Source organism: Cynocephalus volans, chromosome 7 (genome assembly GCF_027409185.1).
Source record: "Cynocephalus volans isolate mCynVol1 chromosome 7, mCynVol1.pri, whole genome shotgun sequence".
Lineage (NCBI taxonomy): Eukaryota > Metazoa > Chordata > Mammalia > Dermoptera > Cynocephalidae > Cynocephalus > Cynocephalus volans.
Window position 1 is genome coordinate 117438567 of NC_084466.1, and position 121513 is coordinate 117560079.

At 40.3% G+C, this 121513-nt stretch overlaps 1 protein-coding gene across 1 annotated transcript; it reads left to right on the forward strand.

Annotated features, from left to right (window-relative positions):
- The first annotated feature begins 34657 nt into the window (after positions 1-34657).
- Positions 34658-120021, forward strand: PAPSS2 (3'-phosphoadenosine 5'-phosphosulfate synthase 2). Its single transcript, XM_063102296.1, has 12 exons — positions 34658-34724; positions 83725-83842; positions 87215-87450; positions 88150-88288; positions 88921-89039; positions 89173-89286; positions 90814-90925; positions 107906-108111; positions 115368-115503; positions 116079-116347; positions 117388-117617; positions 118213-120021. Exons 1-12 carry the CDS (start codon positions 34698-34700, stop codon positions 118352-118354), a joined length of 1848 nt encoding a protein of 615 aa, XP_062958366.1. The 5' UTR covers positions 34658-34697; the 3' UTR covers positions 118355-120021.
- Positions 120022-121513: the final 1492 nt, after the last annotated feature.

Sequence of the window (121513 nt, forward strand, 5' to 3'; positions counted from 1 at the left end):
TTTTTCCCTAGCTGTAAATTATTAAACAAACAAACAAACAATAAAACAGCAGTTGCAGAAATGAAGCAAGCACCAAGAATTTGGACCATCTGTTTTTTGCCTCTTCCAAAACATTTCTTTAAAATTGTATCACATATTCAAAGATAATTTCCCTGTGTTGTCTTAGAATTCATAATTCATATAGAAACCCCAGTGACTAGGTCTAAATGACATTTTTACCGACTGTGTCTTTTTCTCATTCCTGTCAGTCTTCTGTATGTCAAAGCTCTCATGCATCCACTATTGTAATTATTGTGTTGGATTAGGCTGACCTGGGGATTCAAAAATAAGTGAGCAGGAGCTCACAATCTAGTGAAGAGTAAATAGACAACCTTGAAGGAGAAAGACTTTAATAATTGTTCTAGCCCAGAACAAAGGTTTATGAGCGTAAGGGGAGGAGGGAAGTATTCACACTAAGGGTCAGGGAAAGGATCAGGGGGAAAGGGCATTTGAGTTCTGCCGGAAAGCTAAGAAGAATTTGACAGGGGCCGGCTCTCCTGACACAGATCTGGTTTCCTTATCGATCAGACCTACAAAAGAGAGTACTGCTTGTGAACTGAGAGGTAGTTAAGAATCCAAGAAACTTTTCATCCACTGGGGACAGTGGGAGCTGGGCCAAGAAAACTTGGGCTGGATTCAGTTGTCTAAACAGAAGTTTCCAGAACTGAGAAAATTCCAAGATTAACTCCTCAGCTCTACCTCTATTATTTCACAGTATCTGAAATTATATACCTGCCTGCATTTTGCACACTGATAACATTCCTTCCTGTGGTATAGTATCACTCAAGGCAATCTGTCTGAGAGGGCGGCTGCTGGAGTCTCCTGCCGAGGACGGATACAGGTAGACAAAGCAGAGGCTGAAGGGTGTCACTGCCTCCTGCCCCTTCCATCCCCTCTCCCTTCATGTCTTTGGCTGGTAACAACAGGGGAGAAGGTGGAAGCGGACACTGAGCATGGCATTTGGCATGAGATTCCTGTGCTTTTAAAGAGAATAAGTTAATTAAAAAAATCTACATTTGAATTTTAACATAAGAGATGACAATCTGAGAAGAAGGGCTTGTTTGGGAGGAGGATGGCTGGGCCTGGGACAGGCACATACCCAGAGGACAATCCTGCACCGCACAGGAGGAGGGAGGCCAGGCTGGCCAGGAAACTCAGGAGAAGCCGGAGTAGGCAGGTCCCTATGCAAGCAAAAAGACTGAAGGCAGAAAGAAAGAGTGACCTTGGTTCTGAAAGCGCTGACATACAGGTAGGGCCTGATGCAGGAACAGAGGAAAGGGTAGACACAGGCAAGAGAGGAGGAAGTGAGGAACTAGACAGGGTGCCTTGCCTGGAAGTGGGGACAAGGCAGTGATGAGATCACAGGAAATAAGCCAGGAGCCTGGTGACCAAGACAGGCACATGAGGCTGAGGACAGTGGGACCGGCTTTGGGCTCTTGAATCTCCTTGTTTTAGTCCGTTTGTGTAGCTATAACAGAAATAACTGAGACTGGGTAATTTATAAGGAAAAGAGGCTTATTTGGCTTATGATTCTGGGACAGCTGCGTCGGGCATGGGCCTCAGGCTGCTTCTACTCACGCGGAAAGTGGCAGGGAGCCAGTGGGTACAAGCAGATCACATGGAGAGAGGAAGCAAGAGAGAGGGAGAAGGTGCCAGGGTCTTTTCAAGCAACGAGCTCTCGCGGGAACTGATAGAGCGAGAACTCACTCATTAATCCCCCCTCCCTCAAGGAGAGCATGAATCCATTCATGAGGGATCCGCCCCCATGAGTCAATCAGTTTCCAACACTGCCTCATTGGGGATCAGATTTCCACATGAGTGTTGGCGGGGACAACACATCCAAACTCCATCATTGCTGGAGTCATGATCTTGCGTAACACTGAACCCACAGGTGATGGACTTACCTGGAGGGGCAGAGGGGGCCGAAGACAGGCAGATCCCAGGGCAGCCTCTGAAGCAAGGGCTTTGGCATGCAACCTGGCTTGGAATCCTGTGCCACTGCTAGATTTACAGTCTTGGGCATATTGCCTTCTTGCTGTCACTCAGTTTTATCATCTGTAAAATTGAGGATGGTTGTAACTACCTGAGAGAGTTCTTGTAAGAATTAAACAAAATAATGTTTCTAAAGCATTTAGTGAGTGCCTGAACATAGCAGGCACTCAGCTATGATTATCAGCATTCTGAATCTGTGGGAGCAATTTTAACAATTTAGTAACTTGTAGTTAACTAATTGTAAAGCAGCATAATTCCTGTCTATAGATACACAAATTCTGTCCTTTCTGGTAAAGGTTCTATTGACTTCCTTTTCCTACCCTTGGGGGAAAAGCAGTTTTGCCTCCCTTTGGACGTCCATTTCAATATTCCTCATCCATAAGCAAGGACACTCCTGGAATATGTAGGGCCAGGACAAATATTTTTGATATAAACTATTTAATGTATTCTTTAAGTGGGTAAATTGTATGGTATCTGAATTATACCTCAGTAAGGCTGCTAAGTTTTTTGTTTGTTTGTTTTTTCAGTCACCCAGTGCTATTCTGGTAGTCCTAGATTCAATATGACATGATTCCATGAAAGAACCCAGGCAAGAGCAATTCAGGCCACCCTTTTGGAACTGGGCCCAGGCCACAGGCCCCTGGGAGGACTCCATAGGTGCGAGTCTCAGAATTCCTGGGGCCATTTGGCTGACCCCACACGCATGGGGCAAAGGGCCAAAGAACACTCAAAAGAGGAGAAAATGGAGACATGGCTGTCCCAGTCAGGATCCCAGACCAAAAAGGACTTAGAACATTTCAAGGAAGATGCTTCAAAGTGTGGGGGTGGTGCAGGGCTGGGGCAGAGGCCTCCGTGCCCAGGGGTAAAGGTAAGTACCACTACGAAGAAAATGTTTCTCTCAAAAACGTTTGCCATTAGTGTTTATAGCGCTTGAACAGTATCATTTTTCCCCCTGGCAATTTCTGTAAATGCATGCTTACTAAAGTGGAAAGCTGAATACAGCAGAAATAGAAAGAGATTTTAAGTCTGAACTGTAATCCTTTGAGTTGTTAAGCTCTGGACAGTTTTCAGACTTTCAACTGTATGCTTTAGGGCCTTTCACCTCTGCAAATCCTCTTTCTATAATCTTTTACACAATAAACAGATCAAATGTCCTGTAAGATATCCTTGCTGGCTTGATTTCCTTTTCTGGGAAGTGTTTTACACCTGCCCTGCAAAATTGCAGCCACTCCTTCTTCTCATGGACCAGCCAGGACGAATACTATTTTCCTGACAAGCAGTTTGGATGCTTCCCAGCTTCCAAGGTTCTGTGCACCAGTCCCTATGGAAAGTATTTCCTTTTCTGGACAAGATTGTCGTTTCCAGTACAAAATGGATTTTGCACTCTTTTGCCCTGACCCAACTGCCTTCCCCCGCTACTCTCTAGGGGTCCAGTTCTTCCAGCGAGGAAGGTGGGTAAACCATTTCTGACCTGTCGCACTCACCTCCCCTGCACATGTGCTGGATTAATACTTCCCCTGTTTCCCTGCTTCCCGTGCCTTTGGTCGCGTTCTTGCCTGCACCTGGAATTCGCTCTGCATCACTCCGTTTCCTCTTGCGTCGCTTCAGTGAGTGACAGAGCCCCCGCCTGACTGCTAGGCTGAGCTAAAATATCACCTTTTTCAAAATGTGTTTTGAAATTCCTTGCAGGTAGAGCTTCCAGGGCCACATACTGACTTTCATAGGCACTATGCACTTTGCCTCCCCAGACCACTTCTCACCACAATGGATTTTCATGGACCCTAAAATTTTCTTTTTTTTTTCTAGTGTGAGAAAAAAACCACATTTCCTTTAACTCTATATTTATTTCTTTTTCCTTCTGATTTTAAAAGCAATTACAACATTTTGGTGGGCCCCTAAGAGTATTGTGGTATTTGGGGCATTGTGCCTAATGCATAGGCCACTTTGAGATCATATGTAGCATGAAAAAAGAAGTTTGATACAGTTGTTAAGAGAAGCAATCCTGGAGCAAGGCTGTCTGGGTTTGAATCCTGGCTCTGCCCCTCTGAAGTCTCTGTGTGGCCACAGGGGAGGGATTTAATGTTTTTGTGACTCAGTTTATTCATCTGTATAATAGGGATGATACCATCACATAGTTTATAGGGTTGTGGCTATGGTTAAATGACCAATAGGTGCCAAGACCAATGACTGACACATACCTGTATATATGTTAGCTATTATCATTCTTAAGTACTGTCAATATTAGGTACTCAATCAATATATATTGAATAAAATGGATAAGACAGTGAAAATTCTTTTTATGTCAAGATATTATTTTCAGCAATATCAAACCACCTTTAAAAGAGGATTTACAATCTGTGCATAATTATTTCTATTTTTGAGAAAGAAGAAAAGAAAACAAAACCCTCTGGGAGATGAGGCAGACTTTGATTATACATGAGTGCACCTTTTACTACACATTATTGGAATCACGAACCCTTTCCAGCTGGAAGTGTTTAAGAGGCCATCTGGCCCCGCCTTCCAAACAGCGAAAGTAATCCTTTCTGTAGTACAGCTCCTTGAACACTTGCAGGAACACAGAGTGAAATCTTTCATCAAGCGTCTTCATTCCACCATTAGTCAGATCATGTCTTACGACACTCTTCTGTCAATGCTGACTAAAATACTGTCTCCTACAACTTCCATCCATTTATCCTGCTTCTGCCTATTTATGACTTAGAACAAGGTCATTCTCTTTCAGAAAACAAACTCCCAAGTATTTTCAGATGGTGTTCAAGTATTCTTTTGTTTTCTATCTTCTAAGATCGTATAAATTTTTTCATCCGTGCTCTGTGGGTCGTGACTGAAAAACTCTTCAGCCAACCTGATCTTTCCCCACAGGGTGTAATCTTGTGCCACTCTAGCACATGACATCCCAACATGGTTCACCAGCTCAGCTCTCACCAAGCAGGGAACCCTGAGACTGTCACCTTCTGCATTCAGATGCCCTTCTATAGTAATAGAGATACAGATGAAAATTGCTTGAGATGTTTTGGTAGTTGCATTATACTGTTGGTTTATGTTAAATTAGTGATCAGCTAAACTCTCTAGATCTTTTTTGAATCAGCGATGATCAAGTCAGGTTTTCTCTATCCTTTACTTCCGCAATTCACTTTATAAACCTGAATGTAATGCTATACTCCTGCTATGCTAAATCCATGTTTTAGAAACCTAATCCCTACTGTGACAGTGTTAAGAGGGTAGGAAAGCCTAGAATGGTAATTGAAAAGTGAGGCCTTGAAGAGGTGATTAGATTGTGAGGACCATGCACAAGTAAATGGATTAATCCATTAATGGTTTAATGGTGGTGATGGTTGTGGTTCTGAGGGCTTTAAAAGGAGACGGAGTGCAGAGTTAGCTCTCTCTCTGCTTCCTCCTTTCTCCCTGTGATAGCCTGCTTTGCTGTGAAGAATCATTACCTACCAACAAGGTTCTCCCCAGGTGTGTTCCCTGGACTTTGGACTTCCCAGTCTCCAAAACTGTGAGCTATTGTTTCCTTATAAATTACCCAGTTTCAGGTATTTCTGTTACTGGTGACAGAAACTGACTAATAGAACTACCTTGTTAGGAATTCTTCTAATCTTGCTGCTTTTAGCACAGTGTCTTAATCTATTGAACCTCCTTGAAATCTTGATTTTCTTTTAGCAATCACATTAGTTTTCCCACCCAGCCTTTTACAAACTTAATAAGCATGTGTTTTCAAAGTCAAGCACATATATCCTGTCCAAGGCAGCATCAGACCATTCATCTAAGTGACTGTCTCTGGGTAGATGTATTTTTGGATATAGTTACCCAACCAGTTTTGAATGTCCTAATCACCATAATTTAACTCCAATGTCTTGATCTTAGCTACAGTGTGATCAGGAAAGACTTTGTAACAGGCCAAATCAAATCAACATTTAGTTTGTCTAGGTCAGTAGTCTGCAAACCTAGATGCCCTTCAGAATCACCTCCCTTAAAATACAGATTCCCAGGCCCTGCTTTTGAGATTCTGAGTCAACAGGTTTAAATCAGTTCTGAGATTTAGTAATTAAAAAGCACTCCAAATGATCCTGATGTGACTACTACTTGGAAACCAAGTGCTCTTGCTAATCAAAGTGTGGTCAGCAGACCAGCAGCAGCAGCATTCAGGAGTTGGGAATGTGGAGTCTCCTGCCCTGCCTCAGGTCTATTGTATCAGAATTTACATTTGAACAAGATCCTCAGGTAATTTGTAGGCACGTTAAAGTTTGAGGAACATTATCTACGAGTATTAGTCCATTTTCTGTTGCTTATAACAGAATACCTGAGACTGGTTACTATATAAAGAAAAGAGGTTTATTTCTTATGGTTTGTAGGCTGGGAAGTTCAAGGTCCAGGGGACAAATCTGGTGAGGGCCTTCTTCTTGGGGGAGGGGGCTCTGTACAGAGTCCTGTGGCAATGCCAGACACCATATGATAAGAATGGCAAGAGTGCTTTCATGTGCTCTCCTTATAAAGTCACCAGTCTCCACCCACGATTACCCATTAAATCATTAACCCATTACTCCATGAGTGTCCACAGAGCTCCATAGTAACCCATAGAGCTATATTAGTCCATTTCTGTTGCTTATAATAGAATACCTGAAACTGAGTAATTTATAAAGAAAGAAAATTTATTCCTTACAGTTTCAGAGGCTTGGGAAGTCCAAAGTCCAGAAAACACATCATGTACTGAAAATCAACGTTGTAACCCACATGTATGTATAATGAAAAATAAAAAGAAACAAACAAACAAAAAACACGTCATGAAAGAGCATTGGTGGTGGTGGCCTACAGCAATGTAGAGTGTCACATGGTGAATGGCTTGAGCAAGAGGGAGCTCAGCTTCTCACTTGCTCTCCTTTTAAAGCCATTAGAACCATGCCCATTACTCCATGAATGGATCAATGCATTCACAAGGGCACAGTCCTCACGATCTAATCTCTGGGGATTAAGTTTCAAAGGCATGAAACTTTGGGGGATACATTCAACTCATATCAAGAAAATCCTCATGATCCAACCAACTCTTAAAGGTCCCACCTTTCAAATACCATAATCAGATTTTCCACCCTCCTAACACTGTTACAATGGGAATCAAGCTTCCAACACATAAGTTTTGGGGGGACACATTCAACCCACAGCACAATGCAATTCCCACAATTTAGCCCCCTAATTACTCAAGAAGAAGAAGAAGTAGAAAGAAAGAAGAGGAAGAAGAGTGAGAGGAGAAGTCCTGCCTCCTCTACTTATCAATTTTCACAAATTTAAACCTGGGTAGATACTCCACCTCTCTTTATCTCAGTCCCTTTGTATATCAAATGGACGTGATCGTCATACCTACCTCCCAAGGGTGTTGTAAAGGTTACATGAGTTCATGCAGGTGAAATACTGAGATCAGTGCCTGACCACACTAAACTGTCAGTGTTATGGGTCAAATTGTGTCCCCCAAAAAGGTATGTTGAAGGCTTAACCCTCAGTACCTGTGAGTATGACCTTCTTTATAAATAGGGTCTTTGCAGATGTAATCAAGTTAAGATGAAGTCATTAGGGTGGACTCTAAGCCAATATGATGGGTGCCCTTGTTAGAAGAGGAAAATGCCATGTGAAGAACAGACACCCAGGGAGCAGGCCACGTACAGACACAGGCAGCGATTGGAGTGATGTGGCTGCAAACCGAGGAACAGTGAGGACTGATGGCCACCACCAGATGCTAGGAAGAGGCAGGGAAGGATTCTCCCTACAGGTTTCAGAGGGAGCATGGCCCTGCCAACTCCTTGATTTTGGACTTCTAGCCTCCAGGAGTGTAAGACAATAAATTTCTGTTTTAAGTACCAGTTTGTGGTACTTTGTCATGGCAGTCCTAGGACACTAATGAGCTATCTTAGAGCTATCTTAGCTATAAATATTATGATTGTTACTATTATTACCAGCAAGTGCTGGCACTGGGCTGAGCACTGGGTATACTGTACTACAGTATGCTGAGGAACTGGTAAGGCCAGGGAGGTAAGAAGGCTGCATATACTGCTCTAGGCAGAGGGACGGTATTCAAAAACCCCTTGGATGAGAGAGATGCCCAGTAACATTGCTGAAATCTTATCTGCCATTTCTTTGCTCTGTAAGTTGACTGAAGACTAGAGACTGAGTTCCTCTAAAATAGCCAAGTGTCCTCATTTTCTCCTCAACCCCTGGAGCAGTAATTTTCCTCCTTACAGTGAGTGCTCTTCACACTCTGTTTAAAGTGTTCCTCTGTCTACCTCTTGCTCTAAAATTTCACTGACATGATCCTTCTGTCCTCTTTAGTATTTCCACTTTATCTGGGTTATAGTCTCCTTGATGCTTTTCTGACAGGGGTACACCAGTTGCTGGGATTTGTCTTTAATTAAGCAATGCATCTTGCCTCTTCTAGGTTCCATTTGTACCTGTTCTTTTAAAAATGTCTTCTCATCAGAAAGCTACAAGTATAGCCAGATATTTTTTCTTTAGACCTGTAGTGGATTGAATTATGTCCCTGCAAAACTCCCTGAAGCTTGAATTGTGTCCGCCAAGTTTTATGTGTTAGAAACTTAGCCCCATTGTGACTGTTAAGAGAGTGGGAAATCTCATTATGGGAATTGAAAGGTGGAGCCTTGAAGAGGTGATTGAATTGTAGGACCCTGAAGTAGTGAATGGATTAAAAATGGTGGTCAGGGGCGTGGTTCTGAGGGCTTTAAAAGAAGAGGAGAGTCTCTTTCCCTCTCTCTCTTGCTCTCTCTGCCCTTTCTGCTTCCACCGTCTTGCAATGTGAGACCCCTGGGTCACTGTCACCACCACCAGATAGACTTTGGACTTGCCAGCCTCAGAAACTGTAAGAAATTTCTTTTTCTTTATAAATTACTGAGTTCCATGTATTTTGTTATAAGCAAAACAAAACGGACTAATACAAGAACTATCAAGAAAATCGCTTTTATATTTATTGAACTCATTTGAAGTTTTAGACTTCATATTTTCATTTTTAAAACTTTCCATCCTCATCGAACATATTCTGTTTGCAGACTTTCAGCCATGGATTAGTATTTGTTTTCTCTACGAATATTTAAAGTTTTTCCTAAAGTTGGAGAAATATTTGCTCATTCATTGAATTTATATTTGTTGAGCATCTACTATATGGCAGGCACATAGATCACTGAACAGCATGATGATCACATGCTCATAGAATTTACAGACTAATGAAGGTGACATCTGTGTCTAATTGGGCCACACGGTCTTTTTTTTTTTTTTTTCCAAGATTATAAACTGTAAGGTGACACAGACTCACTGACACGATCCTGACAGGAAAGAAATAAAATAGTGAAGTAGGATCATTGCGGGGAGCCCAATAATAAGACTATTTACAAGTTGTGGGCAGGGTTGAGGGAAACACAAGGGACAGGAAGCAGCTGACGGTAACAGCAGGACAGAGCTATCATGCCTGTGTGTGAAGGCCTAGAAGAGAGCTATAGCAGAAGGACAGGGTTACCCAGCAGGGATGGTGGCCTTCCATGGAGGTACGCTGCCAGGATCGGTTTGCAGCCTGGCAGGGATGGAGTGAAGGCAATAAGTACAGACGGTCCCTGACTTATGACAGCTCAACCTATGATGGCTCAACCTAAGATGGTCAGACTTATGACGGTCAGACTTAAGATGGTGCAAAAGCAATATGAATTCAGTAGAAAATGTATTTTGAGTATTCATATAACCATTCTGTTTTTCACTTTCAGTATAGTATTCCATAAATTACACGAGATATTCAACACCTTATTATAAAATTGGTTTTCTGTTAGATGATTTTTCCCAAATACAGGCTAATGTAAGTGTTCCAAGCACATTTAAGGTAGATTAGGCTAAGCCATGATGTTCAGGAGGTTAGGTGTATGAAATGCATTTTTGACTTATGATATTTTCAACTTATGTTGGGTTTATCAGGATACAACCCCATCATAAGACTAAGAGCATCTGTACATGTAATGGCTAATTTTATGTGTCAACTTGGCTAGGTCATAGAACCCAGATATATATATTTCCCGCCGCCCCACCCCCTGCCGGGGCTGGCCACCGGGATCTACACCTGGACCTTGGTGTTATCAGCATCATGCTCTAACCAACTTAGCTAACCGGCCAGCCTGAACCCAGATTTTGATCAAACACCAGTTTTGATGTTGCTGTGAAGTATTTTTTAGATGTGATTAACACTTAAATCAACGGACTTTGAATAAAGCAGCTAACCTTCCGTAATGTAGGTGGGCCCTGATCCGATCGGTTAAAGCCTGAATAGAAAAAGACTGATCGTCCCGGAAGAAGGCCTCATCCAATCAATCGAAATCCTCAGTAGGAAAAAAGATGGCAGTTCCTCCAAGTAGGAAGGAATTCTGCCTCCAGACTGCCTTTGGACGAAATTCTGCAACATCAACTATTCCCTGGGCCTTCAGCATGCCAAGCAACCTGCCCTGTAGGTTTCAGACTTTCCGAGCTCCACAGTTGTATAAGGCAATTCCTTAAAATAAATCTCTCCCCCGCCACACACATGCACACACATGTACAGTAGAGTGTGTATGAGGCACACACACATACGTATACATAGTAGAGCATATGAATATATATAGATATATAATACACAACAGTATATGAATGTGTATATAATACACACACAGTAGAGCCACAGTATAATACACACACTCACACACCCTATTGGTTCTGTCTCTGGGGCACCATAACTAATATAGCACCTACCCTCTCTCCTCCTATGCTTTGGTTTCCTGCCAGTGCCCCCAAATGCAACCATCCAAGCTGGGAGAAGGGAGCCTTTGGATGCCATCCGTAAGAGGTCAGCCTCTGGGGCACAGAGCAGGGTGGAGAGAATCAACAGCTGATCTGGAGGATCAGCTCAAGATTGTCAAGCACAAATCTGGCTGTGTTACTACTGGCTCAAGACCTTTCACAGCTCCCTGTCAGGGATGGAGAGGTCCCACACGGCCACATCTTTTGTGACCTCAGCCCTTTCTTTCTCTCTCCCCAGCCTCACCTTCCGCCTTTCCCTCACCTGGCACTCCTGTTTCCATGGTAATCCTCTCAGCACCTGTACTTGCCTAAACCAAGCAGATTTTGTTCATGCCGCTGTGCCTCTGTACACACCGTTCCATCTGCCTGGGTGCCCTTTGCCCCCTGTCCATTTGCAAAGTCTTGTTTATCCTTCCAATGAGCACGCTCACATGTCACATGCTTTGTGAAGCTTGCAGAGTCTCTTCTGTTTGCCTGGTCCCAGGGTCTTCTCAGCTTTCCTCTGTTACTTCTGTGTGATTCTATTATTGCACAGATTCCAAAGAATTGAATGATTTATATGGAGGCCTGCTTTCCCACTGAACTGTTAGTGCCCTGAGGACAGAGATGGGGCATGATACATGTCCACATTCTAGCACCCAGCTCAAAGGCTCACCCACAGCGCTGGGTGAGCACAAGTGACCTGTGAAAGAGGCTCTCAGTCTCCTCATTGAGATGCAGATGTGCTGTTCTTCATGGGACAGGTTCAAATGACAACTCCAGCTTCTTTAAATGCATACACTGTGAATATACCTGTGTTTCTGCACAGCATATGTTTTGAGACAGCCTAGGAAATGTACTGGAGATTTATTTATTTGCAAGTTTCTGATGTCAGCCTCACTCATACCAACTACCCACAGTGTGTATAGAAACACCCTGAGCCACATTCCTCAGCTGCTTTGGTCAGAGTGAAGTAAATTCAATTCAAGTAAATAAAAAGCAATTCAACAGTTGGACAAGGCTCTCTTGGTTCCTCTCATCCTGAGGTCTTAGCACCAAGTCAAGCTGTTTTAAAGCCCTTTTCAAAATTGTTTTCATCAGTTGTACACTAGAGATCCATTTCATGGAACTCTGTTAAGGGAAGGATTATACTGACACACAGATTTCTGTGTGTATTGGGGGAGTGTGAAGGGAAAACATAGACACATTTATTTAGCCCAATTTTTTTAGTACAAGCCTTATTCATGTTTCATCAAAATAAACTATAATGTCCAATTTCAAATCAGTTTCCAGAATCTCTCTAAGCATAACACAGAATTTCACACTGCCAGTAAGTGCTGAAAGGCCGTGTTTCATGCTGAAGTTCATTGCAAACAACACCCCATCCACTAAGAATGAGCCTCTATTCAACCATTTAGGAAGGCTGGGATCAAGAACAGAATGAACAATATAAAATACAATGAGGGAAAATAACTTAATTAAATGCAATCCTGCTACACTAGTTAATTTTGTGCCATTCACATAAGTTTAATGCCTCAAAAAATACTATTCCACAAGCATTTATTTGGTGATGTTCATGTGCAAGGCACAGACCTGGTCTATGAGAAGAAGCTCAGTGACATATGTCCCTGTCTTCAAGAAGCTTGCCATGTACAGGGGCATCTGGTACCTCATGGTCAACTATAACTGGGGAAAGGAGAGATTTTCTGGGACAAGGTTGGAAGCTTTGTGGAGGGGTAGCATTTGAGCCTTGAAGAATGGCAAGATTTCAACAGGTAGAGATGGGGGAGAATGTTGTTCTAGAAAATGGGAACAATGTGGGCCAAGGTATAGAGCAGGTCAGGTGTGGGATCCCCTCTGAATGGTGGCCATGTCTACAGCATTAGGTACACTGGGACAGGTGACTGGAGTTAGGGAAGGAGAGATGAGACTCGAAATGTGGCATGCGAGTTATATCCTAAGAGACTTGAAGCCTCCATATAGAATTTCAGTCAGGAGGCAGAAGGAAGCCATGTAAGAGTTTTGGGCAAGGACCACCTGCATTTTGCCTGGGATCAGTGACTCTGGGGGCAGGCAGCATAATGGATGGATTTATAAAAAGAGAGGTTGAAGGAAGAGCGCTCTCTTTGTGTTTATAACTTTTCTTCTTAATACAGTCATGTGTTGCTTAATGATGGGGATACATTCTGAGAAATGTGTCATTAGGTGATTTCATCATTGTGCAAACATCATAGATATACTCACACAATCCTAGATGGTGTAGCCTACTACATGCCTAGACTATGTGGTATAGCCTGTTGCTCCTCGGCTGCAAACCTCTACAGCGTGTTATTGTACTGAGTACTGTAGGCAATGGTATCTGTGTTTCTAAACATAGAAAGGGAATTTTTCAGCTCCATTATAATCTTATGGGACTACTGTCATATATGCAGTCTGTTGCTAACCGAAATATCGTTATGTGGCACATGACTGTACCTGACTATGTCGACATTATGGCATGTTACACATTACCAGGTGCGAGTTACATATCCATGCCCTTCTTCCTCTGTCAGAGACAGGCTTTCTGGCTCAGTGAAATTATTCCCTCTCCTGTCTGCATTAAGAATGTAACCCCTACAATTATAATACACGTTACTTCTTGTATGCAGCTGACTTGAGCATTTTGCCTCTTCTAGTAAAGGTAAGTGTGTGCTGTAAAATATTTACGTATGTGGCCTAAAAGTGCAATGTGAGCTTTTATCTTAAAATATGTAAACTCTTTGATCTAGCATTTCCAAGGACAGGAATTTGTCCAAAGGAAATAGTCGGGATGGTCACAAAGATTTATCTTCATGGATATTCATCTCTGTACGGAGTATGTTAAAAAAATGGAAGCAGCCAAACTGTTCAAGAAGAGATTGGGTAAATAATTTATACAGTCAATTAAATAATTTGAAAGAGAATGTCTAATAATATGAGTAGATGTTATTCTGGGTTTAAATTTAAGAAGCAGATTACAAAATGGTATGATTCCATTTCTGTAAAAACAGATAGATAGATAGATAGACAGACAGACAGATAAATAATAAATAAATAAGGAATTCATGGAGGAAGATTCCAAGAGTATTGACCAAAATTGTAACAGTAGACATCTTTGGTTGATGGACATTATGGGTGATTTTTATTTTATGTTTTGGCCTCTCTCATAAATTTGGCCATTGTTATACATTTTCTGCAGTGAATATATAGAAATAAATATTGAATAAACAAACATTGGAAAAATGATTGTTTCTGGTAATCAGGAAAAAATGCTATTAAAAAATTACTTTTATGGGGTTGAGTACAGTTCAGAGCCATTGTTAGCTACTTCACATCATTTGGGTGAGTCTGGGCTTCAGAATCTCTGTTTGACCGAGGAGATTAGTACATATGAACTCCAATATCCTTTATTACTTAAGACATTATCCACATGATCCATGCCTTTCCACATCCTCCTGGCACCAGACATAAACCTTATCACAGCACCCATAACAAGGTAAGTAATTCTCAGTTCTGTGTCTGCTTCTCCTCAATGGACTGGAGCAGGGGGCTGGAACAGTCTTGTATCTCTTCTATTCATCAGGAAAATTCTAGTTTGGAGTGACAAATACATTGCTAAACTGACTTAAGCAAAAAAGAAAATTAGTATTAGTTCTTGGAACTAAAAAGTCCACAGGTAGACTATTTCAGAGGTAGCTGGATCTAGTGTCCAAATAATGGTACCCAGACCCTGTCTCTCAGCTCTCCTTGTGTTTCTGTTGACTCCTTTGCCAGGTTACTGGCAGCCCCAAGCTCACATTCTCACGGCTTCTGTCTCCACTGGGGGGAGATCTTCATCTTTTCACTTGTTCCGTAGATGTCCCAGGATTGCTTTTCTTTGAGTCTCATCCTCAGCACTGTGGCCAGGGGCTTAGAATATTCAAGGTGTCCCTCCTGTACCTGTGGTTGGTGGTGATCATGGGGGAAAAGGGTGCAAGGCTAGCCTTTCCTGAAGAAAAAACATGGAATAAGAATAGGGAACTAGTGGTTTCCCAAGGGAAAACCAAGATGCTGTCACCAGGAAAGGGGGAAATGGATTCTGGGCAAGGAAAAATGACCCCTATTTGTATCCCCAGCACCTTGCACTCACCGTGCCTGGCATCAACTAGGTGAGGACTCAGTAAGGCTCGTAGAAGGAATGAAGGGCCAGTGCAAGCTGTCACTCCCCACCTTCACCCCATCCCCCCATGGAGAAACTTAAGTCTTACCCAATTCTGCTTACCCAGGTGTACTCCTGACTCATGTTTTCTATGATTGTAAATTCTGGTTCCCACAGTTTTTCAAATAATTGGCTTAATCTCAGCTACTAATAGGAATTTGAAGCTATTTTTATGAAGTCATTTTTCTCGTTAGCCTTTATTACACATTCATTTTCTCAGAGTCAAATAAGAATTTCTTTTTAAAAAATATACTTTATTTATTTACTAATATTATTATTATTTTACATTCTATGATGTTGGGTAGCAGTTGGGGAGGGGGAAAGGGGAAGGTGATAGGGTGGGAGAAGGAGGAAGGAGAAGGGCAGAGTTGAGACCTGTGGCACCCCCATCATTCTTGCATGGGAGATCAAGGTGCTTCTACTGGTGGCTTGGTCATTGCTGAGCTAGGTGCAGATGTTAGAGGGGTGTAGCTGAAGCCCTCATCCCCCCACCGCCCCAGTTCAGGAGCCCGGGGTGCTTCCTGCAATGGCTCAGTGGTCATCACTGGGCTAGTTGCAGGTGTCATGGAGGCATGGCCGAGGCCTGAGGCCCCCCACAGCCAAATGAGAATTTCTATTGGATTAATATAAATGAGCATGACCATTGTAACTCTCAGTTCCAATCCAGGCACTAACATTAACTGGTCTGTACTTTGTCTTTGAAAAACTGTTGGGACACTTCCTGCTATAGTATGTGGGAAATAGTCCAACTCAAATATGGACTCCTTTACTTAATGATTGCAAACACCTGCCAGAGAAGAATAGAAAAGAGCAGTAGGAAATCCATTACTCAACACTGCTTCAATACAGGTGAGATGTAGGTTTTTTTAGTTTCATGTCATTGAACTTTTATATTATGATGTTTAAAAGTTTAATACAAACACATGCAAAGAGAATTCAAGCAATACAAAAGAGTATGTGACGGGCAGTAAGCCATCTGTCTATTCCCCTTTATGGAGGCAATCACTGCTGATCATATTTTATGTATCTTTCCAGATATATGCAATGCAAATATAAGCTATGTATATATACTTATTTCCATAGCTTCCTTTTTCCTTTTTACACAAAAGGTCAGGTCAATGTACCTATTATGCATTTGTTTTTTTCACTCAATAATATGTCTCAGAGAGAGTTCCATGTTAGAACAGATAGCTCCACCTTGTTCTTTTTAATGACTTCATTGTATTCTAAGGACACGCCATAGTTTTCTTAGTTACTCCTCTACTGATGGACATCTAGTCTTTTGATATCTCACCAATAAGGACTTTCTGCTTCAGGTGACACAAAGTTTTTGCCTTTTATTAAAAGACATCACTGAGGAACTTCCCAAAGAGTAAACAAAAATAAAAATGACAAAAAGTCTAAAGCCATGGCATTGGCAAGGTGCCACTTTGTCATCCCAGGAAAAGTTCAGAATGCCTTAGTTTTTCTGGCAAATGGTGCCTCTGCTCTCACACTCCATTCCTGCTCCTGCTGGATGGTAAAGGAAGGATCTTGTCTTCGGCCATTACCGACCTCAAGTCCTAGAACCTTCCTGCTGCCCTAGAGTAGACCCTGAAGCTCTAGATCCAACTGGATTGAACTGAACTGCTCTCCCAGGCAGCCAGCTGACCTCTGGCATGACAATCATGATTTGTGTACCAATTCTGTACCAAATCTGTACCAAATCCCAAGGGCAGACTTGGGCAGACTTTCAAAAGAGAGATACTGAAATGGGAAGCAGAGTCGGGAAGCAGACTCTGACCTCCTGGCACACTGCTCTTCTCTTGGGAGGGGAAGCTTGTGAGCAGCCACGTCAGTCAAAAAAGCAGCTTAGATTTTGAGGACTTTGACATCTTCTTGGGCATGTCTTGAGGGTCTTTCTTCTGAGAGCTTGCTTTTCCCTCTGCTAAGTGGTTTATATTCAAGGGGTCTTCAAAAAGTTTGTGGAAAGATTTGTATTATTTTTTAATTCTGTTTTTCCATGAGCTTTTTGAAGGACTCTCGTCCTTCACAGTGGAATCACAGCATGCACACACTTGTAAGAAGTCTACCATGTGTCCTTAGCAAAAGGAGAAAGAACTCAAGTAATGCAGGGAACGCCCCACTACCTGATGAGCATGCACCTGGCAGTGGGCACAGGCTTGACTGAAACCAGGAACACTTGTTGGCTGAAACCTTTGGAAAGGCCACGTGAGGAAAGGCAGGTATGAGAGTGGTCATAGAGGAGAATAAGGAATTGATTGAGGATAGTTAATGAAGAGTTAGAGAATACGGGAAAATTATCTTCAGCGCTGACTACACCAAACTATGTATTTGGAAGTGTATTTGGTTCTGTATTTGAAGGATTTGCAAGGTTACTGTTAACATAACGAACATGCTTTCAAGGACTCATCAAAGCTACTTAAAAGAACAACTTGTTTTTAAAGTTGATCAGATGAACATGTGTGGACGGAGCTAGTAAACACAAATGCCCCTTCCTAGCAGGATCTCTACCTGGAAACATAGTTCAGGAGCTGAGAGTAAGTTCCTGTTGTTGTCGGAGGTATTTGAAAAAAATTATAAAATTATTTTAAATCATCAAAAAATTTGATATATTCTCTAAAACCATTTAAACTCCTCTTTTCATTTATGCAGAATGACTTTTCTACTACTAACTATAAGTTAACTAACATCTTATTCTGTTTAATAAATTTTAAAAAATATATTGCATGCACAGGCACGGGAGGGGTAGCGTGCATGGTGACAATGGTGGACTGTGGAGACAGACTCTGGGTTTGAATCCTGCCTGGCTCTGCTATTTACATAGTTGATTAACCTCTTTGTGCCTCATTTCCTTTTCTGTAAAATGGAATAGCAATGTAACCTGTTTCGTAGTTGTTATGAAGGTTAAATTAGTTAATATATATAAAGCACTTAGAATAGTATCAAGCGCCATAGACTTCAGCTTCATTGGCTTAGCCAACTAGCCACTGGGCCTAAAATAGCAATTAATTTTGTCTATTCAATCTCACCTTGTCGCACCACATTGGCAATTTGTATTTGTAAAAGACCCCAAGCATCAAGACCATGGATGGGTGAAGCTGGTGCTTTCTCAGCAGAATTCCAAAATGAAGGTGTCCATGGCCAAGTGGATTAAGGAATGAAATGAATGACTAAGGCTAAGTTTGAGAATATTTTTATAAGCAGGGAAAAGTTTACAGAATCTCACAAATTTTTTCCAAATTTATTTGAAAAGAGCACTTACGTATCAGTTTGTGAGACCTCACACCTCTGTCATTTCTCGGAACGTGTCTATCTTGTGTGAATCTACTACCCAAGTCAGCATCATTGGGCTTGTAGTGGGAAAAATGAGTTAAAATAATTGCTTCCTATTAGAATAGCTTTCTAAGGTTGACATGTAGTAATTTCACAGCTCCTATCACACACAAGCACTCTTTTTGTGGGACGCGTGTACATACATGTTCAATGTATTCGCATTTTATTTTCAGCTCTGCTCAAAAAACATTCCCAACTTGGCAGGCTCATTTTAATAGGGACAAAAATGTCGCATACCAATGTGAACAGAGAAGTGGGTAGAGTGGGTATGGATGGAAAACATTTAATAATGCACTTAGCAGTACCAGACTCTCATTTTGCTGAGAACATTTTTGCACTCATAATACAGTAACACTTGAGGATAAAATAAATATTGTTGGTCTCGCACCTCTTGAAAGTGCTTTCATTCTTCTGTTTATTCCATGAGGTTTACTTACACCAAATATGGGGTGAGCCAGCTGCCTGTTGCAAGTTTGAAATAATATCATTCCTTTCAACTAATTAAAAATATGAAAATATCTTTAGTTCATAACTCAGAATATGTGACTGTGGTGAATTTCTCCCAGGAAGAAAAATAATTTAATGTTCTAATGCCCACCTTTGAAAAAAATGGCTGTCCTTCTGAAAGGACAATGCAAATAAAATTGCAAGGAAATCGGGTGTATAAAGAACTGAGCTAACAGCTTTCTTAAGAGGCAGAGGAGAACTTTGTTGAACAATTTAATGGGTTCAGGTACACGATCTGATGCATCGCTAACTATTTCTACAATATCCTGAGTAGAGTAGAATGGGTCTAACCTACAAGAATGTCCTGAGGGGAGTAGAAGAGGCCTATCAGGACTCCTGATTAGAATTGTTTCAGGCCACTCAGGGGTGGCAGATGGAGTGAAGTTGGGAGCACTCACCTGGGCTGGAATCCCAGCAGAACCCCATTAGATGGGGGTTAGGCAAACCTGGGAAAGTTAGCTGAACATTCAGAGCTGTTCCCATCATCTGTGCAATAGACGGAATAACATTCTATTTTATTTGCATTAATGTATGTCATATTAGTTATCTATTGCAGCATTAGAAATTTAGTGGTTTACCAGGGGTGGGAAAGTGGGAGGGGGAGGGAGGTTAGTGAGAAATTGATCAAGGGCCACGAAAAAGTTTACATTGTGTAATGATTTTTTTAAAAAGAAGAAGAGAGGTAGTGGTTTTAAACAACAAACATTTTATAATCTCGGCCTGGCTTAGCTGGGTGCATCTGCCTCAAGGCTTCTCACAAGGCTGAAGTCAAGGTGCCAGTCAGGACTGTGGGGTCATCTGGAGGTAGGACTGAGGGAGGTTCTGCCTCCAAGCTCACCTGCATGGCTGCTGGCATGCCTCAAGTCATCAGTGGCTATTGGCTGGAGACATTGGTTTCATCCTAGCTGGACCTCTTGCTAGGGCAGTTTGCAGCATGGTAGCTGGCTGTCCTCAGAGGGGGCCAGACAGAGAGCTGGAGAGAGTGAGGAAGATAGAAGTCAGTCATTTTGTAACCTAATCTTGGAAGTGATGTCCCATCACTTTTTCTATATAGTCCTCAGAAACCACTCAGTCCAGCACACTCTCTAGGAGAGAGGATGACACAGTGGGAGATGGGAACAGTGTGGGCCATCACAGAGGATGTCTACCACATATACAAGTATGTGCCTTTCCTGACCTTTAACATCAATCCCAGGAAGGAGTACGAAGCCTCAGACAGGATTAGATAGTTCCTGACAGCTATCACTTCTGCCCAAGGACTAAGGACAGCTGAATTCAACACCTATAAAGTACCACGTTTGAATTCTTCCTGTGTTTGGCAAACTAAGTCAGCTAACTGACTCACTGCTAGAGTTTTTGATGTATCAGGATAGGCTGTGCAGAATAATGAAGATTAAACTTAAAAATGGGTCATGTTTGTAACTGTTACATTGTGAATAGCATACAAAATTGAGGAACTATTCTTCTATTCAAAAGCTATTATTCAGCAAAGAAGTTGCTCATGTTATTGATGAACAAGCAAAGTTTCAGCATAGCAGTGCTGAAACTGAAATAAGGTTTACTTTAATGAATACAATTTATATGAGAGTGAGAAATAGTTTAACAGTAGGTCACACATCAGATTTAATAATATATTTATTGGAAAAAAGAGTCAGTGGTTTAGGATGCATCCTATTTGTCAAATCATGCTTGAATTATATCCATAGACTGGCTATGAGTTAAAGAATTTGGCAAAAATCAAGGACAACATTCTGTTAGAATCAACTGACTATGTGGAATTTACATAGCAAGTACAAATATTTAATGATGTGTGTAAATTGTGATCTCCTATTTGAAGGCATAGGCATCAGTTTACCCCCATTCATTCCCATGTTTGCACTGGGCACGGCAGAAAGCCAAAGGCAACAATAACCAGTGAAAACTTCCTTAGCACTGGGGAAGAAAGTTCTGAAGTTTTGATGGTGCTGAGTGATGTGGGCAGGGTGGTACCAGGTATAGGGGAGATAAAAAAAAAAAAATACTTTTTCTCTATCCTGTTAGGTTTAGTGGCTGGGGCCTATGATTTAAACTGACAAAAGACAGAGTAACAAGAGAGAAGGTTTATTTTACATACACATGGAGAGGGGGTCTCACAGAAAAGAAGTGAAAACCCCTAAAAGCAGTTAGGCCTGAGAGCTTGTATATCATTTTAACAAAGAGCCATAAATTGTGGAGAAGTGACAAGACAAAGGAAAATGGGTTTGGGCTTCTAGGAGTAGTAAATTATGGGCAAATAAATTTATGGGGGAAACTACTGGAAGAAAAGGATTATTTTAGTAGGCTCGTTTGTGCAGACTCATCTCAATGCTGGCTCTTCATCTCCTGTGATAAGGATTCTCCTCCTCGTGGTACAAGAGAGGAGAGGGGGACATCTACACAACTGGAAATTGGTACCCTTACAAAGAGAAATTTATGCTCTACTTTTAGTCAGAAAGGGGGAGGGCAAAGAGTTCCTCCTGCATCTGCTGTTTCTCAGTTGCCTTAACCACAAAATAAATATGCCAAAGTGGAATATTTGGGAGTAGCATATTCTGATCCCTGTCATGGGTCTCTCAGTCCTTCAGCAAGAAACAGCCCTTAGAGAGGCAAACTGTTGCACAAACTCCTTCACATATCTTCAAGTGGAATTCGATGTGTTCCACAGTCAAAGACATATTTCAGAAGCTGCCCCAGCCTGGAGCCTGAGGAAGGCCTGAGCCAGGTGAAGTCTCCTGGTGGAGTGTTGCAGAAACAACAGCAATGATACTCTGAGCAGCCAGCTTCCCAAGGTGTGTGGAGCCCACATTTGGAAGGAGCAGATAGACGTCTGGTAGGGCTGATGTAAAAGGACATCCTGCTGACATGTGGGAGCTTCTGATCTGAGGAGCCTGCTGGGTGACGGAAAAGTCCACATAGGTCCTTTGGAGGCACACACTGGCTGGGCTTTGGATACCAGCAGTTCCATTAGTCCAGCATCAGGTGTCCTTTGCTCACCGCCCCAGGCGATCCAACGTTCTTGTGACACAATTTTTCTAGGTCTCCATGTCTGCAGTGTCTTTGCTTTTCCTCTTTACCTAGAGGCTCTCTTGCTCATGAATTCCATTGCATCATGGCATCTGCTTAGTGGCTTTTCTTGGTCTGCCTTGCAGCTTCTGCTGCCAGTGCTAACTTCCTCTCTATCTCATCTTTAAATTTCTGCCTCCTTCCAATTTGGGACAGTTGCCTGATCCTCTTCAGGGCAATCTGTACTGGCCTGGTGAAAGAAATCTCATTCTGGGTGTGCAGACCTAAAGCTCCCATGTCCTCCTTTCTTCTGTACTTAGGGTGAGTGTGAACAACGCTAAGGGCTGTTCTTGTGCATTTTCACCACTTATTGCACAGTTAATTTCAACTCACGATACCTCTCACTCATTAAAAAATGGGACACATGCTTTTTAATCATTCCTTATTCCTCTTCTTTTGTTTCTTTCTACGTCTTCCTTTTGGACTCCAAACAACAAAATAAAATATGAGCCTTACCAAGACTATGATAACAAAGAATACTGCTAATGATACACTCTTTAATTTTTGATTTTGAAATAAATTTAGACTTACAGAAAAGTTGCAAAAGTAGTACGGATAGTTCCTGTATACTTTTCACCCACCTTCCCATGATATTATTATATTTTGTAACCATAGTACAATGATCAAAACTAAGAAATTTTAATTGGTACAAAACTACTAGCTTTACTAGGATTTCATTCATTTTTCTACTAATGTCTTTTTTTGTGTTCCAGGATCCAGCTGAGGATCCCACATTTCATTTAGTTTTCATAGCTCTTGTATTAGTTTTCTATGCTGTGTAACAAATTCGCACAAATTAAGCAGGTTAAAACAACACATACAAGGATACTTCAAAAAGTTCATGGAAAGATTGTATTTTCTTTTAATGTGATTTTTTTCTATTTTTGAAGGATCTTTGTATCTCACAGGAACCTCATACAAGTCATGGCTTAGCTAGATCTGCTGGGACTGGGTTCTTTTCTGGAGGTTCGGTTGGGAAAGGATCCTCTTCCAAGTTCACTCAGGTTATCAGAGTTCAAAGCCAGAAAAGGGGAGAGAGACTCTATTGCAAGACAGATGCTATGCTCTTCTGTAATCACAAGTATGTGATCAAATCACACACCTCCCGTTGCCTTTATTGCATCCCTGTGGCTAGAAACAAGTCACAGGTCCCACCCACGCAAGGGGAGGAAATTACACAAAGGCATGAGCATCAGAAGGGGAAACCATGGGGACCCCCTTGATGTCTGTCTTGCCACATCTCCTCAGTCTCCTTCAATCTGTGACAGTTCCTTGGTTTGTCTTTGTCTATCATGACTTTGACTCTTTTGAAGAGTACTGATCAGTCATTTTGTAGAATGTTCTCAGCTGGGTTTGTCTGATGTTTTCTCCTCATTAGATTGAAGTTGTGCATTTTTGGCAAGAATTCCGCAGACATCATGTGCCCTTCTCACAATGTCAACAGGAGGTAACTGATGTTGATATTTTATTACTTGCTATGTTAGCCTAGATCATATGGGTAAGGTGGTGTATGCTGGTTTTGCCTGCTGTAAAGTTAATATTTTTTCTCCTTTGTAATTAATAAATATCTTGGGATAGAAACTTTAAAACTATAAAAATATCCTGTTTCTCCTTGAACTTTTGTCCACAAATTTAAGCATTCATTAGTGGATCGTGTCTGCAACAATCACGGTGATGTTCTAATGGTGACTTACTATTTCCCCATTCCTCCTACATTTATTAATTGGAATCTTTCTGAAAGAAAGATTTATTCCTCTCCCCCATTTATTTACTTATTCAATCATTTATTTATATTGCTACGGACTCAGATACTTATTTTATTCTGTAAATTATAATCTAACACTATCACTGCAGATTTTGTGATTCACATTGGTCCAGCTTTGGCCACTAGGAGTTCTTTCAGGCTGGCTCCTGTGCTTTTTTTTGACATGCACCCATTTTTTTTTTTTTTTTTTTGAATAATTCTTTAATTTCTAGCTCCACAAGATGCCCCAGCCCTATTTTGTGTTCTTCCCTCCCAAGCCCTGGAATCAACCACTTCTCCAAGCAACTCTGTTTCCTTTTATTGGAAAATGATATGTTGAAACCAAGATCTGGGCACTAGGTGTGCTCATTGCTACTGTAATGTCATGCCTTTTAGACCTCCTCCTCAGTGGACAGAGCTAGGAAATACAAACGTATGTCCTAACGCATTCATGTACACACATCTATATCTATTTCTACATCTACCTCTATGTATGTATATTTAAAAACCTATGAGGTCATACTGATGCCTCTGTTCCCAGTCCAACGCCACCAGGTTCGTTCTAGCTTTACCCCCTCCTGGTCTATAATTTCTTTCACTGACAAGTGAGAAAGCTGACTCTCATTACCAGCAGCATATTTACTTATTTGTTTAAACCAAATATACATATAAATAGTTTCAAAATTGCCAACCTATATCCCTGTAAGAAATGAATTTACTAACTGGGAGTACAGTATTCATGTACAGTTCTTTTTGTCTTTAGCCTTACAATAGCCAATCCAAAATACTCTTCTCTAAAGTAACACGTTAGCTCTTTTCTTTATCCATCTCTTCAGGACGGTCATGTTATTCATTTATAATATATTTATGTTCATTTTCTAAACATTTGGATCCCCACCCCCACAAACTATCTTTTTTAAAAGTTCACATTCAGTAAAATTGACTCTTTGGAACATACAGTTTTATAAGTCTGCCAAATGCATAGTTAGGAATCCCCCTCCACAGTCATGATACAGAACAGTCCAAATACTTCCTTTACCTCCCAATTCCCTCATGCCACCCCCTTGAAATCAGACTCTTCTGCCACTCTCAGCTCCTGGCAACCACTGACCTCCGTTCTATCTCTGTAGATTCACCTTTTCCAAAATGTCACGTAAGTGAGATCACACAAGATGTAGCTTTTGGGTCTGGCTTTTTTCAGTTCACAAAATGCTTCTGAGATTCTTCCATGTTGTTGTGTGAATCAATAGTTCATTCCTTTTTATTGCTGAGTCCTATCCCATTGTAAATATGTGCCTTAATTTATTTATCCATTCACCATTGAAGGGCGTATGGACTATTCCACTTTGGGGTGATTATGAATATAGCTGCTGTACACACTCCTGCACAAGCTTTGATGTGAGCATAAGTTTTAATTTCTCCTGTGAAAAACCCAAAGAATAGGATTGCTGGGTCATATAAGTACAAATGGTCATGTGTATGGTGGTACACATTTTTTTAAATAACAGCTTTGTTGAGATATAATTTACATACAATAAAATGTACAATTCAATGTCACTAATTTAGTCAGAATTGTGCAACCGTCACCAACATCTAATTTTAGGACATTATCATTGCTCCACAAAGAAATTAGTCCATACCCTTTAGCAGCCACTCCCGTTTTCCTCCTTTTCCCAGCCCTGTGCAGCCAGTAATCCACTTTCTGTCTCTATAGATTTGTCTATTCTGGACATTTTATATAAATGGAATTATACAATATGTCACCTTTTGTTACTGGCTTCTTTCATTTAGCATTATATTTTCGATATTCATCCACATTGTAGCAGGTATCAATACTTGATTCTTTTTATAGCCAAATAATAGTACATTATATGGATATACCACATTTTGTTTTTCCGTTTATTGGTCAATGGACATTTAGATTGTTTCCACTTTTTGGCTATTATGAGTAATGCCCCTATGAACATTCATGTACAAGTTTTTGTGTGGACATTTGTTTTCATTTCTCTTGGGTGTATATCTTGGAGAGAAACTGGATCATATGCCAACCGTTTGAGGAACTGCCAGAGTTTTTCAAAGTGGCTGCACCATTTTACAATCCCACCAGCAATGAAGGAGGGTTCCAATCTCCCCATATCCTTTCCAACACTTGTTATACTTTGTCCTTTTGGGTATAGCCATCTTCATAGGTATCAAGTGTTATCTTACTATGGTTTGGTGACACACTTTGGATTAAAAAGAAAGAAAGAAAGAAAGGAAAGCCACGGAATGGGAATAAAGAGCTACCAACTTAGAACACCCTTCAAAATGCACAAAAAGTCTTTCAGACTTGTTGCAGCTCCCCGGCTACTTCATCCTACTTAATAACCCTTTTTCCCTCAAACCTGAGCATTCAAATTAAGAAAAAAGGGTGATTTCTGAATTGAGGCATTTGTTATTACTTTTACACATTGTATAAAAATATTGACTTTTGCTTTAAAATTGCATATGTACCAAATTTCAGGTGTTTTCTTTTTTTTATTGAAAATACTCAGAGTAAAGTTTATCTAAGGTAAGTCCTTCATTAACTTTAGAGATTATGGCTATAGATTAAATGGATATGATTTTCCTGCTTACCAGACAAATTTTTTTCCTGGTCTTGATGGCTTGACATCAGAATTTCATTAGCAATTAACATGGACTCTGTTGTTCTAAAGAAACAAATTTTGAATATTTGCTGAACTGAGAGCTCTGTGACCAATGTCCCTGACAGATAAAGGAAATATGTTCCTTTTTAAAGTTACAAAGCAAATAATCTCTGACATATTCTTATTATTTTTGCCAAATAGAACACCTCTACAGAAGTCACCACCAGAAGTCTAGTTGAAAACCTAATTAAATAATTGGATATAAACTATGGTAATGTTAGATGGAGCATTAGCAGAAGAAGCAGATGTCATTTGTAATAAAATAATGCAATAAAATAGAATGAGTAGACTTGAAGCATAGTTGGAAGAAACAAATATTTGCATGCAGAATATCATTAAAACCACATCTCAAAGGAAGCATAGATTTAATACTATGTTCTATAATAAGCCATTATTTAATATAAACTATAATAAATAATATAGGCTACAATAATTGGCAACTCTGAAACTAACTAAAAGCTACTTGTGTGATAACCTGAAAATTTCACCAAATTTCCGTATTATGAATCATCTTCAAATTTGGGAGGATTCAATTCATTTCTATTTTATACCTTCAAAAATATGAAATAAGACTACAGATCATAATAACGTTACCTTGGAACCCTGAATTGTCATAAATGTAAAGGCAATTCTAGATTATCACTCTTGATTCAGTTCAGTAAATTTTTTCTTTGTGTTTTTATTATTGTTGTTGTTGTTGTTGTTTCTGTTTTTTGGCGGCTGGCCTGGACAGGGATCTGAACCTGTGACCTTGGTGTTAGCAGCACCATGCTCTCCCGAGTGAGCTAACCAGCCAGCCCGGTAGATTTATCGAGCATTGCTCAGCGCCATGCTGGGAACGTCACACATACCCCTTCATGCAGTTTTCACAGTGGTCCAAAAAGATAGTCAGTATAAATATCTGTCCCAAGGGAGGCTACCCAACTCAAATTATCTTAGTCAAAATAATGGGTTGTATTTATCGGATATCTATTCGGGTAACCCATGGGATCACAAGAAGAGCCTTAGGAAGCAGGAGATTTCTGGGAATCTTGAGGCAGAGATGAGGAATTTGATGCCACTAGGTCTCCATGCCAACTTTTCATCATTCTCTAAGACTTCTCCACGTGGGAGGACATGTGACCGCTAGCATCTGTGGTTTTATATACAGTATTGACACTTCCTGAGAAGTGTCAACTCATCTCTCTAAGGGAGCTGGCCCACGCTTGTATCATCACTCAGAGAGCTGGTGAAAGGCCATGTGCAGCAAGAGCCCTGTCCAGGCTGACCACTCTTGGAAGCAACTTAGACTCACCCCGTCCCCACTCCCTCAACCTGCCTCTGATTCCGTTCTCCAGGTAACTGGTCCTCAAAGTGTGGTCTCAATTATGTTCATGAGGGAAAAAAAAAGAAATATAGCTTTATTATTTTAAATAAATAACTAATAAAATTTAACAAAGTAACCAAATATATGGTAAATATCTCCAAACTCATAGCATTCTTCCAAAATAAGAATGATAGAAGGGGAGTAGGTTGGGAATGTCCATTTATACTTCCATAGAATTTGTTTAATGTATGTATGAGATCTAAACAGAGATACCGTGTGGCAGAGAGGAAACTTGATCTTTATATCAATTCTTCCCAAATTAATATATACTTTATTTATTAACAACTTCAAACAGAAGCCTTATACAATTTCAGGGGGCGGGTCAAGGGACTTAATAAAATAATTCAGTAATGAGTCTGGAAAGACAAATGAGCAGAATTATTCCAGATTATAAAATTGAACTGCTTCTCACATGGGCTCCAAGGTTGGTAGTAGCAAGGATTTATTTCTCAACAATTCTAGGGGCAGTCCCTGCCAGCTAACATTTGCATCATAGAGGAAGCCCCATAATCCAATAGAAGAATGGTTTAATTATTCAATAAATAATGTTAGAAAAAATGGTATGACATGACAATATTTTTAAAGTATGAACTTATTTTACGTCAAATATTCCTTCATCCTGGACCCTCCACCATTCAAGCAAGACCATTCTGGGCTTGGTGGAAAATAGAAAATATTAGTAGAATCTTCTTATGGTTTTGGTATCCTAACCTTAAAGCCCTTAGAGAAAAGAAAGAACTCAGACTAAATAAAGCATTTGGAATAAAAACACACGGGGCTAATGAAAAGCCCTCCACTAGAATTAGAGCTAAGTAATCTTGCAGAGGAGTTCCGAGGGTGGGATTCAGGAATGTGTTTTTACAAGCGCTCCAGAAGATTTCTGTGCACACGGAAGTTAGAGAATGGGTGGGCTAGATCAGTGGTTCCCAGCTGGGGGCGCAGTCGAATCACCTCCTGCTGAAGGCCCCCTCCCAGAGATCTGTAGATTGGGAGTGGGAGAGAGGCCCAGGCCACAGATTTTTTTTTTTTTTAAAGCTTCCCAGGTGATTTTAATGATTAGACAAAGCTGAAGAGCCCATTACGGGCTTTTTATATTTTTACCTGAAAGAGAGAAAAATCAAAAGAGATCATATTGGTTTTTGTTACTGCTTATCTTTTCATGATGTAACTGCCCAAATTTATAGAATACTTCCAGAAAGTTTGGAACCCATTGACAAACTAAATTATGCTCAATGTATTGTATTCTAATTCTTTGCAATTTAACCATCCACTTACAATATCTATGATGTTCCCTAATAATGATATTCGATTTATCATATTTTATCACAATTACTAGTTATGCTGGAAAATAAAGCACTTACTATATAACCCTATATAAGTTATTTTTAAATGAAATATTCATATACGTACATATATATATAGTGTGTGCGTGCGTGCGTGCGTGTGTGCGTGTGTGTGGCTGGCAGGTACAGGGATCCGAACCCTTTACCTTGGTGCTAAACACTGTGCTCTAACCAACTGAGCTAGCTAACTGGCCAGCCCCTTAAATGAAGTATTTCTATCCTCCCATAACTAAAGACAAATTTCTCTAATTATAACTCTAATTTCTCTGTCATGTTTTGTGATATATTTGTTCAATTTTAGGCCAAATATCACAATTTTCACTTTTTTCTTTTTTCTTTCTTCCTCCTCTCCTTCCTTCATTCCTTTCTTTAAGATATAATTCTTAAAATCTAGCTAAGTTTAGTTGGATATTTTTCTAAAAATTTAAGTTAGTAATTTAATTTAGCTAAATAATTTTCTAATAATTTAAATCTCTAAGTGACATTAAATTAAATTTTCTTCCACCTTGCTAAACATCTTTGAAAAGAACCTGTTGAAGTCTGAAAAATTCAGCTAATTAATTAACTAAAGTAACGAATTTGCCTGATAAAGATATGTAACTGCAGTTTTCACTGAGGTTTGTTGAATTTTGCAGTGAATTTCCATAAATACCCTGTTTCTACCTTCTGCCTTCTGTAATGTATGAGTATACTAATTAATATACTTCTTTTTATTTATTTTATTTTATTTATTTGGCAGCTGGCCGGTGCAGGGACCAAACCCTGGACCTTGGTGTTATCAGCACCACGCTCTAACAAACTGAGCTAACCAGCCGGCCCCTATTCTTCTTTTTAAACTAATACAAAGACAAAATAATAACTTTGGACTAGATTCCACCCAAGAAATGGCAGAAGAGTATTAGTTTTGCCTGGGAATGTGGACTTTTCCTCTGGCTGCCTGAGCTCTCTGAGTAGCCTTTTGGTAACAGGGTCAATGTTGCCAGTGCAATGTCTGGCTGTCAGTAGTTTTTCTCTGCATATACTGTACCCAGGTCTTTAGTGACAGGTTGGGGCACTTCAGGAAGCAGGCACAGGGAATGGCAGGGCAGGAAATGAATACTTCCTGCAGCCGGAGACATCAGCCCAGGCAGCCTTGGCCATCAGTAAGTAGGGTGACAGATCATCCTTCTGTCTAGCTTCCTCTGATTCCTGAAAATTCAGATTGAATATCACCACCCATAGGAATGTCTTCATTGTCCAGCAGTCATTCATTGCCCCTGTATTTTTGTGCTTTCCCTATTAGTTTGAATATCCCTTTATTCCAGCACTTATCACATTTCCTTGGAATTATTTGTGTATATAACCATCTTCCTCACCAGGCCACGGATACCTCAGGACAGTTGCTTCTCATCACTGGACCTGAGAAATGTTCCATAATTACTAATGAACAAATGGAAGAATTTGTTCTTCTTCCATGGCTAACACACTCTGATGGACATGAAGACGAGAACATGCAGAATCATGTTGCCACCTGATTGTGCATGGCATGTCCTCTATCACAATCTCGCCCACTCTTCTGTTATATTTCCTAAAATCAGCAGTACAGACACTTATAATTTTCTGCATATACCATGTTATTTCATGCATCTTTCTGCCTTTAAATTTTCAAATTTACACATCACCCACTTTGGGGATGGGAGGGCTGGCAAAACCCTACCAGTGTTTAAAGTCTCTGTTCATGTATTGTCTTCCTCCAAGAAAATGTGACATCAGTCTCCACTCTCCTTCCTCCCAAAGTTGAACTAAATATCCCTGAATTGTGCTCCCACAATATCCTTTCTTATAATTCACTGGCCAGTTTAATCCATACTCTCTATTTCTTCTAGAAAAAATAGTGACTGATGCCCACAGCAAACTGAATGTTCTTCAACAGCAGGAAGTGCTGGAATACCCACACACCTGCACCTAAACCGGATGCTTACTGAGATCCATTGTGTTTGTTCTCAAACCTATTTATGCCAGTTGTACTTGTTAGTGTAATTAGGTAATTTAATTAGATGTGACTTAAGGGAACAGCACATGAGTGAAGAAAGAGTTGTGTTTTCTGTGAAAACATGCTTCGGAAACAGATAAGCTGCTAAAAATTGTACTGTTGAATTAGCTGTACATGGGACAACAGACTACGAGGCGGGGGAAGGGTATGCAGCAATCTTGAAGAAATCTCTTCTCAGATTTTCTTCAATGCCCCTAATTTCTACCTCCTCTTTATAAAATCCCGGACTGGAAATTGTTGCAGATGCCTAATGAAAGTTGTTTATGGAACAGCCACCAGCAGACCCATACCACAAGAGAAGCCCTTAGCCCCATATCGAAAAATTAGTGGTGTATGTATTTTAAATTAAAATAAAATGTCTAAGGCAAGCATGTATCATTTTTACTTGTCCCAATCCTGTATTGTATTGAAATGATGAGGGAAGAGGGGAGTCTGTCTCCTTCAGTAGATGGTGAGTTTCTTGAAGACAGGGATTACGTTTTGCTTGTCTTGGTAGGATGTGTGCCTGGGAAGAGTGTTTGGATCCCAGAGGACTTTCACTGAGCGCTTCTTTACCCATTGGAAAGCTGCACTTGTTTTTGTACAGGAGGTTTCAACAGTTGGGTCTCTTTTGGCATTTGTGCATTACAGCCACTAGGGGGCAATGTAGTCGCATTCCTTTGTAATGACCATCCAGGGTCATTACAATGTGAGGAGCCTACAATGTGACGAGCGTCCACTAAAATGCACTGGAGAACCTGTGGCATAAACATTTCATCAACACCGGCATTCTTTGTGTATGTTTCCCCTGTTTATTTGGATGAGTTGACTGATGTCCATCTCTTGTAGACAATAAAAAGATGAACTAGTAACTACCATCTCATTATCTCATTCAAGCCCAGACAGTTTCTGGAAAGAAGAAATTGGCGGGGGTGGGGGGAGCAACCCTCACATAAAAGTTGTGAGTAGTATTAACGATTATCAATTGGTACAGTGCACCCCGCAGTGTTTTACAGACGAGTCTTGGAGGAAATACTACTGAGGAAGTTATGGAGAGCGAGTCCACATGAACCAACAACCCTCAGCCCTTTGCCTCTTCCCCTGAAGGAGTCTTCTCCCAGGTCCCACGTGCCAGAATCACAGGCTCCAAAAATTAAGCTTCTAGTTGCTCATATATTTTCAGAAGGAATGTCCTCTCATAAGAGCAAGAGGGTAGTGAGATGAAAAAGAACTGAATTCAAGACATTGCCTTTAAAATGAAAGACCCTGGGAAAATAAAGGATGTTTATTTCACTTTTCATTGAGTTACCATGAAAAATTATGACTAAACTGATGATTTGCGACATTAAAGGGTCAACCCATCTTGAGTCCGAAGGAGCTGAGGCCTCCAAATTCACATGTTTGGAACAGTAAAATCTGTTCCAAAATACTGTTTAAGAATCAATTAAACCTAAAAGATAAAACAGTCCAGTTTGCAGTTACCATAGGGTCTTGGAATAGCTGACCTAGAGGCTGAGTGATTCAGCTGAGTGATTCAGCATTTGGGGTTTGAGTCTCAGCTCTGCCCCTATCTAGTGACTAAGTTCAGATGACCGCCCTTTCCTGAGCACCAGTTTTACATTGCTCGTATGTAAAACACAGGGACAGGGAGATTGCACAAATGATCTCAAAACCTCTCCCAGGTCTAAACAATCATATATTTCTTTTCCAGGAAGAAGTCTTAGGAATTTACCCTTCACTTCCTTCTAAGAACAGTCTTTTTAAAGACAAAGTATGAAAAAAACCACAATAATCATGCAAATTGCTATTTCTCAATCTACATTTAATTTACTTTGTCCTAGGGCGGGATCGGGCAGGGTCCAAGATATAGTTGGAACTAATATGAAAGAATTTTTCCAATGAAATAAGAACAGGATGTTGCTATTTAAACTTCACATAAATGCAAAATGTGCTAGTCTGTTAATAGAACAGAAACTCAAACAGTATTTGCCCCTGAGCTGCTCACATTTGAAGGGAGTAGTGGCAGTTTACTCAAAATGAATAAGTAAATAGATCGACATCTCAATGCTGTACAGACAGGCAGGCTGCCTTTTCAGTTTTTGACTCCTGATTTATTTTTCTTTAAACCCTTTCCATGGAGAAGGGCAGTCGATGACTACTCAGCTCTTCAGGTGTCCATCTGGAAAGCTGGCAGTCTTCCTGAAACACAACGAGCTGTGAAAGAGAAGTTGTATCCCTCACCTTCTTAGAATATACAGCTTCTTTAGTCCTATCACAGAAGGGAAACGAGAGCTGGAATCAGAGTGTGACCCTTGTGTGTCATCTCAGTTAGTTCTCTTGAGGGTACTGTCCTATAGATCTTTGTGCAAGGAGTTGAGCGAGATACCCGCAACGTGAGACCCAGTGACTGCCCCCACGGTCTCGTCACTAAAGCTTCTCTCCTCCTGACCTCTTCTTGTCCCTGACATGTGGGCTCTGCACAGCTGCCTACTACTGACCTCTGGTAACACACTGGAGTCCCCTGAGTCTGAGCCACAAGTTTCCTCAGCTGGCGCTTCCTTCTTGTCCTCTCCACAGGGCCCACCCCAGTTACCCGACACACAGACGTATTACTACAGGAATTCTTTGGGGGATGGACTGAAACAAGTCGCTGGGCTACCATTGACTGTTGCCTGGGGCTGCCCTTGCTTTCTTCACTTTGTGAGGAGGAGTGAAGGCATGTACACCCTAGCTCGATGCCTGGTGCAGGGCGCACGGGCAAGCCACGAGCCTCGCGCTTTTGTCACCACGTGTGACGATGCTGGGGTAGGAAGCCTGCGCTGTGGCGGCTGGACGGCCTGAGTTTGAATCCCCCTCACTTGGAATATAACCTTGGGAAAGTCTGGAAGCCTCGATGGTCTCATTTGTAAAATGGGGAGAAAGCAGAACCTGCTGCCTGGGGAGGGGGCAGGGTGGGGGGCGGTGTGTGAGGCTGAAAGCAGAGCTCGGCGACTGCAGAGTAAGGGTCAATAAATGCTACTGTCGTTTTCATTGCTGCACATGAAGACGAGCTGCGCGTCGGTGCCCTCTGAGGACCACGACAACAGGCTTGGCGGTTCCAAGCATCCTTGCGCTTCACCCAACGAGCTCTGGGGGTGCCAGGGGCAGGAAGGCTTCCCTCAAGAGGCGCGGGGGTGGGGTGGGCGGTGGGGACGCTCGGGGACCTCTGGGGGCGGGGACGGCGAGGGCGAACTTGATCCCGGGCTGCGAGCCTGTCGCTCCGACTGCAAGGTCTCGCCTGGGACCTGGGCTGGCCGAGCTCGCGCCCGCGGGTGGGGGGCCGGGTCGGGGACCCCGCCCAGGGGGCGGCCGGGTCCCCGGGGTTGGGCGCTGCTGGCGGAGCCGACGGGGCGGAGAGGAGCGCGGCGGGAGGAGGAGTAGGGGGAGGGGGCTGGTCAAGGGAAGTGCGACGTGTCTGCGGGGCCTTTTATACCTCCTTCCCGGGAGCCCGGCCGCCGCCGCAAGCCGCGCGTCCTTCGGCCTCTGCTCCCTGGACCCGGGCTCTGCCGCCGCCAGCCAGCCAGCATGTCGGGGGTCAAGAAGCAGAGGACGGTAGGCTCCGAGTCGCCTGCCCTCCGCCGTCCCTCCGACCGTGCCGCGCCAGCCCCCTGGCACTCGCGTCCCACCCTCCCGGGCGCAGGCGAGCGGCGCGGGCGGAGGCGCAAGAGCGGGGCCGGGGGGCGAGGCTGGGTCCGGGATCCCCGGGCGGCCCCCGCCGGGCGGCCCCCTCGCCCGCCCCGCGCCTCGGGGAACCTGCGCGCGCTGGGGGTGTCACGCCCGGGAGAGACTTCCCGAGCTTGCAGAGTGGGTCGCGACGCAGAGCCGGGAGCAGGGACAGGAGGTTCCAGACGCCTCTGGTGTAGGATGTCCGCGTGAGCGGGCTGGGCGGCGGGCTCAGCTGACTCCGTCCTGCCGGGGCTGATCGCCGGGCACACGTCAGCGACAGTCGCTGGGGTTTTGCCCGTGGAACCTCCTTGGGGTGGACTTTAATGACAGACTTTGATTGAGGAAACTGCAATTATCTAGGCTAGCTGGAGGAAACTGCATTTCTACACTGGCAGGATTTAACCCTCTATCTTGATTCAGCTTCCTGCTGGCATCGATTGGCACCTCGAGTTCAGTAGAGGGGGTGCGGGGTCCTCGGTTTAGTGGAGTAAGGTGAGGGGACAGTCTCAAGGGGTCGCAGTTTTACCCAGAATTAATCTGGGTTGTCCTCTTTTAATGGGAAATAGGAGGGCGTGTCAAAGGGAAGTTTCTTTCCCATATGGCAACGTGGGCTTCTGTAAATTTTGCGTCCTTAGCAGTGGCAGCAGTAATCATAGACTCCTAGAACTGGAAGGAGCCCCGTAGACGGCGTTCGGGCCGCCCCAGAAGCGGTTCGCAAGGCTCAATAAAATCCCCCCAGCAGTCTGGCTGCTCAGCCGCGTCTGCAGCCACCGCACGGCAAGCCTCAGCTGATGGTGGTGGTTATGAATGGGCTGACCTCTCTCAAATAGTTGGGCTTGTGCTTGCCACGTAGTTGGTGCCGAATAAGTATTTGCTACTGTTCCTCTATAATGCATATGACTGAAATATCTTTGAGGTGTACTTGTGGTGGGCTGGGGAGAGGTGAAAAAACCAAGTGGGGAAGGAACGTGGAGGGGCCATGCAAAGGCTGGAAGTGTCTCTTCAGCATCAAGGGAAAGGGATGCCTCGAGGCTATGTGGCGTCAGGGGACCACACTGGATCAGCAGCAAGGTCCAGGAGGAAGGTGGCATCAATTCAGAAAGGGACAATAGTGGGGTCCAGCCACCTCTTATAAGGGTGATTTTAAACTGACGGGACTTTTAGTACTGTAATATATTTTTTAAATATTAAGTGAAAATCATTCTATCTTATTTCTCTTATTTGATTAATTTCTATGAAACCCTAAATGACGTCTTCTAGATGACAACTGCTTTAACGTAACTTTTTATACGAGTGGGATTTTAATTCTCACCTCCCTGCTCTCATCGAGAAGTCTTTCCCAGTTCTGATGGGGCCTTTGTAAAGCATTAGTAAGTCAGGGACAGGTAGTCTCTCCCCCTCACACCTCCAGTCAGCAAGAGCGGGTGAAGGGGAGGGTTTGAGAACCAGGGCATTACAGATCATTCGTGGGGACTCTGCACAGTCAGAAGGAGAGAGAAAGCTGAGGGCAAGAGGGTTTGGTCTTTGTATGTACACATTTTGAACTTTCTGGTTTTTTGTTAGGTGTGTGTGTTCTATACAGGATTAAGTTAATACCTGAAACAGCTAACTGAAACAAGACTTCTAATTTTGGGGGAGGGGAAGGGTGTTAGGGGAACTGAACCCTTTACCCTGGTGTTACAATGTGACATAGATTTTTATTTAGCCTAAAAGAGTTATAATCCAGGCACCAACACAAGTCCCCAAAAGGGACAGATAGGTACTATTGGTTCTATCTATAGCAAGTCAGCTATAAATGCATATGAAATCTCTCAGTTTTTAAATGTTGACTCAAAATGTGTTTTGAGAACTTGCAGGCTGAAAAAGAAAAACAACCTGTCAACATGTGTGACCTCTGAACTAATCAATTATTTGAGAAGTGAGTCTTGCTGACCTCAGAAGCTAGCCTAGGAGTGAGTCTTGGCTAACCTTTTTAGGAACTTTCAGGAATCATGATATTGTCTTCTGCAATATCAATAGTCAGTTCACACAGCGGACCCTGCAGTAACTTCAAATATTTATTGAGCCGCTGCTGTATGCCAGGCAGTGTACTGGGGGAAAATATCTTTCTGGGCTTTTTTACCGCACTCTCTGGATGAATACAGCTTTTCAGTTCAGACCACTCTAGGAAGAGTAAATAGCTTTGGTTTAAGAGAAAAAGTGTAGGATGATTTTCTCATAAGCTGGAGGAAAAAAAATGAAATGTTCTTTTATTTAAAAAAAAAAAAAAAAAAAAAAGGTAATACATTCCTTCTGTGTTAGCCATCCTTACCATGGAAATCAAAGAACAGCTACTAGTCACATCCCTCCCTTCCACCCTTGACTTACCTCCAAACCTGGCCACCCCCCCCACCCCTACCTTCTCCACACACATAGACGCCCAGGAGAAGGCAGGCTGCCTCAAGAGGACTGGAAAAAAGGGAAGGCAAAGGCCTGAGCCTTTCTTCGTGCATCATTTCCTGGATTAGCATTTTTCAAGGCCCACAGACAATGGTACTGTGTTCTTAGAGACACCCAATCTAAGAAAATGGACTGAGACATTAAATTATTTTTGAAGGATCGTATAAGCCAATGGTTGGGAAGGAATGAAAGGGTATTGCATACTATGAAGCTCTCCATAAGTGTTGGGAATTATCTGCCTCTTCATTATTTTTAAAATTCTGTACAATACTATATTATTTTCCTGGAGGTAGAGTAGCTACTTTTAAAACTGTTTAAAGACACTACTTAAAGCAAGTCCTGAATTTCTAGGTGAGTAACCATGGGAAAGAGGGAGAAACAAGCACTGCCTAGAGGCCAGACAGTCACACACACTGAATCTCATCTCAACCCCAGAGTGGCCTCATCTGGAAAAACTGAGCCTCATCTCTAGGGGGGGGAGGCATGGCAGGGACAGGGCACAATTAAATTCAGGGCTGTCCAATGTCAAAACTCATGTGCTTGCTGCCTCCACACCTCTCTTTCGGGAGGTAACCTCTCTGTGAAATGTGGGTGATAGTCACTCCTTACAATGATTGTGTGGAGTAAATAGCTTCTGAAGAGTGTCTTGCACAGTGCCAGACCCGGAGTTAGGACCAGGTGTGCAGTAGTTGTTGTTATTAATGGTTTTGGTTTGGTTTATTAATGTTTTTGTTAGTGTTTTTGTTAAGCTATACTGTTATGGTTTGGTATAGGTACGGAGAGAGCAGCACAGGTTATTCTGTTTTGACGTCTCAGTAAATGACAATTGCCAGACTATTTAATAAGGGAAAACAAATGCAGAAGTATAATGGTGACTATTGGAATCCTTACTGTGAAGAGCTGCATAGAAGACACAGATTGATAATTAGTGTAGACACACCAGAGTAACCAGAATCTCAGCACGTTTTGGCCAACAATTTTGGCCAAAAATGGCAATCTACGTGTACGTAAATATTGAACTAACTTCTCCCATCCTTCCTGTGACTTCAGCTGTTCCTAGTTCTACCTTAAAATTGTTTCCCAAATCACGTTATTATTCCCAGATGACCATTTATTAGATCATCTGTTTGGACTTTAGTACAGTTAAAGATGAATATAGTTAACTCTGAGTTTTCTGTCTCTCTGAGACAGTTGTTATTGTCTTTCATCACTTTTCTGTTAATGCACGTGGCTTTGCGGCTTTCTTAGGAGATAATTAGGCTTAGTGCGAACACGGAACCTTTAGGGAATGAGAAGCAGGGAAAGGAAACAGTGATGTCAATCTTAGTCCTAGGAGATCACTGTTTATTTCAAAATCTGTCACTAAATAGTAAGGGGCACTCATCAGTCTTCATGTTTGGAAGTCTTGGGAAAACTCAGAAACTACAGGAAAATAATCATAAATATAATGGTAGCTCAATCAACCTTTTAGCCCATGGGTGATTTGTCCATATGACAGCTGAAACAGCGTATATGCCCGGCACCTGGCATACAGCCTGGCATACAGCCTGGCATGGAGTAGGGGGCTCAATATTTGTTGAATAAATGAATGAGTAAATGGCTACAGAATTTATTAAGGGTGCATTTACTCTTAGGATCTATATTTTTCTTGGATTCCCCACTCTCCCCTCTTACCTGTCTGTGGTTATGTGCTTGGTTATTTTTGACTGGGTATTTGTCATTACTGCTGAAAAATTACTTGCAGGGATTATTTGAGGCTTAGAATGAATGGCCTTTTTTTCCAGAGAGTACTTGCCTTTGTTTCTGCCACATGCCTGGTGGCACTCCTAGCCTGGGACCACTTTAATTTAAATTCACCACTTTTTTAAGACCACCCCGGTGATATAAATTCAGGTTGCAGTTTTGCACAAAAGGGTCAGCTTGTGATTGCTTCTCAGGGACCCCCACCCCTTACCTGTACTTTCTATGCCAAGGCCACTGTCCTTGTGGTCTCTCAGAGTGGGTGGTGGCTTTATTCTGCTTCATTCTTATTTTGAGGGTGCATCTCCTAGGAGCCCACTTAATGTGAGAAAGGCCTTTTTATTCTCTCCGCTTGGGTGGGTTCTGGACTTTGATTCTATTCCACCTCCACGGTGAGGCTGTTGAAATCAGTTCAGATAATGCTCCTATCAGCAAACAGGCTCCCCATAAGGATAAAAGTGCCTTCCTGCTTGCTTACCTCTCTGGGTTCCTGCTTTCCCCCCAGATTTTGGCCTGGCAGTTTCTTACTCTTTTGTCAGCTATTTGCTTATTTTCAATTAGATTATTTTATGGCATAACCAACATTTTCTGTTATCTTCCGCAGAAAGATCAGTCTAAATAATGTAAACCATCACTGCTGAAAACTCAAACCTCTGCCTCTTCTTGTTTCCTATGTAATAATAACATTTTATAGCATACCTGTACCTTCCCAGACCCATGCCATCCCCATAAGGGGAGTACTTTAAGAATAAATGAACTTGAGTCAGATAATTAGTCAGAAATATTTAATTTAATCCCTTTTTTCCTACAAGTGCTACAGCCTGGAATAGGGGATGCTCACGTTGTCTTGGTGGCCTCTGAGGGCATCCTTAGAGATGTGCATTGACCTATCTGGTCCTTGGTGTCAGTCCAGTTCAAGTGCATTCTTGTCTCAAAGGCCTCTTCAGTTTTGACAACTCTCCTTGCTTCTTCCATGCTCTCCTGGGTACCCTGAGGTCACTGTCTTGCTCCAGCACAGGTTGGGGAGGAAACTTGGTGGGTCTGACTAAGGTCCTTGACACTTCCCCGCTACTCCCAGGAGTGTGGGAACTGTGCTCGTACTTCGGTGACCATGCCAGGATTTTGAGGAGCCCTGAGGACTGCTGAAATCCACCCATGCCTCCTCTCCTCTGAGATCAGAAGCACACCCAATGCCCTCTGTTTTTAGAGCCCCCAGAGCTATAAGGTCCCCCTTTCCCCCAGCCCTACACCAGGGGCAGGACACCACTCCCTTTTTCAGACTCACACTGGCCATAAGCTCCCTCTTCTAATAAAGATTAAATAAAGCTTTTCAGGAAGGTTAATCATAAGCATTAAATTTGTTACAGGTTTGGTCTTTTTGTTCTTCTCTCCTTTTTTTTGAACCCATTTTCTTTTTGGCAGTTGGCCTGTATAAGGATTGAACCCTGGACCTGGGTGTTAGCAGCACTATGCTCTAACCAACTGACTTCATCCTGTTTTTTTGATCACAATTTTTTTTTTTCTATTTAGAAGAAATTGGTACACAAATTGAAAAAGATTTTTTTCTCTCTCTGCAAAAGAGCCACTGTATTAAAACTTGAGATATAACTTGCCCCTGACGACATATGGCGTGTAAACTAGCTTCCATCTGTTGGCCGGTGTGACTTCCTTTAAAACATTATCAGCAACTCTTTCTGCGTTTCAGACTTACTCCTGAAGTTGATTTTGCTCCACTTGGTATTGTGGGAGCATGACTGCAACATAATTGTGACAAACACAATCTGTTTAGCATCAAATATCAACTTTTGGCAATAAAAGTAGCCTATGCCCTGATTAAAGCTGTTCTAAAACAGTTACGTGGATATATCAAATGCTGTATTATTAATGACAGTCATTTCTATGCTAGGTTAATATTCACCTTAAATATCTAGTCAACATCTGCTTTATATGTTTTGTTATGAAAAATATTGATTTTTATCCAGTAGGCATCTTTATCCAGTCCAATAGTAACTCTAATTACCTTTAAAAAAATATGCTAGGTGCGTACATTGAAGATCATTTGCAGACTTTGCTTATTGATTTAAACATCTACAGTAAAATCTGAGATTTTATCCCTGTGGGCCTCATTCATCTACATCCTTCCACAGTCATTATTAATTTATGGATAATTCATGCCTTCCCAATTCCAGCAAGATCAATGACTCAACATATTAGCGATGTTTTTATTTTCATATTTTTGCTAGTGTTAAAAACCTGAACTAACTTTTTGGTCATCGCTGGTGGTCCTGTTGTATATTACTTTGTTATCCTTATGGTCTCTAAAATCCTTTCCCTTTTTAGTTTCTGTTGGAATCCTCACTTATATATTTGTTTACTTCAGTCACTCGACAAATATTTATTGAATGACTAAACCAGGAACTCTGCTTGCCATAATTAACAATAGCTACTAAAGCCTTATATTCTTTAATTATAGTTTTTAGTCCATTCAAAGTGTCTCTACGTCTGTTCTCAACACAGCATTTACTTTTTCTGACTGAAGCACTCCACTCACGGCCTTTCTATTCGATCAGCTTCTGCCTAGTAGGTCTTGCAGTGGCCTTGAGCCCAAAGCAATAAAATTCCAACTGACTTTTCTTACATTTGTTCATTTTTCTACTAAGTTTTAAGATTATTTGCTTTTTATTCAGGCTATCCCTATTTTTAAAAAGGGCGTGTGTATGGTAAAAGAATTTTAGTGTTTTACTTCTGGAAGGAAAATTAAGAGCTCACCTTACTCAGTCCCTTTATATTATACTTGACATACAGCATTTACAAGTCTTCATAGGCTCCATGCCGTCTTCCTGGCTGACTGGTTGGTTATACGACCACTAACCTAGAACTCTGATCACCTAACCACACACCTAGCAGTTTTCTCTGTATCACATGCCCTTTAAAATATCAATGGCCCTACCCATTTTCTACAGCTTTGTTTCTTCTTCTACTAGGGTGCTTCAAAAAGTTCATGGAAGTGGGCTGGTTAGCCCAGTTGGTTAGAGCAGTGGTGCTAATAACACCAAAGTCCAGGTTTGACCCCTGGACCAGCCGGCAAGAAGAAAAAAGTTTGCGGAAAGGTTCATACTACCTTTTAATTCCATTTTTCCTTTCTGAAGTACCCTCGTATTTATCAAGAAATATTTTTCATAAATAAAACCAACACTTTCCTCCAGTTGCTTTATTAGCGAGTCACAATTATACCGACTTAGCTTTAGCACTTTATTTTGACATTCTGGAGATACAAAGTACAGATGAAAGAGCAGTATTAGAAAGATGTAACTTTACTATTTTGACATATTTTTGATTGGCCGGCCTGTTTCTCTTTAGAAAATCCAACCCACTTCCTCATTACTCACTTCTTCAAATCTCAAATGATTTAATCATTTGATCAAAAAAAGAGATGCGGGCCGAGCCCGTGGCTCACTTGGTAGAGTGCTGCGCTGGCAGCGCGGCAACGCTCCCGCCGCGGGTTCGGATCCTATATAGGACTGACTGGTGCACTCCGGTCACCGAAAAACGACAAAAAAAAAAAAAAAAAAAAAAAAAAAAAAGAGATGCTAATGATGACATAGCATGCAATGCGGATAAAACTGTATTAGGGGGAAGTTGAACCAAGTGTAGTTAAGCACTAAAGCCTCAGTGTGGTTTTATCTCTAAATCCATCCATTTCAGTTGTTTTATAAATGTATGAAATACCATGAAGTAGATTACAGGTATCATGTGGTCCTGCCTGGTAAACCTTCCTAAATTAGATGAGGAATTACAGCTCTTGGGCCATTGGGTCACTAATATGATAATTTTTTGAGTAGTTACTAAAAAAAAAGAAAAAAATTTTGTGTTCATCCCTTGTGTTTAAATTAGCCATACAAATAAGAAGAGATCAGATAAAGCCTAGACATTAAAATTCCAATAGTGGAAATTGCATACTTACCTGGAGTTTCACTTTTTAGAGCATGTTTTGTTGGGAAATTTCTTCTCTGTTGGGATCTGTTAATTGCCAGCATTCACTGAGCACTTATGTTGCAAGCACTGGTCCAGGAGTGTTCTGTGTGTTTACGTGTTTAGTCCTCAGCATCTCACGAAGTAAGTTTGTGAACAAATAGAAGTGAACTCATTTAAATGATATGAGGCTTTAGAGAGTGATCTAAAGGAGAAGCTTAGCTTCTCTGCAGTTAACCAGTTGTTTATTTCATAGAGGGAATGAGACTTCATGCCAAGCAGTGAACACAGCTGGATTAGGTAACTAGTACATGTTACTGCTTCATTTGTGCAATAGTTTGGCAGCTGTCTACTGCTAATATCTCAAGACAATAATAATGAATTCTATTTAGAGACATTCCCCTGCACTTTTTGGGGGAAAAAAAAGAGTAAATGGAATAAATTAGCAAATACTTGTTACCCTCACTGTCATACACATTTCTTTCCTTTTGGTGACATAAGGTGAATAACTGGAAAATAAATTTTCTTTGTTCTCAGACTCAACAAGTATGGGTAATAGTTTTTTATTGCTTAGCCTTATCTTTATGTCAGTATCCAGCAGATGTGGACAAAGTGACTTGTTTCCAATAAAGCTGCTATACGAGGTGTCTTCCAAAAGTTCATGGAAGGATTTCAATTATCTCTTAATTCAATTTTTTCATGAACTTTTTGAAGTACCCCGTTGTACTTGAGCCAAGTTGTAATTTCGATTTGTGCATGATAAAAGGAAACTAGGCCACCAATGCACTTCTCATCCAATAAAAATTTGACCCAACTGGAGATCAAGGCTTAGAGAGGCTGGCAACAATATAATATTTCCGTTCCACTGCGGATCAATGAGGAATGCCTAGACATTGTGGGATTGTAAACTTCCATGATGTTTGGAAAAAAGATTCTGGGGAGTTGTCTCATTCTATCATCATAGGTCAGGGAAGTCTAAGTTGTTTAGCAATCCAGGGCCAGCATCTCAGTGATGTGTGCTAGGAAGGTTTGGATCCCCATCCCTAGGAGACCACTGTGTAAGAGGATGGAGCCCAAGCTCATGTTAAGTCAGGCAGCATTGACTGGGTATATTAAGGGGGTGACATTGAAGTCTTTTACTGGAGAGGGGTAACGTTACTTAGATGAAGAGAGTAATGGTGACTGCATTGAAGTTGAATCGCAGAACCTGTATCTTCACAGTGGAATACAAAATTCTATCCAAAGGACATGTTGTCTCTGTGAAGTGAGCCACATTTAGTGATTGGAAAAATCTGGATCACCATAAATACCTGGTATCTTTCATTTTCTTGTCAGTGTTGATTGAGGTTGATTGAAAAGGCCTTTAAAGGATCACACTACGTTATTAATTCTTGTTGACATAATAAATTCCCTTAGGATTCAGGAGGGCACATTGTATATCCGACTGGTTTCCCAAAATAGGGTAAGGGAACCAGGCTTTCCAAGGACTTTCCATAGTATCCCATCTCATCCTCATAATGACCTATGAAGTAGTTGGTTTTGTAGTAGTTAATGTTGAAGTAGTTATTCCTATTTTATAGTTGAGAACTCTGAGGCTTGCTGAGGTTAAATACCTTGCCTTAGGGTGCACAACCGTAAGTGGCAGAGCTGTGACACGAGTGCCATGTTTTCAATCATTCTTTTTTTCTTGAGTTAATATAATAGGTGTAATGTATACTACTACGACCGTGAGAAAGCAGGAGAGTATTTTGATTATTTAAACATTTAAATTTTGTTTTTGTGGATGCAGATTAATGCAGTGAAGAAACTAAAAAGATGGTATGATCGCTTTGGAAGTGATTTCCCTCAGGGGCTTTTCGGAATGTTGTATATAATCTTTAGAAGATGTGGATTTTAGCAAATGCGGTTAAAAAGCAATAAATGTTAGTTTGGATGAGGCTCTGCGGCCAGCTTTAGGAACAGTAGTCTTTGGAATCGAACCCAACATTTTACTTTAATAATACAAGGCTTCAGTGTTCTAGTGGGTGAATGCTTGCACTCAAGAATAAGTGTCCTTAGAAATAGTTGCAGTGACTTACATGTAACTCTAGACCTTGCCTTGTTCACTGTGTGAGTGCTGCACAGTCGAGCATTCATGAGTCACAAGTTCCCAAAGCCGCACAAGCTATGGGCCTGTTCTCTGGATGTACCAGAAGTTTCACTGTCATTTCCATAGCTCAGGACAGAATTTTAATCTTTCATGGTTCGAGGAGCCTGTGTCACATACACGGCCTCATTACCAGAACCAACTGTGAAAGAGTATTAAGAAAATACACAGAGGTAACAAAGCACAGCCCACACTGGACCACCAACAGGGCTAGTGTTAGGAGGGGCAGCTAGACCCATGTTGAACACTATCATTGTGTGGTTTTGAGCACCTTCTCAATGCAGTTACACATTTCAGGAGACTCAATTTAATGTGTGTGGTATTTCCATCGGGGTAATCGCCACCTCCCTGTATCATAGCACAGTTCCTCTGGGTATATGTAATCCCTTTCTTTCACCATGCTCATCGAGGATTATTCGTGCAGTCTTATTAATTATCCTAGCAGCTCCCCATAATGGGTAGTTATAAGTATTACAAATGATAGATCAGAGCACTAAAACCAAGAGACGAGGTAAATTCCCTGCAGTCTTCTTGAGGGCCAATATCACAGCAGAGATAACCCAAGTTTGCCGAGTTCTGAGGCCTCATCCTACAATTTGTCTCTGAGAAAAGACAGAAGCTCAGGGATATCTGAATGATATTTGGAATGAAGGATTTCTTACTGGGAGTTGATTGTGTGCTATGACACATGATGTGGCCTCATTTTCATTGAGAGATCTAGTGCTATAAATACTACAACATACGAATTAAGTGATTTAGCTAATTATACAGTTTTATGTGTTTCTAGAAAACTAATACATGATCCTTGAACTAGAGAAAGTTGTACATTCAAGCTTTTCTACCCTTTGTGTGTGTATATGTTTATTTTAATATGGACACTGGGAACTAAACCATTTCTTTGCTCTAATCCATTCTGGATTACCTTCTTATTTCATGGAACATAAAAATTCTGAATCCGTGTCTGTCTACATTATCATCCTGATTGGCTTTGTGTATAGTTGCAGATAAAATGTAGAAATAGTTACTACCTAAAAAAGTTGATATAGACAGAGGCTTAAGGAAAGAGAAAGGGAGATATCTGGGAGGAAAGTTTATCCTGTAGACCAGGGGTTAGCAAATTACATCCTGTGGGCCAAATCCAGTCTTCTGCCTGTTTCAGTAGGCCTGTAAGCTAAGAATGGTTTTTATATTTTTAAAAGGTTGGGAAGAAAATCTAAGGAAGAATTCTATTTTACAACATATGAAAAGAATATGAAATTCAAATGTCAGTGTCTATAAATAAACCTTATTGGAACACATGATGCCCATTCATTGACACATTGTCTGTGGCTGCTTTCACAGCAAGGATGGGTATTTGTGACAGAGACTGTGTGGCCTGCAAAGCTGAAAATATTTATTACCCTACCCTTTAAGAAAAGTTTGCCACCTCCTGCTGTAGACAATGGAAACCAGTGTTCATTTGTGACTCGCTTAGGCCAATGGCCTGTCAATATGTCACTTGATGTGTCTGAGTTCAGAGAGCTGAGTACCTAGCTGTACTTCATGAGCACCATTGAATTGTGTTTGGTGTGTTGTTATTGCTTTTTTTTTTTTTTAAACCACTTTTTAAAAAAAAGCTCTGTGGAACTCATTATTGTGTCTTTTATAATTATATTGAGGTTATTGTTCTTTAATTACAACATTCTCTTTACAAAGATCTGTGGGATTCTCTTTGTGAAGATCCATGGAGGAGGACTGGCTGGTTTGCTCACTTGGTTAGAGCGTGGTGCTGATAACACCAAGGTTAAGGGTTCAGATCCCCCTATCGGCCAGCCACCTGCCAAAAAAAAAAAAAATACATGAAAGAAATTTCTGTCTAGTGTTAGTACCAGAATGGTTATATTTTTCTGAGTTGTTTTGTGTGTGTGTGTGTGTGTGTGTGTGTGTGTGTGTGTGGTATAATCCTTCAGAAACTGTGAATTCTATGACTGAGCAAGTTTCCTCCTTCAAGATGCCTGCCAGAAAGCTCAGAAATAAATTTGTGATTCACTTTCACTTTTTGCACCAGCTTCATGGTTGGTGCTGTTTCATTTTATGTCCCTAGATTGTTTTCTCTTTTCTTTTTCTCGTCCACTTCTGATTTATGAGCTTTTGCTATGCTTTATGTGTCTTGTACATCACTGTACCTTTTTAAGGAGCTATGCAGAACTTTAAAAAATACAACATTAATAATCAGTTGCATTTGAATTTTAGTTTTAAAACTTCACAGAGCTCTCCATTACTGTCCTACCTCAAAGAGCCCTTTACCTTCTGTCTGTTACTTTGCAACTGTCCAAGGCTCTGTGTCTGCAGGGTCTACCGCCAGTCCATGAAGTGTTCAGTGAGGACTCTGTGGTCTCATGTTTTACCCTTTCTGGAGGCTTACAAATAAACGCCTTCAAAATGGGTGAAGACACAGACCAGAAGTTCTTTATCTAGACTCCAGAGAATTCAGAAGGGCTGTGAACTTGGGTGGAGAAAATATTTTTGTATAACCTGTAACAGAAATTTAGCACCTCCTTCAATTATGAACAGAGACAATAAGCCATAGTAATACTAGCAGTACTTATGAATATATCACCAATAGAAATCACGGATATTTCCATATCATATTATGTTATTTCAGATATCACAAAATATCTCTTTTGTGATATTATTACTACAGGTTCTTTATCCCTTATCCGAAATGCTTGGGACCAGCAGTATTTCAGATTTCAGATTTGTTCTGATTTTGGAATATTTGCAGAAAATGTACTGGTTGCACATCCCTAATCTGAAAATCCCAAATCCGAACTGCTCCAAAATTTGAAACTTTTTTAGCACCTATATGAGACTCAAAGAAAGCACTCATTGGAGCATTTCGGATTTCGGATTTTCAGAGAAGCCATGTTCAATCTGTACAAAGCTAAGATTCTTATTATAGTTTTCTGCCTAGACAGCTTGATCTTCTTACTTAACACATTGATCAAGAAGCATATTTATTACTGTGCTGTAATTTCAAAAAAACATTTTCATAACTAATTCTTTTTTTTCTTTGCAATCCTTTATGTGTTACATATTTAAAAACACTTTTCTGAGAAGGGGTCCATAGCCACCAAAGGAGTTATCTCAATAAATGATAAGAAACCTCCATGCAAGGGTGCACCCGCATGCATATATGCACACGCAGACACACACACAATTTTTACATATGGTTTGAGAGGGCTCATAGACTCCCCTTACAAGGCTTATGTCTAGGAGCTGCAATTTAAGAATTCATGCCCTATTGTCTGAAATTCAAGATAGCAGGCCATATGACAGAGGATTTTTGTTTTTGTTTTTGTTTTTTAAGATCACATTCAGGTGAATCGTTTAGTATTATCTCTTCCATAAAACAAGGAGTGTATATGTCCTCAGAAAATACTTTTTTTGGTTTGTATCATATCAACTCAATGTTTTTCAGTGAGAAATTAAAAACCTACCACTTCACACTCTTGGAATTGTAATTTGTATTTAAAATGTTTGAGTATTGAATTTTCAAAACCTGGCATGTGTGTATTTCATAAGTTTGGAATTGGATAAAAAGTACAAGTGACATGATACCTTTCCTGTTTTTCTGTGCCTTGAATGGTTTTATTGTGTCTGCTAAGTCAGGCAAATTTATTATTCATGTACAGGGAAGCCAAGGTTCATTTGAGAATACAATTTTCTGCTAATATATATGTGTTGTAAATCCCTGCTTAGAATTTGCTTACACCTGCATGGGTTTTATGCTTTCTTGTGTTCAATTCGTTACGCTGATATTCTGAATGCTTCTCTTAAGTTATTGAGATCTGAGCAGCAGTTTAGAGATTATGTAGTCCAGTGTTCCTCAACCCCGTAAGCCTCACAAAATATTGATTCCTGGACCCCACTCCCAGAGAATCTAATCGAATTGGCCTGACTGTTGGGGTACTGGGAAGGTCTTTAAAAGCTGGCCAGGAGGTTCCTGGTTCAGCCAGGCTTGAGAACCAAAGCCTAGCCTAATTCCTTCACCATAAAAACGAGAATCATGTGGCATGCCTGAGGACCACCAGCTAGTTAGTGACAGACGGGTTTGCTCTACTGAAGAATGCTATTTGCCCTTTCCGGATTTTTTTCCAAATCATTAGGCCATTTGCCCACTAACACATACTTCTGCAATCATTGCATTCCTCACGGAATATTTAAAATTAAATATTCCAGCTGGAACATTTAAAAGCTTACTCTCCTTGTCCTGTTTTGCCATTACCTAATGAGCTTTCTGGAAAAGTCTGGAGACTGTTTCTTAATCAGCTGGTCTTGGCTGTGGTGACTACTTATCTCTGGAAGTCTGACCCACTCCCACATCACTATTTAACAAGGTGGCTTAGGTAAATAGCTTGAGATTCTTGAGAATGTAACTCTCCAGACCTTACTGTTGAAGCTCGTATGTGCCAATGGGAATAAATCTGAAGAATTCCCTTGTCACATATGGTAGACATGGTTATTAAAGACCCACATTGAAAGAATCCTCCAAAAATGGGTCTGCCCTTCCTTTGTGTGTTATCAGTATAATTATTGCATTTCTGGGAGAAATATAAGTATCTCATGGGAAGAAATGCTGCCGATTTATATGTTTCATATCTAACACCTAAAATTACTTACAATAAATCAAATGAATTTATCATCTTTGTACCTTTTCCACCCAAGTTAATAGATTTCTTGTCTAGGTTTATCTGATCATGGGTTTTGATCTGCTATATCTCTTTAGGTTTAAAAATTAAGATGATGCCTCATATCAACAACACAGAGATTATTCATTCTTAATGCAGTAAATAAAAGAAAAGACAGATCTTTAATGCAGATATTTTGGTTTAAAAAAATTAGGTGACTCAAGCTAATGGCAATACAAATTAATGGCAAATTTTCTGATTTACAGTTGTTTTATTTTGGACAGCAGCATTCTTTTATTTTCTTTTTCCTTCTATATTATTTTGAAGCAAATTTGGTTACAACTATTTTGAAAGCTATATACCCATATATATTAAATCAAAAGGAAATTTTAAATGTTTTCCCTGTAATTCTCCTGCACAGCTATCAGCAAGGAAAATAAATTTCAGGATACTTTGGGACCAAAAATGACAGAGACCAAATGGCTTGGTTATTTGGTCTAGTAACCAGGGTGGATATGAAGGAAGAAGAAATTCTGCACCAAGCCTCTTACCAGCCCTGTGCAGAGCTGGAATGGAGAACTAAGTGAATTGCCTCCCCAAGGAAGCTAATGTGTGTCTCTTCTGAATCATCTTCATTTTCCTAAGCAATATAGTTTTGAAATTTTGTTAAATAAAATCCTTTTATAGGTTTACTACTGGAGAGCTATCCATTATCTTTTTATATGATATCAACATTCACTATGTAAACTATATAAAACATATTAATACATGGGTGTGTGGATTGTACTTTGCACTTGAGCTGAACCAAAAGGCCAAGAAGCAATGAATTGTACTCTGAACCATTCTATATCTAAGGCCATAGGTCAGTATCAAAGGATGGAGATTAAAAAAAAAAAATGTTATCACAAAGTTCAGAAAATAATCTTTTAAAAAAAGTATGCTTAGCCTTGTGAATAAAGATAGGCATTTTGATGTTTGTTTTAAGAATCGATTTTTTAAAAGAGGTTTGGTGGAGCAAAGATCTAAACATTAAAAAAAGGAACAACCCCCTCCCCTCCCCACTATAGAACTACAAGAAGAAAACATGGATCTTGTATAATCTCAGAAAATGGGGAAGAACTTTCTAAGTTTGACACAAACTCAGATACCATAAAAATTTTTTTGAATATAAAAACATTTTTTAAGTTGCATGCCAAAAACTATCTTTAAATTAAAACAAAGTCAAAAGACAAACAACCTGGGAGATAATTTATAAGTCATCCAATACATATATATTTTGTTTTCCAAAATATATAAAGCTCCTATAATTCAATATATATATATATATATATATATATTTTTTTTTTTGTCCTTTTCGTGACCGGCAAGGGGGTCGCAACCCTTGGCTTGGTGTCGCCCGCACCACGCTCAGCCAGTGAGCGCACCAGCCATTCCTATATAGGATCCGAACCCGCAGCGGGAGCGTCGCTGCACCCCCAGCGCCGCACTCTCCTGAGTGCGCCACGGGGTCAGCCCTCAATATATTTTTTTAAAAATCAGCAATTCTATAAAAAAACGTGGGGAAGAATAAGAAAAGAAATACAAATGGCTCAAATGTGTGAAAAAATGCTCAGTCTCATTTATTATAGAAATCCAGATTAAAAGGATGAAATTTAGTTTTTCACCTCTCAGATTGGCATAGGTAAAAACATGTTGTATTGGCAAGGGGTATGAGGGTGAACAGGCACTGTGATACATTGGTAGCTGAGATATGTATTAGTATAATCTTTGCAGAGAATGTTTGGAAATATCTATCAACATTAAAATTAAAATAAGCATATTCTCTGAACTAGCAATTCAAGTTCTGGCATTTTTTTCTACAGAGTTCTTGCAAATGGGTAAGATGAAGTATGAATATTCTTGGCATGACTTAGTAACAAAAGGTTGGAAACAATCTAAAAGAAATATCAATCAACAGGAAGAATATTTAAATACATACTTTGTACTACTTTATTATTTGCAACTGCTAAAAAAGATTGAGGTATCCTCTAAATGTACCAGGATGGAGAGATATACCACGATTTTGTTAAGTAAAAGAGGCATAGTGTAGAACAGTTTCTATAGTCTGGTAACATTTGGGAGAAAAAAGAAAGGGGTAGGGGCTGGCCGGTTAGCACAGTTTGTTAGAGCATAGCACTGATAACACCAAGGTCCAAGGTTCAATCCCTGTACTGGCCAGCTGCCCACCCCCCCAAAAAGAAAAAGATACATATGTTTATAAATGCACAGAATATCTCCAGAAGGATACATATACTATTATTACCTCCAGCAAAGAGAACTGAGTGACTGGGTAGGAGATTTACTTTTCAAAAACAGAAAATAAAAAAATATAAAGTCAAGAACTGTGAAGGGTCTGAGATTTTACCCCATTTGTAATCTAATAAGTCAGCTTGCCATAGTTCATGGATGCTGGTAGAAAACATGAGACTTCTGGGTCAGAGACAAAGGACTTTATCACTCATGTACAGCCAGCAGTATGAGCTTCAGCATGCATGTTGGTTTCTCTTGCCCCTAATTCCCATAGGGGCAACATGAATGCATCTAGATGGATGCCCACACGAGCAGTGAGTTGCATTACAGGAGAGGAGTGCTAAGCTTAGGGAACCTGAATCTCAGGGAGCCTGAACCTGAAAGGATAGTAAGCAGGCTGGCCCTTTGCTCTGGAGGGAAATGTTATCTGTCTTCCAAGGCTGTTCCCTATGCAAACATCCTTGAAAAGGTAGTCTGAAATAAATGACAGTACCTCACTCACAAGATGTACAGAGACATGAGAGAGACATGGAAAATTGTCCATCTCTTATTTATTTATTTGTAAATAAATATGTGCATATACATGCATATATATATACATACTTGTTGTTTAGAGGCCAGTAGCAAATCCTGATGCTTTGGGGCTTTTTGCCAAGCTGTATGGAGAGTGTATTCATTGCTTATTGGTTAAATTATTAGGCCTGGGTCTGGTGTCACCTAACTCTGCCTAGATCAAAACTCACTATAGTCATGGACTCTACTCTTATACCTGGTCCACGATCTTCAAGGACAGGTTATTGGTTAGAAGGGGTCCCAACCAAGGGTGAGAACATGAATAAATCAATACAACTCATTCTCCACCACTGTAACAAACAACTCTGGTGTTCACTTTGGGCACTTGTGTTATTAAAGGGGGACTTGTAATAATCTCAGATTTGGGAACTAGACCTATTACTGTTTTCTTCAGCACTGGAGTGAGCCTTCCTTTATTTGGTCTCACCCTACCTCAGTTTCACACTAAAATCAATTTTAATTCCACACTTTGCAAGTGTGAATTAAAAATGGGGGAGGTGGTTTCCTTGGCTTTGGCACCTGGATAATGAAGTACCCTGGGACCAAGCTTTCATTCATCAGCGGAATACACTGGATTTCTGTCTTACAGTTCAGGGTGGGCCAAAGGGAGCCGTGTGGGTCTGTGGAGGGATGAAATAGCATCTTGTTAGAAAGGTACTGGACCCTCCTGAGTCACTTTAAATGCCCTCTGTTTTTGCAGCAGCAGTGACCCATAATTTTAAACTTTTTATTTAAACATAATATACAGATAAAAAAAATACATACATTTTAAATGTGCTGCTCAATGAATTTTCATATGAACACACTTGGGTAATCAGCACCCAGATTAGAAAACAGAATACTACCTGAATTCCAGAAGCCCCTTCCAGTCAGTACCTCCCTCTCCTAGGTAATCATCCTGATGAGTATTAGAACTTTTATAAATGGAATTCTACACTGTACACTCTTTTGTGTATGGGTTCTTGTTCCAAGTTATATTTGTGCCAGTCATCCGTTTGTTTGTGTGTGATTAGAATTTGATCATGGTCATTGTTGTATAGCAGTGATTCTCAACTGGGGTTGACTTTGCCCCTGAGGGAACATTTGGCAATGTCTGGAGATATTTTTCTAGTTGTCACAACTCAGGGGGTGGGGTAGGGGAGGTTGCTGCTAACTATCTCACAATGCACAGGACAGCCCTCCACCACAAAGAATTATCAGGCCCAAAATGTCAATAGTGCCGAGGCTAGGAAACCCTTCTGTGTGGTATTACATCACATGAATATACCACAGTTTATTTATCTACATATTTCTTAGGGCCTCAACATGAGCATTCATGAGCATTAATTACACAGCTCAGCTCTGGCTTTGACATTCTTGAAACCATGCTTACCACGGTCTCATCAGAATAAAGAGACTACCGAACAGAGGAGTTTTTGCTTTTAAAGAAGCCTTAGAGTCACAATGCATTATTATGTATGGTCTTGGTCACAGACAAAAAATTGTGCATTTGGAACTGCTGCAAGAATCTGAAGAGATTCTAAAGGAGAAAGTGAAATGGGCTTGCTCAAACTTTTCATCAAAAAATGAAAGGACTTTTCTTAAAAACAGCTTTATTGAGGAATAATTTACATGCTGTAAAATTCACCCATTTTAACTGTACAATTCAAAGATCCCTAGTAAGTTTACGGAGTTGTGTAACCATCACCACACTCTAATTCTAGAACATTTTCATTACACCAGAAAAATCCCTGGTGCCCAATTGCAATCGTTCCCATTCCTACCCCAATTCCCCAGAAACCACCAGTCTACTTTCTGTCTCCAGATAGTTTCTTTTTCTCAATATTTCTGATAAGTGGAATAATAAAATATGTGGTCTTTGTGTCTAGTTTATTTCTCTTGGCATAATGTTTTTGAAGTACATCCATGTTGCAGCAGGTAATAGTACTTTATTCCTTTTTATGACTGAATAGGATTCCACTGTATGGACATACTACATTTTTATCCATTCACAGGTCGATGGACATTTGGGTTGTTTTCAGTTTTGGGCTATTATGAAGAATGGACATGAAGGATTTTGAAGCACAGATAGATAAATGACTAACACAAGTAGGCTTTTGAAGAAGGGACATGATTCTGGGCCAGATGATCTACAGGGTGTCTTCAAAAAGTTCATGGAGAGATTTTTATTATCTTTCAATTCCATTCTTCCAAAAATTTTTTGAAGTACCTTTGTATATCATTTTCAGGGATAAATTGAGCAGTTGAAAAAAATAGAACAGGAAGAGGGAAAGATGAAAATGATGAAAGCAGCATTAGACTTACATGGAAGGGAGACCTCTGACATTTACCCACACAGACCCTAGCCTGTTCAAAGGCATTTTATAACCTTTATAACCCAAAGGCTAAGCTATAGGGCAGCAAAGCTCTGCCTTAAAGGGAATGATAATCGATCATTGTGTGGTTGTGCTAAAAGAAGTCATGAAACAATGCCTCTCTTTAGTGATCTTGTGACTAAATAAATCGTAACTCAAAAAGAAAAACTGTTGCAAGAACAGATCTAAACATGAACATTCTCTGTGTATGTTGTTAATAGAAAGGACTACAGGATGCACTAAAGAGAAAAAGGGGACTTTATTTTCCTGGAAAGAAACAATCTGCAAATTGAGGGATCATAGCCTCTGGCAGGAATGAAAATATGCACTGTGTCAGGGCCTGGGGGAGACTGGTATTTATGCCCCCCAGGATCAGTTCTACATGCATATTCAGACTGGAACCTGGAGGAATGCTAAGAGTATTTATGGGGGAAGCCATACAAGTGCACAGTGACTGAACATATATGTAATATTAAGGCACCAGGAGTGTTACTGCACAGACTGCATAGACTGGACATGGCTGGTTTTGATACGGTCCCTCTTATCTGGAGAAGATTATCCGTGGAGACTGTTTTCAGTTTAACTGGAGCCATAGTGGGCCCCCAAGAATGAGAAGGAGGGGATCGATGACTGGTGCCAGCTGGACTTGTTGAAGGTCAATGTAGAAGTCCCATCTATAGCTGCTTTAGGCTTATCTTCTCAGAGTTGCCTTTTACTCAGTTACAGCAAAGAAAGACGTCATAGCAGTCGGTAACATAGCAACACATATTTGCAAGCAGAGAGATACGTGTCTGCCTCCTCCACCCTGCTGAGGTCCTTTGGTTCTGTTTAACAATTAGAATGTCTCCTTTAGCCACAAAGAGTCCATGTTTTCTATCTTTCGGGATACATTTTAATGGTTCCCCCTGTTGGTCAAAACCTGCTGTAAGCAGTGTTGATGACCAGTTTATGTTATATCATGTCTCATTCTGGTGCCAGGGTGGTATGACTACCTGCCCCAGGTCCATCCAGTTCCTCAACAGGACTCAGGTGGCAGAGAGATTTAGAGCCAATTGAACAACTTAGGCCAGGCAGGGTGACAAGGTAGACAGGCATCCGATAAACCTTTTAAAGTTTTGAGGAAAGGCTCACAGGTTTATTCTATTAGCTGTTGATTTTAAAAATGGTTTTGAGCCATGAACCTAGACTTAATGGCAACCAAATGACCATTATACTGTTAAGTAAAAAGACAGACATTAAGAAAAATAAGAGCCTCATTATGATATCAAGTCTTGTTCTTTTGTTTTAAGAAAAAGCTGTCCACGATGTGCAACTATTAACTTTTCATCTGGGTTTGCAGTTTGAATGTCTCTGGTTATGGCATTCAACGAACTGGTGAACTTTCTGTGTGGCCCATACATCAGATATGAGACTTGTTTCTTAAAATTCACTTAGTTGCAGCGTATAGGGCTTCAGGAACAGAGTTGTTTCCAATTTTAGTAAATCTATGGACGAAAGTTGGATTGGAGGAACCGAGAAGAATTTAGGATTGAGTCCAGTCCACAGCTAGATAATCCAAATTCAAATAGAATGCACAGAGCCATAATCTAACGACAGGTGTGTTATAGCTTTTCTCTAGAAACATAAATTTTCTCTCTACATTGATCACATAGGAATCCCAGATTTAAAACCTCTTGGGGCTAGGAAGCCAAACTGAGGCAGACTTTAGATTTTACTTACAGTCTTGAAGTTCTTGGGTCTGCCAAGGCAGTGACAGTTTTTATTTATTTATTATAAGATGAGGAATCCCTTGAAGTCAGGCATTTTATGTATATATTTAAGTATGATATTTCAGTCAAAGTCTTGGTAATATAACCAATGTGTTCAATTGTATCCTGTTATAAAGAGAGAGCAAATTCTTATTAGCTTCTGTAAATAACATTGTCATAAAAATTATAAGAATCCTCATGAATAGTTTTCGAGTTTTGTAGGAATCAAATAGGGAGAAAAAGTGAATGCTTCCATCTTTGTTCACAAAAGCATATTTTACCAAATTGCTGTAAGTTATAAATAGCTTAAGAAAATTTCCTTAAATCTGGAAAACAAAACATTTAAGTAAAGAACCAACAAGTTTTAAATAAAAGTCACAAAGCATTATCATTATCAATTATTTAACCTTATGTAATTCATTTTTATTCTGATTGATCTTGATTAGTAGTTTTATAAATCCATTAGTTTCTTTGAGTTCTGAAAAATTCCTGTTTTGTCCATCGGTCTTAAAGTCATTAGAAACCTGTATTTAAGAGTACTGGTTAGAGTCTTTTCCATGAATCTGATCATAGATGTCTTTAGAGAAAAATCAAATCTGTGGATGACGGAGACTTAGAATAATGGTTAAAATCTGATGGAAGCTTATTATACTTAACAATTGACTAGAAAATTTGACCATTTCTATCATATACAGCACCTAAGATAACAACCAAAATCACGACTAATAGCATTACATTGGGAACTTTAGATCTATACAAATATAACCTTGAAGAATATTTAACATAACAACCAGAATTATGACTGGTAACATTAGATTTTAAGAAATATATATAATTTTGTAACATCTATATTAACAGCATACCCATAAATGTAACTGAAAAAAGATGTAGTTAAGGTTTATATTTTGACAATCCTTTCCACACAATTTACTAAATAAGCTTAATCATTTAATATCTCTACAAGATGAAAGATAAATACTTTGAAGCTCTCCAGGAGCCTAACTGGAAGATCTCAAAAACTTAATTTAAAATTTTGATATTGGGGAAGCCCATCAAGGATGCCAAAAGTTTTAGAATATTTGGTCATAAGAGTATCACAGGTCATTGTGAAATAATAGTCATCTATTTAACCGAAGTGATAATCAGAGACTTTAAATGCAATTCAGAAACTTACAAGGATAGGGCCAAGCCCGTGGCGCACTGGGGAGAGTGCGACACTGGGAGCGCAGCGACGTTCCCGCTGCGGGTTCGGATCCTATATAGGAATGGCCGGTGCACTCACTGGCTGAGTGCCAGTCACGAAAAAGACAAAAAAAAAAAAAGAGAAACTTTCAAATCTGTTTTTCCTAGTAATCACAAACCTAATAAAGACAACATATGAAATTATTTTGATAAAACACAAAATCTTTGTTTCTTAGGCCAGTTACCAAGAAGGTAAAGAAAAACATCCTGTAGTGTGATTGTCATTCCTTATGGGAAGCCCATTTGGATAACCTGAAAGTTGAACCTGATGAAAAGGTATTCTGACTCAGGAAGAATGTGTCCAGGGTTATGAGAGTAACAATTTAAACATGTCAAGAAAAGCCAAAAGTATAGAATCAAACTATATTGGAAGAAAACTTTGCTTCTCTAGGTTTTTAAGGCTTTTAAGATGTGTTAGATAATAAATTATTATTTTAAATGAGGAAGACAGCATTTCCAACTTGATCTCAGAAAGAAATTTGGCAGAAATAAAAACTGTATTTTAGAAGATGGCTGTTAAAGAAATAGATTTTAGAAATAAAAATCAAAACCTCTTGCAATTTTATTAAGAGCAGATTAATACTTTTAAGAAAATCCTGTTTCAACAAAAGGGGGAAATTTAGTTCTGTATCAATGTATTATTAATATTAAAGCAAACTTTAATAAAACTTTATAAACAAGTCCATCTACCCTCATTCAGCTTTGACCACCAAGACAAGATTTTTATAAACGTTTTATAACCTCTGACAAAAATATTTTTAAAACTCTGTTCACTCAGTTTTGTTCATAACATTTATTTTATTTTTTCTTGAAACAATCTTTAAATATCCTCTGAATGAAGCAATTTTTTTCCTCCAACAAAAACCATATCCTCATGTCTTAGAAATTTTATTAAAAACATTTCCTCCTTTTTTATATCCTACTTTTCTTATATACTTTGTATACAGAATTGTTTTTCTTATGCCTAGTAGTTTTAATTGTATAATTAGTTACAATGTTAAGTCTTATTAATCTTAATTTCCACTAAAAAAACCTAGACAGCAAGTAATTTTAATTATGTATCAAAACATTTTGTGAATACATATTTTATAATTTTTAGAAACGCAGGTTTTTCTTATAGAACAATTTTTTCCTTTTAATGCTGAAGAGAACATATTTATTAACAAACCTAAATATCTTTTGTTTCTTTGAAATAAGAAGCCAAAAATATATAAGCTTAAACATATTTAGTAATTAGTGTTTTAATATTATATTTTATTAGGAAATGATCTAGATATTCAATGAATATCCATCATTTAATTCACCTTTAGTAAAACTCCTCGGTGTAGTTACTAAAGAGATTTAGGCAACCCTTAAGTAAACATATAAAATATAATTATCATTAAAAAGTTTACAAATTTTTGTCTCATTACATTTACCTAATTTATTTATTTTTAATAATTAGACCTAGATTACTTATGAAAACTGAGATATTAGACAAAGCCAATTATCAATTTAAGTTATTTTCCTGTTAACCCCTTGATAGCCTGTGAACATCTAATGTTCACCTAAGTAAGAATGTTAAAGTTAAACATTTAGGTATTTTGCCCATAATTTAGTAGATATAGCTGTTTTCACTAACTTAAATATTGTTAGTGTTACTTGTCAAAGAATTACATAATCAAAGACCATTTTGTTTTAGACTGGGTTTATAATTTTAACTTTTCTGTCAAACCCCTAACATCTTAAAACATTTAACAGAGATAAACAGAATCCTGTCCGACCAGTAAACCCAGGCAATTATGTATGCTGCCCATTTTGAAGCCATTTCTGTTTTTATTCTATCAACAAATTTAAAATTAGCTTATTTAACAAAGATTAAAGTCGTGAACTTGAAAACATTTGGGCTTATTTAAATTTACAAGCATGCTTTCAGTGGGAGAGAAGAAACCTAGGGTTATCAGTGGTGGGAGGGGGGATAGGGAGAGATTGGGCAAGGGGCATAAAGAATAAGCACAATTTGTAACAATCTACATACTAGTAATATTGATTTGATCAACATAGGTTAACATTGAATCCCCAAAATGTGTATAATCAATTATGATTCAATAAAAAATAAATAAATAAGTAAATTTACAAGCATGCATCATTTATAAGCCAATTTGGTGCCATGCAGACAATATACAAACACATGCATAGACATATACATATTTACATGTATACACAAAAACATGGAAACAAATAAAGGTCTTATAGCTTTCATTTAAAATTTTAATGATGAGACTGATACAATATAAAACTCACTAGTTTATAAAATGCAGTTGGATCTAAATTATTTTTCAGACAAAATGGGACCTGTTCAAATGGCCAAACTTTATTTCTCCTTATAGGTAATCTAATGAAGACTGTGGACCAGATTTTGAGTAAAGCAGTTTTTATAGCAGTTTGATTTTTAAAGAAAAACTTTTAACCCCACCTTTTTTTCTTCTTTGTCTTCAGTTTAAATGAGTTTAGGGCCAAATTTCTAATGTTTACATTTTAGCTAGGATCAGCTGAATTGTATAAGAAAAGTAAAACCTCTAAATGGCCTTGAATTTTGGTAACAAGTTTATCTTTTGTTTGCAGATCTAATTTAAAATTATTAATTTAAATGTCCTCTGAGACTTTTTTTTATTTTTATCTTGGCTGGATGCCATAGGCAGTGGGTTTTATCTCAGCACCTGCAGAAAAATCAACAAAGTAGGAAGAGAGAATAGAGAATTTAACTAACTCTATAGTTGCAGTCTCTTAATTTAGTATTAAGAAAAATAAACTTGGGAAGTTAGAATGATCCCCATGATGGCAATCGATCTAAAATGTGCGTGAGAATGGACCATAAATGTTGAATGTACAGCCAGCTGGAGTCCCAGAACTCCCAGCATGCCTTAATGTTTGAGAGCCTATATTGTAAAACTAGCTGGAGTATTCGACAGGGTTGCCCCTTAAGGGAAAGACAGATGGGGATGCAGAACTAACAAGCAGAAAAAAGAAAGGCAGTTCAAAGGGAGGATTTGCTAGCTCTGTAAAACTACCTTATCTCAGTGGAAGTTGTTTTCCTTTCTTGAGCTGGAGTTTTAAGATGAACTCCTTAAGATGGAAAGTGCATGTATGATAATCACACAGATTCTTTGTATTAGAAACATGTTATGAAGCATGGTATACTAGTCCATTTTTGTGTTGGTATAACAGAATACTTGAAACTGGGTAATTTATATAGAAAAGAGGTTTATTTGGCATACAATTCTGGGACAGCTGCGTCTGGGGTGGGCCTCGGGCTGCTTCTACTCACAGCAGAAAGCAGCAGGCAGAGGCGGGTACAAGCAGATCACATGGCCAGAGGACACAAGAGAAAGAGAGGAGGTGCCAGGGTCTTTTTAAATAACCAGTTCTTGTGGGGACTAATAAAGCAGAACTCACTCACTACTTCCACACCTCAGGGAGAGCATTAATCCATTCATGAGGGATCTGCCCCCATGACTCAAACTGCTCCCAACACTGCCACATTGGGGATCAGATTTCCACATGAGTTTTGAGGGGACAACACATCCAAACTCTATCACATGGCATCTAAAAAGATGTTTGATAAAGAAAGAAAATATTCACTAACGTGTGAATAAACAGTAAAGAAATTTCCACCTTCAGCGTTGCACCCTCTGCATCAAATGAAGGTGTTGCTGACAGGACAGATGTTGGCAGATGTGCTGCACGCATATCTGGGAGTGGATGCAGTGCTTCTCTTTTATCCTCCTCTAAAGAACGTAAGTGGAAGTGACTGGGTATAGTCAGAAGAAGGCACATATAGAAAAACATGGATGAGTTGAGACGTTTCAAGGTAGAGCCAAACCAGGAAAGGTGAAGCATCTAGAAGCCTTTATTCTCCATCCGGAGAATAGGAATAGAGGGCAAGGAGGGTTTTAAGATCTGAGATGCAGTTTTTGCTTCCCCCATAGATTCTCAAGGTGGTGCAGAGTAATCCAAGTTGTGTAGCTTCTCAGATGCAAACTAGGCCCAGAACCACATGGATCCACAAGTGTTTCTTGAATATTAGTTCAACAATGTGGTCTTGTGTATGTCCAAGGGATTATGCCTTATGTTCAACCTTTTTCCATCACCTGCCAAGAACCAAACTGTACTCTGTGGTGTCGATTTGCATTAGTGTGCAATGGTGTTGCATATTGATCCTGCATAAGTGTGGTTGGCAATGTTATGTCTTCCATGTGGATTCATGAAGGTTTAAACTCAGGGTCAGAGAATCAGACTCACTATTAGCAATTTTAAGCTTCTTCCACTTATTCAGATGAAATATCTTACATCTACTACATACTAGAAAAAAATACAGAATTGATATGTATTCTGCACAGCCTTTTTGAATCCATTTTCAATCACACTGTACCAGTCCATGTTGTCAAGAAAATGCAGCAAAATAAAGAGTTGTGCAATGATTTTAATGCATGATCAATGAAGAGTGAAGCCAGCCTGTCAGGCTAATCCTGTTTCGTTGTGGAGGGGGGTTTTTTTTGTTTTGTTTTTGATTTTGCTTTTTTTAAAATCCTAGTCTTTGCCCTCAGGAGCTAGGTTTTGGCTGGACTGGTTGGGTAATGGTTGCAGGAGTCTCCTTCCATCTGCGTGTGTGAAGGCAGTGATGGGGGGTGTGGTGAAATCATGTTGGACCATATGATTAGACTATCCTGTCATTGCTGTTGTGGTTGCAAAGGTAAGCCATGCTTCCCAGGTTCCCCTCCCAGCCTACTTTGCGTAAGGCATCGGGGAGCGGCTCCTGTGTGCGTGGCAGGTCCCATCCACGGTGCGACGCGTTGGATGTGTGCATTGGATGAGTCAGCTCTCTCAGGATGTTTGCTGGATCTTGGAACACAGTAGATTATTCGTGTTGCCTGATCCTGTGCTTCAGATGAATGGAAATCAGACAGTGTGTGCTCTTGTGACTCTTTGTGGAACCCATTCCTACCGTTGTGCGTAGTTGTCCTTTGTTCGCTCTCATTGCCAGGCAGTGTTCCGTTGTGTCGATTGTGTGAAGACACCACGATTTATTTACTCAGATTACTGCTGACTGGCAGCTGGGTGTCCTTCAATATTTATAACAACCCTGTGAGGTACGTGCTATTATTCTGTCTTGTAGACGAGGAGACCGAGGCTGGGAGCGGCTTTACAATTCACACCTCATGTCACACAGGTTGTCATGGGCTTGAGCTGGGCCTTGAGCCCAGGCAGCCTGACTTGACAGTCCCTGCTTTCTGCCCTCACTCTTTTATGCCTCCACGTCTGACTGAGCTGTTGAGTGAAGCCTTGCTTCGTTCTGTTTCTTTCTTTTCTCCCTTTAAGGAAGCATTCAAGAATGAGGCTGTGGGAGTTGGACCAGGAGACAAATCCAGGTCCCCAGGCCACACACGGACTCATTCCCACTGCTGGGACTAAAGCTTTATTCCTAGGTCAAGTTTCTGTGTGTAGGGTAAGGGCTCTCCCAGGTGGCTCCATTAGTTCACCTGATGTGTCTGAACCCCTGGTAGATCCTTTGTAGGTTCAAGTTGGGCGTCCCATTTCAAAAGTATATTTAAAAGCTGATTGACTGCTGAGATGAGAGTTTAGCACATCTTTTTGTTAGTGTGTCTTTGGCTTTAACTATTTAGGTTCTACTTTTGTCACATGGACTATGAGGAAACTTGAGGGCCATGTTTTTATTTAATTTTGTTTTTCTTGTATTGAGGAATTGTTTTCCTAGGTGGAGGCTTCTCTGTAATTTTTGTAGGAAAAGAAATGTCAACTCATTTTGTGTTTTTTGTTTTGTTTTATTTTGTTTTTTAAAAAGGTGACTGGTAAGGGGATCTTAACCCTTGACATGGTGTTGTCAGCACCACGCTCTCCCAAGTGAGCTGCAGGCCAGCCCTATATTTTGTGTTTTTTAGAAAATTTTCACAAACACATGTTTCTTCCTGTTGCTTTCCAAGAGGCATTCAGGTTGAGGCTGCAGATTTACATGAAAAAGAAAGATCAATTTCCTACATTTTCCTGCCTTCTGCCAGGAACCAGGTAGGAGGAAGTTATGGGAGGCCTGTTTTTGGCCTCTCCTGGATAGACTGGAGGGTCATAAATAGGGTCCCCTGCTCCCAGATTCCATTGTTGGTAGGCTATGAGTTGTTCCACTTCTGCGTCTTTCCCTGACCGTCTTACAACACCACAGAACTTTGTTGGATCTGCAAATGTAGGAGGGTACTTCAAAAAGTTTGTGGAAAAATAGAGTTAAGAAATCATACACATCTTTCCATGTACTTTTTGAGGTCCCCTCATAGGATTGGCATTGGGCGTGATAACGAGAGAGTGTGGAGAAGGCTCACACCCCTTTCTCGCAGAGTCCAGATGTTCCCTAGCCCAGGAAGGCAAATGACACACTTTATTTGCTGCTCTGGGAAAGAATTAATTTTAGCAGCCTTCAAATCTAGGTGAAAGTTTTTTTATTTTAATGACAAAGTTGGGTGTGTACACATGTACAGATGGGTTTAAAACATTTTCCCCTAACGGCATTTTATAAAAGTTAAATGTGCAGGCTGTCTTCTGTAGAACTTTTTTCTTTCCTTCCAGACACTCCTTTCCACTGTGGAATCTGTGAGCCATGCCAGCCAGGAGGAGAGTGGCAGTTTTCCAAAAAAAAAAAAAAAAAAAGAAAGAAAGAAAAGAAAAAAGAGGCCCTTTTACTCATTGGTTGATAGAGGGAAAGGGTGCAGCTGTTTAGGAAAGTCTGAATTCAGTTGTTTTGAAGTCTGAAATTGCCTTCTCTTCCCCGCCCCGCCATGTCTTCATATACTCGGCCTCACGTCCCACGCATACCCCCACCCCCACCCCTGGGATTCTGTATCCCTTTCAGCCACCTACTAGCCAATGAACCAGCTCCCAACTAATTGCAAGCTAACATGTGAAAGCTGAATGTTCTTAATATACGTATTAGATCTTGATGGAAAAATTATCTAAACTTTGAAAAATTATTATGTCTGCAATTTCAGAACTGGCTATAAAATTGTAGCCTCTTGAGATGGCCCATACTCTTCTCCCACTATGTAATTGTTTTTAACAGCTAACAGTTTGGAACCAATATCTTTAAACCATCCTCTCTGCTTAACACCAGGGAAGGGGGCGTTGCTGTGAAAGTATGATGTATGGAGTATGATGAATTGATGATGCTTATAACCTAGGTGGGAACACGAGCTCACAAATATAAAAAGATAATGTGACTAGTACTATCTTATTTTGGATTTTAACTGGTTAATTTACTTGCTAGACTAGCCCACATAGGCTTCAGATTCTAAGTACATGCAAGTTTCCTCCCACTTCAAAAAGAAGTGATGGTTAGACAGGAAATTGAACAATAGTCTTATCTGAATTTGATTTAATCTTTTTAATTATCTGGTTTAAGACTGCCCTGCCCCTGTCGCCTACTTTCTTTTACATACACTTTTGTTAGAACGTTCTAAATCAAATAGGTCATGTATTTTTAATACCCTTATTTCTGACAGGGTTGAATTTGATCAAGGGGAAATGGATGTGTTCTAACTAGTCAGGTATAACGTGGAACCTTACTGTAAAGTAAAAATTATTATAGCTTTGATCTATATTTTCTTTTAAGGAAGTTATAACTCATAATAATACTATCATTCATAATAGTATTAAATACAAAAGCTAATTAATATATAATCTTTTTCTAGTATAAAAATTAGGCATATGGAACTATTGTTAGTTTGTTTTATTATTTTTCAAAATGTAATGATAAAACACACAATTTAATTTAATATAACCATAAATTTATCAAATCTCAGGATTGTAAGGTCTTAAGTATACTATTTATAACTGAGATTATATACTCTCTTTTTTCTTCAGAGGAAAAAAACCTAAAGAACTATAGAAATTTCCAAGGAACAAAAACCCAACTATTTTTTCTTATTCAGACTTCCTTGTAAGATTGACCAAAACAACTCTCTATTTTTCTTACTTGCTTGAAGTGGTACTGATATTCAATGCCACCAGTTCTATAGCCAGAAAAATTGGAGTCCCAATGAGAGAAAAGATTGATAAATTTGACTACATTAAAAAAACATACTGATCCAGCAATCCCACTTCTGAGTGTTTACCCGAAAGATTTGAAATCAGTATACAGAAGAGGTGTCTGCACTCCCATGTTCACTGCAGCGCTGTTCATAATAGCCAAGTTATGGAATCAACCTAAGCATCCATGAACAGATGAATGCATAAAGAAAATAGGGTATATATGCACAATGGAATACTACTCAGCCTTAAAAAAGGAAAAAATTTTGTCACTTGCAGCAACACGGATGGAACTGGAGAACATTATGCTGAGTGAAATAAGCCAGGCACGGAAAGACAACTCATGTTCTCACATGTGGAATCTAAAACAATCGAACTCAAAGAACCAGAGAGTAGAATGGTGGTTCCCAGAGGCTGGGGGTGGTGGGGGAATGCAGAGATGAAGGTCAGAGGGTACAAAGCCTCAATTAGACAGGAGAAATATGGTTTTTTTGTTTATTTGTTTTAAGAATGGTGAATAGTACATTTCATTGTACATTTCAAAATTGCTGAGAGTAAACTTTTAGTGTTCTCACCACAAAAAGTGATGTTTTTGAGGTGATGGTCATGTTAATTAGCTTAATTTAATTTAATTATTCCACATTGTATTCATAAATCATAACATTAGTTTGTGCCCCATAAATATGTACAACTATAATTTGTCAATTTACAATTAAGACATAAAAATTAAAAAAACACACGCACACACAAACTGTATGGCAAGCAACACCATAAACAAAGTTATAAGCAGCGTCATTCACAAAGTCAAGGGCAAAGAACAGATGGGAAGATTACCTACTGTATAAAGAGCTCTTATAAATCATAAGGAAAGACTAACAATGCAGTTGAAAAATGGATAAAATAGTATGAATGAGAGTTCAAAAAAAAAAAAAAAAAAGAGGAAAGACAAACAGTCCTAAATGTAATAAAGGGTGTGTGATATCACTTATAACAACAGAAATTCAAACTAAAATTGAAATACATCCATCAGATTGATAGAAATTCAAAAGTATTGATAACACACTGTGGCAATGCTGCTGGAAACCAGAAACTCCCATCTAGTGCTGGTGGGAGAACGCATTGGTATACTCTCCTGTGGAGGGCAATCTGGTTATATCTATCAATATTGTAAATGCCCATTTGGATTGACCTAGTAATCCCACTTCTAGGAATTAATCCCACAGGCATATTTTCACATGCAAGAAATTAAGTATAAGGTGGTTACTGGCATCCAGGTCCTGCCGTCTTTGCTCAGAAACAAAAGACTCGTCAATCCCAAATGTTGGCATGAGGCAGGAAGTTTGTCATCAGACGTCTGAGGAGACAGACTAGACCTGTCCCCCTGCTTTAGGGTTTCAGAGGGGTTGAAAGAGGAGCTGAGGGAATGGAATGAGAGAAATGAAAAAGCAGGAAGGAAGAGGAGGTGCAAGGGGCCAGGTGCAGTCTCGCCAGGACTCCGTCTGGTTTCTGCTCCTGTCCTTGCTGTTATCTCATGGTCCTGCTGGAGGGGTGGCATCGGCGTAGCTTTATTGATGTCTTCCTTGGTTTCCCTTGGATAGTATGTGCACGTCTGCAGCTCCAGGCTGATGGGAAAACATCTTTACACTCATGTCAGTAATGTCATGTTGTCGCATTACCAAGGTTCAAAATATCAAATAACCATGGGAAAGAGCAGAAGGGTGCTGTAGGCAGAACTAGAACGCTGACATGTAAAAGGGAGTTGGAGGAAGAGGAGTGTGTGAAGGAGTCTAGGGAGGAGGGGTGAGAAGGCAGAATAGCACTGAGGGAGAGTGTGATCTTGGAAGCTGAGGAAAGAGGGAGTTTTCCAGAAAAGAGTAGTCAACCGGGTGAAATGGAAGAGAGACATTGTTTTAAGGATTATTGGCTGCTTGTGGCATCTGCTTCCAATGCCCTCGTTCGCCAAATCCAATCCTGGTTCTATATGAATCCCCAGTTTAAGGGTCAGCCATATGGAACTGACTGGGTGTCTGTTTTACATAGCTTAAATTCCTAGGAGAATCTAATTAGTCCAGCCTGCTTTGGCTCCACCTGGGTCAACCCAGAGCGATCAGCCATGATTGGGGAGGGTAGCTGGTAAGGTTGAGTCTGCAGCTATGGCTGGGCAGATCACTGAACAGAGTGTGCAGGGAAAAGAGATCCAGTGAGATCTGAAGCCCTTCTCAGTAATCATCGTCACAGCCTACGTTGAATAGGCACTGTTTTAAACACTTTACGGGTAGTAATTCATTTCATCTGTTTGAATTTAATGGTGAGCGCAGAAGCCATATTGCAATGGATTAGTGACCTCTACTACTAATAATGACAATGAGAGAGAAAGTATTAATTGGGCTCTTTCAAAAATGCTCTTTGCCAGAAAGTAGAACAGTGGTTTCCTGGGACTGGGGTGGAGGGGAGTGAAAGCAGGGAGAGGTCGGCCAATGGGTACAAAATCACAATTAGATGGAGAGAATAACTTCTGGTGTTCTATTGCATGGTAGGGTAACTATGGTTAACAGTTAAGTTTTGTATATTACATAACAGCTAGAGAAGAGGCATTTGAATGTTCCTGCCACAAAGAAATGATAAATGCATGAGGTGATGGCTACATTAAGTATCTTGACTCAATTACATAACATATTTGTGTATCAAAACATCAGATTGTACCCCAGAAATATGTACAATTACAACATGTCAATTAAAATGCATTTTTAAAAATGCTTTTAAAAATGCCCTTTGCTTTGCTCTTCCTTAAAGAGGCAGAAGCCTTTTCTGGGTCTGTTCTTAATGAGTGACAGGCTGTGCCTTCTGATCAAGTTTCTTTTTCCTGAGTTCTCTGAATTGAATTATCAAAATATTACAGATAAGATGAGGGCTTTGAACTGGGCAGGAAAGGCCACACGAAAGTCCCGTGATTGTGTTTACCTGACAGGATGGGTTTAGTGATGTTTCTTATCCTTAGGCATCTGCCTCCCTGTGCACGGTGTATGGGCAGTGTAGCAGATAAATTTTTAATTTAATTGTGCCTGTGCAGAGAGTGAGCAACCTTTGCATGTGCCAGCTTTTGGATGTAAACTTTTCAGAATGGTGATTTTAGGCCAAGTCAAGCTGAAGGACTTTTTTGTTTCTCCATTATATATATTTTAGTTGTCTATCTTTGGATTGTGTCTATTTGTGGAGGAAAAAACAGTGGGATATTCTACTGGAGGATGTGCTCAGAGAATATATGGCTCATTTGACATTCAAGCAGTGTACTAAATAAGTGTCCACTTCAATAGTTTACTTAGATTTAGGTGATAACTTTGATTTCAGCATTAAGTGAAATGGTTCACATCAGCTCAGTAAATTCTCAAAGAATATGGGGAACTCGCCAGAACTTTAATCACAAATCATACATAGTTCTTTGATGTAGATTTCAAAGAATATTTTACAAGTGCATTTGTGAGTGAGACTTCTGTTCTTTTTAACATTTGAAGTGTTTTGGCTGTGTTCTGTCACAGGTCACATCAGGTCTTACTCTAAAAAGACTTTAGTGTATAACCTAAAAGTGGCTATAACTGAAGTTAGGAACATGTAATTTTATTGTATACTAAAGTGTATGTACTGATGAGTACCAGAGTTTGTTTAAGGATATCTACATCAGCCAATCAACCAACAAAATATTTATTAAATTTCTATTATTCATCAACAATATTTACTTAATACCTAATAAAGTCCAAGTATTCCACATTTCCCACCTCTTTTTAATCCTTGCAACAATTAGCAAGAATTACAATCCCAGAAATTCATGAGATTTGGAGAGGTTAGGCTTAATTTGTCCAAGGTTCTAGTGGAGCCAGAATTTGAACTGACTGTAATCTGTCCTGCCTTAAAATCCATATCGTTCCCTCTTAGCTGGGCTCTGTCAGGAAATCAAAGCTGTAGAAGCTATGGCCATGCAGTGTTCATGATGAAGTCTAAGACATAAGGCTTAAGTCTATAAATCTATAATGTGTGGCATGAGTCTAAAGCATCCAGATAAGTGCCACCAGATCTAATAGCTACAGGAGTTTAAAGGAGAGGCATTAAGGAAGGCAGCTTGAGCCCATGGGGTTTGTGCTGCTTGGAGAACAGGAGATATGTGGATAGTTAAGGGCATGGATATTTCCACCATTCTTTCAGGTGAGAAGAGCTGATGAGAAAATGTGCAAAGCCAGAACGAGCAAGCGGTGTTGAGGAAACCATGAGTAGCCTTGTTGCCTAACAAAGAAATTCTGCAGCTGAGAGTAAAAAAGGTAAATAGAGCCTGCTAGGAGAGGGCCTTAAATTCCAAGCTAAGAATCAGGACTTTATTCTGTGGTTAATACAAGTTTGTAATGCCATTGGTAATACCATTATAAGCTTGGAATATAAAGGTAACATGATTTAAGGGTGTTTTAGGAAATTAACCAGATTGTCAATTGGAAGAGGAAATGATGGAGCTGGAGATCAGTAAAGGGACTCTGGACCCAGGGGAGCAATAACATAGGACGGAGGTATGTCCTCCAGACCCAGAAGGACCAGCGTTCTTGCAGGACTGTGCCAGGAATAAGGTGCAAAATATCAGGCCAGACCAAGGGGGATGTTTATTCACAGTAGTGGAGGGCAGTACAGCCAGAAGGAAGCTGCAGGGCAGGGTCAAGAAGAGAAGCAAAGGCCAGAGCTGGAGGAGCAGTTCATCGGGCAGGCCTAGGGAGTGATGTGTGGCTGTGTTTCAGAATGTTGGGCTGCTATAGCTAAATAACACAGACTGGTGGCTTACCAAGAGAAGTTTATTTCTCACAGTTCTGCCAGCTGGGAAGTCCATGATCAAGGCACTGGCAGATTCAGTGTCTAGTTAAGGCTGGCTTCTCACATGGTAGAAAAAGGGCCAGGCCGCTCTGTGGGGCCTCTTTATTAGGGCACTAATCCCACTCATGAGGGTGCCCCCCTCAGGATCCATCACCTCCCAAAGGCCCCACCTAATACCACCACATTGGGGGTTAGGCTTCAACATATGAATTGGGGGGGGGGGGCACAAATATTCAGACCATAGCAGCCTATAAATGAAAAATGAGCAGGGCAGTGGGGTGGGGGCAGGGAGGAGAGGACCTGGAACAAGTTCTATTGCAGAGCATGACACAGATCCAGGCAAGTGGTTCAAAAGGCTGAACACCGTCTGGTGACCTGCTTGCCACACACTGGCAATAGGCCGGAACACTGAAGTGGAAGTCATAGTTACTACAGCATGAAGGTTTGAGTCAGAGTGTTGACAGTGAACACTGGAAGAAAGATTTTATATGGTAGAGATCACGGAGAAAGACTCAACAGGACTTGTAGATCGATGATACATAATTAGAAAGGACCATTGGATCCTATAGCCCTTATAATCATTTTAACAGCAAGCCAAGTTCCAAATGTTCATTTGGAAACTAATTATTTGGGCTTTGGAAAAGTTTCGTCATTAAGTGTCTATTTCCATAAGGAAATATTTTTTTAAATATCACTGTAATGTGTCAGAGGTATTGCTACCCCCCGTATAACCACAAAACCTAAACTTCTGCCTTCACTATCTTTCCACCTGCTGATTTATCAGTGTGAGCTGCCTCCATACAAATGTGGCTTTGGATGATGGATTTCGGGTTCAGGTGTGAAGATCTGTGAGCATCTGTGGATGTGTAAACCCTTCACCTGAAGATTCTGGGAAGTAACTCTGCACACATATACACCCCTAACTTCCAGCTGAATGCTTCTCTATCTTGGGTGCATTTTAGGACAGGATGTAGTTTCAGGATTATTTCGTCCAAAAATATTAAATTTTTTACCCTACAAGAAACTCTTCTCTTTCGCTGTCCTGTTTCTTAAACAAAAAACATGGGCCTTTTGAGTTTCCCCCACAAAAGAGTTTCAGGTCTCCTTTTTATCCTTTATTTACTCGGATCCCTCTATATGGAAAATTAAGGGCTACATACGTTGTGATAGGAGGTTTGAGGAAACAGAGAGGACCGAATGGAGATTAATCTCATCTCCATTTTAGAGGGATAAACAGGACTCAGAAGAGGGCAGTGCTGGGTCTCATCAGTTTTCTCTCAAATCAAAAATCTCACGTGTAATAGTTTTACGTGTCCATAAAAACGATAGATATGTCCATACTTGTTAAATGTGTACCCAACAGTTATCAGTGTCCTGTGCATTAATTTTTCTTTCCCTTCTCCATTACTCTATGACGCACTTATGAAAGGATTTCTCATATACTCCAAGCAATTTTGACCCTTAAATTAGAAGTAAAATAATAAAGTCAGCTATTTTAAGAAATATGATCAGGAAAGATGAAGAATCGAGCAGTGCAGAAACTAAAGTGATAATGAAATGTTTAGGTTTTCGGTTCATTGCTAAATCTTAGTAAAATGCACTTTTTCAAAACTATAATTTTCAGAACAGTTTTAGATTAACAGAAAAATTGATAAAATGGTATTAAGAGTTCCCACATACCCTTAACACCTAATTTACTCTATTAGTAACTTTCACATGAGTGTGCTACATTTGTTACAATTCATGAACCAAAGATACATTCAAGTCCAGACTTTCTTTAGATTTCCTTAATTTTTACCTAATATCATTTTTCTTTTCAAGGATCCCATGGCACATTACATTTAGTTGCCATGTCTCCTTAGGCTCCTCCCTCTAGGCAGCCATAATTTCTCAGACTTTCCTCGTGTTTGGTGATCTTGACAGATTGGAGAAGTATTGATCAGGTGTTTTATAGAATGCTTCTCTATTGGAGTTTGTGGGGTGTTTTCCATGTAAGGTAGAATAGGAAATGAATGACCTAACACGATTAAGTCAAGTTTGAAGGTCAGGCCGGCTCGAGGCTCCTGCCCGGTGCGCTCCCGATTGGCATCTCCTAGCAACTGTCTCCACGTGGCGCGTGCCTCGCCCTGTCCCCGAGGCGGCGAGGGGGCGGCGCTTGCACCTGCCACCTGGGTAGGCTCGAGCCTGCGTTGCACCCACTCCGGGGAGATGACTTTGCAGCCGAGCCATAAGCGGACTTTTGACCCGGAGAGTACCAAGGAGCGGGGGCGCGTCCGTGTTTCGGGGGCGGGCAGCGGACGGGCTGTGTCGAAGGTCGGACCCATGGATTGTCAGCCGGAGCCTGGAGCCGCAGGAAGAGGTGCTTCCAGCGAGCTCACTCAGAAGCTGCAGCCCAAGGGAAATTAGGCAGATTCCGGAGAATCTGAGCAGCACCAAGACCCAAAGCACGGAGCAGATGGTTATGGTTCACAGCAGAAGATGCAGCCAAAGTTTTCCAGTGTCATAAACCTGTTCCTTCCTGCAGAGTATCTGGAAAAGCCAGAGCTGGGTAGTTCCCCAGGCAATGGAAACTCCCTAGTCCCTTCCCTTCCAGATGACGCCTTGTTCGTGACTGCTGCGCAGACCTCCAGTGTCACATAAGGACTGTAGAGGACCTCTGACACAATGCATAATCCCTTGAGGAGAGGGACTGCTTAATTTTTCTTGGCAAACATCTGATTGATGGTTGCAAACTGTCTGAATTTGTCAACAATTTGCATGTTTTTCAGATGATTTGGGGGAGGAAAAACTATAAAAAACCATGTGGCATTTCTTTCAAAAGATGCCTTAACTATGCTCTCTGCTTGCATCTTTTTTGGGGGGGGGTTATCTTTTTATTTATTTATTTTTACAGTATTTAAATTCTTGTCCATTTGACATCAGTCTGTGGCTTATTTCCTAGTTGGTGGCTTCAAAAAGTCAAATCAACTTAGTTGGGGGTATATTTTCCCCTTAAATTGTTTTCTCATTCACAGGATTAACCTATTCAACAAAACCTTCTGTGGTAGGAATTGATGAAAATAATAATTTGGGGTCTGAAAGAAATTTTACATCCATCCTAAAACTTCTTTCATACGATCATAATTTTAATTTATAAATTCCAGATGTGGACCATTTCTGTATTGTCCAATAACTGTTTTGACAAATAGTTTAATTTGCTCTTTTCAACAATTTGTCACCTCATTTGTCTATACTTGCACAACTGGTATTTTGTCCGTGGATACCTGATATGGTTATTCCCCTTAAAGTATAACCCCAGAGAGTTGGTTTTAGGGGGGTATTGTTGCCATGATGAGAAGTTAATACATCTTATTGTGAAAACTGCATTCATGGGATTGGATTTAGCATGCTCAGTTGGCTCTCTTTATCCATAATCTATCCTTAGATATTTTTCCTCAATGTTAATGCCATTTTAAAACAGATTATCAGTTTTTGAATTTAGTGACACTTCTTCAGTGAAAATTTTCCTGTCTGCTAATAACGACAGGATTGGAGCTGTACCTCTAGTGTCAGGTGGGTGGTGATTGCATGGAACTTGAGTGAGATGGACTTCTTGCTGTTCAGCTGTTTACAGACCTCCCTAATATTGGTTGGGCACCTTTCTTTGAGAGATTCCCATGGGTGACTATAGCTGACCCAGACTCTGCAAGTAAAAAAACAAATGCCTTACTAAGTAGAATGTATGGAAGAGGGAACAAAGTCTCCCCATTTGTGATATTTCCAAAAGCAGCTATATCTTCTCCACAGGCATTTTTCTCTGAATAAAGTAACTAAATGCCAAAAACAATAACCACTGTGATTAATGAGATAGACTGTAAAGGTTGTCTGTGTAGAGCTTACTGCATTTCATTATATATTTCATTTTTGTTTTTATTTTGGGGGGGGAGCTATATCCCTTTTTTTATTGACACAAATAATCATACATATTTGTGGGGGTACTGTGTAATATTTCAATACATGTATACAATGTGTAATGTTCAAATCAGGTTAGTTAACATATTTAGCACCTCTAACATTTATCATTTCTTTGAGTTGAGATCATAATATATTTTAGATATATTTTAGAGGGACTAGTGTTTTAAAGATTTATTCTCAAGATATCAGAGTTAATAGTTTTTTGGGTTTTTTTATTTGTTGGTTTGGTTTGGTTATTTATTGTTCTGTTGGTGTTGGTTGTAAGTTACCTCGGGACTCACTCGTGTCCACTCATCTGTGATCCCTTTGAGCATTAAGAATCAAACCATTTTGTGGTTTGGAGGTTCCTCAAACAGTTACAGATAGATCTACCATATGACCCAGCTATTCCACTGCTGGGAATATATCCAAAGGAATGGAAATCATCATGCTGAAGGCATACCTGTACTCCAGTGTTTATTGTGAATAGCAGCACTATTCACAATAGCCAAGAGTTGGAACCAGCCCAAATGTCCATCATCAGATGAGTGGATATGGAAAATGTGCTATATCTACACAATGGAATACTACTCTGCTATAAAAAAGAATGAAATACTACCATTTGCAGCAACATGGATGGACTTAGAAAAAATTATATTAAGTGAAATAAGTCAGGTGCAGAAAGAGAAATACCACATGTTCTCACTTATTCAAGGGAGCTAAAAATAAATAAATAAATACACAAACAAATGGGGGTGGGGAGAGCAGGAAAGAAGACACAACAATCACAATTCCTTGAACTTATTTAAGACAAGTGAACAGATATGATGCTGATGGAGGGAGAAGAGGGAGGGGGAAGGGAGAATTTGGTAAAGGGACATGAAAATCAACTACATTGTATATTAATTAAATAAAATTAAATAAATAAATAAATAAATAAATAAATAAATAAATAAATAAATAAAAGAGAATCTGAAAGGGGGGAAAATAAAAGAATCAAACTATTTTGGCCTTACCATTTTCTGATTGAGAAATTATTTATATTTTTAAAATATAGTTACTTCCAAATTCAATACTAAAAAATCAGAATATAAAAACAAGAAGAAAAATTATTGCCTGAAATTGTCTAACCCTCAAAATGATTATTATTACTATTAGCATTTTGTTCTTGATTTTCTAGACTGCTTTCTATATAGCCTTATACATATAAGTACACATATTTTTAAAACGAGATTAGTGTTAACTTGTTCTCCAACCTGTTTTCCCACTTGGGAATATATCATGATATATTTTCAGGTCAATAAATATAATTGTACATATCATATGAATGTGCCATAATCTAGTTAATTGCTGGATATTTTTATTGTTTCTAATTTCACTATTTTAGAAAATATTGTTGCGAATGTCTTTGGATAATGATTCCTTTTTTGAGAATCAGAGAGACTAGCAGAAAAAAATCATAGAGGAGCATTGAATGTTCTCAAAAAAAAACTTCATAATTTTATTTCCATAGGAGAATGAGTTTTAGAATAAACTAAACTTGAAAGGTTTTTTAAAAGAATGAGTTTTTTATCTTTGAAATTTTAAAACATAATACAAAACAACAACTATCAGAACCATAGGTGTCTACACTAAAAGCAGAAAACTTCTTTATTTTAAATACGTAAGAATTCTAGAAATAGATTCAAACTATTAAAAGACATTCAAAGTAAAAGGGAAATGCATCATAATATATTTGAGGTCACTGGATATAATGATGGAAAAAAATTAAGTTTATCTATATAAGTACAGAACACATTATAAAAATTTCAAATGTATCAAGAAAACTAATACAGTTTAATTGTATGTATCAAAATAGCTAGAAGTCTGAAGAGCATATTTGGCCCAGCTAGATTCAGGATCAAATGGGAGACATCAAAGACAACAGGAACATTTTTATATATTCTTAAATTACTCTTTAATATGATATAAATAGATATTATATATGATATATAATAAACTGCATATCTAAAGGAGAGCAAGTGAATAAAAAGTATCTATTATAATTAATAAAAATTTTACTATATAAAATATAGAAAAAAGAACCAAAATATATTTTTTAAAAGTGGATGAGGTCATTGCCCAGACTGTAGTTAATTAGTATCAAAAGAGACAAACATACAAATATCATAACTTATTACACAGAAAAATTCATATTCTTACAAATAACTAAATAAGTATAAATCAATCTAGGGGAAAAAAAACCCAGTAAAAATGCAAACACAACAAAGTAGTTGGAATATATAGAAATAGGTATATTGTGGTAGCCTGATCACTTGGTTTTGTCTTTTTGGAAAATTAACTGGCAATACATAATGAGATCTATAAAATGGTTCATAACTTTTGATAATCATTTCACTTTGGATTATATATCCCCCCAAAAAATCTGAAAGGAAAATATATATAATTGTGAAATGTTTGAAGCTACTCATGTTAAGAAAATGAAGTGAGAATGGTTTTTTGGTTTACATTTTAACGTAGCATCAAGAGCCTTCAAATACATTATCTCATTTAATCCTCAATGAGGAAGTTATAACTCAGACCACACAGCTGGGACCAGAAACTAGAAGTTCTGTCTATGCAGGACTAAGCCCTGGAATTAAACCTGTGGCCTGCATCTTCCAGGTGTGGGCCCTGAGCCACATCCCTAACATTTCCGAGCAATAGTTTTCAGATCAGTAAATGGATCACAATGCCCAACCTCTTTGGCTCCCAGGTTTTGAGCAATAAACAAGATAATGAATGTGACATTGGAGCTTCTTCTGTGAGTCTGATAGGACAATAACCAAGATTGCTGCTTTCTGAAAATGGATCTTTAAATGAATCTTCAAACAGCACACAGAAGAGCCGGGAGCTCTGGGATACTTTCAATCAGTAAGGGAGCAACAACGAAAGCATAGATCAGCAGCAGTGAGGGCCAAGTTCAAACGGGACAGAGTGAAGTTATAATCAGAAGTAAAGTGGATTTGTTTGCACTGAGTAGGAAGCACGAGGGCGTAGAGGGAATTCAAATGCACACGCTCATTTTTTATTGAAGATACTATGCACACCTCAAAAAAACCTTTGAGCATTGGGAAGCTCACCTGACACATGGCTTCCAGCTTCCGCATTCCTCCAGGATCCTCCCTCTTGACACTCCCCGCTGTCCCAAACGGCTGGGATTTGGCTCTGGGGATGCCCCGCCCTGCCGGGAAACCATCTGAAGTCTTTCTCCCAGGTGACTTTTTTTCTACTTATGCAAAGTCAAGACTGACGCTCCCTGCCACCACCCCGAGTTCCAGAAGCCGCTCTGGCACTCCCCTTTCTGCAGCACCAATGGGAGTGAGGGGTGGGCCTGGCAGAGACACACACAGCCACCCTGGGTTTTGTGACAAGGCCCGGATTCTAATGAGCCCACAAGGCTGACCTAGAGCAAAGGCCATCCTCCATCCTGGTAACAAAGTGTTCTTGACACTGAGGCAGCCGGGACGAGAGCAGAAAGTTTCAGGTAGAAAGAGGAGGTTTCAGTCTGGCGCACCTCAGCATGGGGTACTTGCTGGCTGGGCTTTAATAATCAGAGCAGCAACAACAGCGTGTGTGTGTGTGTGTGTGTGTGTGTGTGTGTGTGTGTGTGTGTGTGTGTGTGTGTGTGTGTGTGTGTGTGTGTGTTCATCAGATTCAACATCCTACCGTGGCTGGGCTTTAATAATCAGAGCAGCAACAACAGCGTGTGTGTGTGTGTGTGTGTGTGTGTGTGTGTGTGTGTGTGTGTGTGTGTTCATCAGATTCAACATCCTACCGTGTGTCTGGTATTTTCTTTGCTACTTTATATGGATGATTCTCTTATTTAAGCCTTTCAGCAACCCTCTGAGGAAAGTATTCTTAGCCCCATTTTACATAGGAAGAAATGGAAGTGCAGGGAGGTCACAGAGCACCGAGGCTGTCCCAGGTCATTGTGACACATGGCTTGAATTTGGCTCTGGGGATGCCCTCCCCTGCCAGGAGACCATCTGAAGTCTTTCTCACAGGTGACTTCTCTTCTGGTCACGCAGAGTCAAGGCTGAGGCTCTCTGCCACCACCCAGGTTACCCCACCCCATCCTGTGTGCCCCAGGTCACAGAGCACGTAGGCTGCAAAGCAGGTTTCAAATCCAGGTTTGCTTGACTCCAAAATCCATACTCAAGCTACTCCTCTGCGTGCTGGAGGGAGTTTTCCTGAGCCAGTGATCTGGAAGGAGGTAGGGATTTTTGCAAATTTTTTCTAAGGGACTTGAATAGAAGTATGCCACCAACCTTGTAGTTTCTGGGCCACTTCCTGCTAAGTGACAGTGTTAAACAAGGTGCCGAGGATTTCTGTGTTCCCTATATACACACTGCGAAGTAGGCATTTTTTTTCCCTTTAACATGTGTTTTGTTTTCTATAGAGAAAATCTTTTTTCAGACAGCCACTTTCTTTCCAAAGCTTAGAACACCATATTCTCTTTAGAAGAGCACAAAGCTTTCAGCAAGGAAAAGAAAAAGTTTGTGGCTACCCTGCCCCTTTTCAGTTCGAATATTTTTCAAAACATCTGCTTCTATTTTATTAGTTTGCCTTTTGCAAAACATTAAGGGTGATTTTGAAATACATAAGAAGCAAAATAGCTTGCTGAACCAAAAGAACCCAGTACCTAGCCATCTGAAAATATTTATTTATTCAAACAGTGCTGGAGTGGATAGAAAATTTACACACAAACCCATGATTAAGATGCAGCTAATAAAGCCCAAAAGTTCAGAGATTAAATATTAAATACTGTATTAGAGTAGTTCCTTCTGGTGAATTCTGAACTGTTTTTGAGAATAAGAACTTGTTGGAGAGGCAATTAACAAGGTTATAACAAAGTTCCCACAGAAGATTCATAGAACCTGGAGTTTATTCTGGATCCCTGCCTGTATGGAGAAGAAACAGCCAAAAGAGATTGAAAAAAGAAAAGTCTCTGTGGATACTTTAAGCTTTAGTGGGTGTTCATGTGCACAGGTGAGCAACAGCACCTTAGTCTAATACGTTGTGATTGGGATCAGAGTTCTTTACCGTAAATGCAGCAGCATTGAACAATATAATTCCACCATCTGAAATCTTGTTATATATTTTCTTGTTTGCTTACGTTTTTAACAGCTCTTTGTGTGTGTGTATGTGTGTGTGTGTGTGTGCAGTAAAATTTACATATAATAAAATACACATCTTAAGTGTACATTCATTGAGTCCCAGCAAATGTAAACATCTGTGTACCTCAAATTCTTATTAAGACATAAAATATTGCCATCACCCCAGAGGCAACTGCTGTTCTGATATGGTAGATTAGTTTTCCCTATTTTGGGACTTCATATTAGTGGAATCATACATATGTAGGTTTTCTGTAAGGCCTCCTTGACTCAGTGTAATGTTTTTCATTTATTATTATCCATGTTGCATGTATCACTAGTCTATTCCTTTTGATTACTGAATAGTATTCTCTTACATAAGTATTTGATAGAGTTTGGATGTATTGTCCCCACCAAAACTCATGTGGAAATCTGATCCCCAGCGTGGCAGTGTTGGAAACTGATTGAGTCGTGGGGGCGGATCCCTCACGAATGGATTAGTGCTCTCCCTGGGTGACCGCGGAGTAGTGAGTGAGTTCTCGCTCTGTTAGTTCCTGTGAGAGCTGGTTGTTTAAAAAGACCCTGGCACCTCTTGCTTCCTCTCGCCATGTGATCTGCTTGTACCCGCCCACTGCCTGCCACTTTCCACCATGAGTAGAAGCAGCCTGAGGCCCATGCCAGATGCAGCTGTCCCAGAATCGCAAGCCAAATAAACCTCTGTTCTTTATAAATTACCCAGTCTCAGGTATTTCTGTTATAGCAACACAAACAGACTGATACAGTATTCTACTGTTTTTCTGTGTTTTTCTGTTGGTCTGTTTGTTCTAGTATCTGTTTTCCTATTGATGGACACTAGGTTATTTCCAATCTTTGGCCAAATAAAATTGCTAAGGACATTCTTGCACAAGTCTTTTTGTGGACATGTTTTTCATTTCTTTTGAGTAGATGCCTATGAATGGAATTGCTAGAGAAGGTAAATGTTTAGTTTTATAAGAAATTGTTATTTTTGGGGGGGCATGATTGTACCACTTTACACCTCCACGATCAACATATGAGAGCACGTCCTTGCTTCCATTAAGTGTTATCAGACATCTCATTTTGGTTTTAATTTGCATTTCTCTGATGACTAAAGAACTTCGTGGTTCTTTACTGACCATGTGTATATCTTCCTTTGTGAAGTGACTGTTCAATCTTTTGCCCATTTTTAAAAATTGTGTTGTCTTTTTTTTTTTTTTTTTGAGTTGCAGATGTTCTTTATATATCTTAATATAGTATACAGAGAGATATATATATGAGACTGGTCCCCTCCCTCAACAAATGGGGCCCCAGTTACCTGAGCTTCTTCTTTTCTTAAAATCTTCTTCTTGTCTGTCTTCCTCCCCAAAATGATGCTGGGGACTCTGTTTTGTTTAATACTACATTCCTAGTACCTAGGATTGCCCCTGGCACATAGCAGGAGCTCAATAAACATTTACTGAAAGAATCAATGAATAAACAGATTAACTGACTTTTGGACCTGATTTTCAGACACAATGTTCTTGATTTTAATGGCATTAATTAACAAGGAAGTAGAGAAAAGGGAAATTAAAATGTTATCCTTGAGCTGTATGTAAAGTACATTTGGCACAATAGATGCTTAATACTTCCAAGGGATTGGTGCACCGAGGGGAAATACTTCTAGAATATCTCACGGAGTAGCCTGATATGTCCCCATTTATGAACCTCTATTGCAAGCCATCACTTCTGGCTAAACTGCCACATTCTGAGACTGTATCCTGACCACTCCCAAGTCTTGGCGCGCGCGCGCGCACGCACACGCACACGCACACGCACACACACACTCTCTGATAAGTGCTCGCTCCCTGCAGACTGGCCTCTGCCTCACTAGTGTGCTCTGCCTTCCTTCACTCCTGCCCTCTAGGTCTTGAAGCCATTTCCAGTCCTAATCCAGCTGGCTCCAGGCTCTCCTGTTGGCCTGTCTACAGTGAATAATAATCCTCAGCATCCACATTTGTAGAAAAGTTCGCCATGTATGGAGCACGTGCATTTCCATTACCTTATGTAAACCTCCAAACAGTCCTAGTTGCCATTTGATTTGCTACAGAGTATAAATGTGTCCGCAGGTGGCCCAGAGTCTTCTGAGATCCTCTTGGTCTTGCTCAGATAATGTTGGTGCTTTCTTAACTCTCATGGGTGTACCTCTGTGGTGTTTAAGAGGCTGATAGGTTTTTTTACAGTTCAGAAACCTGGATTAGTCTGTCATTAGAAATTCAATGACCACAGCACAGACATATTTGGGTAGTTTCCAATCTTTTTATTTAACCATCATTGTGGGTTTTTTCCTCTTGGATCATATGTTATCAAAAAAAAAAAAAAAAAAAGGCCCACCCAAAACTGTATTTCTTGGCTCATTTTACCCTTTTTATTCATTGGACATATATCATCCAGTTTAAAATGAGGATCAGACAGCCTGTTACCTCACTAGACAGATTTTATTACAGCCAAAATAAAGATATTTGATATTTGAATTAGCATCTAAGTCTAATAACTGGTACATTTCCATTTCTGCTGGGCTTTTTGAAAGATTAAAAAGTTCATACATTAACCCTTGGGAAAGTGGAAGCAAACTTTAATTCTTGTGAAGAAGTAGCCTGGTGCGCTCAGAGACTAAACTCTGTTACCTTGTCACTGAGGTCTGGCCTGAGTGACAGGGGTATTACTGACTTTAACCCTCTGTAGAGACTGGAGCTCAGCCAGCCCCACCCTAGTATTCCTTCAGCTGCTGGAGTATTTGGGTTGTTCTCGGTTCTAGCCCGTAGGACTTGGGGAGGATATGCATTTACCCTCCCAAAGGATATTGCCCTAACCATTTCCTAAGGTAATTTGAAAATGTCATGGAACCAGAACTATTACATAGTATCAAAAATTATCTAATTTTCTTTTCAATTTTCAATTTTTTAAGTTTGTATTGATTATACATATTCATGGGGCAAGTGCTGACCGTCAGGGTGACTTTCCTGGTCACCAGGACAGTGCATGCATGTTGGGGTTTCCTTTAACCTTTTCTATAAATTGTACCAAAACACCCTTAAGTTCTTTCATTTGTACCTTTCCTTCAAATAAAGAAATTTGGTATCCCTCTCGCCCCAAATTATCTAATTTAAATTATATTCTCAAAGGATCATGATGGGTATTCTAAAGGCAGTGTATGTTTCTCAATTAGTAGAATTAATAAATGTTATTCTGTTTGCCAATTATGGAAGAGGAGATACAGTTGGGGAAGACTATTAATGTAGTTTTAATGTATTAATACTTAAATACTTAAGTCTTAATGCATTAGTGTAATCTGTTTTTGCATTACAATTTTATTATTTAGCATATTGTGTTGTATGAACCAATGAAACATTATACAGTAATTTAAAAATAATTATTTTGTGAAAACAAAAGTTCTCGTGAATAACACTAAGTGAAAGGAGAGGAATAAATGAAATAAGTACATCTACTTACATATATTAAAAATATGTACATGTAGCTAATGGCTCAGGGTAATCTGCAGAAATGAAAAAACATGTATTAGGTGGGACAAGGGTGGGTCTTTTGCAAAATATCCTTCATATAAGTTGTTACATACATCAGCTTTGCAATAAAAATTTTAAATGGATTTATACTTGTCCAGTGAAGAATATGTATTTTATTAATTAAATGGTGTGCGTGGTCTTGTCTTGTTTTGTAGGAGATCCAGCAGAAGTCCACCAATGTAGTTTATCAGGCCCACCATGTGAGCAGGAATAAGAGAGGGCAGGTGGTTGGAACAAGGGGCGGGTTCCGAGGATGTACCGTGTGGCTAACAGGTATGCCATGTTGAGATATATATATATTTTTTTAATTGAAAATTGATGTGTGACACAGTTTTAAGGAAATTTGTGTAACATATTGCACACATTACATGTTTATTTGAACATGAGAAGGCTGAGAGCTAGAGCAGAAAGCCCACGTGTCAATCCTATTTCTATCATCATGAGAAATAGTTAAGGTCTGACTCTAGAAATAGAGACTGATCCAGTCATGGAAGTCTCTCGTTGTCAATTTTCTTCACTTTGGCAGGAAAGGATGGGACGGTTTCTTTGATGACATCCCCTCTCAGCTCTTAAGGCATTCAGTACTTCTCAAATTCATCCCTAAACACATTTACTGGTAGTTATGAATGGGGCTTTTCTGTTTTGACGTCAAGCATCTGACTATCCATAAGGTTTTGGATGTTTAGAGATACTCTTTATTGTTTTCCAATATTTTGACATTCTGGGGGACTATTTCACTTACTATAAACAAACAAATAAACATAATAATAATCTGTGCAAGAAGGAAAACCAGTGATTTCCATCTGGCTGAGGATTGCCCCTTCGATGTAGAAATAACTCACTTCCACTGAGGTTGCCAAATGAATCTCCCTTTTCTTGTGTTTTTATAACCACAGAATGTCAAAGCTAACAGTTAGTGACAGAACTGGAATTAGAACCTAAGACTCCCAACACCCAGTCCTGGACTATTACCTTAGATTCTGTTCCCTTATATTCTGAGGAAATTGTTTCCTGGGAATATGGGTCTGACAGAGACCGGTCTCAAAAAGAAAAACCAAGTTCACTTCATAGGCACAACTTTTCAAAATGGAGATGAGCCCAGATGCAAAAATATGTTTATCCAGATTATAAAATCAATTTCTGTGTTACCATCCCCTGGCAGATGCTGGTGTATTCTAACCTGAAGATGAGTCTAAAGAAAATGGCAGGCATGGACATGCCTTGCATCTCTTCTTCCTGTTTTGAGTCTTCTCCCTTTCCTGTCCAAATCAGCTTCATTTTTTCTTATCTTCTTAAGTTTTTCCTGCTGCCTTTTGTTTTCTGGTTTCATTCATACCTGGACTCTGCATCAAAACAATGTTCACCAGTGTAAGCACGAGCACAGACAGTGCACAAGGAGCCCACTATATCCAAAGATGTGCCATTCACCTGTCATTATTCCTGCAGTGTCTACTCCAGCTCCCTCTGAGAGACAGGATTTGTAGCAGTAGGTACAGCTGTATTCCAGAAGATTCCCTCTTGTTATATGTTGCCTTCAAGATTCCCTCTTGTTATATGTTGCCTACTGGTGAACACAACTTTTGTGTTGGGACATGCATACAAAGTCCATTTTCTCTAATGTGACACTTCCTTAAAAAGAAAAAGAGAGCTAGTAGAAGAGAAAAATATATAAAGGGTGTATATAAAGGGTGTACTTCCTCTGTCTCTTTTTACTCTTTAAAAAAATCATCCTTTTCTAATTTATTTTTTATGCTTACGTTACAGAGGTAGGTATTGACCAGGCAAACCAGAAGAAACCAAATACTTCAAATCCAGAGATTCGGATTTGATCCCCAGTTCTACCTACATTAGCTGTGTGATTTTGGACAAGCCAATTAACCTCTCTAAGCCTCAGTTTCCTTACTTGTGAAATGAGAATAAAGATAATACCTGCCTCATGGAGATGTAGGTAGAACCAAATGAAATAAAGAATTAATGCACTTAGCACAGTGCCTGGCCCATAGTAAAGTTCTCAGTAAATATAGTATTACCCCAATGGATTAAAACAAATATGCCAACAATCTAATACAGTCACCATGATTTATCTCTTAGTTTCCTGAGAGCTGAAGCAAAATGGAAAAAAAATTCTATTATTTTTCTCATTTTCTGCTGTGAGAGATCATACCAGAGATTCAGGAGTCTCATTTCCCCTGCCCCACGAGCCAACATAAATTCTAAGAGGAATTTATCAGCTAGGTCTTCGTTCAAATGAAATAGAATAACATAATTATAGACAACACCTTCAAGGATGGTTTAGCAAAGACGGTTGACACATTCTTCATATAGCTATTTCTTCTAATAATCTTCTGTCAGGCCAAGAGCATGATTTTAAAACATAACTAAAAATATAGAAACTATGTATTTCATTTTATCGATCACCATTTTTACCCCAAGGTTTTTTTCCTCTCTGTTTCTTGTCCCTGCCTTTCTTACTCTTTCCACCTTTTTCTCTTTCCTCCTGCAATCTTCTCTGTATTAACCTCTCGGTCTTCTCCCCCTCCCAGCTTTTCCTCTTTCCTGCCCAAGCCCTGTGTGACAGTGGCTTGGCACCGTGAAAGTCTTCAGGTTCAGAGATCTTTAGGACAACTACATTTTTAGAGTGTTAGTTTTTTGAGCTCTTAAGTGATTTTGGCAGGTTGCCTTCTTTCCCTTCCTCCTGTGTTCTCCCACATAGAGAAGTTATATCATCAGTTAGGTTTCAATTTTTTTAAAAAAGGAAACTATCAGAGGAAAAAAATTTGATCATCACATATTGGACACAAGTATTGATATTCAACTCTGTACCCCACAAATATGTATACTCAATATGTTTCAATTAAAAAAAATTAAAAATTTTTTCAAAGTAAAATAAATAAATAAATTTTCCATTCAATTTATTCGTTAAAAAAAAAGAAATTATAAAGTGTGTCCCCCATGATTGTGCTATGAAACCATGGTGGAAGGCGCATGTAACTCTACTATCATACAAAGACTCTGAAGAGTCTTTAGACCTAAAAGTGTATGGCAGCTCTAAATACATCTATGACCTAGCTCAGAGTGACTCTGTCTTTGTGTTTTGAGAGCCATTCTGGAAAACTCTTAAAGCCAAAAGGACAGCATGTGGGCTCTGTTGTCAGAGGGTTGTTCAGCGGCATCCACGACGGAGGTGGGCTTCCCAGTCTCCAGGGCTATTTGGGCCCCTCCACGCCAGCTCGTTATTGCCACATGAGGAGATATGAGACCACTGTCACCACATCTTTTGACTTTTCAAAAGAAGCCGAAATCTGGATTCTGCACAACTTTCTAATCTTTAAGACACGGTGCAGATAAAACAGAACACACTGAGGACCGTATGTGGCCCCCGGGTCTCTCTCTTTATGAACCCCGCTTGCTTAGAAAGACTATAATTCTAACAGGGGACAGATAGTTCTTTCAAAATTTGAAAGAAATGCCAGTGCTTGGCTTGTAGTAAACTATGCTTTCTCTAGATTTTAATGATTTTGATTGGAGGTCAATCAAATGATTGCAATGAGGGTTTAGTTACACTTTCAAGTGCCAGATCAGTTCACAATTTAGCATCTTAAGCAATCCAGGACAATGCCGGTCTGTCTTGCCTGTCCTGCACAGGTCTTTCCGGTGCTGGAAAAACAACGATCAGTTTTGCTCTGGAAGAGTACCTCGTCTCCCACGCCATCCCTTGTTACTCCCTGGATGGGGATAACGTCCGTCATGGCCTTAACAAAAACCTCGGATTCTCTCCTGGGGACAGAGAAGAAAATATCCGCCGGATTGCCGAGGTGGCTAAGCTGTTTGCCGACGCCGGTCTGGTTTGCATTACTAGCTTCATCTCTCCCTTCACAAAGGTAAAAAGATTTGGCACCACACACGGTTCCCACCCACAGAGTGGGCGCTTGCAAACGGCTAGGAAAAGGAGCCGGGAGGAGGGGAGGGTGCACAGGAATGTCTACTTTCAATTTCCCTACTGTTTCTTCCTCCCCTCGCATGCTCCCTCATTTCCTCCATTTCATATTGGTTATATAAGAGAGTTCCTTCATGTCCAGATGCCAGGGCACCTGCTGACATGAACTCTTTGGTCAGAGTTGAAAGGAAGAAAAAGTTAACCAAGAAAAACTCTACAGCTTTGTCACTTCAGTTGAATGTTTAGCTTGCTAAAGGAAAGACTGCACTGCCAATCGTCAGGTTATGTGTGTTTAATGTTGACATTATTAAGATGGAGTGTCACTCTTTTTATTCTAAAACAGGAAATTGCTGTGAGCTACAAATAATATGTTAGGTGCTCTGAATGCATCCTCTGAATTAAATGCTCCCATACTGCCAGCGCTGTCCTGCTAAAAGGGGCTGTTTTCTGTAGTTTTCTCTGAGAGTCCTTGAAAGAGCTGTGTGTAGTAGAGCGAAATTTCTGGACTTTCTCTCAAGGACTCTGCAAAGCACAAACCCCAGTGTTATCTCAGGGCTATCAAATACCACAGCCCACAGTGTGTTGTGGTTAAGAATTTCATTGTGAAACCTCTCCTGACATTCTTAAACATGTTGCTTTTCAGGATCGTGAAAATGCCCGCAAAGTCCACGAATCAGCAGGACTGCCGTTCTTTGAAATATTTGTAGATGCTCCTCTAAATATTTGTGAAAGCAGAGATGTAAAAGGCCTCTACAAACGGGCCCGAGCTGGGGAGATTAAAGGTATGAGAACCAGCTAATGGCACCTTTGCTAGTTACCAGTCCTTCTCATTCTGTCCTCAGAAATCTGTCTGAAGTTTCAAAGTCTGTTTTCCAGAATTGCATATAACATAAGTCAACTTTTTATCAAATTATAATATATTCGACGTGTCCATGGGCTTATTAAAATGTGGGGTTTTATTTTTCAAGAACTGTCACCTCAGTCGTAAGCAATAAAGTTCAGAGACATAAGATGGATATGTATGAGGGTATTTCGAAAAGTTTACGGAAAGATTCGAATTGTCTTTCAATTCCATATTTCCACAAACTTTTTGAAGTACCCTCATATATGTGAGTGTGTGGGGGAAGCTGAGTGTTTCAGAATTTTCCCTGCTTGTCTTCATTTTTGACTCTAATCCGTTGTAGGAGGCTTGGATTTAGCTGGCCAGATTTTGTTGATAATTGGGGACTTTCCATATTGAAAATGCAGCTGTATATTATCTTACTTATGACTAAGGGTCAAGGATGGTTGTTTGACCTTTTCTGTTTTAATCTGAATTCTCAGTTTAACACATGATTCCAACATGTGTTATGCCTATTGATTAAAAAGATTTTTCTGTTGGTACAGATGTGATTTTCACCTTTATGCCTTGCAGGATTTACAGGTATTGATTCCGACTATGAGAAGCCTGAAACTCCTGAGCTTGTGCTTAAAACTAATTTGTCCTCAGTGACTGACTGTGTCCAGCAGGTAGTGGAACTTCTGCAAGAGCAGGTGAGTGAACTGGTTGTCTTCTTTGTTTTTTGTTTAATTTAATAAAGTCATGGAAGATAATCTGTGCTTTTTTACTGAAACATTCTTTTTACAGTTTTTATTTCAAATTGTTACCAATTCTGTTTCATTTCAGAACATTGTACCCTATACCATAATCAAAGGCATCCATGAACTCTTTGTGCCAGAAAACAAACTCAACCAAGTCCGAGCTGAGGCTGAAACTCTCCCTTCATTATCAATTACCAAGGTAAGAGGGTGCAGACTGATCAAAGCAGAATTAGGCTTAATATGTCATTATAATCCATTTACAATTACTCAATAATAATGAAGGTATGGATAAGGGGCATGTAATGCCTATGAAGAAAAACACTTTATTTTCACCATTTTTAACCTCTTCTCCAAGCAAATCTCTTACCAAGAGTTGCTATATGGCAGCTGACCAATGCCACGTACAGAGGCAGACTGGCAAAGGAACTTCTGTGTTTGCATAGGAAGTTTTACCTAGCTGTCATTATACCTCTGGTAATGCAAAGTGCGGGCATCATGCCAATCATTACTTATTGGCAATGGCTAAGAAAACAGTTTGTTCCAAATGCAAGTACTTCTTGGGCAATCGAGAAGGAATTTGAGGAAAACAAAAGCAACCCTGATCTAAAGATACAGAGTGTCTCAATCTTTTCTACTCTGCAGATTGTACTCTTCCTTTGTTAGGGAGAGTTCAGTCTGAGAAGAAAGGGAGACAGCTTTGGTTGCATTGATTTTACTCCATGGAAGGTGGAAGATGCAATCCAAGCAGACTGCCCTGCACATAGCCTTTTTATGGGTCAGTGTTAGCTGGTCCATACAAAGTGATCAAGTCTTCACTGGTATCTTTTTATTATCCACTAAGACTGTGGATATTTTATCAAGGGCAAGGTAAATAGGGAACCTGCTTCAGCTCACAAAGACCCCATGCTCTAATAAGTCATGACCAATTTATAAACAGAACCCCCTGACTCTGTAAAATAAATCCTGAGTGCCCCAACACTCCAGGCAGATGAGTACACACATAATTGTAATTACTGATGTGATAGTTCCAATAACAGAATGGTCTGCAAAGTACAGAATTCCAAAGAATCTAGTGATTAATTCTTTTGGTTGCAGGAATGACAGGAAGCTTTTCAGAGCAGTGACCCATGGGATGGGTTTTAAAAGATGAATAAAAGTTTGCAAGTGGGGAGGAGGATGGGTAAAACACAGTCCTGAAAGCACATATGCGTTTAGACTACACGTTGTCTGGCATTGTTGACGAAGAGACCCCCATTTGGAGAGTGGAAGGAGGTGGAAGTTTCTACATCAACCCCAGGGGCTGGAGATTGAAGGGATTTCAGTGTCATGCTAATAATTTTGGACTCTCTCTTACAGTCAGTGGTTTGCCAATTCAGTCAAGGGACCAGATCTGGTGAAAAAGTATAGCCAAATTAGAATTTTGTAGAAAAAAGGAAGAATGAACAGTGAATTTTCAACTCAGTTGCACATTATGGTAATAGACACAGCCTGAAGTGTTCAAATAAGTCATCTCAATTTGAAATCTTTTTAGTACTCTTCCATAGGACAGTTCTGGACTTAAACTCGTCTGGCCCTTGGATCACTGGTCAGCATATATGGGAACACTTAAAACATAAAAGGGCCTGCCCTCATCTTCCTGTCAACTGAAAAGAAAGGACTGTCCTGGGGCCAGATGTCTGTAAAACAGGACTTGTGGAAATGTTCACCTGCCTTTTGTGTCTTGCAGCTGGATCTCCAGTGGGTCCAGGTTCTGAGTGAAGGCTGGGCCACCCCCCTCAGAGGTTTCATGCGGGAGACGGAGTACCTGCAGGTCATACACTTCGGCACCTTGCTAGATGGTATGTTTTTGTTGTTGTTTCTTACTCTTTATTATTAAAGAAAAAAAAAAAATTCCCAGAAGTTTGCATGGACACAAGAAATGTTGATCATTGCTTTGTAAATCTTTTTGCAAGAATACTTAGATTATTTATGCTATGCCCAATTCTATTCCATGTAAGTTTCCATTTTCAGGATTTTTTGGTTGTTCTCAAAGGTTTATTGATTATTTAAAGCCAAGTAACTGAAAAATGAAGGTTTTACTTATACTCGAAGCCAGGAGAAGGTGACGTACACTTCACCTTTGCCTGCTCTTTGCTGGTCCTGGTACTCAGAAGGCAGCAGTCAACAGCACCATTGCCAGCTGCGAGGGACCCTCCTGGGCAGCTGCCGTGAGCTCAGCCCACATTGCTGCCTCATGTGGCACCTCCCACTCTCCACGTTGCTCCTGTCAAGCGTCATTGCAGCCGCTGCTTCCGCTGGTGGATGCCAAGGTGTTGATGTTCATGCCCATACATGAAATATGTTAGGATGGCTTCATCCATTAAACAGGAACGTTAAGGCAGCACTCTGGGCACAGGCTGAATGGCTTTTAGAAAACTGATCTGGTCAAGGTCGGAAGAATGGGTTGAGAAAATTTCTCGACCCTTCTATGGTCTTTTCCTTCCTAGAACTGCCTGAGCTTATCAAATATAACTTTCCTGTATCAAGACCTTGAGGAATGGCTGCTAAGTGGGGAAGAGGTGATGGTAGAGTCACACTGAATTTGAAGTACTGAGCAGGGCTCCAGACCTTTTAGGAAGAAAAATCAAATAAGATGGTTTTTCCTGGGAAAGATGTTCGTGTGCCGGGTTTGTGCCTCCATCTGGGGAGTGGCACGTAAAGCCAGAATCAGAACTCAGAGGTGACTGGAATGTGCCCTTTTCCCTTCATCCTCTGCTGTGACTGATAAGGCTCTGTGACCTGAGCCCTTCATTTCTCAGATTATAGCATTCCAGAAAGACACTTGTTTACTTCTAGCTTGCCTTCACAACAATAATAATGTGTATCTGCACAGAATTTCTCTGTTTTCAAAGCATTTTCTCAGGCATTATTTCATTTGATCCTCACACAACTACAATTATCCCACTTTATGGATGAGGAAGCTGACCTCAGGTTAAGTGAGTTGCTCAAGTTCATACCATTTGTAAGCGAGGGTCCAAGACCAGAGTCCAGAATCTCCTGACTCCTGGTCCAGTGCTCTTTCCATACCAGGCTGCTCTCCTAATGTCCTTTCCAGCAAAATCTAGAAGGCCAAGATGTCTATACAAAGAAGGCTAACATTTATCTTGATGTCTTGATTTTGACACATGCTGAACACAGCCTGCATCATGTAAATGTCACTGGACTCAGCAGCCAGCCAAGCCTAAGAAATTGATTATGAGCATCCAAACCAGAGCTGTGGCCAAAAAGACAAGTGAACCACATTGTACCAGTCTGTTTCTTTTGCTTATAACAAAATACACAGAACTGGGCAATTTATAAGAAAACAAAATTTATTGCTTCCAGTTTCAGAGGCTGGGAAATCAACAGTGCAGGGAACACATCTGGTGAAGGTCTTGGTGGCTTTACAGCAATGCAGGAGTCTCACATGGCAGATAGTGGTGGAGCAGAGACATAGTTCCTTATGCACTCTTCTTTTAAAGCCCTCAGAATCACGCCCCTGACCACCATGATTAATCTGTTCACTACAGCATGGTCCTACAATCCAATCACCTCTTTAAGGTCCCACCTTTCAATTGCCATAATAGGATTTCTCACCCTCTTAACAGTCACAGTAGGGATTAAGTTTGGGGAGACATTCAACCCAAGGCACACATTGAAATAGGGGACCTCATTATAGACAGTGCTGCTGGCCTTTGATAAGTGTTTGTTCCAAAAAGAAAAATACCAGGGCAGTAGATGTGGTTGCAGAGGTTGATATTAATACAAATTAAGGGTCCTCAGCCTGGGATCTAGGACTTCACGGTAGGGAACAAGAAACATCCTAGAGGAGATAAAAAATGATTGGTGTTTTGAGAAGGGAGGGAAGGGGCATTTTTCTGGGTTGAGTTTATAGTTTTTGATGGATTCTTATAAGAATTGATGACCCAGAAAGATGAAGGGCAGCCAATGCAGGTAATCCATCTGGATAATTTAGCCAAACTCTCTCCTTGCCACTTATGCCATCTTGGTTTCATTTTATGGGATACTTCAACTTGAAAAACACATTGATTTTCTATTTCTTATTTTGTCCTCACTCACCTGACATCATTGAAGCACTTGTTATTGCTCCCACTTCCCATGTAACCCAGATGTCTGACCCATCAAGCCCACCAGCCTGGGAATATGAGGTCACTTTCCCATTAATACTTGAATCCCACTAGTTCCAAGCCGTACCTTTCATACAGAAATCCCAGTTCTTTCCAAAGCCTACACCCAAGTGTTTGTGGGACTCCCCAAGGGGTGTGTTTCCTGGGCTCCCAAGTCAGTTCCACAGCCATGTGCTGCCTGCTGTGTGGATCTGTGCGGCTCTCTGCACTCACGGAGGTACAGATCCTGCCCATTCATTCTGGCCACTAAAGTTCTTGGTACTTGCAGGACTGTGACAGTTTATGGGCTCTTTCTCAAATTGGAAGGAGAATGTTCCCTTACTCTGTGTTGTATCTTCAGTTGAGGACTCTCTAGGAAGTTGCTTGAATTAGAGAATTGAGTGAGACAATTCTTGCAATCCAAATGAATCACAGGAATGTATCCTCCTGAGACTCCATTGTGGCTATGTCTGGTGTGGCAGGGGTTCAAGACCTGATGCCATGCTGTTTCCATAACCCCTGCCCTCTTCCAACCTGCAGGGCCTGTTTCGGGGGCTTCCTGTGAACTCCTTTTTTCCATATGGGAATTCTCTTTTGGCTCCACCATCTACCTCTACAACCAGATTCCACTGGACATACTTTTGCAACCCCAGTTATAGTTAAAATTCAAAGCTCTGCACACCCTCCAGAAGCCTCCTCAATTCCTATGAAAATTAACTAATAAAAACAGGTACCATGGATATGATGTGCTGCCCACCCCTACCACTCTGTTTCTCGATTTTGTTTTGGCCTAAGTAGAGACAGAACATCACAGTGGAGAAGAGTGTGAGCTGTGGAGCCAAGCTGTCTGGGTTTGTATGTCAGTGATTAGCTATAAGCTTGGGCCAAATTACTTAAGACTCTCTGGGCTTATTTCCCTCATCTGTATAATGGGGTGTTAATAACAGTACCTACCCCACTGGGATGTTGAAAGTTTAAAAGAATGCTGGTCCGGCAGTAAATGTTCCCTACACATCAGCTATTATGAACAAACTCCCATTTCATACAGTTAAAAGAACTTGGAGCCTTGAAAAGACTAAGTGTTTGGAAGTAGCACAGATAAGATGTTCAGCTAGCCAACAAATGTTTATTGAGTGTCCCCATATGCCAGTGTTCATCAAGCTTCTGGAGACAGTGTGGTAATGAAGTCAGATGTGAGCTTGCTGGGACAGACAGTACGTCTCATCTTCTGAGCCCTAGTCCAGTAGGTTCTTCCCATCAAATCAGTGGTTGTGATGTTTTTTTGAGCCTGAGAACTGGCTCGGTGAAATCTGAGGCAATACGTAAAATAGACAAAGTGGAACTGCTCCTCTAGAAGAGTGTGCGGCTTCGCTTCTTGGACAGCAGCCTGGAGGGTGTCTGGAGGAAGCCATCTGAAATACACTGCACTGTCCATAACGTGTCAGAGTCTCCTGGCAGTACTTGGCTTGATGGCTTTGGGAGTGAGAAGACAGGGTTAAATTCTAAACAGTAATTTATTTATATATCAGAAGGTGGGGCAAAATATCATTCATATAGATATCATTTAATTTTAACTAGTTCATGAAGGTCTGAGTCACCACCATTGAAAATCTGAAATTATTTCTGTAACCACGAACTGTGGCCACTTTTGCCTACAACAATTGCAAATTTCTTCATCACCAACAAACTGCAGGAAATGTTTTTTTTTTTATTTTGACCATATCTCATAAAAATATTTTGTTAGTTTTAATTCTGTCATGGATTCATATTTTCCCCTAAATTTAAAAGTAAAATAGCTCAGTCTACTCAGCCCCAAAGAAAAAAATTCGTTAGTGTTTATGATAATTATACAGTATGAGAGTCCACATATTACTCAAGGATCTGCTTTCATATCAATGTATTATATCATGTATTTCTCACTGGAAATATAGTTCCAGGGTTGTCACAGATCCCTCTTACCATAAATGTCACATCTAAACTTAAAAATGGAACCTTAAGTTTATGTTGACTGATGGCTTCCAAGTGGGATCAAGACATGGCAGTCTTCTGCAGCTCTGACTTTCTAAGGCAGGGTGTGAAGGCCTCCACATATACCACTGGCGTTTATTGAGCACCAACTGTGTTCCAACACTGGAGTTTGACATAGGTTGTCACATTTAATCTGGATTAACACCACTGTGAAGATATTTTGTCCACATGAGGAAATAAGTATTGGAAAGGTTAAATAACTAACTTGAAACCTGGATGCAAATCCAGGTTATCCTGGCTTTAACATGTGTGCTTGTTCTACTGGGGGCATACTTTCATGTCCTCTAAACATCTGGGATTCTAGAACAATCTGAAGCAGTTTCCTTCTATACTTTCTCCCAAAGCCTGGTTTGGAAACCATTTCACAATGGTTGTAACATCACATGTTTGCAAGAGACAACTTCTTGCTGAAGTTGGTGGGGTTATTAACATATGTTATAATTATTTTAAAACAGATAATCATTTGAACAATGCTTTTGGATTGTATTGAACAATATTCCACACAAATTCTGATTTCATCAGCTTTTTGCTGTCATATATTCCTATTTTTAAAGTAGCGTAACAAAGAGCTCTGTATATTTGTATGTTGTATGTGTGAAATGTCTAATAGGAATTTGTTCCTTGACATTGTTGCTTTAAGATTGTTTTGGTGGAGAGCTGAAAACATGTTTCTAAATTGTGTTTGTATTTCTCTAGGCATGGTCCTTCCTGGTATGTACTTTAACTTTCCAAGTAGTTAAATTATTATAATTGGATATGTTACATTAATTTGAAATGGTTAAGAGCATAACTAAAAAAAAATCCAAATTAACCAGTTGAGATCGCTATCAGTACATGATCCAACCAGTTACAGAGAATAATATTATATTCTTCTGTTGATTGGGGTCCAGATACAGTAAATTTCTGGATTAGATGCAGCTGTTTATAATGTTATATTTGGTTAACAAAAGTAAACCTGTTTCTTAATTATTGTTGCACATTTTGTTTCCTAGTTTTTAAAAATTTATGATCCTCTCCTCATGACTGTTGGTCTTTGTTTAGTTTCACCAACCTGGAAATTTTTTTTCTATTGCATTCATAAAAGATTTTTAATTGGTGAAGGATAAACCCATTTTAGATGCAATTTAAAGTGGATGCACCTGGTTGGATTGTGTATGTTTGTTCCTCATTTGTTTGCCATGTGTGATTATGCATGAATTTAATTTCAAGCTATCATGATTGATAGTTACAGAACTGAAAATAAATATATATTTGCTGTGACTGCAAACTTCTGCATTGTACCAGAATGAAAAGGTAAAATTCTGAAGATATCATTTATCTTTGGTATTGTTTTCATTATTGTTGTTTTTCCTTTAAAAAGACTAGTTAAGCAATAAAGAGTAATTTGGTTTTTGCATATAAACAGTCCCAAACAACCAATAAGCAGATCTACTAAATGCTAAAACGGAAGGCTTGAAAATTATTTAAAGCAATTGAAAAGGAAGGTATTTGTTGGACTTACTATGGTTAAAAAACCATAACGCTCTTTTTTCAAAATGAGATATACCACAATAAAATAATCAAGACAGTTTCCAATGGAGTTGAAGCAAATGAAGGAAAAGTCTGAAAACCCGAGTCAGTGTTTAAAACCATGGAGGATGTTTCAGTGCAATGAAATTATTGGATAAGTTTATGTGTTAGAAAAGTTGATAAATATCACAGGGAAACCACAGTAAATTTGCTTATACCTGTGTGGAGTTGTAGGTACAGGTGTGTGAAATCAGTGTCATCACCCGGTAGACTACACATAACATCACACAGATTAGCCCCTTTATCATGACAACCTGTCAGGGAGTGTGTTTAGTCATTGCAGATTTTCACTTGATGGTAAAGAAAAACCTAAGACGAGTTAAATTTAACAGTGTTTTTTCTGAACAAGAAAAAGGTTCTAAACCAAACAACACTCCAGATAAAGATGCTTCCTAATGCCCATACCTCCAACATGGTGAGCTATATTTATAAGCAGGAAACAGGAAATGACATACAGAGACCACCTGATTGATGCAGTTTGGTGTTTGCCTCATTTGGGAATTACTTGGCAGTTTTCAGCCTGGGATTGCCTCAAGGTTCAGCTGTTATGATTGGCTGAAACGCAGTTGCTTTGTTACAAGGTATACTGTGTTAGGTTACAACTTGATTATACATCAAGCTAGGATACAGTTCACTGCGAACAGAGGCTCCTTTGAGCCAAATTTAACTTAACAATTCCTCCTTGGATCATCTTGCGTATTCCATGATGAGTTGTGGAGAACAAAGCTTTTAAAAATGGAAGCTTCAAAGACTCAGGGAGGACCAGGCAGCTGTCCAGGCCCTCTGTGAGTCCATCCATGCTCAGCATTAAACTTCCATCCTTTCAGCTACCAAAAAAATTGTTTTTTCTGAATCAGGTGCATCACACTAATTAAACAGAGCATCATAGGGAGGTTGACTTGGACCAGTCTTATGGAATTCATTCAAATTGCATATCTTAAATTTCAGTACTGGTTAGCTTAGCATGAAACTTGCCAAAGCTTTTCCCTGGAGTTCAATGAATTCTTGCTCTGCCTGACGTCACGTTAGCAATTTTACGGAACTAATCAATTCTTCATCATAGTTCTGGGAATTCTCACCTAGTCCAATGATATGATTAGGTTTCTAGAAATTTCATCATCAGTGTACTTTTGATATTAATGCCCAATTTCTTAGAAAAACTTATAAATAATTCTCTTCTAATCTTAGCCAGCTTCTTCATGTTTAAAGTTCCTTTCACAAGATTCATATTCCACAAACCTTCTCCAACTTTCTTATCCATTCAGTTTTGTCCTATACTTCTCTTCTTCCCATTCTGGAACAATCCAGTCATTTTACTTTAGGACAAAACTTTCTCTCCATTTTTTCTCAACGAAACAAAACATTCTTGCATCTTTAGCTTTTCCTTATCAAAGGCACACATCTTACCTTTCCTACATACTTGCATGTAGTTTTTTCCTTATTATTTCTAGTAATTTTAGCTACACACACTAATTGAAATTCTTAACCCACCATGACCCTCCAGTCAAACCAGGAAGCAAATGATTGTGAACTGTCAATCTGTACATTGGCAAGTCTGTGAATCATAATTTCTAGAAGCATGTGCTGTCTCACAGTACAATATGAGAATAGGAGCATGTTTATTAATGGTCCCAAATGTCTTTAGTCTCTCTGCAATTAAAAAGCAAGCAAACAAACAAACAAACAAAAACTATGGGGGAGGCAAAAATTTTCTCTCTATCCCTTTAGGGTTTTACTAGGTTAGAGAATTAAATTATTGTTTGTATAGATTACCTTCAGCTTCAACTTTTCATTCTTGATGACAAAAATGTTAAAACCTTCTGGACGTCTCTTACATGGGAACTTTATCTCACTTGTTCTTAATGATCATGCTTGGATTTCTCATAAAGATGAGGCATAAACAACTAGCCATCATTCTCAGTCATTTTTCCTAACAAATTCTGTAATATAAAAGGTAAGTTTGTGGAAAAATGGAATGAAAACATAATGGGGTTAGGGGCTGGACAGTGAGCTCAGTTGGTTTGAGTGTGGTCCTGATAACACCAAGGTCCAAGGTTCAATCCTGTACCATCCAGCAGCAAAAAAGAAAAAAAAGAAAGATAATATGAATCTTTCCATGAATTTTTTGAAGACCCCTGTATAAAGCTTATTTTACTGGTAAATCTAGGTAAGAAAAGTTGTGCACCTATATAAGATATAATGCTGATTACTTTAAAGACATGCCTATCTTAATCAAACCAACAATATTCTTATCTACTAAAGATTACCAAGTAATGTGAACTTGAAGAACATTTGAGTCAGTTCTTAATTTTTTTCTTTTTTGAGAGGGAGTACTTCATATATATATGGAGTACTTCAATTAAATAGAGCTCTTTTAATTTAATTTGCCAATCAATTAAGAGACAGAAAAATTATCACACATAGATGACATAACTATTTAGACCAAAACAGATCTTACAGCTTTTATTCTAAAATTTTAGTTATGTGCCAGGTACAATAATACAAGCTCACTAATTTATTAAAGAATAACTGGATCCACATTGTTTTTCTGGTCAACGGAACAAGATTTCCTGCCCAGGTGGCTCAAGCCTTTTGACTAATATTGGTGGGAAAGACTTTTAAGGGTTTTTTTTTTTTTATTTGCCCAATTTCCAAATATCTTTTTTCTTCTTCTCTTGCTAGTGAGTCATCTCCCTCCACTTGCTTTTTAGAAGAATAGTCATCAGGTCCTAGAGAAGACAAGGTAGAAAATTAACATCTCAAAGGCATAGAGCTGAGACTTCAAGCTCAAATACTATCTCTTACCTAAACCAAGAAAGGAGGGTCTAGGTAAAGGCCCAGTTAAGACAGGATGACCAGGAAAAAACAACTTAAACAAAGGTAGAGTGTGCTATGCAGTTTGGATTATAACAGCATACCCTTGCCTGATATTTTCTTTTTTAGTTTTTGGCATAAGACCCATTTACAAAAAGTATTAGCTCATGATTATTCAATGGAGTATCTAGTAAATCAATACGAATGGTCACTAAGTCAGATACTGAACTCACACAATTGCTTTCTCCACTGTCGCCCAGGAGATGTAGTAGAGTAGCAGGGTTAAGTAAATCACATTTTAGATTGAGATGAGGAGACTGCAGGGCCCAAGGGAAAACATCTTCACCCCTGAAGGTTCACTGAAAGTCAACTGACAAAAATGCAGATTAGTAGGAGAAAGGGCATAACAAATTTATTTTAACATGCTACGGGGGTTGCATGGGGAATTGTAAGAGAGTGATTGCCCAATAACCCAGTGGGGTACAGACACTTACATACCCGTGTTCAGAACAGAGGTGGGAGATGGGGAGGGGAGTACAGGAGTACATAATTTTCAGGGCAAATGAATGAGCCCAAAGAACAATGTCCTGAAACCAAGTTCCTCTGAGCTCTGGGGGAGGTGGTGTCACAGGTGGAGGAAGGAAAGCAAATTCAGCAGAAGCTGACTTGTAATGCAGATAAAAATATCTCAGGTAATTTTGCAGCTGCCCTCAGAAAGAATAGAATAGATGGTAGACAAGGGAGGCGGGGGCCTCACCGCTGCAGATTTTTCTCTACAGATGCAAATCTTCTCCACAAAAGGCAGCTGTCTAGCTATTTTTGTTTTGCCAGCCGCACTGAATAGCCATCTTGAAATATGTGAAAGAAGTATATTTTGGGCTGAAATATTTTGCTTTCCTTAAGACAAAAGAAGAATTTCAGAAGACGTTAGTCTATTTACTGAAAAATGCTGAGTTTCACTGGAATGCAACAGACTTTCCACAGCATGTGAAACCTATGAGAAAAGTTCATTCCCGAAAACTAACTCAAATGAGGTCTCTATCAATTTGGCGGCGGCTGCTACTGCTTTTAAACAATCAGGTTATGTTTTAGCTACTGGGTCTAATTGAGGGCTATACGTTGATGCTATCTTGGTTCCAGTAGGAAATACTTCTTGTTGCATTTTTAGCTCAGAATGTCCCACAAACAATGTTCCTAAATAAGCTTCACAATCTGAAACGGGTTCATCCTTCTTTTTTTGTCTGCAAGACTATATAATGGGCCAACTCATTTTTTTGCTGAAAAACATTGGGAATTAGGAATTGAACTTAAAAGGTTTTCAGCAATTCTCCTACTTATTTTTCATAAAAAGGTAACCCAACCAAAAATTAACAGACTCAGAGAATTAAGATAGAGACAGGTAGAAAAACAGTCAGGGTTAATTCAGTCGAAGTACAGTCCTCTTTCATCATTTCCTTAGTCTGTTTCTCAAGCTTTTCATTTGTGTTTTGCAAAGTAACTTCTAATGAGGCAATTTGGATTAATTTAGTCTTTTATATGCCTCCAGGTACCAAGTAAGACATACACTGTTTTTGTGAAGTTTTTGATCCCTGCTTTTTCAAATATGCTTTGCAAATAAACAATTCTATCCAAATTATACTTTCCCGTTGAGGCCACTTTTAATTCTAGGTTACCTTGGGTAGGGCTAACCCAACCAATCTACTGAGCCCAGTTCAGTTCTGTCTGACTCAGTCAGACTGAGGCCTTTCTACAGGACCCAGTCCTGTTTCTGTCATGACTTCCAATGGTTATATGCTCTCCCACAGCATAAAACCCTGGATTCAAAATTCAAAAAGATCAAAAATATCTGCCTGAGGACCTTAACTGTATCAAATCCAGTTAACTATCAAATCCAGTAAGACTCTGAACCCAGTTCAGATTCTGTCTAACCCAGTCAGAAATCTAAGGCCTCTTAACTGCATCCAATTCAGTAAGTTAGGGGAGAGAGGGAGAAACAAAAAAAGGAAAAAGGAAAAAAAAGTTCACTCAGATAAACTCAGAGAGCTCAGAACACAAAATGAATGGAGCTCAGGATCCGGGAGAGGAGCTGACCCCTGGAGAGCAGCTGACCCAGGACTCCAGTTGACCGTGAGAGATCGCTAGGCCCAATGGGCCCTGGCGATACCTGGCCTGGTCACTCGCTGCTCCTGGAGTTCACTGGAAGTTCTATTTTGGATCCTGCTGACTATGCCAATCACTTAAAGAAAAACCTAAGACAAGTCAAATTTCACAAAGTTTATTTGAGCAAGAAAAAGTTCCAGAAAAAGGCAGCACTACAGCAGAAAATCATTCATAATGCCCCAACCTCCAATGTAGTGAGCTGTATTTATAACCAGGAAACAGGAAATAACAAATAGAGATCACCTGATTGGTGCAGTTTGGTGTTTGCCTAATTTGGGTATTTTGGGCAGCTTTCAGTCTGGGATTTGCTGAAGGTTTGGCTGCTATGATTGGCTGAGACTCAGTTGCTTGGTTACAAGGTATACCCCTAGATTAGGTTACACCTTGTTTACACATCAAGCTAGGGTACTGTTCACTTTGTATGGAAGCCTCTGGACCAAACTTTATTACTTAAGGATAGAACCAAGCTTAACACACCCACGGCCAAGATTAAGGTGGATCAGAGGGTACATTGGGCAGGAACCTAGAGGACTGAGGGATGTGACTGCAACAGGAAAGAGAAGTATCCCTTGAATTTCAACCCAGAATCTTTGATGGAAGACAATGTTGCAGGCATGTCGCAGGCAGGGCTAGTCTTCCTCCGGCCTTCACTCCACCATTTGCTTTGCATTTTGCTTTACTTTATTTTCCTCAAGTCACTCTTTATAAGCAGAGTCAAATATCATGGTCTGTCTTTCAGCAGTGTCATCAGTAAGCAATCCACAGAAAGCATGATTTCCAGTTAGAACATCAGCGTCTTTGAAGGTGTTATTCTTTGTTACACTCTTTCTTTTCCTCAAGTAGACTATGCAGTGGATTTAATTATCTTTCATCATAAGCCTTCATTAATATAGGGCTTTACAATATGCCCCTTGCAGCAACCCAGGGAGACACATATTTATTATCCTACTTTTGAGGTAACTGAGTTCAGAGAAGTTGAATGACACACATCGTTAACAGGAGAACTCCTGACTTTGAGGTTAGAGTTCTCTGCAAAGGGCTTGGCTGCTCTAATTACCCAGGAACTTTGAAACAGTTATTTTAATGACAAAGCTATTACTTTCTATGTATAATATCTAATTCATGGTTTATAAATGTTCCTAAAGCATGCTGCAGGATTTTATGATAGACTGGATTTCTTTATTGCCAACGGTTGCTGTCTATATCCTGTGACATTCTTTAGGTCCTAGTAATTTTTGGAGAGTGTTTAAAAGGTGTGAAGTGATATGCCTGGAAAGTTTGGTTTCATAGCTACTAGGGGGAGTCTTATGCCCTGAGTGAATAGAACTCAAATCTTTAACTCTGCCAGAGGCGTTCTAAACATTCTAAATTTGAAAGTTACATTTAAGTGAATTAATCTTTATTAATTTCCTCACATCCATAAATAACTGCATTTGTTTTCTTTGGAGTTGAATGTTTTCTTTTTTCTTTTCTTTTCTTTCTTTCTTTCTTTCTTTTTTTTTTTTTTTGGTGGCTGGCATGGAGATCTGAACCCTTGACCTTGGTGTTATAATGTCACACTCTAACCATCTGGGCTAACCAGCCAGCCCCGAATGTTTTCTTTATTCATCCTCCATTCATTCCCTTCTGAATCTTGAACTTGGAAACTCCTGCAGAATTTTCCCTAATACTCTTTTGTGTCACACACCTAACCATGGGGTCTTCATTTTCTCACCTGTAAGTACAATTGAGAGACTGGCATATTTGTTAGAATGTTAGGGCATCATTACAAAGAGGGGGACACAGTTTTGTAATTTTTTTTTTTTTTTTACATTACCTAGCATCATTAAAAATGAGAATGTTTTTAGGGAGCCAAACTTTATCCTGTTAAATTCCAAGCTTAAAAACACGTATACCTTTTAACCATTTTACCTAGAAACATTTCCAACTGTTCTTACTTTTAAAAAGCTTTTGGGGGCTTCCAGTCAAGATGGCAGAATAGATAGTCCCCAGCATCACTCTCTCCCACAAATCAACTGATTTACAACTATTAAAAAGCAATAACTGCCAAGCTGGGGCCGCTAGAGCTCAGGGGAAGAGGAGGAGAGACCTACGGAGTTCATGAAGACAGGAGAAGCCATGATGAGAGAAAGAAAGGACCGCTCCAACTATTTCAAGCCCTGGCTGCTTCAAGCCTGGCTCTGGTAAACACATGGAGCAAGAGCTGGCAAAAGCCGCAGCTGTGCCCTTCCTATGAAGTTGCTTGGAGGCGACAGGGGAGAATCAGGCCTTGGTGGCCCCCAGACCAGCAAGACCACTAATAGGCTTCTAGTGGACCCACATAGAAGGGAGGAGCCACAGACAACAGAAAAAAGGAACCACTCAAAGGCTGGTGAGTCATTGCAAGGGACCGACACATGGCCTGTCCCATGTGAAGTGTTTGGAGTATGGGCAGTGAGGGAGACAGGCCCACAGGGGGAACACTGGGGCACAGCATGGACAGCTGATGTGCCCTCTAATCAGCACAGGCCCACTCAGTGGAGATTGGTCAGGAATATAGAACTGCAGGGGGTGCAGTTTGCTGAAAAACCTCAGGCCCAGATCAGAGTTTCCACAGAACCCAGATGCACCAGACCTCACGAGACCCAGAAGCACACACAAGGTCAATCATTACAATCTGAGCTGCACAAAAAAGCCTTCCACAGGGAATCAGCTGCAATGAAGCAATTTAGCTTAGCTCAACTACAGGGCTCATGTCCTGGTTTCCACAGGAAGTTCCTCCATTTTGGAAGTAAGCAAAGGACAACAAATTAGTTCCAGTGCAGAGTTTAAGTGGTGGGAACAGTGAATTAACCAACACAGAACTGAAAGAAAAAACAAAATACCCACAGATCAGAAACAAAGTTTAATATTAACTAGTAAAGGTCTAACACCACCAAAGAACACCTATAAAACCCAGAAGAACCAAAAGCCTGCTGGGCTCCCAATCCAGGTAGGGGGGAGGGCTGAGGGCCTCAGCCACACCCCACCAACATCCTCAACTAGCCCAGCAATGACCACCAACCCGCCACAGGAAGCAAGCCATGGTGGTGGGGGGCCAAAGGCCTTAGCCATGTCCCCCAACATCTGCAACCAGCCAACGATGACCACTGAACCACTGCAGGAAGTGCTCCAGGCTCCCGAGCCAGAGCGGTGGGGGGCCGAGGGCTTCAGCCACACCTCCCTGACATCTGCATCCAGCCCAGCAATGACCCAGCTGCCACTGGAAAGCCCCTGGTCTCCCCTGCCGGAATGGGGGGGGGAACCACAGGCCTCGATCATGCTCCTCCTCTTTCCCCTTCTTCCCACCCTGTTTCCCCTCCTCCTTCACTTTTTCTCCTCCCATCAACTGCTGTGCAACAACATCTTAGAATAAGGCATGGAGCTGGGAAAGCTGAATCCAGCCATAACTAGGCAAGCTGCCGCCACCGCCCCGAGGCCCCACCAGGGCCCTGAGGCGTGGAGCCAGGGGAAGCCAAACCAAGCTGCAGCCAGAGGGCACAGCAGGCTCTCAACTTCACTGACACAAGGAGAGGCACCAGTGGAGACCAAAATAAATAAATAAATAAGTAAGAAGAAGCCCTCTCTCTCCACAAAGCACACTCCAGAGTAACAGAAGCATCTGTTTGTTTTATGACTTGATGACACCGGTCTCAGTACTGGACAGATCATCTAAGCAACAAACCAACAGAAAAGCAGTTAATCTATGATGGAGAGAACGAATCTATGGTTATTAGAGGGAGGAGTGGGAGGGGGAAGGGGAAAGGGAACGGGTGGGGGAAGGGGGGGAGAAGAGGGGGAGGGGAAGAGGAGAGATTGGATAAGGGGCATAAAGAATAAGTATGATTTGTAGCAATGAATATGCTAATAAAAATTTTTTTTTTAAAGTATAAAAAAATTAAATAAATAAAAAATAAAAACAACTTTTGGGCTGTCTGGTTAGCACAGTTGGTTAGAGCATGGTGCTGATAACACCAAGGGTCCAGGGTTCAATCCCTGTACTGGCCAGACACCAAAAAAAAGAAAAAAAACCCAAAAAACTTTTTATTCACTCAAAAGAAAAAAAAAATATGTTCAACATAAAGAAATTTCTAAAAATAATTCTGTCATCATTTACCAGTTATTAAGCCGAGTTGTAAGGAATGGTGCCCTGAAGATTGGGAGACCTGTGGGATTGTTGGCTCCCCACTAAAGGATCCCCATGACTTCGTATTTTTAGTTTCTGACTTTTTTCTTTTCTTCTTTTTTTTGGCAGTTGGCCAGTATGGGGATCTGAACCCATGACCTTGGTGTTATAAGGCTGTGCTCTAACCAATTGAGCTAACTGGCCAGACCATATTTTTAGTTTCTGTATTAATCGGTGTTTTCTAGACAAACAGACCAGCAGGATGAAAATATAGATACATAAGTGTATTCATATATATACACTCAGAGAGAGAGAGAAATTGAGATTCATTTTAAGAAATTGGCTCATGTGACTGTGGAGGCTGGCAAGTCCAAAATCTGCACGGTAGGATGGTAGGCTGGAGACCCAGAGAAGAATTGCAGTTTGAGTCCAAAGGCTTGCTGTCCGTGGGCAGAATTCCTCCTTCTTTCAGGCAGATCGGTCTTCTATTTATGTCTTTAACTGATTGGATGTGGCCCACCCACATTATGGAGTGTAACCTGCTTTACTCAAAATCTACCAATTTAAATATTAATCCCATCTAAAAAATACCTCCACAGAAGCATCTAGAATAGTGTTTGAACAAATAACTGGGTACCATGGCCTAGCCAAGGTGACACATAAAATTAACCATCACAGTTTCTATGTTTGTTTTTTAGTATTTTAATAGTTTCCTTGTCTCTTTCTTTTTCAGTCAAGCAGTCATTTGACATTTCTTGCTGCTGAAGACGTAACTTCTCTGTACACTTCATTCCATTCCACACTTTCTAATTCATTGTGTTGTACACTGAGAAATCAGAACACCTAGTTTATTTAAATTATTTTTAAAGTAAGAGACAGCATAAAGGTGAGAGAGGCTCACTTTCCAAAGAAAGTGCACGAGCATTAGTAAAGGACTTAATGTCATTTTCACTCATACATGTTTTTTGATTGATGGTTCTCAATTGTGGTTGAGCTAGCAAGATCTGTGATTCCCAGATAAGTGAGGTTACCAGTCCCTTTAAAAATATCTAGAGGTGATGCTGTGTCTGGATCACAGTGAAAAACATCAGGAGGATTGTTTGTTTTGGGTCCTGTTGATTAATGTTAATTGTCTGATTTTTTTTTTTTCTTTCTTTTAAATTCTGTGTGTTAGGGCCGGCCCGTGGCTCACTCGGGAGAGTGTGGTGTTGATAATACCAAGGCCACGGGTTTGGATCCTATATAGGGATGGCCGGTTCACTCACTGGCTGAGTGTGGTGCTGACAACACCAAGACAAGGGTTAAGATCCCCTTACCGGTCATCTTTTAAAAAAATAAAAATAAAAAATAAAATAAATTCTGTGTGTTCAGTGTACAGATAGAGCCTAAACAGATAATAAAATAAGAGACCTGCCCAACCTTGTTACAAGATTCATTTCCAGGAAAGACTAGAGGCTTTTGTTTTGTTTTGCTAACCTTTATTTTTATTTATTTATTTTTTTGGTAGCTAGCCAGAACCTTGACCTTGGTGTTACAACCCTGCACTCTAACCAACTGAGCTAATCGGCCAGCAAGCAAACTTTATTTTTGTTCAATCGTGTTTTTAAAGACTTTAAACTCCCTAGTGCATGGAGGTCAGGACCAGGCTTTAAAAAGAGAACCCAGAAGGGAGACGTCCCTTCTTCGTCCCCAAAGTGAGATCACTTACTGAGGACACCTCTGTGATTTGAAACTCAGCCCACTTTTTCCATATGCTCCAGCTCCCGCTCTCAGAAGCTGCTCAAGGACTTCTCATAGACTCTAGAGAAACAGTGCAGCTGACTCAAACCATGTTGGATTTGGGTCTTAATGCCCTTTGAAGGAAATGTTTGGAAGGGGCGTTGTGCACATTTGAGTCATCCTTAAAGGCCTACACACCTTATATCTGGTATTCATGTGTCACATGGCTCTTTCCACAGATGGAGTAATCAACATGAGCATTCCCATCGTACTGCCTGTCTCTGCAGACGATAAGACACGGCTGGAAGGGTGCAGCAAGTTTGTCCTGGCACACGGTGGGCGAAGGGTGGCTCTCTTACAAGACCCTGAGTTCTATGAACATAGAAAAGAGGAGCGTTGTTCCCATGTGTGGGGCACAACGTGTGTCAAACACCCCTACATCAAAGTAAGTTGCAATACTTTTGGAAGGACTTTCTTGATCTATTTCAACTTAGGACAAAAATGATTGTTTAAAATTCCTTCACAAAGGACGTAGAAAAACGGGTTAAATGGAAGAATGCATTTCTGAGGTAGTTTTTGAAGACTGTGCCCTGAGAGATCTTTCTGGTGGAGGGCTGATCTCAGTGAGCTCTGGAGGCTTCGGATCCTGTGATGGCTTGCATCCTCAGCTAAATGGGATCCAGCAGATAATTTAGTCTGGCATCATGAGCAGAGGACCAAAGTCATAGCTGTGGCTATGCACAAAGCCACAGCCAGAGCTTGCAGCTCTGTCCATTTTGAAGGAAAATGAATATCTTCATACACAATGGCCCAACCAACCACTGGAAAGAGAATTCAGAGTTCATGCTCTATGGCCAGTGAGAGGGTCAGTGACATCTTTTCAGTAAACAAAAATCAGCACAGATAGTAGCAGAGTTTACAGAGGGAAAATGCCACATTTTTGTCAGTGGATATTTTTAAGATTGAAAAATGTGTTTGTTTAATTAAGATCTTTAGGGTCTATCCTGTCTAAAGGCAAAATAGACTAAAACTCTTCAGATTCCTTCACAGCTTCTAATTGCTGTTGGTGATGGGGTGGGAGTGGGAGAGCATAATGGAATTGTTGGCTGTGGTTTATTTCCCATAGAGAAAAATATGTGAAATTGAATGCAAAAACCATCCCCCATCCAAGATAAGAATGTTAGGGCAGAAATGAAAAAAGAGATATATTAATAATTTGACTTCTGAATCCCCCAGCTGAGTAACTAACTTTCAGCAAGTTTCCAGGAAAAGAGAGCAATTTGAGTCCCAGGAGACTCAGAAAAGCTGACTGGACAAGGCCTGTCCTCTTTCCAGGCCTCATTTCCTCCATTTACAAAAGGAGGGGGCTAGACTCAAAATCTCTTCCAGCCCCATGACTTTGCGATGTTATGGGTGTTTGGTTTGTTTACTTTTCAGTTGTGAAATTTTCCTAGATAGGAAGAGTCTTTTCAAGGCCGCTGTTGGTGACCCTCAGGGGCCCTCTTTATCAGAACACAATAGGTCACTGGTCAAGCAAAACAGCTTTTTCATTTACTGGACACAACTATCTACCCTGCGGATAAGCACCTTTAATCTTAACACACATCCAGATCAAAGTCATCTGAACACTTTTCCTCAAAGAGGAATATTGTTTTCTGGGTCTTAACTATGTCTCTGATGATTTCTTTCCATACTGTAATCATATAGGCTTGGGATTTTATCTTCACTCAGTAACTGAAAGAATACCAGCCTTTCGTTATGCCAGCTCAGATATTTCTACCCTTTGGGTCTAACTCCACATCCACATGACTAGCACTTCAAAAGAAAAACCTGAAGAAGCTCTTCAGTGATCATTTCTTTTCATCTTGTCTTGCAATGTATGTTGGAAATTGGAGCTTAGGATTTCAGAATTTCTCAGAAGCCAGGGACAGTGGTGGCAGACTGTGGCTTTGACACTGTCGTCAGTGACTCTGTACGATTAGGTCATTAGAGGGAGTCTGTAAACATTCTCAGGGAACTAATGGTGAGAAATGGGCCATGGATAACCAGAGAGAGAATGCACTCACCCTGTAGACACCACACGTGAGCTGCGGAAGCTGCATTTGCCAGACACACACATGAGAGTTTTATTGGGAAAAGAACTCTTCGTTGTGTTTTTTTTTTCAGCATCCTCAAACTCACCGTAATACTTTAACATAGTTTTTTAGAACTCCAAACCTTCTGAAAGTACTTACTTCCAAAAATAATCATGGGCCTTCTTGTATCTCCCTGTGGCACTGGGAGTGATAATATGTGTTGTGGAAAATGGTCGGGGTCCCCCAGGTCATGGTCTGCTCCTCTCGCAGTGCTCCCCACTCGAGTCACCCTGACCTTCCACTCAAGGTATCCAACCCTCTCTTTTGAGTCACTAAGTGTAGAATCATGGGACATGATCCCGGATGAAATCATGAGGAGGAGCAGGCGAAACTCATAAAAATAGAGTTTGGAGGAGCCCTGTTGCCTTTCATCCATGGCTCTCAAAGCTTTTCCAAGCAGTAATTATGTCTCACAATGCTCTTATGAAGTGGCTAAGAATCATTACTCCCATTTTACAGATTTAGAAACCCAGAAAACAGAATATGACTTCCCCACGAAGGACAGGAATGAGAGATTTTATATCCTTCGGCTTCACAATGAAGACCATGTGGTCAGTTAGATGAACAGAATCACCAGGGGAGCTTTAAAAATGACCCATGACTGCATCCCACCCTCACAGATTCTGATTTATTTGGCTTGGGGTCAGGTCTGGTCACTGGGGATTTCACAGTTCCTTGTGATTCTAATGTGCTCGAAGGTTGAGAACCACTTAGGTAATCTTTGGAGCTGTCTCCCGTATGGCTCCACCTGGATCTGTCCTGAGAATGCGCAACCTCTCCCCAAACCCATTGCCCCTCCTGTGTCGCCTGTCTCAGTGACAGCTCCACCCTCCAAATGATGGCCTGTGAGCAAAGCCTGGGTGCCATTCTTGCTTTCTCCTCCCCTTGTTCATTCCATCACTGAGTCCCGACAACTCTGCCCCCAGGTGCTACTTGACTTTGCTCCTCTTCTGTTCCACCTGGGCCAGGACATTTCCTTTCTCCCCTGTCTCCTGCCTTCCTCCCCTCTAATCCTTTCTCCATTCTTCAGCTGGAGTGAACTGCCCAATCTTTCTTTGGAAACCCCTTTGAAAGATATGATTCACCTCTTAGCCTCTCACCACCACCACCCAACACATTCTCTCCTCCAGTCATTCTGGAGCTGGCCAGCAAATCATGCTCTTATTTCCATCCCTGCCTCCTCACTTCATTTCCTCCTTTACGAAGTCAGCCCTGACTCCCAAGACCCATGAGCATGACTGGGAGCCTCTTCTTCGCCCTCCCACGGCAATTCGTACTTGTCCTGTCCACACCTGTGACAGGTAATGCTGAAGGTAATGCTGCAATACAGCACGGGGGCTGCTGAGGAGAGGCGGGGGGTGCAGTGGGAAGAAGAGCCTGGTTTGCAGGAGTCCTAGATTTGGGTCCTGGCTTTGGTAAGACATCTGTGGGCACTTGAACTCTGCCGCTTCTCTTTTGTAAAGCTGCCCTCGCATCTGAAAATGAGGACATTCAATCCACATGATCTCCAGGTTGCTTAAAACCCCAGCTTCCGTGACTGTGATAGATGTCACCGAAATGAGCACATATTCTCCTCTTGCATCACGTTAGTGTTTCTTCTCGATTCCGTTCTCCGTACCCTTGCATCATTACCTTATTTTCCTGACCCCGCTGTTTCTTTCCTTCCTTCTGGGTTCTTTTCCTTCTTTTCCTTTCTTCACTTTGCCCTGCACCTGCCCACCCTCTGCTGCTCCTCTCCTTCCCATTGGCGCATTCCCTCATCTTCTCCAGATTGTTTCCTCTGAGTCTTCTCCTTCTTGCTCTCTTCGAGCCTATTCACTGTAGCTTTCTCAGTCTTTACCCTCGTGTTTGAGTTCTTCCTCTCCTCCTTTTTGCATTCTAATTGTCTGTGATTCCAAGTCCAATTCTCCTTTCACTACTTCCTAGACCCCCTAGGCCTGCTCCTCATTCCTCTTGATGGGTCCAGTTCTACAGCCCCCCCAGCTGCGGCTCGTCTCCTGCCTTTGGCAGGAGGCTTGGAAGGGGGTGGGGACCTCTAGGCCACAAAGCCTTGGGAAATTAGACAGAGCCACTGGACCTTCCTTCCTGATAGCTAGACACAGTTCTGGGGACAGTTGGACCACCTTGACCACGTTGCGAGAGATACCCTTTGTCCCTCCCCATCCCAGAAATGCCAAAAGCATAGTTTCAGCATTGCTCTTCAAACAGACATGTGTTTAGGCTGGGTGGTGCACGAAGTTGTTCAAGGCTGGCGTCACCTATGGATAGAGCAATAGAGGGTTGGCCCCTAGCGTCCAGAATGAGTTACTGCACCCCCAGGGACTGGGGTCTTCACTTTCAAAATAGTGTCAGTAGCCTAAGCAATGAGGAGGAAGTATATGTATAGGTATTTGAAAATATTCTTGTTCAATGATTTTCCCAAGCACAGAGTTTAGAAAGGGAGCCGAAACACAACCAAACCCATTGCACAACCACCCTCTCTCCACTCCAGGATTTCTCAATCTCTGCAACACATTTTGAGTTTGGTAATTTTTTGTTGCGGGGGCTGTTCTGTGAAATGTAGGATATTTAGTAGCATCCCTGGCCTCTACCCACTAGATGCCACTCCTCTCCCATTCCAGTCATGGCAATCGAAATTGACTTCAGATACTGACAGATGTCACCGAGAGGCAAAATCACCCTCTGTAGAGAACCACTGCTCTATCCCAATCCCCCATTCCCCGAACCCCTCTGGAATGCAGGTCATTGTAAACCCCAATATCTGGCCAAGACAGGGAATGTGAACCAGGGGTATGCATCACCACCTGTCTTCCTATGAGGTGTTTTAAATCAATCAGCTTTCTCTCACCCACTCTTGCCTTCTTTTCTGCTAACATTTCAGGTAGCCACCTTGTCCTAAGACAATGGCAAAAAGCAGTTAGGGGATTTAATTAAGGAAGGGTTGCAAAACCATTACATATTTGACTGAGGAATGAGACTTTCTGTAATGTTTGTCTCAATGACTCAGGAGAGACAATCGCTCTGTAATTAATTATACTCCAATATCAGAGGGAACGTAGTTAAATTCATGGAAAAAACAAAGGTTGTCATGTTTTTGTTTTTTATTCTTTTGCTCTTTCTTCACACCTGGCTCACCCCTAACTTTTGTTGGGCCCAGAGCAAGAATACAAATGGGGACCCATATACCACATTTAAAAGTTACTTATCTAACTAACATACTGCTAAATAAAATCTGTTCTATTCTTCTACTTTGACAGCTGTGTCTTGATAACGCCTTGAAAGCCAGGTTCAAATTTAGACTTCTCAGTTCTGCACCGGAATGTGATAGCATGTATGCCTGGCCTACTCCGGTGCCATGAGGGCCCTCTGGGTCTATTGAGTCCTTTAGGATGCATGTTCCAGTTCTACGCACACCCTCTGCAGACTCCCGTCGCCTGGCCATCCCTCAGAACTAGGGCTGCTCTGACTGTGTGGTCCACCTGGGAATACAGGTTGGAAGATGAAGCTCTCCCAGGCCCTAGCAGCCAGCTCAGGGTTGACTGGCATGGAATTCCTGAGTCCTGGGTACCAGGATTATGGTCTAAAAAGGAGATGACGACTCCGGTGGGCCTTCCCACCAAGGTCTCCTTGGCCGGATGAGAAGGCCACAATCAAAGGGGGCCAGAGTTGGGCCATCTAAAGTGAAGATGTTTATGAAAATGGCTCTTCTAAAGGTCTCCATGCTCTCTTCACACCCGCCCTTTCCTAAAGTCACTTTTCCAGTTGAGACTGGGTATAGAAACATAAAAGTATTGATAGTGATCTCAGTGAGTAAAAAAAATGTCTTTTTTTAAAAAAATGTGGTAAAAAATACATAAAATTTACCATCTGAACCGTTCGTGAGTATACAGCTTAGTGTCAAGTATATTCACATTGCTGTGAGCCAGATCTCCAGAACTTCTTCATCTTGCTTGCAAAACTGAAACTATACCCGTTAAGCAGCTCCCTTTTCCCTCCTCCCCGCAGCACCTCATAACTACCACTCCACTCTGCCTCTATGAATGACTACTTTAAATATCGCATATAAGTGAAATTACACAGTATTTGCCTTCTTGTGACTGGCTTATTTCACTTAGCATAATGTTCTCAAGGCTCATCCATGTTGTGGCATGTGACAGGACTCCCTTCCTTTTAAAGGCTTTATGGTATTCCATTGTATGTATATACCACATTTTATTTATCCATTCATCCATCAACGGACATCTGGGTTGCTTTCACTTTTGTTATTGTGAATAGTGCTGCTATAAACATGGGTGTGCAGATATCTCTTCAAGCCACTTTTTTTTTTTCATGGAGCACCATTTTTACTTTAAAGAATGATGAACTGTGGTTATTCAGACTTGGGTGTTTGGCAGATATTTTTTGAAATGAGAAAAGTGAACCTGTCACTTCGAGAAAAACAACTGACAATTAGTTGCCAATGGTAAACCTTGAGGTTTCAAGCAAAAACAATTCGGAAAATTTTTATTCACCACCTTCATCTGGGCAGCTTCCCAATACTTAGAAAACTTTCTGATGAGACTAGTAGTGATATTAGCAAATGTATGTGTGTTTTTAAGAATCCTAAAATGAGGGGGAGGAGGGGGGATTAGGAAGAAAAACAAAATCCTAAAATGAATATGTCAACATTTGGAAGACTTACAAACTCAGTGAACCTGTATTTTTTAATATATATTACAAAATCATTCATGGGTAAAAGATTTGTTCAAAGCACAATGGATTTTTAATGTAACAGTATGAAAAGTGCATTGATATGTTTCAGATTACAAAGTTCAACTCACCTTTAAGAAACTAGCACTTGTTGAGTTTTAATGTAGTATCAAAGAATATCCACGGTTATATAAAAAGACTATTCAAATCTTCCCTTTCCAACTAACTACTCGTAGTTGGATTTTCATTATATACTTCAGCCAAAACAAAACCACAGATTAAATGCAGAACTAGATATGAGAATCCAGCTGTCTTCTATTAAATCAGACATTAAAGTCCAAAGACATTTGCAAATACGTAAAACAATGCCATACTTCCTAATTTTTTGAGGGCAGGGGATATTTATTTTTCACTAATAAAAGATTATGTTAACATGTAATAGGTTTATTAATGTTATAAATAAATGAATAATTTGTAAAAAAATTTTATTTCTACTTTTTTTTTTACAGCTGGCTGCTATAGGGATCAAACCCTGGACCTTGGTGTTAGCAGCACCATGCTTTAACCAACTGAGCTAACCAGCCAGCCCCTAATAAATATTTTTAAAGTTTCTTTGTTTTAATATCTAATATGTAAATAATGGTAGATATAACCCATATAAACAAAAGCTCTTGGGGGGGTCTTCAATAATTTTTAAGAGCATAAAGGAGTTAAGTGACAAAAAAGTTTGAGAAATATTGTGCTAGAAATGCTGAAGAACTGAAGGCAGTTCTTCAACAGTAAGTAACTCAAGATTGGTCCAGAAGAAAGAAAAGATCTTTCAGATAACATAGAAATCAATATTAATCATCACTACCTTTAATAATGTTTTTTCTAGATGGTGATGGAAAGTGGGGATTGGCTGGTTGGTGGGGACCTTCAGGTGCTGGAGAGAATAAGGTGGAACGATGGTCTGGACCAATACCGCCTGACACCTCTGGAGCTCACACAGAAATGTAAAGAAATGAATGCTGGTATGTAGGTTGAGTCTATTGCATTTGTTAATACTTCTTACCACCATGTAATTAAAGAATTAAGGATATTAGGAATCAGCATTTTTTATAGTTTAAAAAACCTGAAAACAGCTTCTATTGGTATGTCAATGAAGTTTTGAAGATTTCTTTAAAGGTGAAATATTTTTTTTATCTGTAGATTGTAGCCCCAGAAAAAATTCCTCATGATTATTCACCCGCTTGGGGAAGTGAGACCGGAGCAGGGTCCAAGAGGACTGATTAACACTGGCTGGCCCTGCCTGAGCCTTGGTTTGCAGGAAAGGTCCTGGCAAAAAATGTTTTCATTCCTGAGTCAGGCTTTCCCTTTATGGCTTCCTGCCTCTGCATCCTGTCCCTGTCTGAGCAATCTGGCATTGGTTAGTGCTGCTGGATTTACACCCTTGATGATGCAGGTGTATTCTCCAGCTGATTATCAAAAGCAAGTGCATTTAATGAATGCACTGAACAATACACATAGCTGCGTCTTTTATTCCTGTTCTTGTGGACAAGCAGCACTGCGTTTCTTTGACGTTGACTTTCCTACTTTCCCTTCCCAGATGCGGTGTTTGCATTCCAGTTGCGCAATCCTGTCCACAATGGCCATGCTCTGTTGATGCAGGACACACGCCGCCGCCTCCTGGAGAGGGGCTACAAGCACCCAGTGCTCCTGCTACACCCTCTGGGTGGCTGGACCAAGGATGATGATGTGCCTCTGGACTGGCGGATGAAGCAGCATAGAGCTGTGCTTGAGGAAGGAGTCCTGGATCCCAAGTCAACCATTGTTGCCATCTTTCCATCTCCCATGTTATATGCTGGCCCCACGGAGGTAAGCAATTCCGTGAGCTGGACTGTGGGACTCAGGAGTGCAGGTTCAAACTTACTCAGAAGAGTATATGAGGCTCTTTCTTCATTGTGAGCAGACTCTGGAATCTCGTGGTGTCTCTTCTTTATCCAACTTAATTATGTTTCCATTTAGTATTTGTAAAAATGCTGGAAACATCAAATCAAACCTATTATATACAGCCTTTGAGAATATGGAGGCTGGCATGTGAATGAGGTGGATAATGAAGCTTAACTGGGTTACAGGGCAAGGTGTATCTAACCTAATATTCAATTTCAGAAGTTCCAGTTACTCTAAGTGATTCACCATGCCCTGTGAGCATCATTAGAAGGGAGAAGACGTCTTTAAAAGAGAAATGTCTCCCTTTTATCATAACACAGTGAGCCTATCAAACAGATTTTCTTTGTCCCATTGTACCACCAGGGTAATGAATTTGAATGAGTTTGTGGGAAGTGTGATGAACTGAAAGGGTCGCAGCCCTTTGGTATGCCTCAAACTGAGTTTAATAAATTAATTCCCTTCTATCAGATCAAAGTTCTAGGTCCCTGCTCTGCTCTCCATTCTTTGTATTTCTGAGCTTTAAAGAGGGCAAGTGTTGTGTTAAACTGGAAACAATGTTTGTATTTAAAGGTAATGAGCTCATTATTGGCAGTCAGATGTAGGAGTTTGTAAATTCCTTTAAACTATGATTTATTCTGAACAGGAAGGGACTGGAAAGTAAATTCACATAGCTGTGTAGAACAGTAAGATCTGAGTGTTCCTGGTCTGCTAGCTGGTTTAGAGATGAAGAAATAGAACCTCGAGTTCTAAGAGGCAGGATTTGTTATCTTTAAAGTTCTTCTACCCTATATAACCAAACATGAAAGGAAGAGCACGGTGTCTTAGAACCTCACTAACTTTCTTACAACTTTTGGTTGACCCAAATCACTGAATTACTTTTAAAGCAGAATAAAGGTGTCTCCGTAAATGGAGACTCATAGAGTTGGCTTGTATGACCATTATGTTTCTTATGTGTCATTTCCTAGGTTCAGTGGCACTGCAGGTCCCGGATGATTGCGGGGGCCAATTTCTACATTGTGGGCAGGGACCCTGCAGGAATGCCCCACCCTGAGACCAAGAAGGACCTCTATGAACCCACTCATGGGGGCAAGGTCTTGAGCATGGCCCCTGGTCTCACCTCTGTGGAAATCATTCCATTCCGAGTGGCTGCCTACAACAAAGCCAAAAAAGCCATGGATTTCTACGATCCAGCAAGGTATGTTTTCAAAGGAAAATTCTTTAATCAACATATGCACAACTGGAATGATAAGGCAAAACTTTGGCTCTTTGGAAAACTCTCCAGTGCATTTCTGCATGCTCCCAATTGGTATGAGAATCCCTTGAGAGTCAAAACCTGGTTTTACCCATTTTGTGTCCCCTAGAGTTGTAGCACAGACCTTTGCATATAGTAGATGGTCCATAAATATTTCTCTCAACATGCATGCCTTGAGCATGCACCAAGTGCCTGCACATTAAGTGAAAGGAAGTAGAGTGGAAAAAGATTTCAATGAGTATTTATGATGCATTCACTCCCCATGCTGAGAGCTCACAGAAGTAGACAGAGAAATAGAAGACAGTTTCCAGCCTCAAGACACTTCCCATGAACAGTCTAGGTGCACAGTGAATACTGAGTGGCTAGCTGCCATTATTACCCTTTTCTTCTGCAAGATTTAGTGAAGTGCTCACTTTCAAAGATGCAGCATTTTACAGAAAGAAGAAATGGGGGTCTAAGAATCCATAACCTATTCCAGCAGTCTTTAAAGCAGATGTTATTTACCTACGCTGAGTTCTTTGTTGCTACCCTGTGACAGGCACAATGAGTTTGACTTCATCTCAGGAACTCGTATGAGGAAGCTCGCCCGGGAAGGAGAAAATCCCCCAGATGGCTTCATGGCCCCCAAAGCTTGGAAAGTCCTGACAGATTATTACAAGTCTCTGGAGAAGAACAACTAAATGCCCTTTGGCTATGGAGTTTCTTTCTGAAGTGCTCTTTCATTACTTTTTCTATTTTTGTGACTAAATACTTTGTATCCAATTTCTTCTCAATGACTGATTTTAAAGTTAATATTTTATGAGCTAAAAATTGTGTCTATAAAGTCAACTTCAATATATATACATAGAATGAAAACTAAATCTTTATGTGAAAGCAATATTGTACATTTCAGAAAATTAGCTGTATGCCCTACTGCATCTGAGCAGGTAGGTCCCAGATTTTTTAAAGCTTTGACCATGTGTATAACTTGCCAAAAAGTGAGGCATATTTTTTAGCTTGTCTTGCCAACCTGTACTCTCCCAATGCCATATACCAGTAATAAAATACAGATGAACAGCCTCTTCTGTTCAACTGATCCCCCCCCCCCGCACCCAAAAAGTTTCTCACACTAAATAAGGTTTGGCTCACATTAAGATTTTTGCTAATATTTTACCTCGTGCCTGTTATACAGCCTTACTACCCAATATTTTGTGTTGAAAACCTGACTGGAGAAACCAAATGTGTGATAATGTGAATTTAATCTTAGAAATCTATGCAACCTACTTCTGCCATGAAAGTTATATAATCTAATAAGAAGAATAGCCTTAATGGCTTTCTGTGAATACTATAACTCCAGTTAAATAGCAATTTTGAAGTGTGGAGTGCTTGGATGAAAGGATTTGCACCAAGTGGTCAATTTGGCAATGTTGCGGAAAATTAATTTTTTCCCTTTTTGCTGTGGTCATTGTGTCCTACACAGAGGCTAGGCCTACCTGAATGCGCAGCAGCAGCTGCACCCAAAAATAATCCACACAATCAGACTAACAAGGTGCTAGAACTGGGAAAGACCACAGAAAACATTAAATTCAAACCTTTCATCTTACAGTTGAACAAACTGAGTCACTGCACATATACATGCTTCTTGAGCTGCTGAGCACTGAAACGAAAGCGCAAAACTGGCATTGTTAGGAAGGACTGGTGACACTGAATGAGTGCTCAGGCCACTTGACTCCCACTCTGGTGCTCTGTCTATACCACATAACACAGGAGCTGGATCTGATTCCCCTCAGCTGCTTAACAAACCTTCTTAAACAGAGGGTGCTGTTACAAAGCAGCCTTCTTGGATCCCAAAAGGTCCAGAGTTTTCTAAACTCTAACTGTTTGCTGTTGAAGGATCTCTTCCAAAGACTCAAGCTGTTTTGAGACATCCTCTCACGGCTTTATTTCCTGAGAGGTGATCTTTTGTACTCTATGCATAATTCACTGTTGCAAGGAATATATGAAAAAAATAACCTTTTATACAAAATAGGTCTCTCTGGAAGAGACCTAAACTGGAAAGAGAAAACTGTGATTTTTTTTTCATATTTTTTTTTTAAATGCTGATCTTAGCTAATTAAAGTTCTTTTGAGAATAAATTACACACAATGGTCACAGCAAATTTGTCTTTAATGGTGTGGTGCCTATACTCATTTAATCAGAGAGGTATTCACTACTAATTTTTTAAAAAAATAGCATATTTATTGAAAACCTGAGAAAAGATGTAGTGCCTTAACCAAATGTATTCTGTGATTTTAAAAAATATATTTAATACCGTTCTTCTGCTCTAGTACCACACTTAGTGCAAATGACTATTTCTATGTATAGCTGATGCTTGTTCTTATTTTAATAAATTTCTCAAAATGAAGGCTGAGTCTTTTCTGCCCTGTAACACTGGGAGTGGGTTAACTACATGACTGTTGAGGGCTTTGTGACTTTGTATAATTGGAGAGAGACAGCAGCAGCAATTCTCTTTAAGCCCATAATTAAGAGAGTTTGCCCTTGTTCATGTCATTTTCTAAATTGTGCTCTAGATGGGAATAACACATAGTCTCAGCCAAGGACTTAGTGATATCTTCAGTGGTTGCTGGGTTGCTCAGAGGCATCAGCCCAGAATTTCACTGCAGGAGGATCTGACCCCCCCCCCCACCCCGATCTGAGGACATGAAACTACCTTACTTGCTATCTTTTTCTCAAAGGTACAGATCTTGTCCTCAAAATGCCCTCAAGGAGTTTTACTTGCAGGGTTGGAAGCAGTTGGGGTTTTTTTCCTAGGCAATCCCCACACCTCCACTAACCTCAGCAGTTGCTACTTCTGTGTGCAGAAAGAAAGGAGACCTGTTTCTACCCATACTTTCAGTGGCCTTCAGGCCTGCAGTTTTGCTTTGTTCTTTTCTCCTTGAGTCTCTGTTTCCCTTCTATCCAAAAGACTTCCTGTGACTTTTTGGTACTGATCCTCACCCCAAATAAAACTGGTGTAATAGCCAACTCAAAGCTGTCATTTGTAGCTGCTCCTTCTTTCTCCCCAGGTCTCACTTGGTGGCTCCTAGTGCCAATAAGTAGGACAAATAGGGCAGGAAACGTGTGTGTAAATATGTGGAGATGTAAGTGTTGCTGAGGGAGTGTGCCAAACTGTTCAGGGCAGTGTGAAAAAATCCTGGAAAGGCATACGTAAATCATTTGTTCAGATAATGGCAGAAACCACCACCTGTGAAAGCAAACTGCTAGGCTACACAATCTCCCTTTCCTGGATTTTGCCAAGAAAATGGCAAAAGAGGGGCTGAAGTCTTCCACATGCACAAGGTGACTGGATTCCAGAATCCTGTCAGAATTGAATACAATTATTCATAATTCACAGAATTATGGAGAACCATAAACATCTGAACTGGTTACCCAAATCCCTCCCAGCTCAAATACCAAGATTAAAAGGCGACTGTATGGGTAGGTAGGGGTTGGGCTAAACCCAGTCACCTCAGCCTAATTAAAGCTACAGCCCAGATCCAGCATAACCAGACTCTAGGAAAAATAGGAATGAACAGCCCTTCACCTTGCCTATCAGAGGAAAGGGCTCGCACTCCCTGGAAATAAAACAAATAAAAAACAAGTGTTACACTTCAGTCTCCGCTGTTCTTTTACACCCACTATCTGGAACAAAATTTTTTAAAAATTACAAGTTAAAAAATCATCCATTTATGCAGAATTGGGCATTTCAAGTGTCACTCCATCAAATGGAAGTGGAACGTAAGTGGCTCGTCCACACGAACTGCATATGCATGTTGTTTATACTTCCAGCAGGCCCAATTGTTATAACAGTGCCCTCCATT

What these genes read in the sequence shown, in the direction of transcription:
- PAPSS2 (XM_063102296.1), top strand. Translation starts at nt 34,698, where the DNA reads ATGTCGGGGGTCAAGAAGCAGAGGACG. An exon ending in TGGAACTTCTGCAAGAGCAG is followed by an intron (nt 89,040 to 89,172) that starts GTGAGTGAACTG and finishes GTTTCATTTCAG; the next exon opens with AACATTGTACCCTATACCAT. An exon ending in ATGTAAAGAAATGAATGCTG is followed by an intron (nt 115,504 to 116,078) that starts GTATGTAGGTTG and finishes TTCCCTTCCCAG; the next exon opens with ATGCGGTGTTTGCATTCCAG.